Raw genomic sequence first — 144,179 nt, forward strand, 5'->3', positions numbered from 1 at the left:
AAAATTAAAGACCAGTGCCTTGGAAGGGTGATCGTGCAAATGACCATTATTATGCATGTGATGGGCTAATCCAATTTCGGATAATTTTGTGTTTGCGGTCCAGTCCAGAAGATCCATAAGCAGGGGAATTGCATAGATAGCCAATTTCAGGACCCCATTGTAATTATAGCCAGAGTTCTTAATCTTTTATAAGTTTAGACAATTTAAAAGCCAGCAAACTTAAGCCATTTTTGCATGGACTTAAGACACATATGATTGGAATTTAACCATTTTGCTCAAACTCAAGGCACAATTATTTTTTTCCTGAACTTCAGCCTTTTTTGCATGAAGTTTAGCTATTTTTGTCATAAGTTCAGTCATTTTTATATGAACGTAAGACACATACATCATACGTATAGCCATTTTTTGCTTGACATGCAATTATTTTTTCCAAGAAATTGCTTTTTTGGACTTTCAATAATTCAACACTCAAATTACTTCAAATGAGCTAAAATATAGAGCCAAAACCAAAATGAGAAAATCAGACCATACTAAATTTAATTTAATTTAATTTAATTTTAATGTATTTTTTAAAAGTGACTCTAAAAATGCCGAACTAAATTTTCTTAAAACTTTATCTCACTAACAAGTGAACACCCTTGCTTTTAGGAATCAAAATGACTTTGAGCTTGAAGTAAATGGAAAAGTGCACAAATATCATAATTTGGTCGCGTCATTTAAGTACTATATGTCTTGTGCTTCTTTTTTTTTCCATGACTCACTTCTCTCCTGAAGTTTGGCAACTTCAAACATTCGCGTCTGAAAGTGTGGCCTTGGAAATGTTCTTTTATCATTAAACTACTAGGCAAAAAAAAAAAAAAAATACACCACTATCTCAAAGCAAAACTTCAAGAACTATGGGAAACCTCCGAAAATTTTCCTCTTATTCTCCTCGGACACGATTATTTCATAGTAAAATTTATAAACAGGAAAACATGATCAACGCCCTCAAGAATGATCCCTGGTTCATTAATGGTCATTTCTTGTCCATAAAGCGTTAGGAGCCTAACTTTATTGCCGGAGAAGCCAAACAAACTTATTGCGCCGTGTGGGTACGACTCCCTCAAATGCCTACAGAATTCTATGACTGGGAGCTCCTAAAAAAGATCGGAAACCCTAGTGATACGCTGTTAAAAGTGGATGCTTGCACAAGCGCCACTCTAATAGGTCGGTATGCTCGGTTGTGTATCCAAGTTCCGTTAGAGGAACCTGTCATCACCCAGATTCAAATCAGTTCACATTTACAAAAAATCACCTACGAAGGAGAGGAATTTCTTTCCACTAGTTGTAGCAGGTTGGGGCATAATCAGCTTAAATGCCCCCACTCTGTTCCAATGTCAAAGGACCAATCACCACCAGGTCAATCTGTTAAAGCCTCATCGGAAGAGGAAACTGTGACCTTCACGGGGAAAAAGAGAATGGGCTCACCCAATCGAGCGACGTAAACACACCGGAAGTCCTAGGTTCCACTCCATCTCCCAAGGAAGGTATTAATGTAAAAACAAAAAAAAATCGGTGGAATCCGGTAAGTTTTTGAGTTCTCAAAAATTAACTTTTCAGTCTAAGTCAAACACAATCTAGTTCCTCTGGTAATTTTTCATGGGATTGGTCCTTTGAATAAGTTGAACAATACCAAGGATAAAAGTCATCATCACAATTCGACTTCTTCTTCATCTAATAGGAATAATAATCTTCCATCACGAAGTATTTATCCAAAAAGTACTATACATAGGTCTACTGTTCCGGTCACTCAAGACCCTATTTTGTCAGCCAATAAATTTTCCTCTCTTCCAATGGGTGAAGAGCCCATAGAGATGCCCACTCTTTTACAAACCCATGCATAGCTGTCATCCTAACCTAAAACCTTTTCCTCTTCTGCAAGTTTGTCATATGCAAATGTAAAAGAGACAACTGGACAAAACGTGTCAGGCACACTGAGTTCAAATTATAATAATGAGACACCTAAGTCTATTTCTATTATTATTGGTTACGAAAAAATCCTAGGGCTTACTTAGCAGAAAAATCTGACCTCTCTTCCACTCCAAACGAACAAATAGCGGGGCAATTTGGCCAAGTGGCCATGCAAATAGATATGGAAGATCACACTCCAAGTTTTGCTTCTACTAACACTCCTTTTGTGACCAATCCGCCCCATATTATATCTGCCTATAAATATCCTCAATCATTACCTATTTCTTCACACTCCATCTCCACTAATATACTTCTATATACTACTACTTCTCATAATACTCTGAATACTGAACAAAAACCTTCTTCCCCCACAAATTCGACAAGCCCAAAGCACTCGACTAACCAAAATGAACAACGTACTTCCACTGGTTGCCCAACACCCACGAATTGTCGCAACACAACCAGTCCACCCTCTTCACCAAGCTCAGTCCTGGCTGGAACAAGGTCTGGAGGGACATGCAGTTATGTTCACACTGATGGTCAATGGAGAGGAAACATTGATCATACTACAAAACCAGAATTCCCTAGCACAACTGATTTCGGAGGGTATGAAGCTTGCAACAGACAACTTCATGAATCAAGTATGGATGGCCAACATTCTGGATCCGCTAGTGCCAGCCTTCGCACCAAACATGTTTTACAATCTTCAAGCCCTAAAGAATCTGCAAACTTGCTTCAATCCCCAGTGTTTCCACAATCTTCAAGCACCAAACTACTGTGCCAAGAGTTTCCACAATCTTGACCTCTCTCCTTTGGATAAACCGTTAACTGACCAGGAGGTCATTCAAGCCCTATTTTCCTTCAAACAATTAAAAACCCCAGGACATGACGACATTCATCCTTATTTCTACCAAACACATTGGCCCATCGTTAGTAAATCCATTTTGCACTTCTGCCACCAAGTGTTTAAAACACTTCATCTCTTGGAGCCATTAAACCATACATTCCTTTGTCTTATCCTCAAATTACCCAATGCTAATCATCTTAAGAACTTTAGTCCTATAGGACTATGTAATACTATGCATAAAGTTATTACTAAAATTATCGTTAACAAACTCAAACCAATCCTTCAGGACTTTATTAGCCCCTTTCAAACCAGCTTTCTCAAAGGTCATCGAGCTTGTGATAATTCTATCCTTGTACAGGAAATTCTAAACTACTTGACCACAACCAATGCCAAAAAGGTTGCATCAAGTTAAAAATTGATTTGGAAAAGGCATTTGATCGTATTGAATGGCCTTTTGTACATCGTGCTCTTCTTTTCTTTAAATTTCCTCCAAAGATCACCAAGCTTATTATGCATTGTATTAGTTCTAGCAAAATTGCTATACTAGTAAATAGCACCAAAACTGAATATTTTTCGCCTACTACAGGTATACGGCAGGGGGATCCAATGTCCCCCTACATATTTATTCTATATATGGAACTCCTATCAATTTACATTAAGCATCAAGTGGATGTTTTAAACTGGAACCTGTTTCCATTCATAAAAATTGGACTTTTTTCTCACACCTATTTTTTGCCTACGATCTTACTTTAATGGAGAAAGGTATTACAAAGTCTATTGAAACTATTCAACCCTGCCTTAATATCTTTTGTGCTCTGTCGGGCCAAAAAATAAATAGTACTAAGTCCAAAGTTGTTTTTCCCAAAAACTGCAACATCACCACTAAGAACATGGTCTAGGACTTTCTTGGGATTCGCCCAACTGATAATTTTGGAAAATACCTTGGATTTCCAATACTGCACCATAAACCTAAGCCTCAAGATTTCCAATATATCCTCGATAACATGAAGAAACGATTGGCCAGTTGGAATAATTTCCTCAATCTAGCGGGTCGAATGGTGCTGACTAAATCCACGCTCAATGCCATCTTGTCTTACTCTATGCAGTACTTTTATCTACTCACAAAAATTTGTAATATCATAGATAAAATTCAACGTGATTTTCTTTGGGGTTCCACTGATCAAAAAGGGAAAAAGTGGGACACTGGTACTTCTCCAAAATGTGCTGGTGGTCTTGGTCTTAGAAAAGCTCGTGATAAAAAACTTGCATTACTCACTAGTCTTGCGTGGCGACTTTTCACAAACCATAATCTGGGCTTGTACCTTAATTAATACGTATGGAAAGAAATGCCCCACTGCTTCTACCTCATTCATCTAGAATAATATGCTTAAAGGAGAAAAGTACTGCACTAAAGCCCTTGCCTGGTCCACAGGATTAGGAAATAACCTAGACTTATGGAATGATCGATGGATTCCAACCGCTCTGTTCTATGATCCATGGTCCATTACCTCTAAGAGAATCTTCCCTTAAGCTATTTGATGTTTGGAATGGTACTTCCTGGGATTGGGACTCACTTTCCTTTACCATCCCTGCCAACACTATCAGGAAAGCAACCTATGTGCGTTGTGACCCCAACTCTACTGACACACCTTACTGGTCATCCAACTTTAATGGGTTGTTCTCCACAAGCTCAGTATATTCCCTCCTTCAACGTGAGTCTTCCGTCACCTACGACTTCCAATTGATCTGGTCATTTAAAATAATGAAGAAAATTAAATTTTTCCTCTAGCAGTGTTCCCATTCTAGACTGCTGACCAGATCCTATCTACATCACATTGGGATAAACATTGAACCAAACTATCCAATATGTAACAACGGTGAGGAAACCATTGATCATATATTCTTCCACTATGACATTGCTAAGAAATTTTGGCTAGACCTAGGCCTTAATTTCCACGCCATTATTGACTCCTACCATTGAATGAGTGCTAGCAAGTCCCTCTCTATTCCACTCCATAACAATCAGTTAAATTGGGATGAATTCTACCCTTTCACCTTGTGGCACTGGTGGTTAAATAGAAATGCTAACATCTTTCACCATAGGTCCACCTTCATCTCTTCCACAATAGTCTTGATGAGAGCTTTGGAATTTAAGTTCTCAATTAACACTCATAGGAATTGTTACACCCCGTATCTTATAACTAAGGTTAGACTCTTATCGTTAGAATTTTAATGGAAAAACTGAAGTTTTGAACGTTTTGCTTATATGGTTGATAGGCTTACTTCAGGCAGCCATACCTCCTTGATTAGTTCGGAATTTGGAAAAGTAACCTAAATGAAAGTTGTAGTATGTAGAAATATTTTTCTAACGATATAAGGACCAGACCAATCAGAGATCGGAGCAAAGAGATATGATCGTCTCAAGATGGCTAGTAGTAAGTTGCTTAAAATTCGATAGAATCGACTAAGTTTTCTTTACGTATGCATTCCAGACCAATTTCGTAAACATCCATTGGGAATTTGAGAAAACTTAAAACACAAAAGTTGTATTCCTTTGAAATACCTTTCCAACGGTATATTGTGGAGCCCAAACAGAACTCTGTACAGGAAGTTATGCCCATTTTACCGAATACTGTGCAAAACCAACACAAGCCGCGTGAGAGCGCGTGCGACGCATCCGCTTTGTGGGACAATCACCCAAAAACACCCTATCTGACCAGGGACTTTTAGGGGGTCCCGCGATGGCCATGCATTGCGGGCCCATCCAGGAAAAGGGTCGGGTTTTGGGTCAAAAGTCGAATTTTCGTGTTTTCTCTTATATTTAAGCTTGGGGTTTATTTCCCTAACACCCCTAATCACAAAAAATCATTCTAAGGTAGGAGAGAACAAGTCCCAAGCCTCAAGAACCTTCCAACATAAGTTTTATCAGGATTCTAGTTTGAATTCAAGTCTCTAATCTCTTTCTAACTTGAGTAAACCCTTCTAATCGATAGAGTTGTGATTGGAACATAATTGTTGGACATGGAAACCCTAGAACTCGAATTCAAGAGGATTGAACTTCAAAAAGGTAATGCTCTACTCTCTAATCATTCATAGTAGTGAATTGATGAGTTCTTGGGAGAATAGTAAATGAGTTTAGTAAAGAGAATTACACGAACTATAGTAGGGTTTTGAATTGTTGACTTGAGATTGTTGTAATCATATGGGGGATGGAGAATGATGTTAATTACACCTAATTGAGATTGTAGAATCACCTAGAAGAAAATAGAATAGAAATTGGGTAAGGGAAACACCATTAAAGAAGGTTGTGGAGCTTTATGCCCACCAAATGTTTGATAGAATGCTTAGGTGACCAAATCATGGATATTATTGCTAATATGGAATCCTTTGACTTGTGTTGCTATAGATTAAAGTTGAAATGGTTGATGAATATTGTATTACGCTCAAAGGCCGGAATTAAGCTATGTGAGGCTAACTTTCTACGTTTGGGAATGTTAATGATTCTCCCTTGATAAGTTGGTATTTTACCAACTTATCTCTTCTTCAATCTTATATTTTTGCTATGTTTGATTGAGAAAATAGTGCATTTAATATCGTTTACATCTATTTTACAGGTTTTATGTGAATTAGAAGTGATTGGAAGAAACCAAGCAAAAATAAAGTCAAAAGAGGCTAAATTGGACAAAAACTGTCCAGTTTTGCAAAACCGTCAAAACTGAACAGTTTTGCAAAAACGGGACAGATTTGCAAAAAACGAAAATCAGGGACTGTTTTGGTCTAATTTTAAGTGGGAAAATTTTGGGACTACAAAAGCAAGCTTGAAGACATTATTTCTCATCTTTGGCCATTTACAAGACTTGGAGAACTGGGGTTCCAACACTCACACTTGGGGATTGAAGATTTGAAGTTTTGATGAGAAATTTCTTACCTCTTTACTCATTTCTTCAATTCCTTGCTATGTATTGAATAAAGTATACATTGTTAAAGTTTGGATTGAAACTCTTATTTTGCTTATGTATTGAATGATTTTTATTCCTAATGAAGTGAGTTAATGTTGTTTTAATTATTCTTGTTCTTTAATGTTTCTTAAGGGAATTGCTAACCCTAGGACTCGCCCATTTATTTCGATTTAAACTCGGAAGAGGCAAACTCGGGATTGGGAAAGAATAATTAACAAGAATTTGGGGCGTTAACCATCATCTAATGGAAATCGACCTAGGGATAGGCGACACCACTTGTAGCCATATTCGAGTGTTCTTAATGCTCCTAATTGCTTTAGGGATATTCAATTAGGTAGTCTAGTTAGTCTTCGGAAGAAGCTAATTTAGAGTCATTATCCGAGGCTAAGTAATATAAACTCACCATTATTTGTAAATCATGAAATACATTGGATTGTTACTTAAGCGTAGTTTCCTTTGTATCCATTTTTGTGGCCATTGATCGTTTTACTTGCTTTCTAGGTTAGTTTATGTTTTCACAATTAGTTATAATTTTCTCTCTAAATAACCTCTAAGTGTTTGGCATAGCTATTGTTGGTGATAATTCCTACTTTTCCTAATCGCCTATATATTGTTCTCCGTGGGATCGACCCAACTCATAGTTGGGTAAATTATATTTGCATACGACCGTGCTCATTCTAATTAATAGGGTGGATTTGGACGTTATCATCCCTATGCCACGTTCGTTTACAACGTTACCCATTGCCTTAGAAATATAGTTAAGCTTAGTTCCTTGAATAGTTGCAGAACTTCTATTCTCTAGTTTCATAGTTCATTCATGACTTTCATTCCCAATGTTGTGAGCTCAGTACGTAATCAATATAGACTTGTGTTTGATACCCATGAGTCTCAGTCTAGAATACTCAGCATGTTTATAAATAGTTAAAGCTTCAGTTTTCATAGTCAGTTCATGAATACATGTATGAGTGAATCATTGCCCAATATGTCAGTGTTGTATCTTTCAGCATGATTCTCAGTTCTTTTATGTAAATTGCTTAATGATGAACACCTATGTTATTGGACCTAAGGCCGCAGTTATGTATACGTATACTTGGGCATGAGGTCGTAGATTATGCACATATATATTGGGCCTAAGGCCGCAGATTATTTTCTCAGATAAACAGGTGGTTCCTCATTCAGAACAGGGAGTATTTATATCTTTACTTCCTTGTTTCAGTTATCAGTTATCAGTTCAGTTTCAGTATTTACATTTCTTTCTTCTAGTTGCTTTACATACCAGTGCAATTTAAATGTGTTGACGTCCCTATTGCCCGGGGCCTGTATCTCGCGATGCTGGTAACAATTTACAGGTTGACGATTCTTCTTGCTAGGACCTTCTCGTATCAACTGCTTGGTGAGCCCCAGTTCCCTCGGGGTGTTATCATACTTTCAGTCTTTATAGAGTTTTATCAGTAAGGTATTCGGGGGCCTTGTCCCGGTAAACAGTTAGTAGTTCAGTACTCTTTAGAGGCTTCGTAGACTATAGTCCAGTCAGTCAGACGATTAGCAGTTTTTATGTTAGCCTTTTCGGCTACTTATTCAGACTTATTCAGTATTTCCGCATTTATGATATTTCAGTCCGACCTTTAGTAGATCAGCATGTGCCAGTGTTGTTTCCCCATTTAGTATGTTTGATATCACATGTTGATTCAGCCAGCCAGTTGGTTTGCTCGGTCACATGAAGACAGGCACCGAGTGCCATGTTACGCCCAGGCCATGGTTCGGGCGTGACAGGAACCCTGCCATCACTAAGGAAATTAGTATTAAGTGGTTTCCCCCATCTCCTGGACGATTTAAACTCAATATGGATGGTGCCTTTTCAAATGCTACTAATTATGGAAGAATTGGTGGTGCGATTCGGAATAGTGCAGGTGATTGGGTTGTTGGATATGCTAGTAAAATTATAACCTTTAACCACACTATGGCGGAACTCCATGCCATCCATCAAGGTCTCCTATTTGTAGAGATAGCGCAACTGTTTCCACTGGAAGTAGAAATCGACTCGGTAGAGGTAATACAACTACTTGACAAACCCCAACCTCCTTATAACAATCTCATTTTCTCTTGCAGACATATGTTGAGGAAGTTGCAGAGTCCAGTGATGCGGCACACTTTTAGGGAAGCCAACAAGGTGGCACACTTTCTGGTTAAGCAAGGAACCCAGCTCCCTTCATGCAATCAACTATCTACTATGTCTACTCCTCCTCCGCTTATAATAAAAATAATGGATGCGGAGTAGGAGGGTGTTTTATCTAAGAAGCTAGTATCTATTTCTGTAATACTCTATCTAGTCTAGGTAACCTTAGCATTATCAGCTGTGATGACAATGGAAGTACCAGTACCGCTTTGGTAGCTACCCATGCTACTGCTTGCAGGGGTGGAGCCACCCTATACCAAGGGTGGTCATCCGAACACCCTTCGCCGGAAAATTGTATTTGATACATAGGTAAAATTTTATAAATTTGGGTTATATATTTCACAATGAACATTTTTGAACAATTATGTGGTGCAGTTCAGTGGTTAAGGGTGTTCAAAGTTAGTTTCGCGTCGTGGGTTCAATTCCTTGCTGGACATTTAGCTTTTTTAAATTAAAAACTCTCACAAGCACTGGGCTGATTTAGCTTTTTTAAATTAAAAACTCTCACAAGCACTGGGCTCTTTTCAAAAGTGTTAGATAATGTCCAAGCAAGGATCCAACATTTTATTTGGAATAGTAAGTTGTCAACTCAAAGGCAAACTTATGTTGCCAATTGTTTTAATTTTTCTTTCTAAATGTTTGTCTTAATTAAAATAATAAATCAGAAACATTTCACCCATACTTTTTTTAAAAAAATTCTTATGACAAAATTTGATAATCAAAGTTGCAGCTCAATATAAACTTTAAATCGAATAAAAATAATTATATTTGTGATTCATTAATATAGTACTAATACATATACCTAAAATTGCTTGATTATATTTTGCAAAAATATTGTATTTAAATTTATTAATGTTTTTCATACCACGTGATCCAAAATAAGTTTATTAATTTTATTTAAAAATAAAGTACATTTGACTTAATTTTTAATTACTCAAGAAAGTTTGTTTAAAACCTCATCGTCTAAAACTTATCGGACGGCGTCAAAAGATGATTGTTTGATTCTCTCTTCTCTGATTCTTTTATTACCTTTTAACTTTTTATTTTTGCTGGTGCCTGATCATTTTCTTTATTGGACTTCCTTGAGTAATTTTCTTTGCTCGACTAAAACTTTTAGTGAAATTAAAGCTCAAACACACATTTCAAACTTAAGCGATCGAATAATGCTCTCAGGACAAATTACAAAGGGACGGACAAAAATAAATATATTAATCATTTACTTTATAGTCTGAACACCCTTAGTTAAATTCCTGACTCCGTCACTGACTGCTTGTAATAATTTCCCACCTTAATATACGCTATAACTCTATTGTAATAATTTCCCACCTTAATATACGCTATAACTCTATAAGTATCATTTCTATAAAATAAAAACATGCTTTTAGGAATCAAAATTACTTTGAGCTTGAAGTAAGACCTTGCAACTTGCAAATAGCACGACTAGACTAGGCTGCCATGCAATCTAGTTTGGACCAATGTGTAGGGTTAAACATGGGCTGGCCCACCGTATCTCAAACCTTACCTCTTCTTTGCCCAACTTTTTATTAAACAAATAGTAGCATTGTATGGTCCTCATTTGGAAAATGAAATGGATCCTTGAGATTAACAATTTAGCTAGCTTATTTGCAACTGGTTTATATGATTGTAATAATCTGTCTGCTAAGTAGAGAAAATAATATGCATTGCATTGCTAAGAGATGAACTTTGTTGTGTCATGCTAGATTGACGAAAGTATAATTGTTGATTAACATAATATGATTGGTTAACAAAAGATATCCATAATTTTATTAAATTATATACATGACAAATAAAACAATGATAACAAAATCTATATAATTTAATTAGCTATAACGGATTATTTTATTTCTTTAGAGTATAGCATTAGACTTGATATCAAGAGTTACATGCTATTGTCGGTAAACTTAACTTGATTAGTAAAAAAAAAACTTAATTTTATTTTGCAACATAAAATGGGGTTTTAGGGGCATATGTTGAGTTGTGATGTCGGATTCATCTGAATTCAGTATTTGTATTATGCAGACCATAAGGTTATATGTAAAACTTCATTAAAATTGTGACAAATGATAACTCTGATACCATAATTCAAAATTTTAATAGGTCAAAAAAAGTACAAAACTAGTAATTAAAAAACTAAATTTCTCTTTAATTAATAAAATATTATACTAATAAATTACACTTTTAACATTTCTATAATAACTTAATTATAAATATAATCCTTACGTTTTAAATCAAATACTTGTATCTAGGGGCAGGCTTACGGTATTGAAAATTTTGGTTCGGTAATTTCGATTTTCGATTTTTAAAAATACTATATCATTACCAAATCAAATTAATTCGATATTTTTAAATTTGATTCAATAATTTGCAATATGGTAAATCGGTACCCTATAGTTTATTGAAGACTTCGACTATTCATGAAACGTTTCAATTATACCATATTAACACCTTACGCATGTAAAAGTATTCAAAAGAAAGTACAAGAATTTCTTTGGTTAATCAATTACAAAAAGGGCATTTCAATCAAGATAGAGTAGATAAAGTTTCAATGTCTAAACAATTATAATAATATACGATATGTGACTATATAGTTCGGTCCGATATTCGGTATTTCAGTATTTTTATAAATGTCAAATACCGTATACATACTAATATTGTACCAAAAATCATAATACCGAAACTACAGTGTCAAAAGTTTCAACTTCGGTGAGGAAATCGGTATCTTGTGTACCATGCCCGCCCCAACTTGTATCCCCTATACTATGTAAGAAACAGCCAAGAAGTTGTTACTAGTACTTAATAATTTCTGCGGCCAAGGATTGTTGAGAGATCAGTTTACCATGTCCTGAAAAAAAGCTCTTGCTTTTTCTTAGCCTTCACTTCTTCAAACATCCCACTATGTCAATGGCTTTATTCTCAGCTCCACCACTTCATTTCCCTCCTTCAAAACACCACACAACACACAAACCTTATCCTTCTCTAAGTTTCAAGAAACCCCATCTCACTTTCTTGGTTTCTCCGAAAGCTATTGATAATGGTTCAGGTAGTGTAAGTTCTACTTCTGCTGCTACTGTTGAGCCTGAAATACCTGAAGAAAAAGGTGTGAAAGTTGAGGAGTCAAATGAGGCTACTTTGGGGTCTAATGGGTCAGCTCCGGTAGCTTCTGCCGGAGCTCCGGTAACGGAGACTGTGAGGATGTTTCAAGATTCAAGATGGGTTGGTGGGACTTGGGATTTGAACCAGTTTAAGAAAAATGGAGAGACTAATTGGGATTCTGTTATTGATGCTGGTGAGTCTTTGGTTTAACTGCTTTCCATGTGGCTCCTTTTTACACTAATTTTGGTATTTGTTCTTTTGACATGCATTTCTTCCTTCCTTACTACTCCATCCGTTTAATTTATGTGATGTAATTTGACTGATTACGAAGTTTAAAAAATAAAAAAAAATTTGAATCTTGTGATCTAAAATAAGTTAAAATATTTGTGTGCTTATACGTGTAAAGTTTAAAATGTCTTTTTTTGTGACCGAATAAAAAGAAAAGTGTGTCATATAAATTGGGACAGAGAGCCGTTGTTATTGTCCTTCGATTTATGTTACTTTCTAGTGTGTCTTGATCTTTGCTTAGTGTACTGTTTTATTGGAATTACTGTTCCGTTTTCCTTTTTGACCTGCTTTGTTATTGCTTTATCCTAAGCGGAGGATAAGTTCTACACCTCCGTAGACCCCCACTTGTGGGATTACACAGGGTATGTTGTTGTTGACGTCCATTTCTTGTAGCTCATTATTTGATTTATGATTACCAATGTTGTACTTCAGTTTGGCTGCACATGAATGCTGTTCCTGGTGATACTTCTAGTAGCGACAATTTTTTTTTTCCTTAGTTGAATAACATGGAAGAGTTTGTTTAGTACTAGAGTTCGTTTAGTACTGATATTTGGACTATACAGTGAGGGAAAAAATGGTTAAGAAGTGGCTCCAGTAATTTTATCTTTAGTCCATGAGCAGGGGAGCTGGTGAACATTAAAAAGACTGGAATTAACCAAGAAATAGAACTTTCTACTATAAATTATGGAGCAAAGGGGGTTATTTAGCATTCTTTCATGACCAAAGTTGGATTATTTTTTGATATTTTTCCTTTTTGATAAAGTTCTAATTATATTCCTTTATTGGGGGAAAGGATGCTTTGACTTATGCTGGATACACTATCTTGAATCTTTTATCAAATGAATATGACGAGGCAGAATTTTGTAGATAATTGTCGCATTATGGCAAACTATGTGGTTTTTTTCTTAATAGTAACGCTGTTACTTATTGCTGCTTTTCCTTCATTTCAGTTGCTATGTCTTTGAATTAAGGTTATGGTCAGCCAATGTTATTCAAAAACTGTAATACACCGTAAAGTTTTTAACTTCTCATTCCTTCTTTCTTGCCGTGTACATATAATAGACGTGTGTCCCAATCATATAATTGTCTTAGCTCGATTTATGGTACAACTGGAAGCAATAAAGAATAGCAAACATCATCTGTATCTCTTTTTCTATGTCTCCTTTTTGGGTCATTGATATGAAACTGCTTGATTCAATAACAATTGAATGGCTATATCTGCAGAGGTTAGGAGAAGGAAATGGTTGGAAGATAACCCAGAGTCATCAAGTAATGAAGCTCCTGTGCTTTTTGACACCTCCATTATTCCATGGTGGGCATGGATGAAGAGATTCCATCTTCCTGAAGCTGAACTTCTCAATGGTTTGCTTATACCCTATTTCTTAAATACAAAGCTCTAAATATATCTTTACTAAACTGATCAACTAATTGAATACGTAATCTAATGCAGGTCGTGCTGCGATGGTTGGCTTCTTTATGGCCTATTTTGTGGATAGCTTGACCGGTGTAGGCCTAGTTGACCAAATGGGCAACTTCTTTTGCAAAACACTATTGTTTGTATCTGTGGCTGGTGTGCTTCTGATACGCAAGAATGAGGATATAGAAACACTCAAGAAGTTGGTAGACGAGAGTACTTTTTATGACAAGCAGTGGCAAGCATCTTGGCAAGACGAGAACTCAAGCAGTTCAAAGGACTCTTGAACACATTTCTCACATAAGTGTTGATTTTCATATATTCGGAAAATTGCAATTAGGTGATGGCACCATGCTAGTCAGAAGGGAGCGGAAAATTGTATTCACCATTTTGTTTTAGTTCTTAATGTATCTTCTTTCCTTTTTTTTTTTTTTTTTTTTTTGTTTTTGACTATGATTTTTTTTTTTCCTATGTAGTGAACAACTTTTTAGCTGATCTATGATATTATTTTGTCAGATGGCATAGTCATGCTTCAAACTGGAGCCTTGTTTGCAGATGTTGTAACTCTATTCTTGTTTATTACTCAGGTTTGGAACAGATAGCTTCTTATTGGCAAAAGGTAAGTCTGCAGTGGACTCCCGGGTGTCTTTAAATAAGGGAAAAAAGCACTAGCAATGACTTTAGAATTGGTCACCAATGCCTATAATTGGCTGATTGGCTCTTCTATCACAAAGCTTAGAAGTGTCATTTTCTTGTATTAATGATTGTTATATGTTAAGTTCTGTGACAACCTCTTGCTACTGTAACGGAATTTAAGGGGAACAAAGGCCCTTAGATAGGATTTCATCTATGAATAGAAGAGATTTTCTTTCTAGTAGAGCTCATCACAAACTCCAGGACTGCGAAGGCCTACGGGCACTGATCCTTCTATTCAAAGTTTTCTTTCTCCTCTTGAATGTAGTTTGTCCTACAACTTGCTAGAGTGAAGGTTATTCAGTGTAAGTAAGTCACTCTTAACCTTATAGTGAATTCAGATATGCTACGGTAGGAGCTAATGAAAGTCATGTCACTGATCTAACTCAATAGGCTACTGGTGCTTATTATGTTCCAATGTATTTCTTGTTAGATTGATTGATTTCTAATTTTTTTGTTATTAATGATTCTTTGATGTAATCATTGTCCAGAATTGATCAATTCACTCGGTAGTTTTTGAGCACTAGATTACCATGAAAATAAAGAAACTGATATTTGTTTATTAGGTGGAAGAGGACCCTCCTTCCTTCATGGTTTAACGTTTATGTCACTATTGTGAAAAAGAGTCACTACCCAGATGTTTGGTCATTAAAGTTGCCTTCACTTTATTTTTAACACGAGATCATCTGGAACTGGAAGACTATTAGCTGCTGTCCAAATTCTGCTGCTCTCTTTTTGTTGATTTGTACTTTGGTAAATAGAGCTTTTACTTACCAAAGAAAAGAAATATTCAACTTTTTTTTAAAACAATCTGTTGCCCCATTATTTAATGCACTTCCATTTAATTTGGAAAACTACGTTTATTTCCTTAAAAAATGTGTCTTCCACATGCCAAAAGATCATTGATTCAACAGTTGGGGTGTAATTATCAGATGGTACAACTGATTCTCCGAAAATGGACCTACTTTGATGCTGAAATTATTTGAAGCCAGGTGGACAAAAATTAGAGGCAAGTGAAATATCCCATTCCCCTCTCATAAAATCTGAACAACGAACATATTAAGCACACTGATTGCGGAAAAGAAAAGGAAAGCTGCGCTTTCTAAACCTTGCATTATCTTTTTGGCTGAGCATGTATAGTCCTGGTAAATTAAATGGAATATTTATTTATATCTTGGAGTGCAAAGAATTTTTACGAGTTTACTGTGATCAGTTACAATAGATTAATTATCCTCTTTTTTAAGTTACCCGACCATGTTCATTGTAGATGGTTACCTACAATTAGCTTTTATTATCAGTGGACAAAAATTGAAACCTAAAAAATCCCATCAATTAAGAAAATCCATTTTTCCAATATTTTAAATTTGGCACCTTACCAGACTAGTGAAAATTGAGCTGCTTAGCAACAGTAATTAGAGGGAAAAATAATCTACGAGTGGTTGATATAGGCTTTTAACAGAGACATAAAAAGGATGGTAACACTAGCACAACATAAAGTATCCACCTATGTTGATTCATATAGTTTAATGATTTAAATGTCTTTGTTAACTAACCATATACATCATTTTATACGTTATCATCACCAAAATGATAAAGACAAAAGGAGAAAGAAAAGTAAACACAAAGCAAATAGCAAAGTACTTCCTTTTCAAAGTAGAATTCATTGTTTATTTTTAAAATTATGTATCTTAATCATAATTTAGATTTCATATTTGGAAGGACCTTCCTTATTTTAATATATTCGGTTACGATCTTAACAATGAATTAAGACTTGGCTATCTTTCTTATTTTGGCCTGCATTCCACACTCTATAAACTATCAACCAACATTTTCCTATATCATTTCTCCACCTTTTAGACTCACATTCTTTTTATCTCCAAATTCTTCACCTATACTTCCCTCCCTCTTTCTTCCAATAAGCTCCTCCCCACTTACCCCCCACCCCAACCCTCTTCCGCCCCCAAATATTTGGAGGTGTGGAAAGAGCAGCTGCGAGAAGCGAAAAAACCATAAAAAACCGATAGGTGTTCGCGGAGGTTACTACAGAAAAACCCTTGGTTCTGGAAAACGGATCACAATTACATCCACTATAAATAAAACAAAAAAAAAAAAAAAAAAAAAGAACCCCATTATAGAAATTAAAAAAAAAAAAAAAATGCCGACAAGAATGGTTAGTGCTATGATCAACCTTAGTCTTCTTTTGAAATTTTCTTGAGAAAGTGATGTTTGATTCTTTCTTTTTGGATTGTTTAGGTAACATACTTGAGAGAAAGAACTGTATATGTGGCAGTTCTTGTAGAGGGGCCAAGAAAAAGGAGGAGCAGTTCAACAAATAACAAATATTATCGTCATCAGCATCATCAACATCTTCATGTTAGACATGTTGCTAATGGTGGAGGATACAATAGAAAAGCTCAGCTTCTTGAATACTCAAGAAATCTTCGAGCTTCGTCTCGATCACAGCCATCAACACCCCTGGTTCCGAAGCCAGTCCAAAGACAGAATTCTCAGGTTCTAATCTCACTAATATATGCATTCATGAAGGATTTAACTTATTTACACTGACAATTCTTTACACCATCAGAACATTTTAACGTGTTGTACGATAAAAGTATTTGTAACCCATCTTTAACACATTTATCACATGAGCATTGATTCTTACAGTCCAGAAGTATTTTTCCAGATTGTTGCAGTGAAAAACAAGCCCAAACATGTAACTGTTCCAACTTGTATGGGAAACTGGAAATTTGTTATGCCAAGGTTCCTCAGATCATTCACGTCTCAGAACAAGAAATCCAAGAAAAAGAAGAATATGGCTTCTAAAACCAATAAAATAAAAGCCCTGGTGAAAAGTTTTCAAGTAAGTCATTCGCTTACAAGTTATAATAAACAATTCTAGCTTTTCCAGCAATCTTTTGCATTATAAAAACACTCACTTTCTTTCAGGTTCAAAGAAAGCCTGGCCTTTTCTCCAAATTTTTTGCCTCGCTACGAAACAGTCGTCGATGAACAGACTCATCACCTAAGTCCAACAATCATGGTGTTCAAAGGTCCATAAATTAACAAACTGAAGAGTGATAAATCTTACTTGCATGTCCCCTTTTCATTTCATTTTACTTCTTTTTCTTTCCCCTATTTAGAAGGACGTCACCTGAATGATTTTCGCTTATTTAGGTAAACTGCATTACAGTCAATCTTAGTCTGATTACAGTGTATGCTAAAATGCAAAACTTTATTTATTGAAGATATATACAAGAGCATCATCACTGTAAAGTGCTGCTTACAAACACAGCTAAAGGCACTCGAACCGTGTGCTTTTTGTTACCTTGGAACACGATTTCGCCGAACGAGTAAACATTGGTTGTTTGAGTTGCATTTAGGACAATGTTAATATGTCTTGAAGCATTTGCAATGATCTTAAACACTTTTGGTGTTACAGAAACACTCACGCCTAGAGGCTCTTGCACGATCACCTCATATTTTTCATCTACACCTCCCACGTTAGTCACCCTCCTGATCACATTTCTCGAGCCTACCAAATTTGAAATTGTCACACTTGGCGTGTTTAAATCTGAGCACCACGCTTTTTTGTTATTCGGACATCCAACTCCAACTGCTCGTCTTACAGACATTTCATCCACTCCTGGAACTGAGCATAAAAATAGCACGTAGTGTTTAAAACTTGCCTTAAAAACAAGTCCAGGGTCAATGGCTCGAGATGGATTGACAAGTCCGGCTCCAAAATCAAAAGGAGTAGCTGGAGACAGCTGGTTGGTTTGTTGGGCTAAAATGGGGGTGCTAGAGCGGCCAGTTACATCTGCAGTTGTCATCATTGCAGATGTAATGGCTGCAGGACTCCACCCGGGATGCTTTTGTTTTATCAGAGCAGCAATTCCAGCAATGTGTGGAGTAGCCATGCTCGTTCCAGATAATAGTGCAAAATTCTGTCCTGTTAAAAGGACTAGTTTTCAATAACATTCTTGAGATCAGATATAATTGATACAGTCAAACCTCCAATCAAAAAAACATAATTGATACAGTCAAACCTCTCTATAACAACGTTGTTTGTTCCGATATTTCTTTGGCTGCTATAGCGAAATGCTGTTATAGAGAACAATATAATATAACATAACATGAAAGATAGGTTTCAGAGAAAACATGACTGTTATAGTGAAATGTGTTATAGAGGATGGCTGTTATAGAACATGGTTGTTATAGTGAAATGTTGTTATAGAGAATGGCTATTATAGAAAACATGGTTGTTATAGTGAAATATTGTTATAGAGGATGCGTCCTATAGTGAAATGTTGTTATAGAGGATGGCTGTTATAGTGAAATGTTTTTATAGGGATGGCTGTTATAGAAAGGCATGACGGTATTAAAAAAAAGGCACCAAAATATAGGTGGACGGCAGATAATTCTTGAGTACCCCTATCCAAGTGTGTCAAAGCTGCATTTGTATAATCATACCTTTGATGTATTGATCTCCTTCACTAGCAGGGCTCCAGGAAGCCCATATCGAGGATCCCGGAGCCATGATGTTTGGTTTAAGGACGTCAGCAGCGTCTAAGAGTGCATTGTTCACATCAGGACCTCTAGATGAATACAATGCCACAACTGGATCCTGCCTCGTATAACTAGCTTCTCTCCCGTCTAAAATTCTTGCTGTAGCTCTGAAACTAATAGCCTTTCCACTTCTACTTCTTAATGTGTTCGAGTTATAGTATTCGCGCAGAGCCTGCACCAGACAACAAAGAGTACCAGAATTAATACAGAGTTAACAGTCTTATCAAGTAATTTCTTAGGCCAGTGAAAACTATTTCTTAGAGAAATCTGTTCCCTGATAAAATTGTTCAAAATCTATAGATTAAGGGCGGGTTTGCTATAGAGATTATGTTTTTCAATTTTCTCATGTTTGGTTGGTTAAATTGTTTTGGAAAACATTTTCTGAGGAAAACAGGTTCCTTAAAAATGAGGAAAATGACTTTTCTAATGGAAGTAGGGAAAACAAGCTCCATAAGTGGCGTTACAAGTTCATTATCTCCTTCCCACCCTCAAGGCCCCCATCACTTGAACATCCCACCCCCACCCCTAAACCCCCACTCCCCACCCCATAATGTTTTGATATATACATATAAATGCTCTTGGGACAATATTTTTTTGCTTACTTGCCAAGCACTAGAAAATAAGTAAGAAACCCACTTGTTTTTCAAGAAAACATTTTCCGTTGTACCAAAACACCCCAAGTAGAACTTTTCGAAATCGTGGAGTTCTTGGAGATTGAACCAAGAAATGTACAATATGTACTAATTGTGGTTTCAGATGAAACCATTCATGTTGTTCCTGGTGGTTATGGAAATGAGATTGATACCGTGGAGGCTTCCATGTTGTTTAAGATTAGACCAGGTACCGACAAAGTCATAGTAGCTCCCTTAATTTGTTCAGAACCAATATCAGGGTCCATTGTCAGTACAAATCCAGCAGCCCCGATTTTTTGTATTGTATCAGCAACAGTGGCTATGCTTGCTGCCTCTGATTCAAAATCAAAGGTATACGTGCATATTACTATCTTCCCATGAACCAAAGTTCGAACAAATGGTTCCGTCTCCTGGCAGCTCTCTACTGTCAAGAGAGCAGAAGTAGTGTTCCCTTTACAAACATCAGATGCAGCAGCAAGTGGGAAATACACTCCTGAAAGCGTTGGGGCTGCAAAGTAAGATGCAAAGACCACATTTTCAGTGACCAAAAAGGAAGAAACAGCCACTAGAATATAAATAATGCGAAAATCTAAGTGGTAAGGGGACTTAACGTGAAAGGCCACTGCCAGAGAAGCTATGTTCATTGCCTAGAACAATTGAATTGTTATATCTACGATCTGTAGTAGAGGCAGCAACACTTGTGATCCATGGACTAAAGGAAAGAATGGAAGTTGAAGAAGGACCGCCATTTCCAGCAGCTTGAACAACCAGCACACCAGCTCTTGTTGCAAATAAAAGCTGCATTTCCAGAACATTGAGGAAAGCAGAAGGACCGGAAGGAACACTTGCTGGCCCTACAGAAAGGCTTAGTATATCCACTCCATCTTCAACTGCCTAAATGATAAAAATGTTTTCCCAAGACAACATTGGAGTATTAGCCGCTTCAATTAACAAGTAGTAAAAATCTTAGAAAAGAAGGGAAAGGTGCATAATATGTTAGTATTTACTATTCATTGGCAATTTTTAACCTGATCTACCGCAGCCACAACATCTGACATGAAACCTCCAAAAGAGTACATGGCCTTATACACAGCAATCCTGTTAGAAGATGCAGCATGGTTTTTCTTTATTAAGATCAAACTTCACATGTGAAATTCTTGATAGAAAGATGGAAAATTAAACTAATATTACCCTGCTCCTGGAGCCATACCACTTGCGTAGCCATAGTTGAAATGGTTGACGATGACAGGAACATGATGATTTCCTGCTGCAGTTGATGCTGTATGGCTGTTACTTCGAAACATCTTTTATAGATTATGAACAGGTATTATCGTTCAAATATATCAAATAGAACAAAACAAAAATGGTTAAAAAGGTACTAAAGAATACTACTCCTACGTATGCAGTTCATGCTAAATATTAAGTCACTTGCCTTCCATGTCCATCAGCATCAAAAGGGGAAGCATAGTCACGAGAGGTGTTAAATTCTCCAGCAGCAGTTGCAGCTCTTGCAAAATATTGTGCTCCAACTATCTTGTTGTTGCAGGCTATTTCTGGAAATCTATCCCCCGTGACACACTTCCCTTTGAATTTTCCACTTTTCACAACTGTACCCTTTCCAGCACCATTTGATGCTTGAGATAAAAAACTCGGATGGAATGGATTGATTCCAGTGTCAATCATACCAATCACAACGCCTGCTCCTGAAGCCGTAGGGCCACCTAATTTCGGCCAGACACCAGCACGAAGTCCTAAAAAGTCAGGTGTATGTGTTGTCAACTTCTTCATCTTCACATCTTCATAAATGGCTCTAACGCCTTCTGCATTCTGCAGAATATCAAGGGCCTGCAGCAATATAACACTTACATTTCTTTGAACATTTAGCTAGTCAACAGAACAAAAACAAGAACATGTTTAAGACATCAGTCCCGAGGAAGTCGAAGTCAAATAGAATAAAACCTCTTTATTACGACGTCATTTATCCGGATACTTTTTGGTTGGTATAGCGAAATGTTGTTATAAAGAACATAATATGAAAGTCGGTTCCAAAGAAACTTGGCCGTTTATAGTGAAATGTTGTTATAGGTAATAGGATGATTGTTATAGAGAGGTTTCACTGTACTGGCTAATAAAGATTTCAAATGCCTACCTCAGCAGATGTCAGATGGATGGCAAATCCATTGATCAAATGAGTATAGCTGTAAACTTTGGTATACACACTTCTTTCTAGGAGAGATCCTAGAAGCATGTCATGTTGTTTTCTCATGTTTTCTTTGTATGTATCAATATCTTCAAAATTCCTGCAAAAAAGATAGGCATAATAAGCAATAATAAAGCAGAATGCATGCTTAATGGCTAGACTAAATCAGGTCAAGAGTTCTTACTTTGATTTTGTAGATACAAAAGGGGCATCTTTCATTAGAACTATGAAGATTTTTGCATTTGCCATGAAGGGCTCCCATATAGTGATAAACGAGAGGGCAATGAAGGTTAACATGGTTGCCATTACTAGAGATTTGGTGTATTGAACATTAAAGGAAAGGCAAAGCAGCTACCTTTAAAAGACTATTGTTTTGCATGCATGATTTTCTCATTTTCAACCCACCATCCGAGTTCATTTGGTTTTGCACCCCTTCATGCGTGGAATGGGTTATTACTTGGGGGTTTTTCTTCTTTTTTTCTTTACTTTCTAGCTTTTAGGAGTAGATCATGCATTCATGCTAATTTCCCACTAGGATAAGTATATTGGTACAAATTTCAAATTTGCTACAACTTACAAGAGCATTGGCTTTTTTCATTTGGTATCCCACTAGGTGTCCAGTATCCACTTTGGAGCCCGAATAATCTGGATTCGCATCAAAAAGTACACCTTGGGACTAAAGTACTTTCTACCCAAGATGACTCCATAGCCAAGACTCCAATCCAAGACCGCTGTCTAAGGATGGGGAGGCCTTATTTCAGTGACTTTCTTCTCTTTTTCTTTTTTGTTCTTGTCTAAACTTTGCAAATTTCAGTTCCACTTCTTTTCTGTTTTTTTCACACAATTTTTTACTCCATTTTTTTTTTTCAACCCCTAGACTATGTTCTTTAAGGAGACACATGTGAATTTCCTCGTTTGTGCTCGCTATGACCTTGTGGTTTAAGTTGAAGTGTAGGTCTCATTTGCCTAAAGTAGATTTTGCTCGAGTCAATTGCAAACTTGACCCAAAGACCACAGGTAGAATCAAATTTGAACCTGAGAAATCAACTGGCTCAGTAACTCTTAAATATTGTTGACAATTCTCTGCAATATATAAGTGGTAACAAAATCAAATTAAGGCCTAAAGTAAGAGATCAGCTCGTGTTATGGTGGCTGCACAGGGAGAAAAAAGGGAAGAAAATATCTAATCATCAGCCTTAGATATACTTCAAAACAAGAGGCAATTACTTGCAAATTTTCATTGAGATATCAAAACTAAGCAGTAAATTGTATACAACTTGTTGGAGAAAAAACTAATACTCAATAAGAAAACATAAGGATGGTGGATTGTTCCCTCAGCTTCAAATCGCTTGCAGAGTGGACATTCACAACACAAAATTGGAGCTCCTCAAGAACAACAATATGGTACATACTGAGGGGGTAGATATACATGTGTTCTTTAGCTAACATACGTGACCCGTAATTATACAGTAAATATGAGGATGATAGTAACAATTAGCTATATAGCGGGCTCGGCCGAACAGAATCACCCATCTAGATAGAAGGGTCGTTTACTCCCTATTCTTTGAGAGGTTGCTTGCGGATAGAAGGGTCGTTCACTCCCTATTCTTTGAGAGGTTGCTTGCGACAGTGGCATTAGCTAGGCAATCAAGGCAAGCCGAACAGAGTCAGTCCTAGGGTGAAGATCATTGGATCGGAAAATGGATTGAGCTGGCTAATTACTTGCACTCCAGAGGAAAGCAAATTTTGTAGCGTAATTCAGCAGGTACTGGATCTTTGCTGCCTAGTGTATTCCCAAAGTGCAATGGCACCACTGACATGAACGTTGAGTGATCGAACTATTCCCAACTGCGGGATTTCTATGCAAGCATCCAGAATGTGAATTATGTCCACCGGTATACCCTCTTTTTCTCGGCCAAGGACTAAGACCTACATGTATTCAACCAATCATCAGACTCATTACAAATGTACTGTCCTGAGGATATCATGAATAACATCAATATATCAATTTATTTTACGGATCATGAACAAAATCAGTAACAAAATCACAAACTTCCAAAGGCTAGAATAATTATCTAAAACTACTTACTATCATAACTTTCAATTCATTTCATGAAAGAGAAATTTCAAAAAAGTAGTTTGTGTCTTCACGAAAGATTGGTGTCATGGTCAACTAGGTGATACATACGTTTCCAGTTTAGCATTAGCACACTCTTTTTCCTAACCATTTCTTATACAAACCACATGGTATACAATATTATAAACAATAAAAAGATATTGATACTTGGTATAACATAGCGCTTCAAATTAACAGCAAACAGAAGGGTACACTACTTCATTGGTCTTACTATTTACGCACATGGCATGTGGCCGATGTTGACAATAGGTGACATCAAACTGGTGCAGATTATTTCACAATAGTTTTTTACTCAAGGAAAGAAGACGAAACCACCATGTTGAACGTATGAAACTCACCGTCCTCTTAGGAAACACGTATCGGTCAAGAGAAATGCTGTTTGCTGTTTGCTCCAGACCTAAGATGGAGAAACCTTCTTGCTTCTTCTTTTCCAAGAAAACTTTCATACCACTAACTGGGACTTCAACAATGGGTACCCATTTCTCTGCAGTCACACTACACATACAACAAATAGTTCCAGTCAATTGCAAAGGTGCCCATAATCATGATTATCCGTATAACCAAGCATTTCTTCTCCCACTTAGAGAACACATTCTTTCTCTATCAATGTACTTACCCATTCATTGGTAATACTGATCTAAAATTCCAATTCACTAAAACAAAATTTTACATGCAGAATTTGCAAGTCCAGCTAACTCAGTTCTTTCAAGTTCTCTTTATATTTTTTTTTTCTTTTTACCAATCAAGAAAAGTCTTTGAAGTTTTTCTTCCGAAGTACTTATCAAGGCGGTTCATTTAATATTAATCAACTGATGCTTATTTTGTTGGTTCTTCATGTTACTTATCAAAAGACAATTTCAGTTGATTTGTACATTTTGTTACCATTTGCTGTAAACATGCAGCTCCTTTCACTAAAATCACCTTGACCATAATGTTAATCTATAAGTCAAAGTGCACAGGCATACTCCATTAATTTTTGCACAAAGACATGAAATATTAAGAGACTTCAAAGAGTTTACGGGTTAGTTCATTATATCAGGCAATCCAGTTTTACTTTCAATTGTGCAACAGCAACCGCATCATCTTTATTCTATTCAAGGATGTCATCAGATCCTCATTTATAAAAGTTTAGTTAAGCTCTATATAAAGGCAAGAAATCTCATCAATCATCCATTTCACTGAACCCTGTCTTGCTTCAGATTTCTTTGCATCTGCAATGTGAAAAATTAAAGCAAAGCCAAAGCACATGCAGTAATACCATCAATACCTGATCAATTGGAATTGCTTGTCTTTCATTACTTTTTTGTCAGCAATGGTCAGTACAGATGCTCTAAATACCTGTTACGAGTCAATCAGAAAGAACAATGAACCTCCTGAAACTACAAAAACATGTGCATACAAACACCCAAATCCACAAAGCACAGAAACAACAACGTGATTGCACACCTCACAAGTTCGTGCCAATCCTGCAAGATTAGGTATCCGATCAATTAGTGATGCTACGAGGATAATATCTTGCCGACTTGCTTCCGACTTATCAAAAGCTACAGTTTTTAAGCGCAGCAACTGATCAAGAAGCTGATCTTCCTTTTCTATGTCTGCATTTACAGAGAAGCACCAAGTAGGACAATCAATGAGATAAAATTCTTGAAAATACTTGAGATATAAACTGTGGAAAGTGATGGAAAGACCCTTCTCATAACTTTCAGAACATGACTACTGTTATATATCATACAAGTTCACACTGTTACTTAACAAGGGTCGACAGCGTTACATCTAATTTAAGGTTAAGCTTACATATGTATTGTATTCAATGACTTGCAATCGAGTTTGACCTTTATTTGTTAGTGACAAGCAGGTGAAACTAAAAGTTACATTAAGGTAGCCTTTCCAAGACATCAATAGGAGCAGATAAACATGAAGTTTCTTACTCCTTGTCAGTTTGCGAAATGCGAAATAGTATTTCCATTTTGTAGAAGAACCGAGTCAATCCAGGCCCAGACCTTATAAATTGTCGGAGTCCACAATTTTCAAGTTTGTTGAACGACGACAAAATTAAACACATCCCAAGATAAATAATAAACTGACAAGGAATAAGAAACTTCAAGCTAATAATCTTAATGACATGAACTGTTATACTATGATATTCTATCCAATATAGAAGTAAAGAAATTTAAGAGTTAGTATCTTCATGTTTGGCTTCAGCACTGAAGAATATATCAAAACCTTTGGTAGTTACCTAAAACAAAACAAGGGAATGGAAGTTTTTCTACGCTCTCCTTTCCTTTCCATCCTTTTCTGTAGTTCGAGAATGTTGAGGAAATGGACCTTGGGTCTAACTCAACCCCAACAAACTAGCTCATAAAGGGAAGATTACCCAAGACCATATAAGAAGCATAAACCTATTCTCTCAACTAACCTGGGACATTTAACATGGGTCCCCACACGGCCAGAGGTGGACATCTGGAGTGCGGATACATAACATTGGGACCCAACATTGCGTAAACCAAGAATTGAGATGGGTCTGACTCTTGCACCATATTACGAAAATCTACCTTGGCCTAACTCCACAAAAAAAAAAAAAAAAGTAGCTCAGGAGGTAAGGAGGATTTTCCAAGACTAGATAAGGAGACAACAACTCATTACCTCAACCAATGTGGGATACTTAACACAAAAACAAAGTTAAGAAATAAAAATGCTTTTCCTCGAGGGAGTGGATGGGGATCGGAGGAAATTCCAGGAAAGCATATTATGTACATTGCGCAAGTGACAAGCACACAAGTTGAATTATTCATGCAATGAACTTATTGGTCTAACGAATTAATTGTATGGACAATTTATACTATGCTTCCTCTGTGTAATTCTGGACAAGGTGGGAGTGGCCTCGGTGGAGGATAAGATGCGGGAATCGCGGCTGAGATGGTTCGGACATGTGCGGATGTACGGATGCCCTAGTGCGGAGGTGTGAGAGGTTGGCTAGGAATGATTCTAGGAGAGGCAGAGGCAGGCTGAAGAAATATTGGGGAGAGGTGATTACACAGGATATGGCGCAGGTCCAGCTTACCGAGGACATGACCTGAGATAGTCACACATTAGGCTCGAAGGCTAGCAGGTAGTTTAGCGTTGTCCTACTTAGTCATAGTATTATTCTTGTAGTTTTATTTTTTGGCCTTCGATTTCTACTAATATCTGTTGTTTCTTGTACTTCGATTATCGTACTATTATGTGGTAGTTACTGCTTCTTTGTTTTTTTTTTTCAAACGGCTTTTTCATGCTTTTTACAATATTTTATATATTGCTTTGAACTGCTTGTCCTTGTGCCGAGGGTCTACCGGAAACAGCCTCTCTACCTCCCAAGATAGAGGTATGGTCTGCGTACATTCTACCCTCCCCAAACCCCACTATGTGGGATCACTGGGTATGTTGTTGTTCCTCTGTGTAATTCACCTTCTCATACCAAATTGTGATTCATATCAATACGAAATCAGTATTGCATCCAGTTACCTAGTAGTGATTTTAATGGCCCTCCGTTTTCCAACAAGACGGTAGAAGCAAAACTTTGCATTTCATGTCTGGAAACAGTAATCTTCCTTTGGAAATCTAGTGATATATCTTGCAGTGGCATAACAACTGTTTGCCCTTGAGTAAGATTTCCAGACATCTCCCTGCACTTTCCATCATTGTCAACAAGCAAGCTCTCATTCTTGATAGCTGCTGCATCTTTGGCCATTGAGCATCTGAGATCCTCCCTAGCCTCCTGGAAATAAAGGGAAGTGAGCAACAAAACCACGAAATACAATGAAATAGTGAAAGTGAGCACTTACATTTAGGAAATTAATTACTTGATCCATGAGGGTTGCTGATACACATTCGAATTCAAGCTCCTACATATATCACCAGTGAGAAAAGGACATTATGTTTTCAGAAATTAGAAAAAGTACGTGGGCAAAGACAAAACTGGCAAATATGGTCACTCTACCTTACTTGGCACTATAATTGCTTTCAACTACAGCTAAAGTGTGAAAGGTATGTTCGACAACAGCTAATAAAGGGGACTATTTTATTATTGTTACAATTAACCTTTTTAAGTAAGCCAATTTTATGCTCATATTAACGGTTGTACCACAAGGATCGATAAATTAATGTTCCAGTGCTTCTGAAACTGCAAGGGTAAAATACATATGGTTCACATTAAAAAGTTAGGCGGGGAATTTCCTAGCATAAACATATTAGTTCACATCAAGCCATTAGACAGCAATCCAAGACAAAATCTTCCTAACGTTACTATGTATTTGCCAGAGGACAGATGATACTCCAAGCTTTGACCAATCGGCAATATCCCTCACCTCAACTCGAGTACTGAAAATTCCAGCTGGTGTGACTGACTTATTTGGATCAAAAGCATCAAGGTAACCTTCCATTGATGCTCTTAACCTGTGACGGAAAGAAACAAATGATTAGTTCAAGTCTATGCACCTTATGTAGATATCAATACATTTTCTGCACACTTGCTAACGCCATAAATCATAATTATATTATGACGTGATGCAGGCCCAAGAGATACTCATGAGATTGGAGGCTTCCATCTTAAAATCAAGAGTTTGGAGTGCTTTAGAAGTGTGTGTAAGGAAGACTGAAGACAACAAGATCCTTTTGATAGGAGAAGACCACAAGATCCTTAATATGCTTAAATGGCTATTTAGAGAAGAGGAGACCAAGACTTACGAGAGTGAGAAAGCACAAAGGAGCAAGTGGGCCATCTCAAGGAGAATGGTGCCCAACTAGTCCATATAGCTTATTTTAATTAGAGTTGTAGCCTAAGGGAATTTTGGATAAATACTTATGTAACCCCTAGTATTGATAGTTGTTATTAGGGTTTTAGGTAAGCTAGTTTTGGATAATTGAAGACTACTCTTTGTGAGTTTGGGAAGAACCCTCGAATCTCACTTTTTTTTTAATAAGGAAAATAGATTCATTGATAAGTGGCTTCAGACTCGAACCGAAGACCTTCAGTGCGCGAGACTGATGTGATAACCAACTACACCACGAAAGCTGTTAAGAACGCTTGAATCTCTGCAATTGAACCTCTCTAGGATTCTTCAAGGTAAAAGTTCCGTGTATGAGTTGAATTCCTCCTCCCCCTTGGTTTGATTTCTATTAGTTGTTTGTAATTAATAGGTCTACACGCACTCTCTTAGGTTGACCAATTACATCTTTTGATAAGATAAACAACCAAGTCCCAAAACAAGGTATTAGAATGCATGATAGGCATAGGGTGCTCTACTACCTCTACATTATTCAACAGCCTACTTCGTTACCAACTCTCTGGACATAATCCATAAACAACTGAAACATCCTAGATTTTGTTGAGTTTCGGAAGATTATGCTAGTTTGTCAAACTTGTCTTACACGGAGTCATGCCGACTTGAGAAACATACATTCTATATTTCCTCGTCATCCTACTAATCAACCAAAGTCGCTATGTCTATAGTCTATTCAGATGTTTGTTGACATACTCGAGTAAGTTCAACTATATATTTTGCAATATTCTTTGTTGATGATTATCCAAGATGTACTTGGACTTTTTTTGTTAATCCATTTCCCACAAAAATTAGTGCCAATACTTTCCAGTCGTAATTTCATAGTGATAGTGCAATAAAGTTTATCCCTCAATTTTAGTAGTTTATAAATTTTTAATTTTATTTTTATTGTTTTGAGAAAGTTAGGATTTTTTAATTATGTACAGCACTAAGATGGTTCTGACAATTATGCAAAAAGTAACAAAAAGCCGAAGCATTTCTTTTATTCCTGTAGGAATTCCATGAATTCTGACATTGATTCAGCCTCATTTACAATTCCTTTCTACACCAGCATGAAAAGCATGAGAGGCAAGGGACCCCTATCTCAATCCTCTAGAATTTGCAAAGAAGCCACAAGGCCACCAACTTACTAGTACAGAGAATTGACTATCGAATATCGATACACTGAACTTAATCATCTTTCTCCAAGAACCATCATCATCATTATCAAGTCCAGAAAATTCTTGTTCACGTGATTAGAAGCATTTTCTATATCCAATTTGCATAAGGCTATTGGTTTCACATTTTTTTTGCAAAACCCACCACCTTATTTGCCACTAAGAAGTGCATCTATCTACCTTCTACAAATAGATTCTGATAGGTTGACTCAACCAACATCTTCTTTAGTGTATAAGTTCTTTAGGAATTACTTTGAAGATGATTCCCACCAACTAGTGGCTCTTTATGTGTTTCTTGATCCCTTTTTATGATAGAAATGAAGGATGCATTGAGGCTCTTTTAATACAGAAAGCAATGGCTTGAAGTGTGTCGCAAACTACAACTTGCATGAGCTTGTGTGTGAGCATTCACAGTCATACAACATCTTTGATAAAGCTAATCCTTTGTATCCAACGGTATGAGAGAAATTTTAAAAGCACGTCATGTTATTTTGCTCAAATACCTTCAGCAGCAAAGCCTTTAGATTTCCAAGGTGAATGTGATCTGTATATGCTTAATACCTCATAGGTATATTTGGTTAAGTATATTGTTTTGGTTACAAACTATTTAGGTTTTTAAGGGGAATGATATATGTTTGCATTCCATCTTACATTACTTCCAGTGACCTCCTTCCCTTTCAATAGCAATCTGTCCTATAGTGCAGCTCTTCTAGAGTGATCACATATACCTTTAAATTTCAGTTTGTGATAAAGGATGATTCTACCTGTTTGATGGAAACGAATAGTTAAGACCATAACTCCTGTTTTGCTCCATGTTTGATATATACTTTTAGTTTTTTCTCACCCCTTGTTTTTTCTAATTTTGTACATATAATACTTTTGTGAGACAGTGTCTTTTTGTCTGTGTTGGAGGGAACACTATGGAATGAAAAAGTAAAAACAGAATTATTATCTTAGACAAGCTCATACAAGACAACTTACCGCACACAGTCAGGGTTATCTTGCAAGTACGATCTCAAATCTAGAAAGCACCTTTCCTCTAAAGTCATGGTTGCATAGAAACTAGAATCTGATGGCAATATTTTTTGAAGAATTTGATGCACTAATAACTGCAAAAGAAAAATGTAACATCCCACTCAAAATCATAGCGCCAATTAATATGGTCAGCAAAGACCACAAAGTCCAGAACACAAAGGAACCAACCTGGGTGAAACCACGTAGAGTATGATGGTGTGAGGTCAACAAAGGAATTATACAAGGCAGTAGTTCACTCAGATGCCTAGACTTGTACTCTTCAGTTGAGCGAAGGATGATATTTGCAGCTACAAATACATAGGAAGATAGCGCCTGCAACCGTAAGAAAACATAAGGTGATGTTTTCCTGTCATAGCTAGTGGATAGGCAATTTAGTACAATTGAAGGCAGTAGTAAACTACACATCTTATCGAATGTGTGTAGTCACATGATAACAAAGTAAATTAGTATTCATCGATTTCTAACTCAGTCCACCAAAACAAGATAGCTATATTAAACTTCCCTACCACAAAAATGGACATGTATGACAATTTGACAAATCACAATTTCGCCAGTGCATTAAACAAATGCATTTTCAAATCCCTTACCCTATGAGGTGAGGGTACTTCTTTCACTTTAAATTAAAGTGATTGGAAGTTGTGCTAATTTATCAAACAAGAAAAAAAAATGCTGGTCCCCTCCACTGCCTCTTTAATTTTCACATCAGTACATTTTGTAATATAAAGTTTGCACTAGCTTTCGTTATTTAAAAAAAAAAAAACAGTTTCCTGCTTTGAAGAAACAGTCTCCATTGAACAGTGAATGTTGTAGCAGGATTATACATTATATTCTCCAGCGGAAGAATGAAGAACTACTACTTCCAGCAGAAGCAAGCATTTACAATTTTAAAGTCTTGTTGCCCACTCAAAGGATGTTGTACCCCCTTCTACGTCCAAACTTCTCCATTAGTTTTCTTCACCCAAATTCGACCAAAAATTCAGATAAAAAATTAGTAATTGTGAGGACATGTTTAAGTTACAAGAATCGTAAGGAAAGACTAAAAAATGTGACTATTTATTATTCTTCGGTGCATATCATCCTTGCGCAGGTATCATGCTAGCCTATGCGATACCATTCCAATTTATCTGTAAATTTGAAGTATTAACATCTTATCTGTTAGAAAGTGGAATGAGAAAGAGCTCACCTGAGGCCGCATATTATAATCTCGAAGCAATGGTACTAATTCTTGCCCAACCTGCAACAGAAAAATGAGTAAGAATGAAACCCTCAGCTATTAACTGAATCAAAGATTCTTGGGAACGAGAAAAGAGAGAAACTCCTGTAGAATTTGATAGTTAACAACTAGTAGTTACAACAACGCTCCTCATATAGGAGTTTTGGGGTTCATACAATAAGATAAATTTCTCAATATTTTGGGTTCCCAATTAGTTTTTCATAATCAGTAAGAACATTATACGCCATATTCTTTATGATTTTCTTGACTTTTTTTTTTTTTGATAATCGTGGTGTCCGGGACAGCTTGTGTGCACCTCTACTAATTCTACGGGATACCTGCCACCTCCACCAGCAACAGGTACTAGGTAACTCTATCCACCAAGGCTAGGACAAATGGGAAGAAATCACCTAGTGTTGTTGTCTCTGCTGGGGTTTTGAACCTGAGACCTCATGGTTCTCAACCCACTAGGCCACACCCTTGGGTGATTTTCTTGACTTTCAACAACAACATAATCATTATGTATATTTATTCAACAGATACAGTAATCGGTAACTCAAGAAACAACTCCACCAAAAATAGGGATGGATAATGCTGTAGAGGTATCAAAGACTCGTGGGAAAGCTAAATCTCATACTACCTTGCATGTGCAGCAAAAGTCCAAACTCAAGATAACCATAGTATTGAATTGTGTGGCATCCATCTAAAAGCTTAAACTGTCAGAGAGTGCACGTTTTTACCTTTTCAATACCCCACAACCCCCCCCCCCCCCCCCCCCCCCCCCGCCCACACACACCAAAAAAAAAAAAAACATGTGTGTGCCTGATGTTTTTCATATGCCCAACAAGTGTTAATTCTTTTTTATAATGAGTGAAGATATAGATTGTGGACATCACATAGGAGCCCCACATTAGGGAAACCAAGAATAGAGTGAGTCTGACTCTGAGACCATATTGAATTGTGTGACCATCTCATCTAAAAGTTAAAAGTTGTTAAAGAGTGCACATATTTATTTACTTATTTAGGTTTCAACACATAAGCTCAACAATCACCATTTGAAACAATGTATATCACATAGCTAACACGTAATGCAAGTGAACGCATCTTCCTACCCAACTTAAGGAGGAGACAACTCTGAATATAGGTTTATATCTAAGCACATTTTGGAATCAGCTGACACAGAATGAGATGATTTTCTGTATGGAATTCTACCAGGATATTCATATATTCAGAATGTCACAGATGTGGAAAGAGAAAAAACAAAAACAAAAACATGAAGCGAATAAAATAAACTGAAGGGAAAAGGAGAACACTGCATAATAAGGAAAAATAAGCCCACACTGCATAATAAGGAAAAATAAGCACTAATCATCACGCAAGATATCAGAATGTCAAATGAGACAACACGGAAAAATCTGATCTTATGAATAGAACAACCAAAAAGTAAATTTATCAGAGAATTCCGTACCAGCAAAGGAAAGTTCAAGTAGACATGGATCGCAAAAGTTTCCAAATACTGTCGAACTGAAGGGAAATTGTTTCTCTACATGGAAAAGAACAGTAAGTCATTAGGATCAGCAATGGAGCTGCTCGATGTAGGAGGCGAATCATTTGAGCAGATAGAACACTACCTCCATTACACAAAAAGAGAAATTGGCTTTCATATACAAACAATTATGTCATATAACTGTATATATTGCATGAAGCAGCAGATGCTAATGAAACTCTTGAGAATTCTGACCTAACTAAATCAAATCCTATCTTCTTTTCTTGCTTCATTTTTGAGGTGTGTGGGGGTGGTTTGGGGGGGGGGGGGGGGGGGGGTTGGGGGGGGGGTGGTTTGGGGAGGCAAATTCTATGTTATGTAACAACTTGAATCATTTCTTTTTTGTCTTCACAGCGTCTCCTATTTCTTTCTTTCCATATACTCCATGAGACACTTAGTTGGATAGTCATCCAAAGCTTCTTGTGAAATTTACCATTGTAGCTTGACTGCCGACACCCTATAAATAATGTATTTATATAAAATATTATAACAAGAATATATTGTTCATCCGTTAGTAATGTGTCTTAAGAAAGGTCAGCAAAATTGGGCTCCTCCTTTTCCTTTCTTCTTTCAGAGGCGATAACAGTCAATCAGGAATCAACTATATAAAAGAACAATAAATAGATTTAAAGGCCGAAGTTCTTACATAAAGAGATACATGCAAGTTATGGGTAACTTGCTGGACAATATCTTGGTCAACAAACCGTGACAAAATGCATATCATCTGCCATGCACGAACTTTGCGCCTATGAATCTGCCCAAGAAGAAGAAAGATAAGGGCTAATCTTTCTGAGAGAAAGGTAAATGTATTATAAAACAGCACTAAGGAAGTGCTGGAATAATTACACATTTGAGCAAAAACCAAAAGGGATAAGGGCTAATCACAACACTGGTTAAGAAACGATCACCAATTTAGAGAAGAAAACAGAATTAAGGTGTAGCTCACGTACTTGTTAGTTGTTACTCTCAGATTATGCCACTTAATCATTAAAAAAGATAATTTACACCATGTACTGAAAGGCATCCCTCTAACTCAGATAAAAACAATCGAGCCCTCCAGTGAACTCCTAGAACTAGACACTTTATAATCAAAGGAAGAACACTTCCATCCAAGAAAAATCACAAGAACTAGAATGCTTATAGGAAAAACCAGAAGAACTTCACCATCTCCTATCTTTGGTTCCTTAAGCTTATAACAGATAAGAAAGGCAATGAATCAAAGTACTTACCGCACTATACTTTTTGCACAACTCTTTAGAAAGATCTTTGTCATTCACCTGCATAAACAATCTAGAAGTTGGTAACTCCACAAATAAGTTACGTGAAGCATAGTCAATAGTCAATGTACGAATAAAGGTGTGCTTGTTACAAATATGGTCGTGTAGTATCAGGAGTCAGGTATTAAACATGACATACTTAAGCATAAATGTATAATTTCTTATCTATATAATGACATTCAAGTACACGAGCGGTTACTGTCTATAAATTGACATATTCTTGAATTAAGTATTCAGTTGTAAGTCTATACTGAGAACTGAGAAGTTTGCTTTTTATATGTGTTGCGTTGGGGGAGGGTGGTTGTGGGGTGTGGAGGGGGGGGGTGTGGGTGGTGGAGGGAGGGGGTGTCAACAAGGATGATAAGAGCAGAATCCAATACCACAACATCAAGAAGTTCGAGTAGGAACATCTTGCCGGATACAAGAGCAGCGCTACCGTTTCTATCTTCATTGCGCATACTGGCTATTTCTGCAAGTCTGTAGAACATAACTGCCACTGATACACGTGCATACAACTCTGTGTTGATGAATTCCTGGTACACAAGGCCAACACAGTATCAATCCCATCAGAAACTAGTTGAATGTTAGGACATTTTCGGTACGGGGGGAGCTAAAATTCACTAACATTAATTACTGTCCACGGAAGCCAAAGAAGAATAACTTTGGAATAAACTGCATTACTTTTTTTTCCCAACAATTAGAACTAAGAATAGAAAACAAAGAAAGAAATAAAATGGAAAGCGGTAGTCGCTTATAAAATGCATTTGATCAACAACTCACTGAAACTATGAGGTTCTAAATTGCTATCCTAAGTCATCTAGTTGATTAAGTTTTATCTTTATATGCAAAAACTAACTTAAAATAGAAAATTAGGAATTATTTGCATAAAACTTTTTGTTAATTTGTCAAAGAAACTCCAACTCCATAAACTGCAACTCTCATTTATATGCATGACTTGCCTAAAAGCACAGCAAGAATCTTATGACTGCTGATCAAATAGAAATAGCAACTCATTGGAGCTCAGTTTAAAAACTACTCGCTGTTTGGTTAAAAGAAAGATGCCTGGTGCCATAGCAATGATAAAAAAATCAATAGACATGACAAAATAGGGGCGATAAGTCAGTGTTCTTCTAGTGTTTTAGAATAATAAAATGAAATCAATCAGTGAGCTGCCTTCATTCTTTTGTACCAGTAGAGGTTCATGCTTATAGAGGGTGATCTCCAAAAATAGATGGCATTAACTTACTTCAGTCAGCTCAGGGTCTGGGCTTTTAGCCAGCACTAATACTTCAATTTTGGCATCATGATTTTCAGACAATTCAGCTTCGAAATCCTCATCAAATGCAACTGAAGAGAGATGAAGTTGCATGTACAAAAAAGAACAAGTTCACTGTCATCAGAAGATACTGACATGACAGAAAGAAAACTACTCCACATATCTATAAACAATAACATAATCACTGATGTAAATTGAAATTTGGGAAATACCTGAACCATATTGTGTTAGCAACTTTAGCTCTTTCATATAGAACTTTATAATACTTGGACAAGCAAGCCAAAGTCCAGTTATATGCAAGGCGGCTAACCGAATGGTTCGTGGACTTCTAGTGCCCTCCTCAAGTATTTTCTCCACAAACTGCAGAAAGTGGAGATGTAGTCACTTTTCCAAAAAACTGGTAAGCAAATGAGCTAAGTATTTTATCAGCACAGTATCAGCAAAAACTGAGCACAAACACACAGAAGGGAGGGAGACTACCCACCCACTTCAAAGGTCCAGGTGCATTCTCATATTCATGCATCTTCTCATTGCCAAAAACAGAATAGTGCATCACAGAAGACATAAGTGCAGCAATAGGAGCAATTCTCCTTTTTTTGCAGCTGACATGTAAAATCCAAGAAGAGCGGACTAGCTTCCACATCATCTGTGGGAGAACAGTTAGTGCATATTCAATAGGTGATTCACCTGACATCACATGAATGTCCATCCACGAGTAGCATAAAGTCAAAGTGATTAATCATTTTGGAAAGGGGCAGGGGGTAATGATAAGGGAGGAGCAAAATGAAATTTTTAACTAGTTCCCTGTTTCAATAACAAAATTGAAAGATGTAAAGGATCACATTGAATCTTATTATCAAGTATTAACACAATAGTCAACTCCATAAACACCACACATAGTATTATCAATACCTCCTTTCATACAGAAATACCTAAATTGTCACTACAACAACTAGACCTCAGTCCCAAACAAGTGGGGGTCGGCTACATGAATCTCCACTTCTCCATTTAAGCTCATTTCATATCATCATCATACTACTAGATATCACCTATATGGATCTTTTTCTTCCGTTATTCCCTGTCTTTAGCTAAGTCTACATTGATACTAAGCAAAATTATTTTATGCCATTAGAAAGAAGTTCCGTGCAGGTCTGCCAGCAAACATTTGGTAGTGTAGGTTGCACTTGAGAAATTATCTACGACAGTTGTTAGGGGTTATCCTACAAATCAGAATTCACTGGCGCTTAAAGCCCCAAGCAGCTAGATTCAGTCATTTATGGAAAACAAATCAATCATTTGACATAGTTGTCTTACCTGTTGTTCGCGGATGATACCTTGGTTTTTTGTGATGCAGTTGAGACCCAGTTGGACTATTTAGGCCAAGTTCTCACATGGTTTCAGGCAGTATTTGGACTTAAAATTAATTTGAGTGAGATTATCCTTGTTGGGGAGGTGAATAATATTGGGTCGCTTGCTCGTGTCTTGAAGTGCCGGGTCGGAGCTCTGCCGACTAAATACCTCGGAGTATCACTAGGTGCCTCGAACAGGGATCTTACGTATGGAATCCGGTTAATCAGAGGGTCGAGAAGAGACTAGCAGGGTGGCAGATATTTGTCCAGGGTGGGAAGGAAGTGCTTATTAAAAGCACATTACCGAGTATTCCCACTTACTACCTGTCTTTATTTCTTGCTCCAACTTTGGTCATTAATAAGTTGGAAAAGATTCAGAGAGATTTCCTTTGGGATACCCGGATGGGGCAAGGAAGTTTCACGTGGTGCGGTGGGACATTGTCACGTCTCCTAAAAAATGGGGAGGCCTAGGAATTAAGGATTTAAAAGTTTTAAATAAAGCTTATTGGGCAAATGGATGTAGTGGAGGTACAGGCTTTGTGGAGGGGAGTGATAGTTGACAAATATGGGATTATGGAAGGGGGCTGGAAAACTAGAGATACTGTTTTGTTTTGGTTGTGGTTTACGGAGAAATATCATGAAGGGATGGGATATTTTGGTGAAAAATATCTCATTCAAGGTCGGAAATGGGAGGGTGGTATACTTTTGGGGACACAACTGGTGTGGAGACATATTATTGAAAGATGATTTCCAGAGTCTGTACAAAATATCTTGCCAAACAGATTTGACAATTCAACAAATTAGAAGGACTCAAGGTGGATGGATCTTTTGGGATTTGAGATTTAGAAGGGATTTTCAAGATTGGGAAGTGGACGAGTTTCAAAGATTGATAGATTTGCTTCATAGGCAAGTCAATCCGGTGGATAATCCCATTGTATGGTGGTGGGCCTAGGGAAATAGTGGAGTGTTCTCGGTGAAGACTTTTTATGAGAAACTTTTGGTTAGGGAGGAAGTTGATTTCCCATGTAATGCGATATGGGTTCCAAGTGTGCCGAGGAAGGTGTGTTTTTTCACTTGGCTAGCTACTAGAGGATGATTTAGACGGCGGAAAATCTTAGAAAGAGAAAGGTTGTTTGCGTCAATTGGTGCTACATGTGCAAGGAGACGGGGGAGGACGTGGACCATCTTCTTCTACATTGTGGGTTTACTATGAGATTGTGGTGGGACATGTTTAGGTAGTTCAACACTTCTTGGGCAATGCCAAGATCTGTGAAAGAGTTGATGGTCAGTTGGAAGAGCGAGAGAAGGAGGAGTAGACGAAGGGCTTTGAACGTGGTTCCGCTAGCACTGATGTGGTAGTTTGGAATGACAGAAACAAGAGAGCTTTTGAAGGAATAGAGTCAAGTTTTTCTCAGTTGAGGAGTAGTCACCGCTCCCTTTTTTTTTTTTTTTGGTGTAATCAGAAAGTTCCTAGTTGTATAGAGGGCTGGGTGGAGTTTGTAGAGAATCATATGTTGTAGATTCTTTATCTTTTGGTATATGCCTTGTATACGGTCATTATTTTTGGCCATGTTTATGAATGAAAATACTTTTACTTGATAAAAAAAAATTAGTTGTTGATATATCTTACACTCACAAGAAGTGTCAACACCTCCTAAATTTCCTGGAATTATAGTTATACTAACAATAGCTTATTGACTTGTTTCTAAATTCTACCTATCAAAGAATAATAGCATATTGACATGTGTCTGAAATCTCTTAATAACTTAAATTGTTTGAAATATGATCATTTTTCACGTGGTTTGCGTTCTTTTTCCTTGAGCCAAAAGGGTTCGGCCATACTCGAATCCAAGACTTCTGTAACATTTCATCTAAAAGCTTAAAGTTTAAACGGTTAAATAGACAACACTTTTATTTGTTCTCATCGATCTCTAATAAAGTGGTTATAAAAATTCAATGTGGATTACAGCCGCTTTGATACTTACAGCTGTTTGGATGGTTGTTACCTATTGTACTGTATCGTTTGTCACTTTAAAAACAATGCTTGTTTTGATCGTTACTTATATTTTATTATATCATATTGTCAAATCTAGTGATGGTGTAAAGAATGAATATTGGGCCTAGCTTACCCCAAAAGTAGCTTATGAGGGGAGGATTGCACAAGTCCATATAGGATAACCATGTACTTTAACCCATCGATGTGGGGCTCTTAACACTCCACCTCACGCCCAGGGTTGAACATATGGTGCGTGGACAATTTCTTAATATGGGGCCAAACATCAGAAATAATGAATTTGGCGGGCCTGGCTCTGATACCATGTAAAGAAATGAACCTTGGGCGTAACTCAACTCCAAAACTAGCTCATGAGGGGAGGATTACCCAAATCCATAAAATGAAACCATGTACCCTTTAACCCACTGATGTGGGACTCTTAACAGATGGAAAGTGTCATTTTATGTAACGATTTGATGCCCTGGTCTCAATATCTTCCTTCCAGTTCCTCAACTGCTAGGTCATGCCCTTAGGTGCACACTAGGCATATATCATCGAAACCACTAAGTGACTAGAAATCACTTATGCTTCATCTTGAAGAGATTTATGCTGATTAATAAGTTACACAACGTGAAAAGAAAATTAACTTAAAGTAAGTAAAGACGACATACAACTTGAAATAAAGTGAAAGTAACATCATATTTTGTAGATTCTTGATCTTGGTATACCCTTTGTTTACAGCTGTTGTGGCAATGTTTATGACTGAAAATACTTTTACTTGATCCAAAAAAAAAAAAACAGTGAAAGTAACATATCAAAACCACAGGTTAAGCATACCTGGATGTCTATGCCATGACAAGCAGAAACCATAGAACCTTTCCTTCCTAAGGCTAACAGCTCCATGATCAATCTGACAGATCTCAGCATAGGTAAAACAGAAGCCTCTCCAGCATTCTCAAGGCTGCAACCATATCAATCACTACCTCAGTAGCAGTAGATGCATTAGCAGATATAAACAAAAATTTTGGTGATGAGCTCATATCCTAGATCTTCAGTTAAAATTTAATGACAGGTTCAATATGTTGAAGAAATCTAAAAGAGGCTCCCCAAAGAGACGCTTCTTGCTCAATAGAGATTTTGGCTACAAAGCTTTACAATCTAAACTGAACAAATAAACCTTCAATTTCGCAACTAAAATGAATCAAACCCTAGTAATTCTTACCAAAAACAAAAAAAACAGAAGAAAAAGATAATATAAAAAGAGTCAAGTTTTCCCACGTTAGCCTAGAAACTTTAAAAATGAAGGAAAAAAAGTATTACAAGGTCCTGCAGGCGGGAAAAAAATATTGAGGAGATCGTGCTGTCAATTAGCAAAAGGAGGCCATAAGGAACTGTAAGGCTAGGGAGCAGGTTACACGAGGCTAGGAATAAGGAGGGATGTCAAAAGCTTAGGTTACTGAATTGACAAGGTAGGCAGAAAAGCTCAATTTGGCAAATGAAAAATTTCTTCTGACAGGAAATCTTAATGCAAAGGGTTGCACACCTCATCTTATTTATAGTTTAGATAAGAAACTAACCTCATCATTCCAATTTATTGCTGGGAGAAGTCTACTTTGATAAGGAAGAGAATTATGAGTACAGAACTCATAATTCAAAAGTAGAGTTAACCCTAATAATTTCTACTTAGTGATTGCTAAGCAGATACATATGGTTGCTTACCTGTCAACAAGATCATCAAAAGTCCATATAAGTGTTGTTTCTGAGAAGTAAAAGCTATGTTTTCTCAACTGAACTCCACTCTTAAGTGCATGATAAGGAATTGATAGCAACAACTCAAGGCATATCCACTGAAATCATTAAAGAAGACCATCTTATCATGGCAGCACATCAATTTCAACAACCACAAGTAAAATTCTTAAAATAACAGAGCAATGCTGGCAAGTTAAACCAGAACAAGTAAAAGAAGAAGAAAAACTCTAATAAAGTCACTGATCCTTTAAAATAATACTTCCTCTGTCCCAATTTGTGTGGCACCCCTTCCTTTTAGTCTGTGAATGTTACCTTTCTATAATTAGAAACAATTTAACTTTAAAATTCCCCTTTTACCCTTAATGAACTGATTTATAGCCACATGAATATCTAAGTTTGTTCTAGACCACAAATTCTAGAAGTCTTCCTTTCCTTCTTAAACTTAGTGCCAAGTCAAATGATGCCACATAAATAGGGACGGAGGGAGTAACAAGTAGCATCAAAGCAAGTACCGAGACTAGTGGTTATATTTAACATCTCAATGGAGAAAATTATCCCTAACCATTACCTACTTACATTAACTACTCGAACTGCTTCCCAAAAGCTAACAATTTTCTCTTCTCTTTTGACGCCCAATAATTCAAACAGAAGGTAGTAAACTAGTATTATTTTCAGTCTCTTTTTTATAGGTTATTATTTCTTCTCTTTTTTGTTATCCAGTTCTTGACCAATCCAACATGATCCACCTGAAACTTGCATGCTTAGGTAGCCAAATGAACAAAAGGGCAGCCCCGTGCACTCAGCTCCCGCTATGCGCGGGGTCCGGGGAGGGGCCGGACGACAAGGGTCTATTGTACGCAGCCTTACCTTGCATTTCTGCAAGAGGTTGTTTCCACGGCTTGAACCCATGACCTCCAGGTCAAATGGCAGCAACTTTACTAGTTACGCCAAAGCTCCCGTTCTGATAGCCAAATGAACACATGGATAATATTCAAGAAAGTTATCTGTACTACACTATTTATTATTTCTAAGCGGAATGGCTTAGGAGACCCTTTTACTTGTCCCGTTTTGACATCCCGGTGCCTGTACCCCACTGGGTTTCATCTAAACCCTGAACCTGTTCAAAACAGGTATTCGAACCCCTCCGACTGTTGATCAAGCTTATGTGGCATTTATTTTGCTGAGTCCGATAAAATGTGTGGTTACACCCGTTTAAAAGCAAATGAATACAAGAATTTTAATTTAAAAAATATGAAAATTAAAAGGAAAAGATAACAATGAAAAGAAATCCCCTCCCCTTTCTCTCTTCTTCTTCAGCTTCCCTCCCTTCTCTCTTGTTTTTCTTCAGACCTGCTCCCCCAACCTTCAAATTTTCTCTTTTTGACTCATATTTTTGGAGAGAATCTACTTTTCAATTCAATCATCAAGAAAAAAGCTTACCCATTTCGGAAAAATCTCACCGGCAACCAGAAAAACTCTCTTCAGGTTCTCGATTGAACGCCATTTCTATTTATGTTGCCTTGTCCGTCAAAATTTGATTTTTTTTCCCAGAATCCAACATGGCTAGTTTTGTTTTTTATGTATTTTGATTTGTGGATCCATGGAGGTGAAGGAGAGACGAAAATTGGGTGTTTCTGCCTCTGAATTTTTTTTTTTTTTTTTTTTGGTGGTGTGGGGGATTTACAGCCGGTGGTGACGGAGATGCTGCGGTCTTGGTTTTGTCATCGGTGGAGCTATTAACGGAAAAAATGGCTACAAGATCTGCAAATACCATTTCTAGCCACTAGTAAAAAAGTTTCATATAAAAATTAAATTTTGAAAAGGAAATAGAGGATAAAAATGTTTTTTAGTAGATGAATATGAAAAATGACACGGCCAATGATGTGGCATTAATTTCTCTGACGTGGCTATGATGTGTCATCCGAGCAAGTGAGGAACACGTAATGACAGAGGGGCTTAAAATACCTGTTCTGAACAGGTTCAGGTGTCTAGATGAAACCGTATGGAATACAGGCACCGGGATGTCAAGACGGGACAAGTAAAAGGGTCTCCCAAGCCATCGCCTTATTTCTATGTGTGTTACCCATTTTTCCCTAGCCTCAGATATAAGACATAAGTTCTGCTTTGTTGTATTCCAATTGAAACACCGCTATACCAGCTTTTCCAGATGTGTTGTGTCATTCTTTATCTCTGCCATGGGTTCTCAACTTCACTACTTCTAGAGGAGATGCAAAAGCTTGTTAGCAGGGAGATATTTAGGGCAATTGCGTGTTCTTCAGTTTTATTTTCAGGTGATGCATCAGAGATGTTAATTATTATTAGTCCTTCAATACCACGAACTATTTCAAACAACTCTTTTTGCTCAACGTCACCACCACCCTCCCTTCAGTCTTTTGCCTACCTGTTAAGATGAATATTGCATGTGCAATATACATACACAAGATATAATCTCCTTGTCATATAACCTTATGCATATACCAAGTAAAGGCAAAGATCACCTTCCAGTTCAATAAAACTGCTCGTCGAGATCGTGCCAAATGTCCCACTGCAATTATACTGTTGATGTTATGAAGCAAGGTCCTGAGTAAGGAATCCAAGACTGGTTTACCATCAGCTTCTAATGAAGTTAACTCATCATCTTCTGTGACATCGTCTAATGACAGCAGAGAGAACATGGACAGTAATCCTTCCAAAGCACCAGCTACTGCTTCATATGCTGCTAGGCAGATTTCTGCCTCAATCTGGTTTAGGAATTAAAAAAGAACGACAGAAGCAAGATATTCAAATTAATTGGCTGTTACATTTTAATGTATGCACATCCATGATTATCTAAATCTTACCTCTGAATTACATGCCGGAGATGTGCTACTTATCTTCCAGCAAAAGTTCCACAGATAGGTAACAACAGACGTGAGGGAAGCAACAGTGCCAAACTGTGCGGACCAACTGGAGATGGAAGCAACCGCTTTGATGGACGTCACCTGTCCAAAGGTTTGTTACAACACAAAGTCAGCAGCTTATAGATCTGATAACCAGAAAAAAAAAAAAAACACAAACTAGGAAATTATGGAATGAGGAGAAAGGCTTGGTTGATTGTTCAAATGTTCATGGAGAAGCAACAAGAATCGTGACTTTATGTGAAAAAATCTATTGAACCACTTACAGCAAAAATTCCACATACACCCTATTATCAAAAGATTAAACACCTAGGTCCCCTATATCTTAAAACAATTAGAAGAGGATAATTATGAATATACCTGAGAGAGAGAAAAAACGAATATACTGGACCGAGATTTCAAATGAAGTTTCATGATGAAGTACATTGTTAAAACAATAGAAAAGAAAATTGAGGATTTTGAAAACAAAGGTTAAGTAAGACACAGAGAGCAGATCTTGCAATATCCTTAAATTATATGGTACATTTCAATTCAAATGGTAATCTTCTTCATTAGTGAATGCGTCTAAAAAGTCTGACCAGAAAATATCACTGAGTTCCATCATGAGACTAATAGCTTCATATCACATACATATCCAAAAGTTAGATGCAGAGACCCTAATTGCTAGAGGTTTTTAGTTTAATAAGATGTAGTTAATTCAAAAAATAACCATGATAAAAGGATATTTTAGAGATTCCATATCAACATCAAAGGCCCTGCACGGATGCAGTATACATGCCCATCACATTATGTCATAAAGGATCATACAGCCTGCAAAACTGAACTGGTCAATGAAGAAGACAACCGACGCTGACTTGGACCCCCCAGCCTGCCTCGGATGGAGCCAGAAAAATCTCCACACTCCTCCATGTGTTTTGAACAAAAAATGCTGCACGACGTTTCAGAATACAAGACTAGTGCATCCTGTAAGCAGCCAGTTCAGGATTTTAGAGAAATTTCAAAAAGCCATAAATGAAATAACAAATAGGATTCCTGGTAACTAACCAATATAGAGAAAAACAATTTAGAGAACACCACAAAAATGGTCGAGCTTTTCATCATTGAATATTGGCCAGCTTTGTCAGAAATGTCAAGGCTTGTCTTCGAGCTCCCTGTTTTCAAGCAGTCAACCGCTCTCCCTTGGAGTACTTGTAACTCATGGATGAAGCTCAAAAGAAGGATGAGAAATTTTACTGGTACACAATCCAAATTGTTGCTTCGACCGCATAAATTAGCACCGTGATCTTGAATAATCTGTACATGTTGCAACAAGTATTACAAGCCTGTAACTGGAACTAATAATATGACATAATTCAAAGGTCAAATACTTATCAAAAAAAAAAAAAAAAAACAAGCACAAATACAATCTACACATCAAAGAGGCACCTATACTAACTTGCCAAATTTAGAGAAAGACATCACAAGACCAAATCTCATTTACTTGGTCATCCCTATCAGTTTCTCAAACACAATCAGACACGTAACAACAACTGATGCAATGTTATATGGTGAAACAGAATAAACCTGTTTTGGTGAAACAGAATAAACCTGTTTTGGACACAGGTAGCTAAAGTGAAAGAGCAGCCTAGAATGGAAGAAGACGAGAAGAAATTAGAAATGGGATATCCTCAAAGTGCTTGTCATATCATAGATAAACCTTCAAATGCGCCAGTTAAACACTGATGATAGAAGGTGTTAGAAGAGTACCGAGTATGAGGTAAATTCACATGAAAGGAAGTTTGTGTCAAAACATCTATAATCTCTCGAAATCCATGCGAACTACCAAAGAACAAAAGATCCATATAGAGATACTAACCAGTTGGAATTAAAGCTTAGTCATATTGGTACACTTATACAAGTCAACTGACACTTTTACTAGTCAGGTGTTTCACAAGATTCCTTTAGTTAGTGTAGAGCTTTGTATCAGCGGCAAAGATAAAGTGAAGCTCCAGTGTTAGAGAAAAGTGTATTAAAAGACAAAACTATTGAGTATTGCAATGAAACTAGTCCATATGAGCAGAATGGCATTGAGGATTCACACAACCAAACCCAATTAATTTGCAATTGAGGCTTAGTTGTTGTTGTGTTGCAAAAAATCCGCCAAAATAGTACAAAGAACAGTACATTATTGTGGAGGGCATTGCCAGGTCATAATTTCTAAGAAGCAAAGAGAAAGCAAACCTTGAATATTGGATTCAAGTCCTCTTCTTCCTTGATAACAAGAAAAAGCACCCGTGTCCATCTTTTTGCTTCAGATTCCCAAGAATCCATGTCTTCGTCATCATAGCTAACGAAAGTATCAATTGCATAGCGGGAACTTATCAACTTTCTTTGGTAACCAATGAGAGACTCCAAAAGCTTGAGCTTTATTTGCAGATTGTCAGATATAGAGGGTTCCTCTACGCTCATCCCTAGATTGTCAGATATAGAGGGTTCCTCTACGCTCATCCCAAGCCATTCTTGCACCTTTGATCTCAAAGAACCTAAAATGGCAAAGGAAAAGGACCCCTTTTATAATTATATGCATTTGGAAAAAAGAAAAAAAGAATTATCAATATCTGCAAATACATGAACCAAAGATAAGCTTAGGAAAGGTAAGGTAAGGCTTGGCCCCCGTTGCTTGTACTTTTTCATTTGAGTTATTTATTAATAAAAGGTCACTCAAGGTAAGTACCTGAGTGATATTAGCTTAACAAAGAAAAAAAAAAAGATGAACCAAAATATTCATAAAAATAAGTCAGCATGCTGATAAAAGGATGTGAGTGTACACATTGACATACCTCCATTATCAGTAATTTCTCGCGGCAAACTTGAAATGAAAAGTAGAAGTGTTTCAAGAGGAACATCAAGAGGAATCATCACAGAAGCAGCAGCAGCTAGAATGTTCTCACAAACTGGAAGAAACAAGATGGATTACCATGATTGTGAATTCAAATACTGATTTTGATACTTTCAGCACGACCAAAAATTTATTATGTACCTTGGTGCCGATAAGACGGGTTGAAATGTTGTTTACTGCTTTCCATAATATATCGGAAAGTGTCGAGCAAGTCTACTTTATCCCTCATGTAAGACTCCTTATCTTGCAAACTGACTGGAAATATATCACCGCATTGTCCAATACCAGAAGCCGCTGAAGAAATGCACTTTGTAAGACACATTAATCCAGCTCGACCAAAAGATTGCCTCTTAGCAACGGCAGCCAAACTTTTCAGAAAAGCAACCCCATTCCTGTCATCAAATGGAACTTCAAACCATTAAATTGCCTTTACAATACCAATTTCAATGATGCTTTCCTAAAAATATCAAGTTGAAGTCTTTGTAGCATGGTACTGGAGATCTAGAAGAGGGGCAACGTGGCCGTTGAGATTTAAAAAAAAAAAAAAAAAAAGATCTTCCAATATCCAAGAGTAGTCATTTTGTATATAGTGAAGACCCAAAAACAAAAAACAAAAAATATCTAAGATGCTTAATAATGAGATGAAAAGCATGGCAGAGCAATAACGGAGACACGAGCAAAACATTCCAATCGAGAGAGCTTACGGATTAGAGACAATCTATAGTACAGAACCTTAATTGTTTTATCAGGAGTGTTGTATGTATAGTCTCATGTTTCAAGAGTGTTCTTGCAAGAGACCATCCATTTTCAAATGATTTTTTTAATACAGAGAAATCTGCAAGGGCCAGATGGCACACCATCGAGATTCTGTGGATAATGGTGCAGCTCTATCCTTCTCCACTTAATTACCAGGCTCTTGCCTGTGGCAGGATTCAAACTCGTGAGTCGTGACATGCACTGAGCACACACATCACACATGGAACCCTGACCACGTCACCAAAACCTTGGGGGCTTTCAGTCAGATGAATCATTTCAGATAAATCTTCTTAAATTTAACCTATGAATGCCTGCTACGATTTTATTGAATTCCTTGCCTCGCACTAAGATGAGGGAGAAGATTCCCACCAGCTATCTTAGGAAGTATCTGATCCTCCAACTTCTATATTTGCTTGGTTGGAAACATTCGATCCTCAACAATTGATAAGTAAGAGATATTATTAAAGAGTGATAAGTAAGGATTGTTTAACCTATTTTTTTTCCTCTTGTCAAAAAATAGGTTAAACAATCCTTAAGCTATCACCATTTTGCAAGTTTCATACTTAAACTATTGGTATTCCAGTTACCCACCTAGACAAAACTTCCTTAAAATAAAAATAAAAACCAGTTGAATATGTGGCAAAATGTTTGGGATAACTTGCTGAGAAGCGCGCATGAGATGAAAAAAGTCATCATAATGACTCCACCTGGCCTTTTCTATGTCCAGCTTACATAGAATTTCTGAGTGCCCCTTCTTTTGCTTCGAGTCCAATACCTCATTGGCAATGAGAGATGCATCAATAATCCTTACAGTTAAAGTAAAAACTTATCAATATGTAATAGCATACCTTTCATCTAGATTACTCCTGTACTGAGAAAAAAATTGGCCAGCAGCTTCAATTGTCCAGGTAGAGTAAACTCCTCTTACACCTGTGAAACATATGCACAAATAAAAGAATCAGTACAGTCATGATACATGTATTCCAGAAGCATGTGTGGAAGTCTATAGAATGTTGCTAAATATTCATTTAAAATAACGAAAAATATTAATTACCAGCACCAAGAGAGAATGAGAGATATAAAAGAAACATAGGATTTTTCTCCTTGTTTCTCCAGGAGCTTAGGAAGTCCGTCATTGTGTCAAATATGAATTACATCTTTCAAATTACATCAATGGCTATGTTGATCTCGCATTAATCTTCTCCACTAGAAGTTTGGCTTCACTTCATTGATTAGAATCCATCTAGGGCTTGAAATGATGGTTACTCGTGGGTTTGGGTTTTGGACTCTTGGTATCTGCTTTTCAGTTGTGACTTTGGATGGCTTGGGATTGGGTTGTAATTTGATTCTGGTTATTGAAACTTTAAAGCTCACTGAGTGGTTACGCTATACTCAGAACAAACGTGAAAAGCATAAAAAGCACAAAAGGTCTCTTCCGATACTAAAGTGTTTCGTGCACCACCTATGTCCTCAAAAATTTACACTACTGACTACTCCCATCATCCATCCTGAACGATACATTCTCATTATGCTCTTCTCGTCCCTGCATGTTATTTCTCCATGACCCGCACTCATAGGGAAGTGTAACATTTTTAGTCTTTCATCCGCCTTCCAAGCAAGACCTCATGTTTTTTTGGTGATTCCCCCCCCCCCTCCCACCCACCGCCCCCCCCCCCCACCACACCCTCATGAAGTATAAGCTAATGAAACTTGACAATTCAACAAATTAGGGGGACACAAGGTGAAGAGACTTTTGGGGATTTGAGATTTTCAAGATTGGGAAGTGAGTGAGTCTCAAAGATTGATAGACTTACTTCATAGGCAAGTCAATCCAGCGATTAATCCCGATGTGTGGTGGTGGAGCCTGGGAAATAATGGAGTGTTCTCTATGAAGTCTTTTTATGAGAGTCTTTTGGTTAGGGAGGAGGTTGATTTCCCATGTAATGCAATATGGATTCCAAGTGTGCCGAGAAAAGTGTGTGTTTTCACTTGGCTAGCTTCTAGAGGGGTGATTTTGACAGTGGAAAATCTTAGAAGGCGGACGGTTGTCTGCGTCAGCTGGTGTTACATGTGCAAGGAGATGGGCGAGGACGTGGATCACCTTCTTCTACATTGCGGGTTTACCATGAGATTATGGTGGGATTTGTTTAGGTGGTTTCACACACTTTGGGAAATGCCAAGAAGTGTGAAAGATTTGATGTTCAGTTGGAAGAGCCAAAGGAGGAGAAGACGAAGAGCTTGGAACGTGGTACCGCCTGTGTTAATGTGGGTAATATGGAATGAGAGAAATAGGAGACCTTTTGAAGGAGTGGAGTCGAGTTTTTCTCAGTTGAGAAGTAGTCTCCGCTCTCTTATTTTACTTTTGGTGTAAACAGAAAGTTCCTAGTATAGAGGATTGGGTGGAGTTTGTAGAGAATCATAGTTTGTAGATTCTTGATCTTTTGGTATACGCTTGTATACGGCCGTTGTGGCAATGTTTATGAATGAAAATAGTTTTACTTGATCAAACAAAAAAAAAGTGCCTTTGTTTCATTTTGGTACATCCACAATGGACAGTTTTGAGTTCCAAATTTCCGGGAGAGCAAGGAGGAGCCTGACTCAAATATTTTCCCTCATACATCATACCAAGAGGTCCTGCCCATATTTATTCATTTTAAAGCTTTTGGTATGCCAGCTTCATAAGACCAAAGATTTAGCCCTAAAGTGTCAGTAAAATTCCAAAATCAGCAACCCAAATCCAATTACAAGGTAGCAGAGGTCATTTGTTTTCCATCTTGATCATCACGGATCAAGCATTGGAAGTAAGAGTTTCGGACGAACCTATTAGCTTTGGTTCAAAAACCTGTATATGTGTTGAGAAATTCACTTTAATATGTACATATAATAGACTTCAGAACTCAGAACCCATAAACTTTGAATCCTGGATCTGCCTCTGATTTGCCTCCACACGCCCACCCACATCCACTTGTAAAACACCACTTTAGCAACAAAGAAAAATATGGACCACATAGACCTACATGTGCTATAAGTGATATAGAGATCAACATACCAAAATCTTTGTGTTGCACAGGATCATTCAATCCTTCTACAAGTGAACCAGTTAAGAAATTTTGCGGAACCAACTTCGCATAGTGGTTGTATTTTGTCCACTCTATACTCAGAAAAGACTGCATGACCAAGCACCGAACTGCAAAGGGAAAAGAAAAGGAATACAAAATGCAGAAGAATATTAATAAGGCAAATCCTTACACAATCTATCAGATAAGTGTTCTCTACCATAATATATATCAGTCTACTATTTTTTTTCTCTACCTTGAGGATTATCATGACAAAAGCCACGTTCCCACAATACAGCTAACCACTCGAAAATTTCTTCTAAACTGTCCATCCAAGTATGGCACACATTTCCATTGAAAGTTTTTACTGAATTCTCTGGAGATAAAGAGGAATGAAGCAACAAGGCCATCTGCAAGGGAAATTAATTATACAGTAGAGTGTCTTTTAGTATGTGATAATGATGATAATCCCATGTGACTGGAATCAATAAACTTCAACAGCAAATCAAATCACACATAGAAGGAAACCTATACAGGAAATGTATAAAGTCAAAAGGAAGAATGATCTGGAGTAGAACTGCACCACAAGATCATCCCCTGACATATAATAAGATTTCTTAAATCACAAACTTTTTACTTTCTTGGTTTGAGTACTTAATTTTATTTTATTTTAATTATTGTTAAAAAGTTTTTTTAAAATCTCAACACTCTGGTCAAGCAAAACACCTAAATTTAATTACTTTATATCTAATCAATAATTAATAAAGCATCCGAACATGAGGGTTCAAGGAAATTCCTTCACCACTGTATCGTATACAAAGTACATTGCCAACTGCTTTTTGATAACCAACATTCTATGGCTCTAGTCAAGCCAAACACCTAAGATTAATTTAATTCCTTTATTTCTAATCACTAAAGTAATAAAGCATCCTAAAATGACGGTTCAGGGAAATTCCTTCATCACTGTATCGCATATAAAGTACGTTGCTAACTGTTTTTGATAACCAACAGATGTTTCACAGCTATGCAAAAAGAATGTGAAACTATTTGACATCATATGATTAAACCTGGTGACTCCATGCTGCTTCGACCAAGTGAGTGCCATACTCTTCGAGCATTTCATAAAGAAGAAAAAATGCCTCCCATTTCTGGTAGCTACTGGAGAGGAATTCACTTGTCTTGCAAACTATCCCAACCCCCAGGGACATAGCTTCCTCCTCAGCCCACCTTTCCCTTTTAGTCATACCACGATGGAGTAAACTTCTTTCATCTATGGTGTTAACACTGGTTTGATACTGGCTTTTCTCGTCTAAATTTATGGTTCTCTTCAATATAAATAAAGATTGCTTCCTCACTGAGCCCTCCTTATCAACCTGAGAAGATTACAGATATTAGCTAATAGAAAACAAATACTTGTAGCAAGCGCTACTATCAAACAATGGAAACACAGTATAGTAGATACACAACATACCAAGCCTTTTTTCATTTCATCCCAGAATTGTTTCTCAGCTCTCAAGTCAAACATTTTTGTCGTGCTACTCATATAACTATATTGGCATTCATCAGTATAAGTAAAGAAAGACAGGTACAGAGAAAGTATAGCATACGCATCTCTTCTCTCCAGGGTCCCCAAAGAAAACAATGTCTTGCAACTCCTCCATAGTTTCTCTAAAATACTTTTCCTAAAAGAACAATAAAACTAGTGGCGTAAGTCCATAATTCAGACATTTATACTTCAACCAGTAATTATCATTTCATGTCACCGAAAAAGCAAAGAGAATTTTACCGAGAAAGTATACAGTTCTGTCCATTAATTAAGACTTCAAAAGCAGAATGAGAATCAAGTGCTCTGAATATGGAGGGGAGGAAAAAAGTAATTGCAGAAGATCGATGCTCCAAGCTTTGTGGAAGCATTTGAATTGTTATATTGCAAATATCCCAGAGCAACTTTGCAGAAAAATTTTCCGTGCAGCATCCATCTACGAGATCCAATCCAGATACTGATCTCATTGTATTTAAACTTTGCTGAGAAGCATCTAGTATCAATGTTAAAATATGACATGAAACAGGCAACGGGAAATAGTTAGGATTGCAATGCACAAGATTGTCATATAGAGTGCACTGTTGCCCCAAATGCCGGTCTTCTGAATTTTTAGAAGTCAGGCACAATCTATAAGCATCCAAGTCTTCACTTTGAATCTCACCCATAGATAATCTGACCAATCTTAACAAAAATGGGCTAATGGTTACTTCAACAACCCCCCAACTGTTTGTATCAGCGACAACGCTGAAAGTCATACCTGCAACCTAAATCGATTGTCACATGTAGTGGGAGAACATCAGAAAGAAAATTTTGTCGAAAAAGAAAAAATCACATCAGATATAATATAAAGTCCACAGATTTTTTGAAACTATATCCTTAGTCAATTGAATGAACATGTTTACCTTGTTAAATAATTCACCATCATTGGAATGAACCAGCTTCATTAGGGGAAGAAATATTTTCCAAATAAATAACTGCATATATCTAGTCTCAGCTCCTGCAGAAAAGGTCTAAAAGATATAAAGCCAGTAAAAGGTTTGAGGCCAAATGAAAAGATTTGAAGCCTATAACTAGAACACAACAAACATTCTCTGGCTAACAAACTAATATTTCCAAGCCTGACCACAATGGTTATAATATTTGGAGGAACGAACATGATCCTTAGATAGGCAAGCTCCATTAAGATGAGACATAAATGCACAACCAGAAGCAAACTCTAAAATTTCTGTATGGCAAGCCACAGAGAACTTTTTAAATAATTTTATTTTGATATGCGTTATGTTTTGTATGTAAGTGATTTAAGTGCAGCAGTACTTAAAGTGGTTAGCTGATGACCACTCAGTCGAGGTGAATTACCAAGCTGACTGATGGCCCTTACTGCTTGTCCCACTAGTCCACTACTATCTAGTACTTGAATTTCGACAATTGTAAGCTTCTTGAGCTTGTGCCTAACCCATTAACTATGTCCAGTATTCAACCCTCAGGGGTTGGCCTGGTGGCAATTGGCTTGAGCCTTGGGGTGCTCCCTTTCAAGGTCTCAAGTTCGAAACCCACTGGGTGCAAACAATTTCTGAGGGCCATCGGACTGGGTAAAACCCTGAATTACCCGTGGTGCACTTGCGGGAAACTCCTTGCCGAGGGCCTGTGCACCCCCGGGATTAGTCGGGGCTTAAAGAGCTTCGGACACCCGGTGCTTAATCAAAAAAAACTATGTCCTGTATTCTAATGAATTGAGTTGAAGAATTAAACCAAAGTCCGACATGGAACAATTTGAAACGACGAAGCCTATATTATTTAATTTAAGGAACCAAAATTTATGCAAAAGACGGTTATTCATTTTAAACGGGAAAAGGATAAATTAAATGAAATGTCAAAGTAGCTAAAATAAAAAAAAGGGCAGCCCGGTGCACAAAGCATCCCGCGTTAGCAGGGTTCGGGGAAGAGCGGCACCCCAAGGGGTGTGATGTAGACAGCCTACCCTAATGCAAGTTGTATCCTCGAACCCGTGAGTTATAGGTCACATGGAGACAATTTTACCGTTGCTCCAAGGCAAATGTCAAAGTACCTATTCAATTATAATTGCCCACATCACCTCTTTCTTTCTTTTTTTCTTTTTACCCACCCCCACACCATTTTGGAGGATCGATAGTGTTTCCACACTTCCCCTCCAGCATGACTCTACACTGGACCTACCGGATGTGGGCGGAGGTGCTTTACCAACTGAGCAATCCTCACTTGTCCACATGACCTCTTTCATTGTTGTCTTTTATAAATGCCTTCTGATTTATTTATTTTCCCTTCTTCAATGTTATATTGAAGGAAATATATCTTTCAACAAGTGTAATGAAACCCTTAACAGGAAATTGTGAATAAACTCACCATTCTCAAGTCACTTCATCCTACAGAGTCACATGATAAAAAGACGGTGACTTCTGGCAGTTGATATGCTATCTGAATCATTAATGAATTTTGAAGATGAGTGGGACCATTGAGAAAGTTTAAGAATTCGGCTGTTGATAAGAATGTACTAAGTAGTGTTTGTTTTATATTGGAAGATTGCATTTTCCTTGAAAAAGTTTAACAACTTTAATGTTAATAACTAGTAGGACTTAAAACACACAAAGCTACTAAAGTATTTTGAACCATGAAATGTGTACACTCTTCTATGCTCAAAGCAAAGTAGTTTTTTTAGTGGAGACTCTTGATGCAAAACCATTAAAGCACAGCGATAAATAGGTTTGATGCCAAACAAAATCCAGGAATGTAACTGACCTGACTTCTTCAAAAGGTGACAGATTGCACTAACAAACGAAACAATACAATTGCGCTGCTCGAAATCCAAATCTTTGCTCCCATCTATTATACCCTACACCAAAAGCACCAAACACCAAAGAATATTTAACAATCAAAATATTTTTCACTCCAAATACCACATCAATGCGAATATAGTACATAGAAAAAGTAGGAGAAAAGTGACATCAAAACTTCAGGTCTCAATGATCAAAGACAACAATAAAGCACATTTTTAACAATGATAAAGGATTTCTTTCCGAGAAAAAGGGATATGTGAATCTGATTCCAGTGAAGCAGAAAGATTTATATATCTCTAATGAAGCATATAGATGTCTGAATCTTTTCATATCACTGAAATTAGATTCACATACTTTTTTCTTTTATTTTTATTTTTCCTTTCTGATGCGCAAACAATTTATTAAAGGAAAAACTTATTAAAAAGCTATTTCTTAAAAGAAACCATCCGAAGGGGGGTGCACAAAGCGGATGCAAGTATCAATTCGACCTCTACCTATATAATTATTATTTTTCAGAAAATAAAAATCCACACCAAGTTCATACACACTGTCACCAAGGAGAATTGGGTTCTGCGCCCATTAATTCAAAATCCTGCACCTGCCTCTGAGGATGCAACTGTATACAATAAGTAAAAATGCTCCAAAAGAAGAAATAACCTCTTCAAAGTCTAAATAAGACTTTTGACAGAATTTTACAACACTATTGAGCAGTTCAAAGATTTTTCCACTAATGTGGACAGTCTAATTTGGTTGAAGGAAAAGAAGGGGATATTCTCTGTCAAATCAGCCTACAAATGCATTCATAACAGAAATACTCAACTGGGATTCTGGCCTTGGAAGTTGATTTGGAAGGTTAAGATTTCTTACAAGCTGGCATGTTTCACTTGGTTAGTGGCTAGACAGGCTGTTTTAACTCAAGATAATGTGATGAAGAGGGGTCGTCAACTATGTTCCAGATGGTTTTTTTTTTTTTTTTGTGAAACTGAAGCAGAGACGATTAATCATCTTTTCTTACACTGTAAAGTGGCAGAACAACTTTGGCAGATTTTTCTTAATTTGAAGGGTCTAAAATGGACAATGCCAAGGAGTACAGTTGAAGTTCTAGCTTGCTGGAACAGAGATGGGAATCTGTCAGGACACGGGGTGAGATGGAAGATTGTCCCGGCCTGCATCTGGTGGACAATATGGAAGGAGAGGAATCAGAGATGTTTTGAAAATAAAAGTATCACTTTCCAGAAGTTAAAAATGAACTGTCTAGCGTTTTTCTATTTTTGCTGTATTCATGAACTCCCTCAGGAGGCAGAGGACATAGCTAAGATTTTAGATAGATTATGAAGGAATAGGTGGTAGGTTTTGCCTTTATGACTACTACTTGTAATTACTACTGAAGTACACTATTGGTGTGTTTCTCTGTTCATAATAGAAAAATAGAAATGTTAACTGTTCAAAAAAAAAAAAGTCTAAACAAGACTTAACACGTAAGATATTTATATTATAACAAGCATTGTGAATTATAATTGCACATATATGTCAGTTCATCATTCTACTTACTTATCAAGAAGTATCTTACAAATCATCACCAACTATTTACTTCAACCGGTTTTCTCATCAAATGAAATATACTCCCTCCGACCCATTTTATGTGACAGTATTTGATTGGTCATAGAGTTCTAAAAAAAATACTAAATTTATTGACATCAAAATGGGATTTTGATAATAGATTTGAATTACTTAGCTAATGGGTAACGCATTCATGTAATTGTTTTGAATTTTGACTCGTTGACCCGAGAGTTGACCAAGAATTGACTTTAACTTAACAGTATCCTAGAATTATGGGAAAAGTTCTCCTAGACTATTCTGGACCCATTATTCATGGTTTTGAATAGATTGAGGCCATTGGGGATTGTTTGAGCAGTTTAAGCATTTCAAGTGAAGTAAAGGTTTGCCATTTTCGAGGCAAAAGAGACTTTTAACTCTTAGATACTTGCTTTTCATTAAAAGCATGTTATATATGTTGCTTTTATGCATTTAAACTACCTAGTTTGTATACGAGGAAAGCATGAGCTAGATTAGTTAGTTCTTAAAGTATCTAACATAGACCGTGATGCACTTCACTGGTAGTACATGGAGCTTGCGGAAGAGTACATAAGTTGATATGAGCTAGTTACAATATAATGATTAGGACTGCTGGTTGGTCCCTCTAAGTTTCTGTTGTTGTTTTGTTATTTACCTTTTAGTCATTTTCTTTCTTAGTCGAGTATATTATTGTAATCCCACAATGGAAAGAGTATGAATGAAGAATTATCTCTTTTCTCTTGCAATTTCCTTCTCTTCTACTTCTTAGCTGCAGATTTAACTTCAATATAGCCTCAGACCGTGAAGGTCCTAGTATATATATTTACATTGTTTTGATATTACTTTCAGCTAAAACAAGTCATAGATACTTGTGTGGCTATAAATCAATCCCATTAAAAGTAAAATAGGAGTTTAAAGTTAAATTACTATTAAATATAAAAACATATCATTCTTTTCGGGATAGACAAAAGATGAAAGAGTATCAAATAAAATGGGAAAAGGTTGTAACAAAGATCCTTCTAAGTTCAGAAATATATCATTCTTTTTGGGTTTTGGCACATGAATATCACATAAAATGGGAAAAGGCAGTAATAAAAATTCCTTTTTGGCCAATTACAGACTAAAAAAATACTCACTCCGTTCACTTTTACTTGTCCACTAAACTATTTTCATTTTTACTTATCCACTTTAGTATATCAAGAAAAGACAAACTTTTTTTCTTGTTTTACCCTTAACATTAATTACTCATTTCCTAATCATTCTCCAAGTTCAATGAGACTATATACCAATTAATATGAGTATAATAGTAAAATACATACTTCATTTATTACTCGCTCCGCTCCATAATAAATGATATTTTTAGCTTATGCACTCCTTAAGAAATTGTTCATGTTTTTACTAACATACCCCTAATTAATGCCTGAAAAAAAAAAGTTACTTAATGATTCTTGATTATAAATAAGAGTAGGTTTGAAAGAACAAGACCAGTTTCTTCTTGAAATCCTAAAACACCATTTATTATGGAACGGAGGGAGTAATTCGACGTGCAAAGTCAAAAGTAGACAAGTAAAAGTAGTGTCACATAAAGAACGGGTATACCTTGGTGAAAGTGGGGAAGTGGTCGAGGAGACTAGAAAAAAGTGAAGAAGGAGCAGTGGTAGTTGAAGCTAATATACAGTCAAGCATAGCCGGAATTGCTGCCGGAGGTACTTGCCGGAAACTTCTTATAACTGAATCCACAATCGGCGTAGCCATCGGCGATTCCAATTCCGGCGAAGGAGATTAAAGTAATTCAATGGAGTTTTAACGCCTAATTTTTTGTGCCTAAAACCCTAAACCCATTAGAGCTGGGGTTTATGGAGGAGATTGTTGGAGTTTGCAAATATGTCCCCCTACTTTTTCCTATTTGCATTTGTATGTTAGAATTTAGGAACAATGTTCCAAATATACCTTGAACATTTGCAATTTATTTATCTTATATTATAAATGCTTTTTGTTATAAACTATTTTGTAAAGTTGTATTTTGATTTTTGAATGTATGTATTATTACTAAGTATACAATCAGGAGTGTAAATCAACGATAGACATAATTTGCAAGTTGTATCTTAGATATATAATAGTTGTATCTAAGTTGTAGATCAACTTGCACGAGTTGTATGTTGTAGGTTGAGAAACAAAATTCTTCTACAAATAAGGAGTTTTGCCTTCTCGTTTGATAATTCAAGAAAAGTGATAATACAATTTGTCCCTCCTCTCTACAAGTTATTGGTTTACTTTTATTAATTATTTACAATTATATTATTTTATAACATTTTTCGTTTACTTGTCGGCTCATAAGAGCTCCAACCTGTATCTTTCATCTCAAATATATTCTTCCCGCTAATAGTTTTCAATATGAAAATTTGGTTAAGCTACGTAGAGGTATAATATATAGATAATTTTGATAATTTAAGTGTAAATTTAAATATGTTGTTTACGTGATTAAGTATAAGAGCCAAACTAGACAACCATTAGTATAAGGTAAATATGTTCGAAATTATTGTATGGGGGGCTTTCATTGATAGAAAATAAAAGTTGGAAAAATATAAGGCAAATAGAATAGTTTAGGGTACTACTTCATTTTTCCAATATTGAATGAAAGTGAAAGTATCACATGCAGCCTGTAAGAGATAGTATATTCCAAAAAATTGAGGCTTTTATATGGCACTAGTGAATATGTCCGCGCTATGCGCAGTTATAAATATTCTATCTTACAAAAATAAAAATTGAATACAAAAAGAATTATGCAGAAAAATGAACTGAAGGTATATACATTAATGCGTATATATAGTTTAAAACATTTGTTTCTATCGGGAAAATGAAATTTTAAAATATGCACAAAAAGTAGAATGAACATGCTAATGATAAGCACAAAACGATAGATTTTCTGAAAAGGAAAAAAATATGGAGAAAAGGAAAATAAAGGAGAATAGGAATATAACACGTGCTTGTTAACCTCGTACCTCTCTCTCTGTTCCGAAATACAAAATGGACCTAATAACCTGACATTAACAAAACAAAAGGGAAAAAGGAAAGAAAGACAATATAAAATAATTTTGCCATCATAATGACCAAGAAGTAAGAGCATTATTTAGAAACTTGTTAAAATTTCTTGAAAATTAACTTCGTGATCCATTTTTATGCCTTATGAACTTATGCAAATTTGTCTTTCTTCTATTGCCCGGTACTTGCACATTTATCATGTATGATATAGAAATTTTAAATATTTTAAAGTCTTCTTATCAACATTCGTTTTAAAAAAGCAATAAAATGAGAACATAAATTAAAGTATCGTAATATATACCAGAAATAAGGCCTTGAGGCCTTTATGAAAGAACTTGAGAGCTTAAAATACATAGGTATGTGAAGAAAAAATTACAATTTTATATATATTCGTGTATGGAAGATGAATTGGTGTAGTTACATTACCTTTCTTGCACAAAATATGGGCAAAGAGAATTTTCATCTCAAATCTTTAAAATAAATAAATGAACAAAAGGGATGTGAATAGTTAGTTCCTTACCAGACGGACATACAATTTAAGGATATTATTTAATTTATCACAATGTAATTCCATCGTTATGATTGTTGAATCTGTTACACCCTTTCTTTTGAAAGGAATAAACAATTAAACATATAATTTAATTGGAAAAATGATAAGAAAAAAGCAAAAAACAAATGAGAGAAAAAAAAAAAGTTAAATCACTTTCTTGGTATAATAGAGATGTCACATCACATTTTTAATGCCTAACTTTATATAATATATAGATAGATACAAGTAACGAAAAATCGACTAATGTCATAAAGTCATAGTTTCTAAGCATAATTAAGAGAATTTAAAAAAAAAAAAAAAAACTGACACGTTTAACGTAATTAAGATTTTTTCTAAAAACGAAACCATATTCACATCAGATAGACTTACATATTGTGTGCATCAAACACCTCATATAAGAAACTAAAGGGCCAAAGTATCTCAACTCATGCCCTATAAAGAAAAAGAAAAAAATCTTCTTGATCAGCCTATAACAATACGTTTATTCTTAAAACTTCAAAATGATAGTTTCAATGACCGGATAATTAAACTAAGAATATAGTATACATCAAATTTTTATCTTCATTGCTGGGATTTTAAGCACCTCCGGAAGCTTACTGCTTTGTGACACAATCTCTCTTTGAGTACTTCCTTCATGCATGTATAAAGTTTGTTAAAATGTTTACATTGAAAAAAAATTTGTCAAAGGAAAGAAAAAAAGAATAAAACAATCTAAAATTTGCAATATTGTACCACCAAAATTAAACAGTAGATATGATACATTTTCAATCAACCCAAAAAAAGGGATGCCCCATAATATTATCTACTTGCTCCACCGGAAGTCCTATCCCCGAACAAAAGAAGTGTCCACTTGTTCTTCTAACTCCTGGATGACGTCGAATCTTTCTTGTTGGATGAACAAATGGGAAGTGGAAGATTGGGCGAGAGGAGGAGACCTTAGAGCCATATTTCTACATTTATGTAGTTTTATTGCATAATAAATTATCACTAAATTACTAATTTAATGATAATGACTTTTGGGTTTTCTAAATTGAAAATAGTTATTGGTAATTAATTCAGAAAATGTAATTAAGAAATAATTTTCAGGTTTTCTAGTAGTATATCATAATTATATAAGTAGGAAAAATTGAAAAAAATGTCAAAAATTTGAAAAAAATAAATAAATAACATTCTAGGCCATAGAGAGGGTCACGTCACTTTATCTATGCCTAGCTTTATATTATATATAAATTTGGCAGCTTCTCCCACGAGCCACCACCCCAGTGCGAGAAATCCCATAAAACATAATCAGAGCTGACACAAGAAAGAAGACAAAGTCCAAAACAATCAATAAGAACCCCTCAGAATCTTGACTGTGAAGTGTACATTGGCCAATTTCAAGATGCACTCTTTTTCACCACTTTCCTCTCTTTCTTTCTTCCTGCTCTCAACAACTTTGAGTAATCCTTTTCCACTCTTAACTATTTCATGTAGTTTATTTTATTTTTGGTTGTGTAGTTTGCCTTATGTTTCTTTCCATCTTAAAGTTCTTTCAGCTTTTCTGGGAACCGTTGTGACCCAAGTTGGGTTTTGCTCTGCACCATCAATTCTTGATGCTGATTCAAACTCTCAGCCACTTTACTGGAAAGTTACTAACCCCACACTTTCCCCTTCTCATCTTCAAGGTCAGTACATTGTTTGGCTCCATATATACTAGTAAGAAAAGTGAATTCTCAAGTTCATGTCTTGTAACCATAGTATTTCTTGAAAAAATGGATAAGTGCTTAATTATTATATACTAAACACCTAGGGCGTATTCTATGTGGAGAAAAACATTTTCTCTAGGAAAATAAGTTCCTTACAGACGAGGAACATGACTTTCCTAGTGGAAGTAGGAAAATTAGGTTCCACAAGTGCCACTGCACATATATGGGTCCTCCCCACCGTTCAACACACCTCGTCTTCACCCGGCCCCCTAACCCCCATCCCCACCACCCACTGACCCACACCCCTACCCCCACTCCCACCTCCCATAATATTCGTCTAGATTGTATTCAAATGCTTTTAGGATAATATTTTTTTTACGTACGTACCGAACACAAGAAAATAAGTAGGTTTATTTTCCTGGAAAACATTTTCCTTCACACCGAACACACCCCTAGTCATGTAAAAGCTGATTACAAGTAAATTAAATTAGATTAATGTGAAGCTTGTTGACTGCTATTATCTCTGCTTATTTGATTATGGTCATGCTGTTTTATTCTCTTAGCGACCACATAATATCTTGGGTGTCTTTTTGTTTAGGATGTCTCTTAGCTAATTGTTTTCAGTGATGCTTTTTGCAAGGGTTATTGTAACAATGATGGTGTAGATGAAACTGAATTTGGTCTACTGACTTAGTTATTTATTTATTCTTTTTCTTGCAGACTTGCCAGGTTTTACTCGTAGTGTGTATAAGAAGTACCATGCTCTAATTACTCCTGAAAGTCATGTATTTAGCCCTCTGCCTGATTGGTATGCTCAACTAACCATTTGCATTATCTGGTTGATAGAGTGAAATTCTGGTTGATTGGTCATCTAAATCAATGTGGCAGGACAAATACTTTAGGCGCCTATCTAATTACACCAGCGATCGGCTCACATTTCGTCATGTACTTGGCAAAGATGCAAGGTGTTTTCTTGAGTGCTCCAATGCTGCTTTCATATTTTGCAGAAAGATTAAGGAACTTTAGATTAAGAACTTTTGATGTTAATCTGGCATGGTTTGCTTTCAGATTAAGTCCAAAAGAATCTGCGAGTATGGTGGGAGCATCCCTATCCTCCAATGGCGGAACTAGAAATCCTATAAATGGAATTAAAACAATGCAAGAACGTCACACCTAGGTCTTATAGTTGTGATCTAGAGCTATTTTTGAGTGCCCTTTACCACTACATTTGAAGCTTCCCTTATGTCAAGGGGATTCAACACTTAATATCTACAGACAAAAAAAAAATTGTTTTTACCCAATTTGCGAAGTAATATTATGGCGAAGGGATTCAATTGAACCCTCTTCATTGAACTTAAGCTCTGCCGGTGCCATTCTCCTAATTTAAGAGAAGTGACAATTCCCAAAAAAAAATAAAAAATAAAAAGGTGTATGCAGACAATATGCTATGAAGACCAAAACAAGGCTTCTGAACTCTATTATATCCTATTTAAACTAACAAGAGTGAAGAATCTATAGGCACATCATGCTACAAAAAATAGTCTCTATCCTGAGCTTTAATGCAAAAAGATATTAACCATAAAAATTTGCACGGTGCATGCTGTAAGCGCTCTATGAATTTTGGTTATAATTATTTGCAATTTTGCTACTTGCAGAAAATTCAAAATCTGGGCTTCCTCCTAGTGATGTTGAAAGGTGGGCATATTTAATGATTGTTTCTTTTCTCAGAACTTCTTGACACAGAATATTTTAAAATTGACACAGAGAATATTTAATGATTGTTTCTTTATTTTTATTTTTTTTATCAAGTAAATGTATTTTCATCCACAAACATGGTCACAAACACCTTATACAAGAGATATACCAAAAAGTTGGGAATTTACAAAACAATGTGATTCTCTACAAACTCCATCCAATCGTCTATACAACAAGGAACTTGCTGTGTGTACCAAAAGAAAATAAGGGAGCGAAGACTACTCCTCAACTGAGAGAAACTTGAGTCTACCCCTTCAAAAGCTCTCCTATGTGTCTCTCTCCAAACAACCCACATTAGCGCAAGTGGAACCATAGTACAGCCTCTTTTACAACACTTTTCTAGTTAATACTGTTTCTAATACCACAACGAAACAAGAAGTTCTATTACTTCCATTATGTAGTTTTCTAACTTTTGCAAAATCAGGTTCATATTTGTGGTCCAGGGAAGTGCAGTTCTCACCAACATATCCAGGAATGTCCGCAAACTGACAGTACGCCAGCTATACTTTACCCTGCCATTTCTTTTATTACTGTAAGGAAGTTTGTGAAGCTGCTGCTATGCATAACTGGTATAATGCCAGATACCATTAAGTTTTTGTATAAGGAAAAGATTGTACTTGCCTTTTTCATATTCGTGGCAGCAGATATTGATTTGTTTCCCCAAAGATGCTTTAACTCATAATCGTTAAGACTCCATTCAAATGTGAGTGCTATGCTTTAAATTTGCGGCTATATAGCGTCTTGCACCACCTGTTGCTTAATATTTTGGGTCAGAAATAGATTCTTTAGTATCAACGTAGGTAGAAATCCTAAGTTCATGTTTTAGTACCACCTATCAATATTTTGATGTACTTGGTCCAAGAAAAAAGACTCGGAAATTGCACATGAGGGGGTGTGTTGTGGACTAAAATAAATAAGGAAAAGTCTCATTATTTGTTTCAGCAATTTCCAACCTCCTCCATGAGATATTGAGGCCCTTTCTTCAATTATCCGTTACTTCTTCAATTATGTCAACAGAATTTGAGAATTTCGCTCTATTTTTGATCAGTTTCTGACCTCATCTCTCAGATTTTAAGGGGTCCTTTTATTCAGTATCTCTTCAATGATGTCATCCATATTTTAGAATTTTGGTTATTGAACATGAGACATGGTGATTCAAACAATTAGGAGTATATCTTATAATAATGAGTTACTTCAATACAAGAAGCTTAAGTTGTCGTCTTCTTTTTCTCTTCTAGCTTTCACATGCTATCAGAGTCAATTTTTAACAGTCCCATTCTCAAACTTGTAAGTCCCCATTCATAAGTGCGTGTATCAACTCTAGAATCAGATTATACGTGTGGAGGAGAATGTTGAGTTCTATGGTCTCCAAATTTGGGCATATAAAGACATTCTAAAGAGTTTTCTATGGTTCATGGTCTAGCTAATCGTTACTTAAGATTTTAATTTGGTATTCAGATTCTTTAAACCTTAAACTATTCTATCTCACCTTGACATCGTTTCAATAAGCAGATCCACCTGCCTCTTCCTCCCTGAGACATCTTGAATGAAATCTGTAGGCTTCTTATGCCTTCTAACTTCAAATGCAGGTTGATTCATATGCTTATCTGCCTCCCAATTTGGATCATGCAGTCGAAACTGATGCAGCTGCTACTCTTGTTGTATTTGAAAGGAGGTCAGTTTTTTATTTCATGGTACTTCACGTTGGTATCATTATGTACACTCGAATTTACTTGTGGTATCGTAACAATATGCATTATTTTCCCAACATCTAACTTTGATTACCAGGTTTTTGTCTATTTAAATTTTAAACGCTCAAAGTCTTTTGTTTTAGGTATTCTGGCTTAGAAAATCATGTTCCTGAGCAAATTGTTGGTTCAACAGACAAGCAACCCCTTCTTGAAACTCCTGGCGAGGTACCGTTTTCCTCATCTCTGCTTTTCTAAAATACAAATTGATTCCCTTATTTGAACTATATAGTTCTGTTTCTTTTTCCTCTCTGTTCAAAAGTTTAAAATTCAAATCCCTCAGAGAGAGAGAGAGAGAGAAAGAGTGGAGGTTCTGTTTTCCTTATTATTTTACAGTTTTGGTTTTTATATAACGTAGAATACAATAACATCCTTCCTGTTTCCATTTACGTTTCTGTTGCCAGATTTTTGAGCTAAGGAAGCTTCTTCCGACATCTTTAGCTTATGATTTCAACGTACACGTGAGTTCTACCACTTGTCTGTGGCTATTTTTTCCATTATCGGTATCTAATTTATTTTACTTTGGATATCTTTTAACTCTGAACTATGAGCTTGCTTAGACTTCGTAGAGTTAATTAATATAGACTTCTGCAAATGAATGAAATTTTTGCTTATATGTCAATGAGGTTCCTTGAAGCTGGCTGAAAGTGTAAAGTAATTTTTAACCCGCAGGCAAACTTATAGAACTAAAGTTATACAATAGTCTCACTTTGATCTTCTTCTATCTTTTTCCTAAATTCTTTGTTTCCTTTTATTTTCTGCCACATGCTTCTGCCTGCGCAAGATCATGGATTTTCAACCAGGCGAATTCCTTAATGTCAAGGTAAGCTTTTCCATTAGTGTTTCTTCTGTTCCTTTTGTTGTTCTCCTAGTTCAAGTCATATTGGACATCACCAAGGACTTGATCTGTGTAAAAACGAAGACATAAAAAGTTTTCTTGGATGGCCTATAGAATATTTAACAAAATTCTGCAGAATTAGTTCATTAGTTATGATTCACTGGCATCTGCTTGTTCTTCACAATAACCAATTTGTTTCTTACCTGCAATTACTTAAAGTTTGTATATACAACGTATTTCTGGCTGGATTGCAGGAAGTTCATTATAACCAGCATGGTTTGCTGCTGTTGGAGGGGCAAGGTATTTATCGACTGGGTGATAGCTGGTAAGAATCAAACTCCTATATATTGGGCGGGATTTGATATGTCCTGGAATCATTTCCATGTGTGCCTTTCTGAAATTACGTACGGCTAGTAGAAGATAAAATTATGACAAAAAGTGTTTTATTTAGCGACAGAAGCTCATGACCATAAAAGTGGGAAATGATCTGCATAGTGCGTGTCGTTTGAACCTTATAGATGCCTAATTACAGTGACATCATCAAAATTTTCAATGCATTTGAGTGCTATCCTTGATCATCAACATTTGGTAGTTTGAATATAAAACCTAAGATATGCAGATGATCGAAAATTTTGTTTCCTCTTGTGATATTAACCTCAAGAATTAGCACCCTCTTAGTCTACTGTTATTTACCCAGAGAAGCAGTGATTCTGTCCATGAGATGTCCAATTAAACAACTCTTTCCATGCTAACACTGTATGCTCTTCATTTTTCATGGTCTAGGACTTCTTCCAGCCTCTAAGATCCATGGGCTAGTCACTGTTTGTCTCGATTCATCAATCTTTGATCGTACTTCCGCTTGAAGCCATTTTAAGAACAGATCTCTGATGCTTTAGGAATGAATATTACTTAATCTAGCATGTACCCTGGAATAGCTTTCTTGCTTTTATCACTAGACACTTCAGAGGCCTTCTAAAATCATGTTCTATCACTCTCATTTTCTTTTGGATTATAGGTACCCAATTCAGGCTGGCGATGCTATTTGGATGGCACCATTTGTTCCTCAGTGGTAAGTCAGAGATGGAGGATCTTGGTACTGCAAATATTTAAAGGCATATCTTAGTAATATTTTGTTCTTTCTTTCAGGTATGCTGCGCTGGGGAAGACGCGTTCACGCTACTTGTTATATAAAGATGTAAATAGGAATCCACTGTAGTGACATTCGACTTTTCTGATGGTTCAAACAGCATTTCCACAATGCTGAGCAATGTCACCTTTTCTCCTCTGAACCCCCCCCCCCCCGCGCCCCCGCCCACAAAAAACAACCAAACCCACCACTTACCATGAATTGAATCATAGATGGTGGCATAACCTAATGTGCATTTTATGAATGCTTAGTAGAAAACAATCATCTGCCTTTGTCAGAATGAGGAAAGAAATAACTTCAAATATTCCCAGATATGTTATTCTTGACTTCCTTGTTATGCTTGCATAGGTGCATGTTACCTCAGTATGCGAAGGGCACTTTGAGAATAATATTTCCGCGTTTTTCAATTCCAGTAACAGATGGTGGGAAGGCCAATAGGCTTCCAATACAGGAGCATTCAACCTCCATAAAATACAACATTAGAACCAAAGATAGCAAAGAAAAACGGCGAGACGGGCCTAACTTGAAGCAGCGAAAATAACTAATCAGCAGCTTAATGGATATACTTCCATTTTACTTGATTCATGGTTCACGTATAAAAGAGTACACAAAGTTGCTCAAGTTTAGTGATATAATGTTTATTTAGTATCACAAAATGACCTTTAGTAGTCCAAAAATGTCCTTATAATTAAACTTAGTTATGTAATCCAACCAAATATTCCAAGTAATGAAACCAGTTACAACTGAATCAATATTAAAGGGACTGAAATGTCTTCTGAAACCAGCCGACATGACAATCATTTAAATATAGCCAGACACTCTTCCTACGAGACCTGCTCGACTTGCGGTATCTGCATGAAGAGAAACTCAAAAGATTTGCCCGATTTCTCAAACTCAAGCATGCTAAGAGCAACTTCACAACTTTGTGAGACAATAGGCTCGGGATCCTTGGCAAAATCCACAAGAAGTGCAAGACATTCGGCATCTGCTATAGAACCAAGAGCTTCGGCTGCTTCATGTCTAACCATTGGATGCTCATTCACATCTTTAAGAGTACTGGACAGGGCATCTGAAGCCTTTTTGTTCTGCAATTGACCCAATACGTAAGCAACCTCGTGCTTTAGAAGAGCACTCTTTGAACCTAGAGATTCAATAATAGCAGAAATAGCTTCCTCTCCTCCATTGTTTCTTAGTGCAAAAAGAGCAGCATAGCGTTCATACATGCCCTTTTCTTCACTCAAAAGAACTTTCCTCAAGTCCTCAACAGAGGTATAAGAAGCAGGAGCAGCAGGGTCCACTGACAGAAAGGGTGACGGCGCTGTAGTTGAGGAGCCATCATCACTTCCTACATTCTTCAGCTCTTTGATTCGACTGAGAGCCAGTTCACATGTCTCTCGGACCTCTTGAGCTGGATCTGAAGCCAAACTTCTTTCTAAAAGTGAAATATTATTTTCTAAACCAATTGCACCCAGTGCTTCTGCAGCCTCATGCCGAACAATTGGATGCAAGGAGAAATCAAATAGAACTCTTTCTAGAGCAGGAATGGCATCAGCGTCTTGCATTTGACCCAATGCAAATGCAGCCTCATGTGCCAAGAGATTTGAGGGGTCCCTTGTTGCATTGATAAGGGCATTTCGTGGACCTGATCCCCGAAGGTTCCTTAGAGAGAAAAGAGCTCTGAAACGCTCTGAAATCGGCTGGTCTTGGTCCAGCAATCTGTCACATAGAAACTTCTCCATCTCCAGAGAGACTTTAAATGAATTTTTTGGAAGATCATCTTGGTCCTCCACCCCAACTACAGTTCCAATGTCATCAACTCTGACCTCCATGTGTATGCCTAAGTCGGAGTTTGAATTCAGTGTTCGAGAACCTCACAGGGGTAATATTGGAACCACACCAAACTTTGGAGATTCCCCTACGCGTAGGCGCAGGGAATTAATATTACTAAACCAAATTTTGTTCTTTGATCAATTTCTTTATCACTCCGACATCAAAGTTAACACAATCTTGATTCCTGCAATTGTAAAAGTGCAAGTTCAGTACCATAGAAGTAAAGCCAAAAATACAGTGCAAATCTGCAATACATGTCATTCAGTCAATTCTAATTATTAGATGGCCAATAAGTATTAGGATAAGCAATGCATTCAGCCCAGACTGTTAAAATGCAACAATCAGCTGAACATTACGGCTCAACCTTTTCAATCAGGATTATCAAGTAACGCACTTCAAGACACCTAGACTGATACTAATAAAACAGATAGTAATAATATTGCACGACTATGAAATCAGTCTGACTACATTTGGCTTGCCCATATATCTCCAACCCCAAAGTTAAACCTTATTTGCCTTCACTTAAGTGAGTATACATTCTCTCCTCCAAAAACAGAGCATCGCAGAATAACTTAAACATTTTAAAAGAAAAACCAAGCTCTGTAGCATCACCAAGAAAATAGAGATTCTCTTTAATCATCAACTCCTCGAATTTTTATTGGTCCCACAGGTTCTTCAATCATTTGAAACCATGTGTCCAGCTAATCCCTAGTTAAACCAGTTGAATTTATCAATCACCTCTCGCACATTTTTAGGTTTAAACTAAACAGTAATGCATTTGAAGGCTAAACCATATAATCTAACAACCCGCACTAAATCACTTGAACAGATAAAGAGCACATCATTATCCCTTAACATTAATCAGATTCTATTTTTAATAAACAATCATGACAATGTAAACTGGAGGAAACTACAACTAACCAGACAAGCGGCTATCATCTGGCATTCATCGAATTCGACTTAAACCGTGCAGCGAAGACATGGTAAACTAACCTAAGTCCATTCAACATTAATCTTATCAGCTTAAACAAACAGCCATGACCTTTTTTTAGACCAAATAAAATCAACAACCAATATCGATATGTCGTATAATCATTTCGTCACATCTAAACCCAAGTAAATTACATTCATAACAGAATATGTTATTTCGAACAAATAGAGCAAAAGAGGGACAGTGCCGACCTGTTTTGGGTACAGTGAACCGGGCGTCGAATCTACTCTCTCGTTATGAATGGACCCGAACCTTGAGCCAAATGAGTTCGAATGAAAGTATTGAGGATTTTTGTGAACTAAAGTTTTGTATTCACTTCTAGAAAATAGAGAGTAAGGATTGTTATCACCCGTGCTGTCCCCTTCGGCGAATTGACTAGGGTTTTCGTTTTCATGAGCGGGAACTTGAAATCGAAAATCAAAATCTAATCAGAACGTTGAGACCTTACTCGAAATGGTTCGACCTTCCCTGGTCTGTGAAGATTTTCGTGTGTTTTGAAGCAAGATGGGTGGAGTTTTTCCTGTCAACGTCAGAAAGCTCAGTAAAAGCAAACATAGGGACAATTCGCCTATGGAAATGGGTAGACAAAGGCTTTCATGGCTGAAGGTATTGCACTGTTCGAATCTGCCATTGTTGAGAGAGGTGTGGATCTTTGTTTGAAAGGGGAAAGAGATGACCAAGTGAAGGGAAAGGGGAGAGGGCGTGCGGCGTTAGGAGAGAAGGGAATGAAACCCTACTTGAAAGGATCGGGTCGCAGGTGGGTAGTGGGCCGGGTACCGGGTTTAAACAAGTGGGCTGCCGGATTGTAATGGTAGTGGGTAATGGGCTGCTGATGAAAGTGTTTCGTTTGGGCTGAAGGGTAATGGATTTAAAGTGTGGGCTGGGTGAAATCCGAAATTGGCCCTTTCCTTCCTCTAATTAATTTATTTGGACGTCTTCATCTTCATCTTAATAATTTGGACTAGAGTTAACCACTTTCAAATATATAATATAACCTCTTATAAAAATAAATAACCATGCAATAAATATTGAAAATATTAATACAGTGCTTTCTTAAGTAAATTTGAAATAACTCGTCCAAATTATTAACGATCAAGAAGCGCAGATAAAATTAATTGAAGGAAAAGTGGGGCAAAATTGTGTGTCAACAGGCACGCCTGATACGCTCAAATTACACCTATTAATGGTATAACGCGGACGTTGTCAAATATAGTAACCCAACAAGGTTGGGGTCGAATCCCACAGAGAACAATATGTAGGCGATTTAAGCAGATTAGGAATTATCACTAACAATAGCTAGACCGAACACATCAATGGTGGTTTTTTATAAGGTTTTGATAAAATACGGAAATATAAATTCTAATCTAGAAAGCAAATAAATTGATCAATGGCAACAAGAATGGAATAAAGGAAACTACTTCTCAAATAACGATCCAATATATTTCATGAATTATAAATAATAGCAAGTTTATTTTATTTAGCCTCGGATAATTACTCTAAATTAACTTCTCCCGAAGATTAACTAGACTACCCAATTGAAGATCCCTCAAGCAATTAGGAGCATTAAGAACACCCGAATATGGCTACAAGTGGTATCGCCTATTCCTAGGTCAATTTCCATTAGATAAGGGTTAACGCCTCAAATTCATGTTAATTATTCTATCCCAATCCCGTTTTTCCTCTTCCGAGTTTCAAACAAAATAAATGGGTGAGTCCTAGGGTTAGCTACTCCCTTGAGAAACGTTGAAGAACAAGAATAATTAAAATAACAAGAATTTACTTGAATATAAATAATGTCGATGAATAAATAAGCACACCAAGAGTATCAATCTTAATTGTCACCAAGAAATTTCCATAAGCAAGGATTAAATAAAAGAAAGAATATTTACGTAGGAACCCTAGCCTCCAAACTTGTGTTTTATGCCAAAGATAATTTTACAATCCTCTCAGTTGGCTTTTTAAAAGAACTGGAATAGCAAAAATCGTCAAAATCCAAGTTCTGTTCGGACTGGGCCGAAAATCCTTCAACGCGAACGCGCCACGTGCATGCGCGAACGCACCACAATGACGTCAGCATCCCTATGTTACTTCAGCGCGATCGTGTGAGCTTCTAACGCGAACGCGCAGAGTCACCGACGCGCGTGGGCGCGAACGCGTGAAATTCCAGCGCGAACGCGCAGAGTTATTTTCCACCAAAATTTCCAGAACATCCAGTTGCTTTCAGTGATCAACGTTTTTCCTCTTTTTCGCTTGTTTTTCCACACTTAGGCTGTAGGGAACTCATATTACCTGAAACATAATAAAAACCACGTAAAATCACATTGACTTGCCCAAAAACAAGTAAAACTTATAGCCGAAAAGCATCGATTGTAGCGTAAAATCACGCCACATCAACACCCCCAACTTAAAGTATTTGTTTGTCCTCAAGCAAGCCATACAAAACGACGACTCAATCTAACACCTAGATATCATAGAATAACAATGTCTACATTGGTTTTGACTCTGAACTACCGGCATGCATGTTTTTCTTCCAAGGACCACCCCAATTTTCTATTTTAAAGTAATATACACCACTCAGGAACACTATGACTAACAATGAAGCTTCAATGCATGACATTACATTATCGAACATATTATGATGCACACAAACGCTACTTTAGGTGGTTACTTTATTTTGCTCAATTCTCATCCTTATGCCCTCACATAGACCAAAGAATGTCCCAACACACATATATACAACAAGAATGGGACGAAGACGAAAGAGAAGAGAAAAACACTAACACTCACAAAGAAATTCATATCTACACATGCAAATTCCATAGGCTTGCCCTTATTTTCTATGTTTTCATCCTAGGCTTGTTCAGTTGTGATCACATTAGGACTTGTTTTGACTTGTAATGTAGGCTTAGGGACGGGTAGGATACTTTTTGGATATTAGTGACTTCCCCCTCCTTGAACACTACAACATCTCTTCACCTTAATTCACCCCTTTTCTTTCCAACCCCTTTTATTTTCTTTCAAGTTTTCGACCTCGATGTGGTTTTATTCCTATCCAACCTTTTTGTGTTACGATTTTCTGATTTTTTTTTATATGCAACTTCCACATCGAATCTCCACTAGCAAACTCCACCACCCCCAACTTATGTTTTTCAACGTCTACTCCACATTTAATTCACCCCCAACTTAGGCGTTTTGACTCATCTATCTAGTAGCATCAAGGAGGGAACGGGTGTGAAGATGGATTAATTGCACAAAGGGTAAGGTTTCATAATTGGCTAGCCAAGAAAAAGGTAAAAAGGCTCAAAAAGGGAAACTAGGGATATTTGAAATTTTTGGTAAGGCTTATTTAGGCAAAGTGACTATTTACACAAAGAAAGCCTAATATCATCTCACAACCAAACTAACTTTCGGATTTCAAACATGACCAACCGGGCAAGTTCTAGATTATACATGCATAAATAGAACCAAACTAACAACTCACACATACATTGGCATAAGGACAATTATTTTACACTTGTGACCTCCCAAGTAGTCATTCATCACACACAATACCCCAATAATCACAATGTCATATAAAGAATCAATCATGTCAAACAACTGTTCTCAGTATGCATTTTTCAAAATTTCGAGGGGTCCAAAATTTCCAACAAACCATAATAACATACCATCAGTTACAGAGTAACACCAAATAAGTCAAAACTACTCTATTCAACCTAAGTAACATCCTAAACATGCCAGTTTCAACAAAAAATATAAAACCCCTCAGGAAAAGAACTCTGGTAAAGAAAAGCCGAGGGGGGTCCTAAACACATATTTACAATACAACAATACCAGATAGCCTGTTACACCCCGTATTTTTGAACGTCGGATTAATTGTAAGTTGAGGTGGGGCCCACACGTCAAGATTTTTTTTGGGACATGTGAAAAATTATATGAATCACATATGTGAAGTTAAACACAACTCAAGAAGGGCCCTTGGGCCAAATCAAAGTGGAAGTCCTCCAAACGAATATTTTTAAGAAAACGTTTTCGGGTGACCTGACTTTGGGGGGCAAAAACGGTATTATAAGTTTGGAATTTGGAAAGATACCAAGAAATAGAAGTTGTAGATAATTGAATCAGCTTTCCAACCATAGGTAGTGGGTTCTCCGGTGACGTCGGTACTCGGATATATGGACGTTTTAAGGTCGAAAGGTCAGTGGGCTAGGCCCAACTCGGGACCAACCGGGTTGGCCCAAAAAAATAAAAAATAAAAATCAAGCCCAAGGGAGAGGGGTGGCCGGCCATCTTATGGCCCAACCCATAATTCCAATTAATTTGCCATGTGGAAAATTAATATAAGAAATCATAAATTGTCTTGAAACATTAGAAGTTTCAAGACAAAACTAGAAGGAGAGAAAACAAGAAACAAGAGCAAAAAAAGAAGGAGAATTTCGGCCCTAGCTAGGGGATTTTTCCCCCTCAAAATCTTCCTCCAAAAATTATTATTTTGTGGTTTTTCTACTAAATTAAGGGTCCTTTACAACTTGGTGTAGTTATTTTGGAAGAAAGGGCACTTGTTTCATCAATTTGACAACTTGGTCAAGTGATGAAGATTGGAGAAAAAGGTAAGAATTAATTCCTTTTTATTATGTTATGAAGGTTTGTTTATGTTGTAGAATGTAGAAATGAGAAGAATTTATGGAAATATGGAAGTTTGCAAAGTGGGTGTGTATATATGTAGGTGGCCATATGTATATTATTGTATAGATAATATGAGTTGAATTTTATGTTGTATTCTAGTTGAGGTTATGGTGAAATTTATATTGGAAATGAAAGTTGAATGAATTTGGTTGAAGTTGGAAATATAGATGTTGGCCGTGTGGTGTATGGAAATTGAAATGGGAATGAATTAATGTTGTTTAATATGTTAGTTGTGATCCTTGCAATGTAAATGAAGGCAAAATGGTTTAAGTTGGCATTGAAATGGAATGTAGAAGATTATGTCATTTTAGTATGATTTTATGATATTATGGAAATGAAGTTGTTAAGGTGCAAATTGTGATGATTGTTGATGAAATTAGAAGATGGAAACATGTTGTGAATAAGTATGTTAAAGATTAGAAGTTTTGGATGAATTATGGCTTTGGTGGAAAGTTTGTATATTTTGTGAATATTTCGTAGAAATGATATGAAATATTTCCAAATTGTATTGTAATGATCTTGATTAGTAAATGAATATGCGAAGGTTGGTATTGATTTGAAAATGTGAAGTTGGAATGAAAACTATTACACTATGTTGGAAAGGAGACTAGTTATGCTATATTGTGTTTTGTGATGATTGTTGGTGTTGTTGGTGTTGGTGTTGTTGTTGAATTATTTTGGCCGAGTTAAATTCTCGGGGGTGCTATATGTATAGGGGAAATGCTGCCCAAATTTTTGTAGAAAAGTATAAGTTAAGATTCAAGTTGTAAAGGCTTGAAATTGATAATTGGTAAAAGTGACCAATTGCAGATTTTTGACGAAACGGGAATTGAATTTGGACTAGCGTAAAGGGCGAAAAAGGTATGTAAAGCTACCCCTATTCTTCTTTTGGCATGTCCTAGGTGTACTAGGATCGGATTTGAATCTCGGGAAGCGTTCTATTCATCGGAATCCGCGTTCAAAAATGTCCCTTTATCATTCAATGGAATTGAATCCTTTAAGGATATTTTGGTTGAAAGAATTATGTAAACTTTTACAAATTGTCTAGAAAGTTATGGAATGTCCCTAGGACCTCTATAGGTGATTCCATAGGCATAATATACGTAATTCGAGCCCTTTGCTTCGGTTGTCCCGAGGTGGACCACTATTTCCGATTTTACCCCTTTGTATCTATGATTTGTCTTCGAGCGGTTCTAAAGAAAATATTTTAACTACTCTTCTAACTACTAAATAAAAATTATTTTAAATGCTCCCTGAAGTCTTATAAACTATTTTGAAACATGAAAATGATTACAAAAAGCTTATTTTGACATATGCTATTGGGATATCCGAAATGCATACACTATGATTACTGCTCCGCTTCTGTCATATGGTTTGTCATCTGAATTATGCTACTGAGTCTCCGTAAATGTGCTATATTTTATTTTGCATTAGTTTCTCACTACTCCATTCGTGGATGCCTCAACGTTTCCTTCACTGAGCCCGGGCCAGGATATGTTATCACGCGTATTCCACTGCATTGTTCGCCGCGCCTCGATGTGAGGGGGCAGGTATACATGTACATGGGTTGTGGAGTATGCTGTGCCATGTACACATATTCTGATATATGATGATATGATATGATATGACCATCTGATATGTTCGACATGTGCACATTCTGATATGATATGATATGATATGTTACAGAGTTATTCCCTACTCTGGAGTTATGCTGTGTTGTGGCGCCAGTGTCGGGGTGGCGACCACGTTCTGTTCACCGAGTCCTTTAGTGGGGGCCGGATATGATATGGCATATGTTTCTGCATACACTCTTTATGTTCTGGAAATATGCATATGATAATCTGGATATTATACTCATTTTTTTCTGTACGTTCTGTTCCGGTCATGATGTTGTTCCGTAATGGGACCAGATATGACATATGTTTTCTGCATGCACTATTTATGCTTTATGATCAGCATTTTTCTATTCTGGATATTCCGTTCATTTTCTGTACCTTCTGCTTCGGTTATGACTTTATTTACTACGTTCCGTGCTTTACATATTCAGTACATTTTCCGTACTGACCCCCTTTCTTCGAGGGCTGCGTTTTCATGCCGCGCAGGTTCAGATGACAGATTTGATGATCCGCCTGCTTAAGACTATATTCTGCTATTTCGGGGCGCTCTTTTGTCCGGAGCCTATATTTTGGTACAGTCCTTTGCTATTGTACATATGTATGCTATTCAGGGGTACGACGGGGCCCTGTCCCGTCTTATGATTTTGATGTGTTCTGTAGAGGTCTGTAGACATACATGCGGGTTCTGTATATGTTTTGGGTTAATATGATCTGTGATAGCCATATCGGCTTCCACGTGCTATATCTATTCATCTATGATAACTAGTAACGCCAACTGACTTTTATATTGATACATTCTACTAATATGCTGATTTGGGTTATTGGGTACGTATGGGTGTCCAGCACGGACACTAGTCGCGGCCTACGGGGTTGGGTCGTGACATAGCCACCCCCAACTAAAAATTTTTGCAGTGCCCTCACTGCATCATATAAGCATACAAAAACCCTTAGGCATACCTGTTTGCACTGAGTGCTATAGTCATCTCTGCTCACCCTCGGAGCTGGAGCTGCTGGGCTCTGGCAGGACAAAATCTTCCTCATTTTCCTACTCCTCATTTTGTGCTCCGCATACACTCCTCAGAATACTCATCATCTTGTTCAGAAATTTGCTTTGCTTTTTGGCGTGCTCTCTTGCCTTTTTCAGCCTCCTCTCCATCTTATCCTGTTTTTCCTTTATATGCTTCAGCTCCTCCACTACACCTGCTAATGTCGGACCAACAGATCTAGAGGGAGCTGTAGATGTGCCCTCTCCAGATGGGCCCGAAGGGAGACTAGCCACTAGCTGCTGAATCCGAGTTTCCACCCTATGGACCTGGGTGGAGATATACTGAAAAGGCCTGGCTGCCTCTTGCAGTGGTGGCAAGATTGGTATAGCTGGAGGCGGAGCAGGCGCTCCACCAGTCGAAACAGATGCAGTAGAGATGGACTGCCCAAATAACTAGGTTGCTACATCAATCTTCCTTTTCTTCTGCACATTACCCGGCCCTCTTTTCTTCAATGGATGAATCGGTCCACTGGGCCCCTTTTCTTTGTCACCTGGCCTTATGGGCACCCCATCAGTGGAGCACAAATAAGTGATTAACGACGGGAAGAATAGACTCTTAGTCCTTTCAAGCACCACCTCTCCTATTTCTCGCATAATAAGCCTCCCCACGTCAACCGCCAACCCTTCCATCACAACACAAATTAATTTGGCCCTTTCAAGGGGCACCACTGAATCATGTTTAGAAGGAAGCACCCTGGATGTCACAATATCTAGCCAAGTTTTGGCCTCAGCTGTGAACTCTGTGGAGTCAATCTTTCTTTGCATTGTGGTCAACCACTTTGGTTGCTCCCCACCGTGGAGGTGGGTCACAAACCATTGTTGCCGTATTTGTTCGTACCTCTGCCCCATCTCACTATTATCACCATCCTGCAGATTGTAGTAGGCATTGATTCGAGAAGCATTGCACAGGACGTCTACGCCTCTGACTTTGACAATCGCCCGATCTGTAATGTCTGCCTCTGCAGCATTTGCGTAGAATTCCCGCACAAGGGTATAATTTGCCTTGATTGGTTCATCCGCAAAGCGTATCCATCTGCTTGTTACCAGCCTTTCATAGAACTCGGGCATCTTTTCTTCCAAATTTTCTGTTACAATGCCCCTTTCTTCGATGAAGCTCTTTCCCAGCAGTCTATCATAGAGCTTCGAACATTTTGCTGACTGAAAGGTGGTAGTATCATAGTATTCAATCAAGGGCACTTGGGCAACATTGGATGTTGTAGCCATTTTTCAAGCGTAAGTACCTACAAAATGAACACACATGTCGAGCACACATATGAATACCTAAAACAATGTATAATGAGGCAATTAGGCCAAAGAAATCGGTCACAGAAGTTTCGAGCAGCTCTGTGCGAGCACTCTGTTTCTGAACTGTCAGTTTTCCTTCAGCGCGTTCGCGCAACACAGTGGCGCGTTCGCGCTTCTTCACATCTATACTTATGCGCGTTCGCGCAGGATTCCAGCGCGATCGCGCTGAGTCGACAGTTCAGAGGCATTTTCACAAACAGGTTGTAGGCGTGATTTTTGGGGCTTCGATTTAATGATTTTAAACACGTATTTTGCCCCATCTTTTGCACACATCAACACCCAACTCTCAACTCACATCACTCAACAACTAACAACAATTTCCATGACAGAAAATTCAACAATTTTATCAAATTTTTATGCTTAAACAAGTGAAAGTCAAACTTTTCTTTCACAATTTTCTAACATGAAAAGACGATAAAAACAACCCTATGAACAAGAGAATGAAAGAATCACATACCTTGTGGTTGTAAGTTGAAGAATTTTTTTAAGATTAGAAGTTGGGTTTTGAGAGCAAAGTGAGAGAAAAGGGAGGGAAATGGGGGTTATACCCCCTTTGCTTCTGTTTTGTACCTGGGAGATTCCGCAGTGGCGCGTTCGCGCAGAGAATTTTTTTTTCTTTTTCTTTTGTTCAGCGCGTTAGCGCCAACTGATACGCGTTCGCGCAGAGGAATATGAAACCCCCCTTTTTCCAGATCTTTTTTTTTTTTAAAATAAGCAAAAATAATAAATTAAACTATTCTAAAAATTTATAAATGATGGGTTTCCTCCCACCAAGTGCTTGATTTAATAGAAAGTTTATTTTATTTAGCCTCGGATAATTACTCTAAATTAACTTCTCCCGAAGATTAACTAGACTACCCAATTGAAGATCCCTCAAGCAATTAGGAGCATTAAGAACACCCGAATATGGCTACAAGTGGTATCGCCTATTCCTAGGTCAATTTCCATTAGATGAGGGTTAACGCCCCAAATTCATGTTAATTATTCTATCCCAATCCCGTTTTTCCTCTTCCGAGTTTCAAACAAAATAAATGGGTGAGTCCTAGGGTTAGCTACTCCCTTGAGAAACGTTGAAGAACAAGAATAATTAAAATAACAAGAACTTACTTGAATATAAATAATGTCGATGAATAAATAAGCACACCAAGAGTATCAATCTTAATTGTCACCAAGAAATTTGCATAAGCAAGGATTAAATAAAAGAAAGAATATTTACGTAGGAACCCTAGCCTCCAAACTTGTGTTTTATGCCAAAGATAATTTTACAATCCTCTCAGTTGGCTTTTTAAAAGAACTGGAATAGCAAAAATCGTCAAAATCCAAGTTCTGTTCGGACTGGGCCGAAAATCCTTCAACGCGAACGCGCCACGTGCATGCGCGAACGCGCCACGATGACGTCAGCATCCCTATGTTACTTCAGCGCGATCGCGTGAGCTTCTAACGCGAACGCGCAGAGTCACCGACGCACGTGGGCGCGAACGCGTGAAATTCCAGCGCGAACGCGCAGAGTTATTTTCCACCAAAATTTCCAGAACGTCCAGTTGCTTTCAGTGATCAACTTTTTTCCTTTTTTTCGCTTGTTTTTTCACACTTGGGCTCTAGGGAACTCGTATTACCTGAAACATAATAAAAAATCACCTAAAATCACATAGACTTGCCCAAAAACAAGTACAACTTATAGTCGAAAAGCATCGATTGTGGCGTAAAATCACGCCACATCAACGCCGGCCGACCAGCTTTCGGCGCGTCCGGTGAAAATGCTTGGTCCTCCTAAAGGGACGACGACGACTGAACAAGAAAAATCGAATTACGCCACAGCAATTAACAAAGCCCCAATCCAGATTCCCTCAATTGAAAAATATGGAAACCCCAATGACAAAGTACAAGTCATCAAACACAACGGAGGGCCTGTGGTCATATTTGACGCAACTTATTACTATGGGACAATGGCAGATAAGTGCCGATTCACCATCGTCGGAAAATTCATAAAAACAAGACCCTAGATCGACAAAATCCGATCGAAGTTCAGAGAGAAGGTCACGGTGAAAGGTACATATATAATAGGAGTCCATGATTATCGTACTGTGTTAGTAGAATTATCTCTTGAAGAGGATTGTAACAATTTCTGGTATAGAAGATCAATTGAAATAGAGGGGTGATAACGTCCAAATTCACTCCTCAAAGAGAAAGTGTACACGGTCGTATGCAATATATTTACCCAACTATGAGTCGGGGTCGATCCCACAGGGAACAATATGCTAGGCGATTAAGAAAGTAAGGAACTTTCACTAACTAAGCTAAAGCCAAACGATAGATAATATTTTGGGTTTTTGAGAGAATTATAACTAATGCGGAAATATAAACTAACCTAGAAAGCAAGTAAAATGATCAATGGCCACAAGAATGGATAATAGGAGATTACACTCAAGTAACGATCCAATGTACTTCATGATTTACAAATAACGGTGAGTTTATATTACTTAGCCTCAGATAATGACTCTAAATTAGCTTCTTCCGAAGACTAACTAGACTACCCAATTGAAGATCCCTCAAGCAATTAGGAGCATTAAGAACACCCGACTATGGCTACAAGTGGTGTCGCCTATCCCTAGGTCGATTTCCATTAGATGAGGGTTAACGCCCCAAATTCTTGTTAATTAATCTTTCCCAATCCCGAGTTTGCCTCTTTCAAGTTTAAATCAAAATAAATGGGCAAGTATTAGGGTTAGCTACTCCCTTAAGAATCATTCAAAATGAGATTAATTAAAGAAACAATAACCCACTTCATTAGGAATAAAATCATTCAATACATAAGCATAACAAGAGTTTCAAACCAAACTTTAATCAAGAATACTTTCATAAACGAGATTCAAGTTATGGAAATAAATACTACACACTTAGATATACAATACAAAGCAAGGGATTGAAGAAATGAATTAAAGGTTTAAGAAATACTCAACCAAATCTTCAAATCTTTAACCCCAAAGTGTGGTGTAAAAACTAGTCTCCAAACTTGATGAAAAACTGCCAAAGATAAATATTACAAACCCTAAAAGAGTATTTATATCATTCCAAAAACCGGGAACAAAATCTGGACCAAAATATCCTCTGGCACAACATGCTGCACCACATGCTATTCGCATGTTCAACATGCTAATCGCATGTGGTGCCAAAACCGTAGCATGTGGTGACATTTTCTCTGTCACCACATGCTGCACCACATGCTGCTCGCATGTGCAACATGCTGCGCCATATGCTGCACTCTGCGAGTAGCATATGGTGTCATTTTCACTGGCAGCAGATGCTGCTAGCATGTTCAACATGCTGCACCACATGTTATTAGCATGTGGTGCCAGAAATGTTGATTTGTTCTATTTTTGCTCTATTTTGGTCTGTTTTGCTCCGTTATGCTCTCCGGGCATCTTTTCCTACAAAACAACATAAAAACACAAAAAGTAACAACAAAAGTGCTTAAGGAGTCACAAAAGCTTAAGGAATTAGCGTCGAATATCGCGTAATTTCATGACTCATCAAGGGGCAACAGATATGGCTCCAAAAATGGATGCCCGACTTTAAACCGGAATAGGATTCACCTGTAGTTCCAGTTTGGGTCCTTCTCCTGGAACTCCCCTTTTACTTACATCTATGGCACTATATTAAGCAAATAGCATCTCCAATTGGTACTGCTCTTTCTTTGGATTCTGCTACGGAAGGGAGGACTAGGCCTAATATGGCAAAAGTTCGAGTGGAGGTGGAACTTACAAAGCCCAAACTTCAATCGATATGGATTGGTTCCCAAAATGAGGAAAATCCCCTCAAGGGATTTAACTGTTACACCTCGGAAAATTTTTCATTGGTACGCAAGTGGATCAACTAGTGATGAATATGGGTGTATGATGTCCATGAGCAAGAAACGACGTTTGATGACTTTAGGCGAGATTTCGAAGGTATCCGAGATGAGATGAGAAAGTTGGCTAAGTTAAGACGAGATATAAGGTGAGTGATGCATGTGCATGGACGTGGGTGATTAAAATGAGAAGTCTAAGAAATATGGGAAGTTGCAGAATTGCAACTGCCCAGTGGTCGTATATTGCAAAATACGGACTGCAAATTGCTATACAGCCCGTAAACTGGTAGTCGTAAACTGCCATGCAAGGTTTCACCTTTCTGCCAGCCGAGAAGATGGTTAAAAATGACCTGGTGGACGGACCGTAAAGTGATTTATGGCCCGTAAACCACGGTCGTAAATCACCATGCATACAGCCCAAAGTTTCTGGCTCTGCTTAAGGTTAAAGACGACCACGAGGGATGGTCCGTAAAGTGGAATACAGACCGTAAACCTCCATGGACGACCACTGTTCACCTCAGCACAAATTTTACAAGTCATTAAATAAGGGAACCAAGACTTGTTTTATTTCATTTCCACATTACACACCTTCTCTCTAAAACCTCTCTCTACATTTATTATCCAAGTTTTCAAGGATCATAAGTCATCAACAACATAAAACAAGGTGAATCAAGAGTAAGAACATCATCAAGGATCATCCAAGTCAAGAAATCCAAATGGAGAAAAACTAGGGTTTTGCTCAAAGTGGAGTATTATTAACCAAGGCTTGCTCCTACAACTTCTAAGGTAAGATTCATGATTTTTACATGATGTTTAAGGTATTGAATAGTTGAAATACATGGATTATAGAAAATATGGTCAACTAGGTCATGAATGATGAATAGTGACATTTTGAGGAATAGTTTGAATTGAATCATGGATGTTGTTGTGTTGTGATATGAATGTATTATAAATGGTACTAAGATCATGAACTAGACACTTGGACGAATGGACGAAGTCGGATGTTATGACTATGAATGTGGGTGAATTAGAGGCAAATTAAGGAATCTTGATAATGTGGATAATGTGAATGACTAATGGCCATTGTTATAATATTAATGAAGGTATAAACGCTAGCATCGGAAGGAAACGTGCAAGTGTAACTAGTTCGACAAAAAGGTATGTGAGGCTAACCCTTCTTTCATAAGGCATGGTTCTTGATCAAACTCCAAAATTCCTCTATATGAGTATGTTGCTTCCAAATGATTGATGTTCTGAGCTCATAAGCTCACTATCCTTGATATGTACTACGAATGCACTACGCACCTCATGTGACGAGTAAGACTATGGTATAGAAGTGACGATAATGGTAATAGTAATGATAATAATAATAATGATGCTAAAGGCGCCTACGGGCTATTATATGTATGTGTGCCTATAAAGGGCTATAATAAAACCCCGAGCCTATGGTGCCGGGTAGAGTACATATATGTATATGAATATGTATAGGTATGTATACGATTACGAAACGCGCGCACACCTCTGTAGATGGTACGGATAACCCTGGAGCCTTGGTAGGGCCAGGTATGAGTAACCTTGAGCCTTGGTTGGCCAAGTATGTATTAAACACCGAACCTACGAGGTCGGGCATGTTATGTAAATGATATACGTGTATATATATATATATACGAATGAAATGACTATGTATATAATATATGAATATGAATGTGATACGACTATGTATATGAATACGAATAAGGGCATGAATATGAATACAAGCACAAACATGGTACGAGTACTGTTATGGAATACGGATGATGATGTATGTATACGTGTAAGTACGGAAATGAGAAGTTCCTACGAAAAGCAAGTAAGTGCCGTGACGATGACATTATTGTCTCCCCTCCTATGCTTTTTCATATGTTGATTCATTATGTCTCTTTATCGATGTTGATCATGCTTTACATACTCAGTACATTCTTCGTACTGACGTCCTTTTGTTTGTGGACGCTGCGTCATGCCCGCAGGTGCACAGGGAGACAGACGTGATCAGTAGCTGCTTATTCTGAGTTTGCATAGAGAGCTCCACTTCCTTCGGAGCCATATCCTTTGGGTACTGATTCTTTTGTGTACAAATTACGGGCATAGCGGGGTCCTGTCCCGCTCACGTGATGTGTCATACTATTTTTAGAGGCTCGTAGTCACGTGTATATGTTTAGATATGTCTGGCCTTGTTGGCCTATATTTTGTATATTATTTTGTCGGCTATGTGGGCCCATGTACTCTGATGCGGCATAAATGCCAATTATGATATTATGGTAATGTCGTCCAATGGGACCAGTTTGACGAATGAATAGAAATGTATGTCTAATTATGTGGCTCACCTAAATGCAAGTATAATGAGTAAGCTAAGAGGGTGCCCGGGTGGGCTAGCACCGGGTGCTCGTCGCGCCCCCCCCCCCCCCCCCCTAGTCGGGTCGTGACATTAACCAACGACTGGATTATGAGGGTATCCCGAAATATTGTAGATATTACAAAATTTTAGGACACACCATATTGCAATGCATATGAGTTGAAAAGAAGAACTCTAGTGAGGGGAACAAAGCAAATGAGAAGGATATCACTTCTACATCAAAGGATAAAAATACACCAGAAGAGGTTCAACAGGTTACTATGGAAGAAAATCAATTTCAGGGAAAAAAAAGAACTCTGACTAGTAACTCTAATGTTAGGAATGAGGTCCAAAATCAGAGTGAACTGGATAAAGAAACAAATGGGAACAATGCCGAAAGAATCACAGAGGGGGAAAACCGTCAGGATTCAAGAGCGGAGAGAACTAAGAAAGCCAAGCCGAAGAGAAAGAAAATCAGAAAGAAGATGTCGAAAAAGAAATCCAAAGTGGTTTTCAAACCTACAATGTCCCAAGAAGGTGCAAAAAAGTCTAGAAAAGGTAATGCCAAACCTGTGAACCTTGACATCATTACTCCAGTCTTAAATGGAATTCGACAGATGTTGGAGGAATGTCCCCATGGTGAACATGATAATCACACTGAAGAGAAGGTTAATCCCAATCAATCCAAAGAAAAGGAGGAAAACATTGACTCAAATTCCATTGCACATAACAATATAGAACCTATCATTGAGGTTGAGTCAGCAGTGGTGGCGGAGAAAGAGCCAAAAGCTCTTAAAGAGGCTCCTAGTGGTCCATTCAGTGCAAACACAGAGATGAGAAACATGAAACATATACATCCACCATTGAATTGAATTGGAAACAATACTGGCAAGATACTTCCACAACTCCTACAAAGGAACCTGAAGAAATGTCTCAAGAAGAACAAAACTCCCCTGAATCCAAAAGTTCCCACACCAACAGTATAGTGCAACATGAAAAAGAAAAGTCGCAGGAGAATCAAACTCCAGAGGCTAAAAGAACTAGCAGTAGCAACAATGATCAAGCGCATGAGAATGAAAACTCAAGCAGCAAAATCAGTAATCAACAGGAGAATGAAAGCACCAAAGACACATCCACATCAGATTCAAAAGATAAGAAAAAACAGAAAAGAAAAGGTAAGAAAGGTAAGGCCATAGACTCCCCTGAACATCACAGGAAGAGGAAAAAATCGAGTTCCAAAAAAAAACTAGTTTCCATGATTAGTGCTATTATTTGGAACGTAAGAGGGGTAAGATCCAAAAAAGCCATTCATAGGCTCAAAAGACTTGCTAATATTAATAAAAATGACTTTGTGGCAATTTCAGAACCCTTTGTAAATAGCAACAAGATTGAAGGTGAGAAGAGGTTCTTAGGTTACCACCACTGTTTGGCCAATAACAATGGTCAAATTTGGTGTTTCTGGAAAAACCATGTTCAAGCAGTAATGTTTGAATATAATGACGAACAAATCACTTTTGAGATCACTAACAATGCTAATAATGATATTTTATATGTCACTATTGTGTATGCTAAATGTACTTTCAATGAAAGGGTATTGTCACGACCCAACTCGCCATGACCGGCACCCATCTAAATCCTAATGGGCGAACCAACATACATACCACCTAATCCATTAAATACGGTTTTTATATAAATCAAACTAAACAATTATTACTCATTTAACAACAAAAGAACAAGTAAATCATGCCATAAATACTGTAGTAATGTCCAGGATAAGAAAAGATATCATAAGTAGAAGATCTTCGAGCGGTCTGGCATGAGAAGAAGCTCACCCCAAAATCTGTCAGCAATTATCCTCCACGCTAGATGTGAGGACCAGTAGCAGTCTCTATATCAAAATATGCACTCAAAGAAAGCAGCAAGGTAGTATCAGTACAAACACTATGTACCGGTAAGCATCATAGGCCGACTGAGATTAGTATCATGCATATCTTATGAAATCAATAGAATAAACAAGTCGGTCAATCATACACGAATATCAATACATCACAACAAGTCAACCATGGACAATCACAACAAATTACCAAATTTCCAAGAATCACAAACACGTCAACCACAACGGAAATAAATTTACCACTATAACCCCATTCGCTGTACACACATGCTATCTGATGTCATAACTTAGTAGTCATGACCTGCAGGGGACCCATGGTGCCATGTACCACTCGTTCGGGAACACTCCTCGGACCCGAGCACAACCTCCACTCCGGAACGAACCTTGGACGCGGGATATAAAAATAAACCTCTCGTTTTTTAAACTATCCTCGGACCACGAGCCCATAATCTAGGCCACGTGTGTGCCTTGTCATACCTTTTACAGAACAATATTTCTTACCTTCTCAATAGTCATATTCACCTCATCATTTCATGTCACAATACCCTCGAGAAGATTATATTAACTTCTCATCACAATACATCCACTGCAGTTTAAATCACACAGGAATAATGGCATGAAGCCTACATAACATTCAATCACAAACACATAGGAGCTTAACCACATAATATCATGTAATGAATACTATATATGCTTTCTCCTAATGAAATCACAAACATACATTCAACTAACCAAAGTCTAACTCAAGTAAACCGTAACCTACCTCAGAGTAGAGCTGGAACAATGCTTGTCACTCTGCTATAGCCTTTCTTTTCCTCAAGGTCTCAATACGTTCGCGGTCTAAAAATAGAAGGCTTAATGACTCTCATTGCTCAATTCGCAAATACCAAGGCAAGAAATACCCTTCGCTCTCCCCAACAATTTCTACCACATTCTATCAAACATTTCCATTACAAACAATTTTTATGGTAAAGACACCATTTTTATAGAACCCTAGGTCTCAATCACTTAGTTTACTATTTTAATTGTTCAATTTATGACAAATAGCAACTAATCAATCCATTTAAATGATAAATACACGTTAATAATCCCAACCCATCAAGTTTAGAAGGTTTACTGATATTTTAGGGTTCCTACTTCACTTTCACCATTAGAGACCCACGAAGATGATTACAATAACGAAGGGAATGGAATCGTAGAATGGAAAGCAAAGAGACTTACCTCTCTAGGTTAACTTGCCCTAGCTTGAAAATCCTCTCTAGGTGCTTGTTGGAAAGTGTGTTGGTGTGTTATGAATGAAAATATAAAACTAAGGTATTAAAACAGGGATTATGCCTTCCCGCCGACTGCTGCGGTCGTTACTACGCCGCTGCAGCGATCCCGCTATAACGGCTAAGCCACCGCTATAGCGGTCCCAAGATAAATCGGCTCACCGCTATAGCGGTTGCCACCCCGCTATAACGGCCTCGCCGTAACGGGCAAAGGCCCGCCACAGCGGCCCCAAGAGAAAATGGCAGGCGTTGGGAGCGGTCAGCCCACCGCTATGGCGGTACCGCTGTAGCGGTGCACCCACCGCCGCAGCGGTGCATTTTGGGCAGTAGCTCGATTTTCTGTCCAGTTTTTCCCCTATCACCCCACATTTCATCCAAGGCCTCAAAAACACAACACAGAACATGCATACATATAAAGACGCCCTACGAATCCATCCGTGGCCTCGAAATTCCCAATGGAGTCCTAAATTTCCGTAATGACAGGAAGGGTCATTACAGGTACTATGGGATTGCCTCGTAGACATTTCCAGTAATATTAATGGTCCTTGGCATGTAGTGGTGACTTTAATGTCATCATGGACACATAGGAAAAATTAGGTGGTAAGACTCACAGAGCTTCCCGGAGTTTTGACTTTACCAGCTCAATGGAAGCCTGTGGGTTAACTGACATTGGTTTTGTAGGGCCAAAATTCACATGGTGAAATAACAGGAGACCATGCAAAAGGATCTGGAAGAGACTGGATAGAGCTTGTGTTAATGATCAGTAGCTCCAACAATTTCAACATAATTATGTCAGAAACTTGGCCAGAACATGATCTGATCACAAACTACTTCTGCTGAAGTGTCATAATGATCAACAAGATGTTATCAAGTACTTTAAATTCCTCAATCTTTGGACACTGCAACCTGATTTCATTTTTACTATGCAAGAGGTATGGAATACACATGTGCAAGGAAATGCAATATGGAGACTCAAAAGTAAACTGCAAACAGTAGGAAGAAAGTTGAGCCAGTGGTCGAAGGAGAGCTTAGGGGACATCAATGAACAATTCAATTCCTGGGAAACTAAGGTTCAACTACTAGAGGAAGTTGACTTACAAAATAATGCAGAACATAGCAGGGAGGAACTCAACAAGCCAAATGCTAAATACATTAAGTGGATGGGCATACAAGATAACATACTTAGACAAAAGTCACAGATCAAATGGTTCCAGGAAGGGGACTACACAATAGGTACTTTCATAGTGTAATGAGGGACAAAAGAAGAAGACTTCATATTGCAAGAATAAGGAATCACAGAGGAAATTGGATACAGGGAGATAATAAGATTAGCAAAGCAGCTATTCATCATTTTGAAAAGTTGTTTAACTTGAAGACTCCCCCAGCTGACAACTCAATTCTTAATTTCATTCTTCAACTCATTACCGAGAAGGATAATGAGATGTTGACCAAAATTCTTGAAGAAGAGGAGATTAAGGAGGCCATTTTTAACCTTAGCTCAGACAGTTCCGCAGGTCCTGATGGTTTTAATGGAACCTTTTTTCAAGCTTGCTAGGATGTCATTAAAAATGATGTTATTGACTTTGTCCAAGAATATTTCAATGGAAGAAATCTCACCAAATATTTCAATCATACCTGCTTAGTACTAATCCCCAAAGTCACTTCCCCCAACAACTTCTCAAAAATGAGACCCATTAGCCTCACTAACTTCACCACCAAAATCATCTCCAAAATTTTCTCCAACAGACTCAACACCCTTCTTCCAACCCTTATATCAAAAAACCAAAGTGGCTTTGTACAAGGTAGACTGATTACAAAAAATATTATGCTAGCCCAAGAAATCATTCAGGGCATCAGAAGAGAGAATAGGGGAGGCAATATGGTGATCAAACTAGACACGACAAAAACATATGACAGACTTTCCTGAAATTTTCTTAGCTCAGTACTAAGAAAGTTTGTCTTTTCTGAGGCGTGGATTGATTTAATTTGGGGGCTTATTGCTGATGTATGGTACTCTATTGTTATTAATGGCACTAGAACAGGATTTTCACTTCTTCTCAAGGGCTGAAGCAAAGGGACCTTTTGTCCCCTTCTCTTTTCATCATTACTGCAGAAGTTCTGACCAGATCCCTAAATGATCTCAACAATAAGCCTGATTTCATCCTATTTCAAATGAACAAGAGAGGACCTAAATCAATCATTTAGCCTATGCGGATGATATTGTTATTTTCAACAGTGGCAAAAGAAGATCTATCAATCTTATCATGAATCACATCAACAAGTATAAAAGGCTTTTGGGCAAAAAGTTAATGGTGATAAAAGTTTCCTTACAGATCCTAAAGCTAGTGCTCAGAGCATTAACAGAATGAGATCTTGCACCGGTTTTATGGAAAAAAGCTTCCCTTTCACTTATCTTGGTTTTTCTTTATACATAGGCAGAAAAAAACTTGTTTACTTTGAGAATATGGCAACTAAAGTGGCCAATATACTCAATAGCTGGCAACGCAAAATGCTTACCTATGGAGGTAAAATGGTGATGATTAAAAGTGTGCTTCAATCCTTACCCATTTATACTCTTTCTGCTACGAGCCCTCCCAAAGGGACTTTAACTCTTATTGAAAAATACTTTGCTAAGTTCTTCTAGGGCACTTCAAGTGAGAAAAATAAGTATCACTGGAGTGCTTGGGAGAACCTATGTTTTCCTACTAAGAAGTATGGTTGAAATCAGTAACACTTTTGCTATGAAAAGGTGGTGGAGGTTTAGAACACACACTTCTCTCTGACGCACTTTTTTGAGTGCTAAATATTGTAGCAGGTCCTACCCTGCTGCTAAAAAATGGGCATCTGGTAATTCCCATGCTTGGAAACATATGCTCCAAGTTAGAGACAAAGTGGAAAGCAACATGCTTTGGAAGATCAATACTGGTAGATGTAGTCTATGGTGGGATAGCTGGTCGGATAAAGGTGCTCTAGCTAACCTCTTTCCTGAGTATCACCACAATAGACATACATCTATAAATGATTATATTAACAATGGAGCTTGGGACTTGACCAGGCTGGCTATTGACTTTGATGAAAGAATGAATGATATCATAGAAGGAATAGACATTGGTGACCCTTTGTTAGATGATTTCATTCTTTGGAAACCATCCAGTGAAGGGTTTTATACTAACTCCTCTGCTTGGCAGGTTAACAGGTGCAGGAAATAGGAATATGAGGTGCTGAGTAATTTATGGCATAGTTGCATACCTTTCAAGATATCTTTTCTTGTATGGACAACCTGCCTTGCCAAACTTCCTTTCAATGAAAGACTAGCAAGATTTGGCATCAATGATGAGTCTAACTGTAGATACTGCAACAGATCCACAAATGACAATATCCAACACACTTTCATAGAGAGGGAGACGGCAAAGTATCTCTGGAACCAGTTTGGTTATCCTCTTGGCATTAGTCACAGGAACTGGCCACTTAGAAGAATCTTGAAGCTTTGGAGGGATACTAAAACCACTAATGGTGTTCACAAACTCCTTGTTAATATTGTACCTTTAGTAATATGTTGGGAGATTTGGAGATCATGGACTGCATGCAAATATGGAGATCAAAACAAATTTTATGTGAGGAAGATGGAATATCAGATTTGTTGGACTGTAAATGTTGCAATTACCAAAGCTTTCCGATTTTTTTTTAACTGGCCTTGGGCCAAACTCTGTAATGAAGTGAAGAAGTGGAAACATAAGACAGTTTACTCCCATGTTCTATGGAAGATGCCTGCGGATGGCATTGTCAAAATTAACACAGATGGAAGCTATCTCTCAGATGGAAAAGCAAGTATTGGTGGCATCATTAGAACTTGTTCAGGAGAAATGATAGTTGCACTCTCTGACTCTATTCAGTGTAGCTTTCATAACATAGCTAAAGGCATCACTGCTTTTAAAGGAATTCAACTTTGTCTATAGCTTGGCTATAGAGAATTTCATCTAGAATTAGACTCTCAGATCATTGTCAACATGCTTAAGGTTAGGGATACCAACAATCTCAGGCTAAAGGGAATCATATTAAACTCTGTCAAGGCCATTGAACAAGAAGAAGTTACCATTACTCATTGTTACAGAGAAGCAAACCAAGTAGCAGACTTGCTTGCTAAAAATGCTGCAACCAATGGTAATTCTTTTCACTATACATCCTACTCTTAGCTTCCAAGAAATGTGAAAGGACCTTATCACATGGATACATGGCAACTCCCAAGTCTGCGAAGCAAAGTGGATAGAGCTAATTTCTTAGTTAGTTAGGCTCTCACTTGTAAACATGAAGGGATGTATATTTTTTTGTAAAATTGATATTTTTTGTACAATTGATTGTCTTCCCCTTCATGTTCATTTTTTTGGATAATTTGATCTCACAACTTTCTCCATACTGGAGGTATAGGTTCTTGTCCCCCTCCACTTTTGTAGTTGGTTGAAAGTTGGAATAAATAAGGCAGGGGTCATGCCAAACCCCCCAACATCCCATTGTCACTGACCAAGGGGTGATTGGCTTAAAAAAAAAAACTTACTTTCTAACTAGCTACCAAACGCGGTATAAGTATGCAGAAATTAATACACGAGTAAGGTGTCTCTTTACTAGCTACCAAGCGCGGTATAAGCAATGCAGAAATTAATACATGAATAAAAAGGGTCAAATATACCCCTCTACTTTAATTTATTGGCTAATTTTGCCCTCTGTTAGCCAAAATAGGCAAATATACCCCTTCTGTTACAAGTTGGGGCCAAATATACCCCTGGCGTTAGTAAAGTTTCAAAAATAGCCCTCATTTCTAACATATTCCACATAAGCAAGTCTAATCATTGGAATTAGGTGACATGGACGCCACATGGCATTTAACTTATTCTATCTTGTGCCTACGTGGCAATTTTTTCTAGAAACAATCTGGAAAATTAATTTTTTTTAAAGAAAATCTTAAAAGAATGGCTTTTATTAAAAATCTAAAACTTTTTTTGTTTTTATAAAACCTGTTTTTTTAAAAATATATTCTGGAAAATTTAATATTTTAGTTAAAAAATTTGAAAATGATTTTTTTTAATCTGGAAAACTGTGAAGTATTTTTTTTTTAAAAAAAGTGTCCCAATTGTTTTTAAATGTGGATTAATTTTAAATAAATCTGAAAAACTGATTTAAAAAAAAATCATTTTCCAGATTTTTTAACTAAAATATCCAATTTTTGAGAATATATTTTTAAAAAACGGGTTTTATAAAAACAAAAAAGTTTCATATTTTTAATAAAAGCCATTTTTTCAGATTTGTTTTAAAAAAAATCAAATCCAGATTGTTTTTGAAAAATTGTCACGTAAGCACCACATAGAATACGTTAAATGCCATGTGGCGTCCATGTCATCAAATTCTAATGACTAGACTTGCTTATGTGGGCATATGTTAGAAATGAGGGTATTTTTAAAACTTTGCTAACTGTAGGGGTATATTTGACTACTTTGACTAACGGAGGACAAAGTTAGTCAATAAACTAAAGTAGAGGGGTATATTTGACTCTTTTCCCTAGTAAATATCCTCAAAATATACTTCAAACCTAAATTACATCCTTAAACTATTTTTGTGAACATAAACCATCCTTAAAGTATCCTAAAATTGACAAATTTCATCCTCCCGTAAAAATTTATTAGAAAACTAACTGGCTCCTTTGAAAAATTGTCAGGAAACTAACAGCTCCCATACAAACTAATATGATACTCCCACTTGCAACTCACCTTTCATAATTATCCTTGTCCTCAAGGAAACTATGAAAAGCGAAATTTGACTACATGATGAAATGAAAATTCTGAACAACCTTTAGAGTTATACATTCAAGTTAATTTAAAACTTTGTTGCTATTTATCTGCAAATACACCATAAAACTTATTTAAATTACTAGTTGGTAGTTAAATTATGTTGCAAAAGGACTATAAACAATTTAAAAGGATTGCTTTTTTCTTTTGTTTTTATATACGCATATTCTTTGTCTAAACGTCTCGAAGAAGTTTCAAAAGCCAATATGAGAAGTTAGGTTATTTTTCTCTCCTTCAAATGTTAATACTATATGACTTGATAAGATGTTTTCTACTTGAATCAATATTTTTGGTAATTATGCTAACTTTGGAATCACTTCAATGGAAAAATATGTTCTCTTAATAAAATAGAGTATAAATATGTTTTCACTTTCTATGACAGAGGCTACACTGATGGTTGATAAAATTCCACGTGGCAACACATAGACCAGCTAACCTAGGAATGAATCAATGGTCTCCCCCGAATAAATGGACGAATATATTTTTCCTCCCTTTGGATCCATTATAATATTGTTCTTTCAAAATATGGGAATATTGGTCATTTGAAAACATTATCGGCTATTCTTAAAAGGATTTAACTTTAAAAACTCCACCAGTCCACCTTAAAATTAACATAGATAATGCTTTTTTCCCCACCCGTTGTTCGATACTCATTTTAAGTCTTGAATTAATTCGGATCCACATTAAGGCTTTAGAGGAAAAATACTTTTTACTAGGACTTTTTCCCTCACAAAATTCAAACATGAGACATTTAATTAAGGATCGAAAAAAATATTATTCATCCCATTACAATATTTGATGAGACATAGACCTGGTCATGTTATTCGAACAACAATATTGAAAAAAATGTTGCATAGACCAGGTCATGTTATTCGAACAATAATATTGAAAAGAATGTTGCATGTCAGCCAAAGGCAACAATTAGAATGAAAAGTTGATCGTCTTTGGAAGCATATTCGCCAACAACTAAAATAAGGGTATTGTCCTACAATCACTTTGATAGGAGTACCTTTTTTTAAATCATTAAGGGCATAAAGATGTAAACTGGATATCCTTAATTCGTATATAGTATATTTTTTCTTTTTGATAAATGAAAATGTTAGTAGATGTTTAGACAATATTTGAGTTAATGAATTGGTGGTAATATACTTATATTATGTAAATGGTACTAATTGGAGATTTGGAGTAGTTAGCTTTAAAAAGGTTATCACTTACCCTGAATCCGTGACTTTTCTAGCACAAAAAAAAAAGTTGAACCAAGCTAGTGCAAAAATAAAATAAAAATACATTAGTAGGTTTCACGCACGAATTTCGTGCGTGAAAGGACCAAAATGCAAAAATGCAGCTTCGGCCTTTCACGCACGAAATTCGTGCGTTAAGGCTCTTCTGTTTTTTTTTTGTTTTTTTGGTGTTACCTTTCAAATCACATTTTTTTCATACTTTGGGCAAAGATTAGTCATGTTTCAAAACCCCAAAATATCAATATTTTATATAAAACTTAATATCTTTTTTTGCGTACAATAATGTCGGCTCATTACATCAAGTCCACCTAAACGTTTGGATCGTCGTTTTAGGAGTTCTAAAGTGCCCCGAAGTAAGTTTTGAAACTTGTCATATTTATAGGGTTTTGATTTAAGTGTTTTATTATATTTGAATGTACAAATATATATATTTGATTTAATAATAATTCATCCAATACGAGAGGTTTATACTAATTAAAAAATAATTCATTCCATTTAATTACAATACTAATTCAAAGCAATACAATAATAAATTACAATAATAATACAATCTTCAAGTTCTAGAGGCTCTATTGCTTCGAGACGTGCTTGTACTACCACAGCCTTGTTGCCCACACGAACGCTTGTCATGGCCATATTGCTTACATGTAGAGCACTTGCGAGAATAAATTCTTTCACTAACATCCATTTGATTGGGTCTACGACTCCGTGAGTTAATGCCCAATTTCCTGATGTAATCCTTGTTAGCAACCATCGAAAACGGCTCGTTTGGCCAATAAGCTTCATTACCAAGTGGGTGGAATTGGCCGGAATATGCTCTAAGGTAACTTTGGACCTTGTATTCCCCCGCCACATAACTTGTTACCGTTTTTCTCATTCTCTCGAAGCACTTGACAGTATGAGAACACGGCATGTGGTACGTTTGCCACTTACCGCAAGTGCATGTTCTTGTTGCCTCATAAACGGTATGCACGTTTCCACCCTTACCGTTGCGATAACCCGTCCTAACTTCATACACATGCTGAATTGGGTCATACTCGGTCATTTGGTGATGCTCACTTTTTTTTCTATAATGCTTCATATTTTCGAAGGGCTTTGGCATCCATGTCCCGCCGTCGGCTAATATCGCTCTAGCCTGCCTTGTCCTAACAACAAATTGCTCCACAACCTGCTTGAAAGTCATTCTCACTATTGCGGTGACAGGTAGTCCTCGAGCAGATTTCAGCAAGCCATTGAAAGACTCTGAGCTGTTTGTTGTGAGCATGCCCCATCTTTTGCCTCCATCAGCATGAAATGTCCATTTTTCAACTTCGAGCTCCATCAACTAAACATATGCGGGTTCACTCACTGTCTTGATCAGATCCATTTTTGCAACCCATTTTCGTTGTTGATGCTCCATCGCAGCCCCCCACATCAATTTGTTTAGAGTGCCATTGTGAAATGTTGATTGCAAATTTGCCTTCAAGTGCCTTAAACAATAGCGATGGTAAACAAAGGGAGGCTGCCACCCCGATAAATTAGCCATATTGTGCAATATGCCTTTATGACGATCAGACAACACGCATATGCCGGTACGATCCTTAATAACATGAGTTTTCAAATGGGTCAAAAATATGTCCCATGTGTCGTTGCTCTCGTTAGCGGCAATTGCGAAAGCAAGAGGAAATATCGACCCATTGACATCCATTCCTATTGCAATTAGGAGCTTGATGTCATAAGCACCATATACATGCATACCATCTATGGATATCACTGGTCGGCAGTGAGCAAAACCATCAATGCATGGTTTGAATGTCCAAAATACGAAGTTGAAGATTTTACCCTCTATAAGCCGCCACTCTACAATAGTACCATTATTAAAATGTTGTAGAGCTGCCATATACCTTGGCAGCGATTGAAAAGAAGTATGCCAATTTCCAGACCATCTCAAAAGCGCGTCTACGCCCGAGAAATCCCTTTCTGTTGCTTATAGTTTTACTATATACGGTTTGAACATTTCGAATACAATCTTTGATGGGGATCCTGCACAAGTTTAAACAAACAACATTTAGTAATGATGTTTTAATCGATATAAGACATATAATGTACTAGGTAGGATAAGTTACCTTGGCGTTTCAGCAACGTCTTTAAGTAATACTTGAGCAATCATGTTTGTATCTAAATTATATTGATCTGCTCGATTTTCTTCCATATCACAAGTGTGTCTTTCGCGGAATTTTGTGATATCCCACATACCATCAGGCTTAACAATTCCCCGAAGCAACCACTCACAGCCTTGATATCGTCGTTTACAAACTAGTCTCCATATCTTTGTGTTTGACTGATCAACCTTAAACTCCCTCATGTCCTTAAAACAATAAATTTTGACAGCCCGTTACAACGCCTTTTTGGATGCGAACAACATTCCCTTTGCAAGGTAGCATCGATCTTTGTTGATATCGTTTGGTTCAATCCAGGTTTTTTGGCGACTATCATCATCTTCTCTTGTGAAGACAAATGCATCATCACGACCCTGCAGGCTGTCAAGATAAGGGATATTGTCAGAATGCCACTGAACTGGGCTTTCAGAAGTTGGGTTTTCAGCCATCGGTGGTGGTACGTGGTGGTGCATCGGTTCTTGTTGGTTTTGGCTTTGAGGAATATTGTTGGTCATACCAACTTGAACATCATCATCATCTTCATCATCGGTTACCTCTGCATTATTAGCTATTTCATCGTCATCACTTGATGATGACTCATAATAATTAGGAAAATTTTCATTATCAAGTGCATTCATCCTCCTGCACGAAAAGTAACATATTTTAAATACCAACATCATATATATATATATATATATATATATATATATATATATATATATATATATACAGATAATTTAATATCAAGGTGATGAACTTTCTGTCGTTCATAAGCACCGTCATGGTGTGGAGAATGATCAACTCCACCGAACTGAGAGGATTGACCAACATCCATATTTGGTACCACTGGAGAGTTTTGAGAATAGTTCCTATAAAGATTTGAAAACTAGTTATTTACCAATTTATACAACAAACACGTGCTACTACACATAATAATATGAAAAATTCATATTTACCAATTTTCATTGTAAGCTTGATTAAATTGCTGGCTTAGATTTTCCAGCGGCACTTGACCACTCAAAATGTCTCCATAAGAACTAAAGTCCCCATAAGTGTTACCATGAATAGGCTGGACTTGAGGGACTTCTTCTCGAGGTATCTTTTCAACATACATCTCAAGAACATTAATGAATACTAAATCACGATATTCTTTCGGCGATCCCAAATAATCACTCAAAGATTCATCATCATTGATATTGTGCATGCCATAACACACTACACCGTTTGATATTCTTTGTGGATATATGCCAGTTATTGAGATTCCAAACTCAGTGGGTGTAGTTTTCATTCTTTTGTGCATGTAACTGACTAGTGTTTCATAATTTAAAGTTGTTGGAAATTTAACATGGGCTTTTGGTTTGATACTATAACGAATGGAGTAATTGTCCTCGACGATATCTCCATCCCAAAATAGTGAAACCTTAACAGTTGAAGCATTTTGAGACATTTTTTCTATGAAGTTTGATTTTTTTTTTTGAATGACTTGTAAGACTGAGAAGTTGATGGGTTTTTCACTCGTCAAGCCTTCAAGTTAAATAGACCACTCAAAATTGTAATGAGTGGTGTGTTGTCAAGTCAACACTTAGATTTCACATTAAAATGGTGCGCAATACAAGTCGTGTTAAAACGGTCAAATAATGCAGCAATGTATTGTCAAATCAAGGCTTTATGTGTCATAGATTCCTGAAATTGTCATGTGTGGTGTGTTGTCAAATCAATACTTACAATGCGCATTAAAATGGTGCGCAATACAAGTCGTGTTAAAACGGTCAAATAATGCAGCAACGTATTGTCAAATCAAGGCTTTATGTGTTATAGATTCCTGAAATTATCATGCGTGTTGTGTTGTCAAATCAATACTTACAATGCGCATTAAAATGGTGCGCAATACAAGTCGTGTTAAAATGGTCAAATAATGCAGCAACGTATTGTCAAATCAAGGCTTTATTTGTCATAGATTCCTGAAATTGTCATGCGTGGTGTTACATTGCGCATTAAAATGGTGCGCAATACAAGTCGTGTTAAAACGGTCAATAATGCATTGTCAAATCAAGGTGTTGGGGGAGGGAGGCCTTTTCACGCACGAAAGTAGTGCGTGGAAGGATAAAAGCCTTTCGCGCACAGTTTCTGTGCGTGAAAGGTTAATTTTCCTGATACTTTAACATGCTAGGCCTCCTGAAATCGTGCGTGAAAGGCCTCATTTTTGCAAGTTGGTCCCTTAACGCACGAATTTCGTGCGTGAAAGGCTGAAGCTGCATTTTTGCATTTTGGTCCTTTCACGCACGAAATTCATGTGTGAAATCTACTAATGTTTTTTTTTTTTTTTGTACTAGTTTAATTTATTTTTTTATTTTTTTGTGTTAGAAAAGTCGCAGATTGCACTTATGCTAAGAATAGGCGGAAAGTTTGGCAGTACAGTTATAGTTGAAATTTCAACTGTCATTTTCTCAATTAAGATTGAGGAAGAAGACAAAATTTTAGATTTGGTTTCAAGATTTGTCAATTTGTACTGTTTAACTCAAGCAAATACGAGAATAATGGACGCAATCATGACACACAAGTTTCGTCAACTAATTTATGTCCTTTAATATATTCCTTAAACTGCCAAACTTTACTGTTCTAGGCTCCTTGCGTTACTTAACTGAATATTGAACCCATCAGCAGTCACCAGTACAGTAAAGGCTAGAGTATTTTTCGGTCCACTACAATAAGAAAGTTTTGCAAGTGATGCCACTAATTATCACAAAGAAATTTAACTTGTACACGAGTATTGTTATGGAGCAACAGTATTCTGAAGTTAAAATTGGTATTTTTTCAGTTTTAATTTATGTGAACTTATTTTCTTATTAGTTCGTGTTAAAAAGAATGATTCCTTTATATTTTTTGAAACGATTTATCTTTATACAATGATTTAAAACCACACAAAATATACGTGACTCATTTAATACCACATGTTTAAAAGTCTTCGCTTCTTTCTTAAACTCAATGCTCAGTCAAATGAATTCACATAAATTGAAACTGAGAAAGTATTTATTTTGTACAATTTTTCAAGTAGCATCGACCTATTATATATACCCATATTAACTTTTAGAAAAATAGTACTATATGCATGCATATAAATAATTATATTATTATATTATTTTGCTTTGCCTAGCTAGTGACACCGATCACCACTATAGCTGGAAGGTATTAGAAAAATAGTGTATGATATTTCGAAGGAGAAGAGTTCCTCGTCAGTTAAAGATATTTTTTGTTTTACTTTATAAAGATTTATCCTTTATTGAGTTTGCGAAGAGCTAGTAGTAAAAAGATTGAGCTTCCATATATATATATATATATATATATATATATATATATATATATATATATAAAAAGACTAGGGAATGATTTTCCGTGTCAGCACGGGCTCAATATTATCATAAGTTTTTATCCGTTGTATGTTATATAAGTTCTTATCCTTTTTTATGTGAATAAATTTTACATAGAGTAACTTAATAAAATACTAATTGGTTTGTTTTGCATATAAAAGAACACCATATTATTACATATTATTTATTAGTGAATTATGTTTACCCTCGCTGGGGTAGAATCTTTTCCGTATTTAATATTTACATTAAGTTAGCAAATACTTGGTCCGTTCCTTTTTTACTTGTCCAATATTACATGACACTCCTCTTAATAGAGTATTTATCAGGACTTATTTAATTAAATTAATCTTATTAGTTATGCTTTGAAATCTAAGTTTGATTATTTGTAATTTATGTAGTTACTTTATGATAAATGTAATATTAAAAGAAAATAATAAATCTTTCTTAATTTGCTAAAATGGACAAGTGAAAAAAATAATCTATTTTTAGTACAAGGTGATAAGAATATATGACATGTGTATTTATATATAAAGGTTTAGTATCTAATAGTAATACCTAAATATAAATTAGCACAACATAACTACAATAAATTTACACACTTTTATATAAACTTGGGCATAAATAAGTATTTAACGTCAATCTAGTCAAATGGTAGACTAAAGTTTGAGCACATGTGTTATGCGATTCGTGTCGATTTGAGAAGTTTAATGGCCAATCATATTCAATGACATCACTATGAATGGCATGACCTGTAATTTAAAAGAAAACAATGGATTTTTTATTCAGTTGTTGATAAGGTTCAAGCAAAGAAACTGAGGGGACACCTTTCCTAAGCAAAGGTCGTTTTGCAAAATGTTTCAAAAACCAATAATACCCTTATTTTAAATTTTATTGACAATAAGCTAACATGTTGAAACCACCACTTATATAATTTATAATTATAATATATACAAAAATGAAACTGAAAGAAAAAAACTAGTGGATTTACCCCTTTATGCGCGAGATATACTTGAAGCCCAAGTCATGTTCTTGATTTTTTTAAAAAAAAAATATTTTTAAGCATTATTAGAAAATGTGCAGATTCATCCTTTTGGTATCGAAAAACTTATTCTTCTATGTGTAAAAAAAAAAAAAACCTGCTAGGTTTTATCCTCCTGTTGAATCCTCGATAAGCCTTAAGCTTTGAGAATTTCTATTTTCAACAAAAGATGCCTCGCACTTAGGGGTGTCAAATGGGCGAGCTAGACTGAAATTAGACATGTTAGAGGGGACTGAGTTAATAAATAAGCGGGTTAGTGATCCGCTCAAAAGTTAGTTGGGTTGGAACATGTTAAGTTGAAATGTGCTAAAAGTCGGGTCATAATCCAACCCGCTTAATTCTAAATATGCTTTAAATTCTTTGTTTGTTTACCTAATAAAACTTTGTTCCTTATATTTGTTTACCCCGAGTTTTGGTAACAATTAAATTTGTAAGTGAGATATAGGATATGTGGATGAACTTTAATCTATTAGGTTAGTGTGAAGTGACAATGGATTTGTTTATAGCTATACTTATATGAGTAGTGCTTATATATATATATATATATATATATATATATATATATTGATTGATTATGTAAGAGAATGTTTTCCTTGATTATTCTGTTCCCTTGAATGGGTTGATATACATGATTTACAACCTAATTGTAGGCTACAAATTAGGAACTAATTTGACTAAATAATTCTAACAGATGTTATCCTAAAATAGAAGATTACAAAATATATTTGACTAAATAATTACATAATCTAACACAACCCCGCAGTCGAAGCGGGAGGTTTACGAACGGTTAGACTGTCCCGAAAATCATCAAATAGTACGCGCGGAAGACCTTTGGTGAAGATGTCAGCAATCTGATAACGGGACGGAACATGTAAGACACGAACTTCGCCTCGTCTAACCTTTTTACGAACAAAGTGAATGTCCATTTCAATATGCTTGGTACGTTGATGTTGTACCGGATTTCCAGACAAGTAAATGTCACTCACATTATCACAATAGACCAAAGTTGCTTTACGAATAGGACAATTGAGTTCAAGCAACATATTACGAATCCAACAAGACTCAAAGACAACATTAGCAACCCCTCGGTATTCTGCTTCAGCACTTGACTTAGATAGAGTAGGTTGGCGCTTGGAAGACCAAGAAATCAAGTTATCCCCAAGATAGACACAATAACCCGATGTGGAGCGTCGAGTGTCTGGACATCCTCCCTAATTAGCATCTGTATATGATAGTAGTGACTGGAGAGAGGACTTGTATAAATGTGTGCCAAAGTCAATCGTACCTCGAATGTAACGCAAAATGCGTTTTAATGCTTCCATATGCTGGACTTTGGGGTCATGCATAAATAAGCAAACCTATTGGACGGCGTATGATATGTCAGGCCGAGTGAATGTCAAGTATTGCAAAGCACCTGCCAGACGATGATACTTCGTAGGATCCTCATACGGGACGCTTGAAGAAGCGCTGAGTTTGCCTTTTGTGTCAACAGGAGTGGGGCAAGGTTTACACTGTGACATGCCTGCCCGGTCAAGAATATCCTCTTCATAAGAACTCTGATACATAAAGAGACTATTTTTGTCTCGGGAGACAGCAATTCCCAAAAAATAACTCAACGGACCCAAGTCTTTCATTGCAAATTCCGTAGCTAACTTGGACATAATACCGAGTCTGAGAGAGTTTGAAGATGCAGTTAGAATAATATCATCCACATATAACAAAATGTAAGCAATATCTTTTCCACGACAATAAGTGAAGAGAGAGTTGTCAGATGTACTATGCGAGAAACCAATGGTTGCCACATATTTAGCAAAACGCCGATACCAAGCCCGTGGTGCCTGTTTCAAACCATAAAGAGACTTACGCAAGAGACAGACATGATCAGGACGAGATGGATCCCGGAATCCCAGAGGCTGATACATATAGACGGTCTCATTCAAATTGCCATGTAAGAAAGCATTCTTTACATCAAGCTGGTGAATGGGCCAAGAGTGAGATAAAGCAATAGTAAGAACCACACGGATAGTTGCTGGCTTGACCACCGGACTGAAAGTCTCGTCACAATCAACACCTTCCCGTTGAGACCTGCCATCACCTACAAGACGGGCTTTATGCCTCTCAAAAGAACCATCAGATTTCTTTTTATGCCGAAAAATCCATAAAGACCGAATAATATTAGCATTTGGAGGACGAGGGACCAAATCCCAAGTCTTACTATCAATAAGAGCATTATATTTATCTTGCATAGCATTTTTCCAATTCGGGTCATTAAGTGCACCAACGGGATTTCGAGGAATGAGTGAGATGGAATTGTTAGTGACACTTAAGGCTTGATTATGGTATTTCAAGTTCGGCTTAAAAATCCCATGTTGACTACGTGTAGTCATGTGATGGACGGGTGGGGGGCTGGCAGAGAGGGTGCTGCTGCCGTGGTGGGGCAGCGTGGGAGAGGGACGGGTCGGCAGTGGGGGGACTGCCGTGGGGGCCGTGGCAGTGGGCTGAAGGGGCTGGCGGGCAGCTGGGGCAGTGGAGGTGGACTGCTGGGCAGTCGACGATGACGGAGAGGAGGTGGGGGGGGGGTCGGGTGGTGGTTTGCACGAGAGGAAGGGGGCTGCATTGGCAGAGCAGTGGCCCGGTCACGCAACAATTGGATTCTCAATGGGGAATTATCATCATCCAATAATTCATATGAGGTAGGAGATGGAGTATTTATTTGTGAAAATGGAAAGAAATTTTCATCAAACCACACATGCCGGGCTATGATTATTTTTCGGCTTGCTAAGTCATAGCATTTGTACCCCCGATGATTGGAAGGAAATCCTAGGAAGACACACGGAGTGGACCTAGACTGTAACTGATGAATTTGTGTGGAGGGAAAAGGAGGAAAGCATAGACAACCAAAGACTCGGAGATGAGAGTATGATGGATTTTTTTGATAGAGAATGTGAGTGGGTGTCTTATATGCTAAGAGTTTAGAAGGGAGAATATTGTGGAGGTACGTTGCCATGGCCAAGACGTGATGCCAATAGGAGGGGGCATAGATGCATGGGCAAAAAGTGTATGAACAATGTTATTGATTGATTTAATTTTCCGTTCCGCCTTACCATTTTGGGGGGAAGTGTGGGGACAAGAAAAGCGGAAAAGCATCCCGTTTTGTTCACAAAACTTATGAAAATAACCATTGTCAAATTCACGCCCGTTGTCACATTGAAAGGTTTTGATTTCTTTTTCAAACTGAGTGCGAATGAAAGTCCGGAAAGACAAGAAGCAATTATAAACTTGGGACTTTGTTTTGATGGGAAAAGTCCAAAGAAAATTAGTGTAATCGTCAAGAAATAAAACATAATAGCTGTGACATGAAGAGCTAAGAATAGGTGAAGTCCATAAATCACTGTGAACAATGTCAAAGGGCATAGTAGTAGTTGAAAGAGAGTCGTAAAAAGGCAATTTAATTAATTTACCCAGAGGGCAAGAATGACAAACATTGTTTCGAGCCTTATTACATTCAATCAAATTACTAATACGTAAAGAACTAAGAATAACATCCCTGGATGACCTAAACGGGAGTGCCATATATGAGGAGAGATGACACTAAAAGCAGATTGTGCGGAGGACGAGATGGCTCGAAAATGTTTGAAGAATGGATAAAGATCACCCGAACTCTCACATCTCATGAGTTTGCTCCCCATCCGTAAATCCTTCACATAATAACCAAAAGGATCAAATTCAACAGAAACCATATTATCGATAGTAAATTTACGAACGGAAATTTTTGATGAGTTTAGGTGCATGTAGGACATTTTTTAGTTTTAAAGAGGGATTTTGTTGAAGTGATGTATGACCATAACCACGAATTGGAATCATGTTACCATTACCAAAAACAATGCCATTATTTTTGCTCAATTGATAATAAGACGAGAGAGTACCTTGGGAGTTGGTCATATGAGATGTGGCTCCGGTGTCCATGTACCAATTCTTGTCATCGGGCGGATTCAACGACATTGTATGCATAGCTTGATCAATATCTGTGGGCGCATACCCACCATGTGATGACGAGGCTGATGAGTAGAACGACTGTGGAGGACGAGGACCAAGAACTCACTGCTGCGAAAGAGCTGGACGCGACTGCTACCAGCCGCAGGGCTGCTGCCACCCAGCTGTGGGGTACGGGCACGGTGAAGAGGCCCACGGCTGTTGCCCCTACGCTGCCCATGGTGGAAAATACCACGACGCGGCAGCGGGTCCCTGCTGCTGTGCCGCGACGGGCTGGTATGCCTGTGCATTGGTGCAGCTGCCCCCGCCGCTGCTTTGACCATTGCCGCTGCCACCGCGGTTGTTGCGGTTGCCGCCGCTGCGACCGCGGTTATTTTTCTTTCCACGATTCTGCGAATTTCCACGATTGTTGAAATTATTTGCAGAGTTAGTGGGCTGTCCATTTCCTGAGAAATTTTGAGGAGTAACATTGTGGGAAACAAGAGCAGCATTCGAGTCAGAGTCGTGAATGGCGTCCTCGGCATGGCTATCCTCCTCAAGCTCAAGCATCGATCGGACAACGTCAAAAGATGGGAGAGGAGTACGGTGCTGCACCGTCGTGCGAAAAGTTTTATATTCCTCCGACAATCCTCGCAGAAGACGAAGCACACGTCGTTCGTCGGAAACTTTGTGACCGACGTTGGCGAGATTGTCTGCAAGAACTTTCAGCCTGGTACAGTATGCTTTCACATTCGGAAAATCCACCAATTTTGTGTTGGTGAATTTTGCATCAAGAGCAAGAGCCCTAGCCGATTTGTTGTCCTGAAAGAAATGAACAAGACGGTCCCAAGCTTCGGCTGCGGTGTCCTCTTGATGAATGATCGTGTTGAGAAGATTATTCGATATCGTACCATATATCCATTGTCGAACAATATCATCCAGCCGTTCCCATAGGGCCTTAGCAGCAAGTTTTTCAGTTGCAGTTGCTGATGGTGGCACGGTGGGGGAGGCAGGAGGTAGGATGTGGTCAATGACCAAGTTTGCACGACAATGGAGCTTGCAGAGGGTAGCCCAGTTATTGTATTGGCTTCCTTCGTAGTCAAGCACAATAGGGATGCATGATTTTATATTGGTGACGGTAGTCGCAGGATGCAACTTGGAGGTGTCAGCCATGGAAAAGAGGAGGGGGAATAGCCGAAGAAGAGGAAAACGAAAAGAGAGGGGGTGGGGGGGGGGTCGGCGGCCAAGGGCTAGGGTTTTTAGGAGAACCTAGTCTGATACCATGTAAGAGAATGTTTTCCTTGATTATTCTGTTCCCTTGAATGGGTTGATATACATGATTTACAACCTAATTGTAGGCTACAAATTAGGAATTAATTTGACTAAATAATTCTAACAGATGCTATCCTAAAATAGAAGATTACAAAATATATTTGACTAAATAATTACATAATCTAACAGATTAATGCCGAGTATATTAAGTAATACTGAAAGGATAAGCCTACTAATGAAGAACACTAGGAGATCCGGACCAATATCTTTAGATGGGAGCTTTATATATTTGACTATTACAGTATTGAGATATGGAAAGAAGCTAACCTCAAAAAGTGGAGGAATGTCCTCTATTTATAGGTATGCTTTATGAGCCATGAATACAATACAAAAACCTTTATGAATAAAGAAACCCTAAAAAAGATAAGATATTACCGTACGGTCTGATACCCGTACGATCGTCAATGCAAATGGCAGAATGGTTTTCTGACACGTGGCAACCTCGCAACCGGTTAACCGGACCAACGGACACGTTGATTTTGGCTCGGCGTATCCGGACCAACGGACACACTTTTCTTGTCTCGGGTCAATTACATCTGGTACGACCCCCCGGTGTGAAGAAAACATTGAACATGCTCGTACTCATTTGGACTCATCCTCGGCTCCGGTCTCACCGGTCACACATTGGCCCGATTTTTACCGTATACAATATTATGACTATATATAACATATCAAATAAAAAAAATATCTTTTTTAAAATATTTAGACAATTTTTCATGGGTCAATCTGGGCGGCATATCAGCTCAGTTTTTAAATGAGTTGAATCAAGCGGATTAAAATAAATTGAGTTAATAAATAAATGGATCATTAAACCCCTAAAACCTAAACGAGTTGGACACATTAGGGTTTTATGTGCTGATTTTCTATCCCTACTCGCACTACGGGGGTGGGGTTGGCGCTTTTCATCAAGACTACTTTAAATCAACTCATTACAGCTGAGCTGCTTGTCACTTATTAGATTCCTGAAACATCAATCTTGTTCTAGGATATATATTGATCACACAGATCTGGCAAGCTGCAGCATATTCTTGATGTGTTGTTCACCAGTAAATGGACAAGGACATCCCACATAAGCTATTGGAAAAAAATTGGTTTTCCATCCGATCTCTGATTCACTAGTTGGGGTTCAATTAATTTTCGTGTAAACTCATTTAAGGGGAAGCACTCCAGATCACTATTGTTTTCAATACTCAAAAGTTGAACCTAGAATCCTTTGATTAAGGGTGAATGTATCCTATCCATCAAATCGTAACACTTTTAAGTGCAAAAGAAAAGCACTTTCAAGTTTCAACACGGACTTCTATATGTCCATTAGTTAGTACTCCATTCGTCCCAATTTATATGAGGGTTGACCTATTTGAACAGTCAAATAACTTTTTCTTTGACTTCGATTTTTCTCAACTCCTTCATACATTGTGAATTATTAGTTATGCAGGCTTATAGTACTTTTTATATAGTTTTCAAATATGTAAATATTATTAATATAAAATACTTGAAGAATTTATGTTTGAAATAGTCAAAGAAAAAACTGTTTGACTCCCCAAGTAAGTCAATCCCCTCATAAATTGGGACGGAGGGAGTATAAATTAAGAGACTGTTACATTATATCTAGCCGTCCATCAAAATAATAGCCGACAAATGTTCTATTTCTTATATATTAACGCATAATATACATATAATACACATAGTTAGTGTATATTTTTTGTATATTGACTAGTGACTGTAAATATTTTTGACAGAGTTGCCAAATGTGTTAAAAGCCCTATTATTAAAGCTGCAGCTATCCAGCAATGCCATGATCCAAATCCAAATAGAAAGATATGGTCTACGACAAGGGGAATGCTGAAAAGGGGCCAAATCTATTTTCTTGGCTTCAAGAGAGTAACAAATAACAATTGACTCATATGAAAGTGGAATACTCTGAGTGTGAGCTTGATGTGTTATTTGTGAAAGGTCTTCTTTAAAGAAAAAGTTTATGCAGTCAGTTAAAGTGGCAATAAGGCTCTGACTTATTTTCATGTTGGATGGAAGTTGATGCTGCCAAGAAATTCTCTCGTTTGAAAGATGTGATGTGTGTCACTCCGACTTAACACCCAAATTTGACTTTAGCTTTTCTTAGAGCATGCCATTCACTATTTTTCTCCTAATTTTTTGTCGTCCATTATTGTTTAGTAAATGATTTTTTTTTTAAATTATGGTTTAAATATTCATTTTGAGTAAACTGAAAAATCATATAAGATAATGTTAAATAACAGTTTAAATTTTTGTAATTAGCCAATAGCCTAATGTTGTATCCGTGATCAATATATGAGCAACTTTTAGACTCTGAGTGTGAAGTTTTATGGAAAGGTAATTTTCCAAGAATTATATTGATACAACTTTTAAAAAGAATTACAAATTCAAAATGGTGACATACAAATGTGTAAATATCCATTAGGGTTGTCTGCTTCTTTTTCTGCCTAAGCAGCATGTCTTAGCTAGCGTTTGGCCATAGATTTCCAATTTTTTTTTGAAAAACTTGACTTGGGTGAAGTTTTTCAAATTTTGAAAGTGTGTTTGTGTCACGCTCCGAACCATGGCGTGGGCGTAACAAGGCACTCTTATAATTTACCTAAATATTTTAATTTGTTTTTAAAAGAAAAACCTGATAAATAAGTCCAAACCCACAGACGCCGCTTTTGAAGAGATGCACTGCTTCTCACTCCTCTTGGGAATAGTAGTGCAACGCACGTGACGAGAAACTAGTATATAATAAAATTAGCTGGCATTTTTATAACAATAAATATAGTATTGTAGTTTTGTCAGTATTGTGTGGGTCATAGAAACAGTTCTATTTTACCAAATTTTAGTTGTTTCTTGTTACAACTGATATGTACCTTTTGTTAATGGCAGCAGACCATCTTAATTTATCGGGATTAAAATTTCTTTGTATTTTTCCCTTCTGCATAATGGTTTATGCTAAGAGCAATATCCCAGTATCCTATTAGCCATTAGGTTAAGTTCACTTTTTGTCTTCTTGGCGAGGTCTTTTATTTGACATAAATCCAGTTTTAATTCCATGTCACCGCTCTATGTGATTTATTCTATATGTTCTTAAATCTGCACTTTACTTTCATTTGCACGTCGAGAAAATAAACTAGGTTTCACACGACCTAGTTGTACTTGCAAGAATTTGTTAGTGGTATAAGTGAAAGTTTCTTTATACTATCAGTTCAAAACTTCAAATATTCTTAGTTAGAATTTCTAACTATCCCCTTCCTAGCTACTTACCTTTCCCCCAATCCCTTGATGTAATAGCTAGCCTTGGGCTACTCCACTTATATAATTTAAGATTTTAAGTTAAATGATCAGATTCTTTTGCGAAATAAATCCTCCTGATCCGTGTTTTTCATAGTCATTACTATCAACATAAATATTCTTTGCAACATAAAGATGTCGTCGAGCTGCCACATCATAATGAGAGGAGAAAGTAAGGGATTATATAAGCCAAGTTCAGAATTCAATAATTATAGAGGCGTGGTTTGATTTAATGTCGAAGAGAAAAAAATCGTGTGGCTCAAAAGCCATGAGGTAGGCAAACAATTGGGTCGAAGTGGACAATACCTACCTTGGTAGTTGGGCCTAGCTGATCGGAGCAGATACTCCTTAATATGATGGTGGGGCAAACCTCAACAAGCACACTAAGTCCCTAAGAGGAATAGGGGCGAGTGTAACAACTCACAGACTGCTCACCATTGAACTTGAAAAGGAGTTCACTGTGAAACTTGCTTTAGAGCCCGTTTGGATTGACTTATAAGCTGCTTATAAGCTGTTTTCAATTTTTTTTAGTGTTTAGCTGGCTAGCTTAAAGTCATTTTGTGCTTAAAATAAGCTCAAAAAAATAATTAGATCCATTTGACTTAGCTTATCTAAAGTAACTTATAAATTGCTTAAAATAAGCTAAAAAAATAAATTAGACTATTTCAATTTTTTTTTTTTTAACTTATAAACTGTAAACAGTTTATAAAGAAGCTTTTAGATAACTCTTATTAAAATATGAGAGAAAAGTTAAGGGCCAAGTAAGCGCGAGTTCATAATTACCATACAGGCACAGTTTGGGTTAAAGCTCAAGGGTACAAAACTACGAGGCCCAAAAGTCTTGAAGTGGTTCAGAGGAATCAAATGAAGTAGACAATGCTTTGGAAGTTGTGCTTGGACAGTGACAGAATGCTTATATATAAGAGGTCAAGTGATGACCATAAGTTGCGCTTAATCAGATCCAAAGGCAAGAGCGCACACACCGTTTAATATATATATATATATATATATATATATATATATATATATATATATATAAACTAGACGGCTTATGACTGTGCTGTGCACGGGCTCAATACTTTAGATTATAATGCATTTATGTGTATGTAGTTATCTTTGAATAGTGATTATATATATATATATAGTACACGATTAATATTACATTGTAGTTTGTGTTCCGTATCTAAAATTTTATTATATTAATGTTTGCTACGAATACAAAATCAGCAAATTTATTAATATTTTTTAAAAGAGAAGACTCGTTTAAAAGGAAATTATTTTCCTTTTTATCAAATTTTGATTTGGATAATTCTAATTCAAATTGTTAAATTAATTTTACATGTTTAAAACGAAACAAAGTAGAAATTAATTTTCTATTTAAACGAAAAAATACTATTTTTTAATTTTTGATAAATATTCTCGGTTTAGCTCATTTTACTTGTCATGTTGTCTTTTGCATGGTTTTTTAAGAAAACGTCGATTAGAATTATAATTTGACTAATTTACCTTATTCATTATTTGATCTCCATTTGATATATTTTTTTTACGACATTAATCTCTTTTTACATTTATTAGAGTAAGAATAAAAATAAAAAAGTAATTAAATTCTATCTTATTTTAAAATATAAATATTTTAAATATATTTATTTTAGTGAACATAACAAATAAATGACATGGCGGAATAGCAAATACAACAGTTTAATAGCTAGATTTGATCTCAGACTAATATAAAAAAGAAAGTAAACTGTATGGTTTGACTACTTAACTTTTTGAAGAAAAGCAATTTCATTTGCTCCCACTAATGGATTGATACGCACGTGGCAATGAATCCATCATTATTGACTTAATGAGATACTTTGGAAATTACATGAATATTGTTTGATTTTTTAATATGAAGCGCACTTTTTTTTGACATTATTAATTTGCACTATTTTTATGCGCGCGCGCGCGCGCACACACACACACACACACACATATATATATATATATATATATACTATGTTCAAAACACGATTAATATAACATTGTAGTTTGTACTCCGTATCTAAAACTTTAGTATATTAGTGTTTACTACGAACACAAAGTCTGCACTTTTTTTTGACATTATTTTTTTTTTTAATATGGGGTTCACTTTTTTTTTATATTTCTTGATTTTGTTAATATGAGGTCCACTTTTTTTTTACAGTTAGTTTGGAGATGATGGGTTTCACTTTTTTTTTTATTATTATATTGCTTGATGTTATTTAGTATGAGGTCCACCCTTTATGGGGTGCCCTTTTTTTTATATTATTAGTTTGTACTATTTTTATGCATATAATATATATACATATAGTATGTTCAAAACACGATTAATATAACATTGTAGTTTGTGCTCCGTATCTAAAACTTTATTATATTAGTGTTTGCTATGAATACAAAGCCAACACTTTTTTTATAACATTATATTTTTTTTAATATGGGGTTCACTTTTTTTTTTTTTTATATTGCTTGATTTTAATAATATAGGGTCCACTTTTTTTTTCCCATGAGTTTGGAGATGGTGAGTTTCACTTTTTTTTCTTCCTTTTTTTTATTGTTCGGCGTTATTTAGTATGGGGTCCAGCCTTTTTTTAAGGGATTACGGACGACGAAGCATGGGTCTAAACACATGCTTTATATAGTTTTTTTTTTTTAATTTTTTATATTGCTTGGTGTTGTTTAGTATGGCCCACCCTTTTGGACATTATTAGTTTGCACTATTTTTATGCATATAATATATATATATATATATATTATATGCACTTTGTTTTTTGACATTGTTTATTTTTAATATGGGATTCACTTTCTTTTTATATATATATTGCTTGATTTTGTCAATATGGGATACTATGCTCAAAACACGATTAATATAATATTGTAATTTGTGCTCCGTATTTAAAACTTTATTATATTAGTGTTTGCTACGAATACACACGTGGCAATGAATCCATCATTATTGACTTAATGAGATACTTTAGAAATTACATGAATATTTTTTGATTTTTTAATACGGGGTGCACTTTTTTTTTTGACATTATTAATTTACACTATTTTTATGCATATATATATATATATATATATATAAGCCGGGTGCTCTTTGGGCCCCATCGTCACGTGAACTTTTTCAAAAGAAAACTTTATTTACTTATCTTTTAGCTGATCTGTCCATTTATTGTGGCTGCTTTATTAAAGTTGCTTTTAATAAAGCTTTCTTTTTCTGCAAATGTCTTCTAGCCGTTGCTTTTGTTCAACGAATCTTTCAGCCTTTTGTCTCATCATAACTATTTCCTCCACTACTTCTGTCTGATTATTTCACACACATATACACACACATACACACACACACACACACACACACACACACACACACATATATATATATATATATATATATATATATATATATATATATATATATATATATATATATATATATATATATATATATATTTTTTTATGTGTCTAAATTATGTAGCGCAATAAAATCAAAACTCATTCCCGAATCATAGTCGTTTGGGTCTTGTGAATCTTGAAATGCACTACCATATCTCCTTCTGAACTATGGACTGGAGACATTCTTGGACTTGGAGATAATTCTGGACTAGAGTTCTTGATTATATGCTTGTCTTGTTCTGCTTTTGTTTGGAAAAATCTTTTCAATGTCTTTTTAACTATACTTTCTATGTTGTCATTTTTTTTCTTTTTTGCAAGTATGCTTTTCTTGGTAGAAGTAGCTCCTTGCGTCAGTGTCTTTGGTAATCTTCGTCTTGTCTGGAGAGATGAACATCCCTCATTTTCACTTTTTGACAAAGTGACAGTCATCAACGGATTTGATGAGTCTTTACCGGCTACCATTTGAACCGGACTAGCTGTATCTTTATCCGCTATAGTGGATCTATTTGCATTCATTGGAGAATGCACACCCGTCTCATCAATTTTTGTCTGAGATGGAGAACTCTGGGATTGTACTAATTCGAACTTAACTGCTTGTAGTCTTTGTTCCAACAGTCTTGTTTGTTCCAAAAGTTTCATTTTTTCTTGGATGAGTGTCTCTTTCTGCTGGTTAAGTCTTCTGACGGTCTCAGTCATAGTAGAGCAGTGATCACAAAAAATCACCTTGTCTGTGTCTTTTTGTATATTGTACTGAGGGGTTCTATCTGGATTTTGTCTGAGAGCTGGAGAAATATAATAGTTTGGTCCCAACACTCCTCTAGCATAGTCTAATGCCTCAGTGAAATCATTACAGCCTTTAAAAAGAGGTTTTCTTATGTCTAATGGAATCTAAAATTTCTATCCAGGTCTGAAAAATACCATTAGTTCTACCATGGATTACAACATAAAATTTAAATTTCTTATCTAGATTTTTGTCTATAAAATACTGACAAAGTGCATTTAGAGTGGCTACGAAATGACTCGCGTCTTTTCTGTTATGTGATATCCATAAATTGTCTACTAAGTCTATTACATATTCTGGTAATACCTTAAAAGTTAAATTAGATGGCGGAAAAAATACTAAATTATTAGTTCCAAAATGTATTCTTTCTAAGGCGTTTTTGTCTAATGCAGATGTAGGTCTAAAATGAAGATTACCTAGTACGTTTTGTCTGTAATTGTCTTGGGTTGAGGCTATGCCTTTTCTCTTGTCTGTTGTCTGAGAACTTGATGGTCTCATGCTGTTCAAACAGAAAATCATTTAGATGTGATTTTTAATCTGCTTAATTGGTCTGTTAGATTATTATCTTTTCCTTTTATATGTTCGAATGTTAAATTATAAATTGAAATAGTATCCATAAAGTTTAACCATCTTCGTCTACTGCTACTTTTATCATTAATTTTTTGATAGAATTTGACTATAGCCATATATTATTTGACTATAGCCACAGTCTAAAACTATTTAAGCCATATATTACAGCTAAAATTTCGGCGTCTATACTACTCGTATTTCCTTTTTCTCGATACTTACCACTTTGATAAGCACGTATCTTTTCTTCACTTTTACTACTGTATTTATTGGGTTTTGCTTTTAGTACTGCTCCTCATCCTTCAAAACTACTATCTGTTTCTATAATTAAATAGTCTGTTTCTAGAGGCATGTTTAAATCGGGAATGTTTTTTATTTTTTCTTTAATTTTTTGTACTAATTTAATGTCTTCAGTATTAAAGTGTTTTTTATCATTAGATCCAGTCTTTGAATACAATGATCCTGCTATTTTTCCTAAATCTTTTATAAAATTTCTAGCATAATTGACTATTTCTAAAAAAAATTGTAATTCTTTAACATTGTCTAGTTTGTCTGGTATTTCTAAAGCTTTTTTGGCTATATGAGGTTGTAACTTTATTTTACCCTCTCCTAGTACTACTCCTAAAAAGTTTATATAATTTTTACATAATTTCATTTTTTTCTTACTAACTATTATTCCATTTTCTACAAATAGTCTAAATACCGTTTGTAGATGTCCTAAGTGTTCTTTAATATCTCTACTAAATACTAGTATATCATCTACATATACTAATACAAACTTTTTGTATTCTCCAAATATAATATCCATTTTTCTTTGGAAAATTGGTGGAGCTGTCTTTAATCCAAATGACATTACTAACCATTCAAATGTCCTTCGGGACAGGTGAATGCAGTCCATTCTATGCTTTCTTCATGCATTCGTACCCGCCAATATCCTGATTTACAATCAAATTTACTAAATATTTTCTTTCCTTGTATTCTATTTATTAATTTTGTTTTGTCTGATAACTTATATCCATCTGTCCTAGTATTATCATTAACTCTTTTATATTTTATTACCATTCTTGTTTTTCCTCTTACTATTTCGCTATGATTTCTTACCATAAATGCTGCAGATTTATGTTTAGAAGTAGATCTCCGTATTACTCCTAAATTCAATAATTCTTTTATTTGTACTTTAAAATCTTCTACATCTTGATTTGTTGCTTCAATCGAAGCTGTTTTAATTATATAGTCTGGATTTATTATATCTAATTTACATACAATCTTATTATTTTTTCAATGTTTTAATGGTTTTTCTCCTATAATTTCTATTTCATCTAGTATTTTTATTATATTATCTAGGTCTTTTTGATTCTTTATTACTCCTATTCTTTCTATTCCTGTTTTAAAATTATATAACTTTGTTTCTATATCTATTAAAGTATAATTTTTTTCTAACGAATCCTCTTCTCCTAGAATTTCTTCTTCTTCTAGAGTTAGATTTTTTATTTCTGGCTTATCTTTACAACATGTATTATTTTCTTGACACTCTTTACAACAACTATCTTCTTTCTTTTGTAGGTTGCTTCGGTCTGTGGTAGGGATCTTCTTATGACGAATTCTAGTTTCACTCTTAAGAACTTGTACCGGTGTATGAGTAATATTTTTTAAGAAAATTACTCCATCTCTTATAATCATACAGCTGCCATTATTATGTAACATAAAGTCTAATCCTATGACAAAATCTACATTTATATTAAGGTCTCTTACCCATATCTTATCTATTTTATAGCTTGGTTTGTAAAATTCTGAACATGTATTTATAAAGCTAATGTAGGCCTTATGAACATAATGTCTATATATGTTATGTGTTCCATCCATTTGCATGGCTGCAGCTGGGTTTTCTAGAACTTTTATTAAATTAGGTGGAACTATTCTTTTGTTTATTATGCACTTTGTGCATCCTGAATCTACTAATGCTAATGTTTCTATCTCATAATCATCTATTTTAATTCTTGCAAGTATTTTTATTGTTCCTAATTTTTTATCTTCATTACATACTAATGCTTCATGGTCTTCTATACTCATTAATTCTGCTTGAGAATTTTCTGACATTGTTCTTAATGGTCTCGTTATTGGTTGTATATTTGATAATCTTATTTCTTCGTCTTCACTATCTACTTATTTTTGTTTTCTTTTTCTAGTTTACATAATCTAGTTTCTAATTCATTTATTCTTGTTTCTAATGTTATCATTCTTAGATTAATAGTAGGGTCTTCAATTTTCTTATGAGTGTCCTCTTTATTTATTTTTGTTTTGAATTCTTTTTCTATACACATTGTACATCCTTCTATATAACAATTTTTACATTTAGCTCTTTTGTCTCTACTAGGATACCATTTACAAAAGAAACATACATTACTATCCAATCCCTTATTTCGTTCGAACTCATGGTTATAGTCTTCCGCCATATTTGCTAAATTATCCATTGCTTCTAAGTCTAGATTTTCTAATCCTATTTCATTGATTAATTCTTCTGCTTCTGAGTCTGACGAGTCTGTTTTAATTTTTTCTTCAGTGTCTACACTTACTATAGAATATATACTTTCTGTATCTGATATATATTCGTCAATATTTATTAATGTTTCTTGAAAATCTTCAATTAGCTGAGAATTTCTTGTCTTATTATTTATTCTTTTTGGATATGTATTTGCTAAGTGTTCTAACCTTTCAAAAGTAAAGCATTCTAGTTTATTTTTATAATTCCTTTCTGTTCGATATTTTCTTAGATGCCTATTTCTGTCTAAATAAGGTTTTCTAGCTGCTGATTTTCTAAGATAATATTTCTTTCTATTATATTGAGGATAATTTCTATTATAATGTGTTCTATACTTTTTATGCTTTTTCTTTTTATAATTGTCTTTATCATAGCTTTGTGTAATGTAAACCACTCTTTTACAAAAGTTCATTTCATTTTGTTTTAGCTGTTTTTGTATCTGTATATGGGTACATTTTTCTTGTAGTATATCCATTATATGTTGTATTTTATATCCTATAGATCATTTTAGATTTGGATTTTGTACTACTCCGTCTGTCTTATTCCATCCATCTTCTATTTCTCTTCCTAAGGCTCCTGGTAGTTTATTGAATAATTTTTTACCTAATTCTTGATCAAAAGCATTTCCACTAATAGTGTAGTAGTAAAAACAATCGTTTAAAAACTTCTTTATATGAAACCAACTAGTTATGCTTAGTTATTCTAACTTTATTATCGCATTTCTTTGTAGTACTAATAATCCACTATTTGGATCTTTCCCTGTAATTCAAGTATGTATTTTATTAGTAAAATTATATGGGTTTGCTCCCATTGATACTAAGTGTTGAAATTCCATTGGAAAGTTTTCCTTATAAGCTTCCCATAAAGCTTTGGCTGATTCTCCTAAAAAGTCTCTAAATATTTATACATTGTTTCTGCGTCTGTATCATTATATGTTTTTATATAGTCTGCTACTACTATTCCTTTCCGAAGATCTATTACTGAATTCCATATCTTTGCGGATCATGTGCTGCTATATTTAATATTTTTCCTTTATTACATCCTTCTTGAAGAATAATAGGTTCTTCTATAGGCATTATTTTCCTTGATGGTTTGACATTGTCTAAGGGTTCTCCTGCTGTTCCAAAAACTCTTTTTCTAGGTACATTTTCTGTACTAGTATCTACAGTGTATTGTTCTCCAACAGTTGTTCTTTGAAACAGATTAAAACTAGATGCACTGGATTCCATTAATTCTTTTTGACTTGTTATCGAGTCTATTTCTATAATTTAGTCATCACTATATTGCATATCTTATAATGTTTTATCGAATTCGTCTGATTTCTTTTGGTATATATGTTCCTATATATATATATATATATATTAGAATTATGGGGCTCATAATTTTTGTTTTTGCACTATTTTTTTTGACATTGTTATTCACTTTTTTTTTAATATATATATTGCTTGATTTTGTCAATATGGGATATTATGTTCAAAACACGATTAATATAACATTGTAGTTTGTGCTCCGTATTTTAAACTTTATTATATTATTGTTTGCTACTAATACGCACGTGGCAATGAATCCATCATTATTGACTTAATGAGATACTTTGGAAATTACATGAATATTTTTTGATTTTTTATGCATATATATATATATATATATATATATATTAGAATTATGGGCCCCACAATTTTTTTTTTGGCACTTTTTTTTTATTATTTATTTTTTTAATATGGGATTCACTTTTATTTTTTTTATTTGTTATATATTGCTTGATTTTGTCAATATGGACTATGTTCAAAACACGATTAATATAACATTGTAGTTTGTGCTCCGTATTTAAAACTTTATTATATTAATGTTTGCTACGAATATGCACGTGACAATGAATCCATCATTATTGACTTAATGAGATACTTTGGAAATAACATGAATATTGTTTGATTTTTTAATATGGGGTGCACTTTTTTTTTAGACACTATTAATTTGCACTATTTTTTTAATATTAGTTGTTGTTTAATATATATGGGGCCCATAATTTTTTTATTAAATTGGAATGGATATATATATATATATATATATATATTAGAATTATGGGGCCCATAATTTTTTTATTTTTTATATTAATTGTTGTTTAATATATATGGGGCTCACAATTTTTTTTTTAATTAAATTGGAACGGACGACGAGAAAGTGAGCCCAACCGGCTCTTCTTAATAGTAGAAATATATATATATATATATATATATATATATATATATATATATGTTTTGCAAATAGGTCCTTTTAAAGTTTTAATCCATGTTCTTCGTAGTCATTATTTTCAACATAGAACATAGATATCTTTGCAAGAGAAGGTGACAATTTTATTAAATGGTGGGAATGAATGAAGCTATGAAATTGCCTAGCTAATCCAACTTTAGATCCATTTGCACCATGAATATTGGCTTTTCTATTAAACAAAAACAATTGGATGAGCAATGAATTTATAATCATTTCCTATCCATGTATATGCGTTGTGATTTTCTTCCACATTATATTCAATCATGAGATTCATGTGGCTTCCTCTCCCCCAAAAGAAAAAAGAAAAAAAAAAAAGAACAAACAAAATCATATACTGCTGGATGCCGTTATATATGTTTCTTTGGCTCAAGAAAAGATCAATGCATGTATTAATATTCAGATTCAGAACATTACAAGTCCTTTCTTATCATGTGTGTACTTATTTCATTACAAGTCTTTTCTTATCATGTATGTACTTATTTCAATTTTAATATATTTTACATATAAATAACATTACAAGTCCTTTCTTATCATGTGTGTACTTATTTCAATTTTAATATATTTTACATATAAATAACATTACAAGTCCTTTCTTATCATGTGTGTACTTATTTCAATTTTAATATATTTTATATATAAATTTGTGCTCGGCAAAGTACTGGATTCAAATGAACTTTGTGATACAATACTCTATCCGCCCCTGCCTCTAACGAAAGGACCCCTAATTACTATTTTTCTCATCTGATGATTAAGTAAAGAAATTTAAAACATTAAACAGATGACGTGTCGTTACTACGTGGGGGTTATCTCATATCTGTTTCATTAAAGCAATAGATACTCGAGAGAAATTAAAGTTCACTAGCTTATACATTAGGAGAGGTGAGGAGTGAGGTCAAAGAGAAATTAAATTCCTAGATAGTGCCCCACTTTATGGAAAAAAAAAAGTTAAGCAAAAAGGCTATAACTGGATGCCTACGCCTACTAATTAATATCCTACTTAATTTATGACCAATAAGATTGAAAAGCTCAACAGAAAATTCCACTTCCCATTATTCTTTCCTTTTAAATAGCCAACAGGGAATATGCTTACCCACTGTGTCAAATCTTATTATAATGCAAATATTAATTAATGGGAGTTTAGTTCTCGGTCTCAATCATCAGAGTTGTCATTACTCTTAGGTAATTGTTTGTATGATCCTAAATAGCTGGGTGCTCCTGCCAAAATTTGGAGTTTTCTAAAAATTGGAAATGTGGAAAGGGCCATTGTCACTCCTTATTTGTCAGTTAAGAGAGAGAAATGTTTTGTGAATAATCATGGCCTAGTTGCTAAAAATTTGTGGTATTTCAAAGTCTATCAGTCACTTTGATCATGCTTAAATATATGGTTTAAAACAAATTGCTCACTTTCAATATTTTTTATGTTGCTTCTTGACGTTAATTCTAGTTCAGAATGACATCATGGTATTAGGTGGGCTTATCTTAGATATATAATTAGTATATGCAAAAAGCCTTTAAATGGATACGGTTAATGTGCAGGTGCTTTGTTGGCTAATAGTTCTTCATTCGGTCAATCAAAACGTATGCATTGGTGAATAAACACACTTGATTAATTAAGTAAGTTGCATTCGATAACATGTTTATTATATTAAGGTTCCACTTTAAGATAAGAAACTGACAAAAAAAGTGCGCGGTAAAAAAAAAAAAAAAAACAAGGAATCCAACGTTAGAGATGACACGGATAAAAGGTTAACATAATCTTCTTTTGTATTGTGATTCGTCCGACAGCTTTTTGTAATATAAAAAAAAAACTTTAGATTTGGGGAGAGATATCAGCGAATTGGCAATTCAGAGACAGAAATAATCAATTCTATGACTAGTACAGTTCTTGGATTTTATTCTCGAAAAAAGGAAGTACCTTTTGACTTTTTTATCATTAAAATTAGAAGATGAAAGTGAAAGAACAAAGAGGAATAGGATAGCATGAGTGAAACCTCCATAGGTGTTAAGGTATAATATTTCTTTTTAGTCTGTTACAAAAACAATGACACATTTTTATATTTAAAATTTTTTCTTTTAATTTTAATAAAATGATTTACAACCATATAAATATCATTTTAGATTATAAATTTTAAAAGTCTGATCATTTTCTTTCTTCAACTCTATGCCTAGTCAAACTATATCACATAAATTGAGACATTGGAAATACTATATATCTGGCGAGTTTAAATTATATGTACCAATAACATAAAAATATTTATACAATCAAGTCATGTGATATTTGAAGCCATGTGATATTTGTAAGAATATTTATACAATCAAATCACCCGACGATCCAAGATATAGATAGTTGCATGTAACTTTATACAATTAGCGCTAATTGATAACTAGAAATAAATGGCAACTAATCTATTATGATTAACAAGTTTTAAATTATATTAATGATGTAAAAAATATTTTTAATAGATATTTATGTCGGTGAGAGGTAGACGGTACCTTGTGAGAGTAGTCGAGTGTGCGCAAGCTAACCAAGGGGCCAAGATTACAACAACAACAACAACAACAATAACATACTAGTGTAATTTCACAAGTAGGGTTTGGGGAGGGTAGGATGTACGAAGACCTTATTCCTACCTTTGTGGGGTAGAGTGATTGTTTCCCATAGACACTCGCTCGACTCAAAAGAAGTGTAGTCAAAGGAGGGTAGACAGGAAAATGACAACAACAAAAGCAAGATAAACCAAACAAATGAAGTAACATGTGTGAAAAATTACAGTTAATTTTTTGGAAGAATAAATATCATAGATATTTAGAAGGGTTTCTAGAAAGCTATAATGTAATATCTTTGATATATATTGTATTTAGGAAATGTCTAGAAATTCTAGACACTTAGATATTTATAGTTGAGGATAGAATTATCTAGATCTTTTTGTATCTAGAATAATATCAAGATATTCTAGAGTAGTGGTAGGAGATAAAGATAACTAGATTTTTCTAATAGATGTATCTAGAAGTATTTCTAGAATCATCCCTACACAAGTATAAATAGGGGTGATCTTAGTCATTTGTAACCAACCCAATTGAAAATCATTCAAGTCAATTCAAGAAAGTCTTCTTCGACCAAATTCTCCTTTTCATAACTTCCTCTTCTTTAGTTGAATCTTCCGATCTTAGTTAACGATCTTGGGCTAGCAGAAGGTCTTCCCGATTTACCTTTCTTCTGCTATATTTCTCTACATGGTATCAGAGTCATAGCCACAAGTTGGCTTCTGGATTTTATTTCAAGATCGGGTTTGTGGTAGATTCAACTGGTTTCTCTAAATGGATTTGAGCGGCCGTGTTAATGGACTGGGGATGGAGTTGTTAAATCAGTCAAACTACAAGGTATGAAAGACATGTATGGAGTCATACCTTGTGGGAGAGGATTTGTGGGATGTTGTTAATGGTAGTTACACAAGTCCTCCTATTGACGGACCTGAAAATAGCAGCGCATACAAGAAGTAGAAGCAAATTAATGCGAAGGCGGAGTTCATCCTGAAGAGGTCCATCTCGCACAACTTGTTTGATCATATTATAAGGTGCAAATCAGCTCATGAAATTTAGAGGACCTTTGATCGTTTGTTCAACAAGAAAGATGAAGCCCGACTTCAAATATTGGAGAATGAATTGGCGAACACCACTCAAGGTAATCTTTCTATTGCCGAATATTTCTTGAAGATTAAGAACTTATGTTTAGAGATCTCATTATTAAACCCCGATGAGGCTATCTCTGAAGAACGAATGAGAAGAGTTATCATTCGTGGTTTGAAGTCAGAATATATTCCTTTTGTTACATCAATTCAAGGATGGGCTCAACAACCATCCTTGGAGGAGTTTGAGAATTTATTGTCATCACAGGAGCTACTAGCCAAACATATGGCTGGTGTGTCGATCAAAGAAGGGGAAGGAAATGCTCTTGCAGCTAACCGAAAGAATCTTAAAGTAAGGCAAAAGCAAAATGGCTCAAGAGAGATGGCATATTCTCAATTCCAAGAGGGTTCAAGCTCTCCAAGATAGAAGGAGGAGTCTTCTAATTATGGTAAGAAGTATTGTTACACCCCGGAAAAAAAATTCGCGTTATCAAAACTGTAGACGGCTTAGAATGGGCCAAAGGGCCAATACAGCGCGAACGCGCCCCCACGTGGCACGAATGCGCTGAACAAAAATTTGAAAATCAAGTTAAGAATGAAGGTTGAGTTATAAGAAGGTAATAATAGCATATATATGACATTTGAAGACCATATGGTGTAAATTGGTTCATATGTTAATTGACGAAAAGCCCTCGTTGCTGCAAGCTAAGTGGGGCCCACATGTCAAAGTTTTATAAAGGACATATGAAGATACATACGAGTAGCATATGGAAAGTTGAGCAAGTCCTAAGAAGGACCCATAAGCCAAAAATGGGCATAAGCCCTCCAAAAGGACGATTTAAGGAAACGTTTTCGGATGATCTGACTTGAAAGGGAAAAAACGGCATTATAAGTTTGGAATTTGGGAAAATCCCCAGAAATAAAGGTTGTAGATAATTGAAAGAGCTTTCCAACCATAGGTCGTGGGCCCTCATACGATAGCGGGATCAAGAGTTATGACCATTTTACTGAACGAAGGTCCAGTCAGAAAATTTAACCTTGCGCGAACGCGCCCAAAGGGGGCACGAACGCGCAGAAGGAATTTAATTAACTCTGCGCGAACGCGCCAGAAGGCAGCGCGATCGTGCTGAACACTTTTCCAGCTGCTTCTGGCAGCTTCCAAAACAATTATAAAGAGGGGGAGACCCCCTCATTTTCATCCCAAAACCACGAAAAACACCCCAAAAACTCTCCAAAAATCTAGAGAGTTCTCCCCAACTCCCCAAGCCAAATTTTTGTCCAAACCAGGTATAATTTCCCAATTCCAGTCCGGATAGCGTATAGTTTTCGCTGCAGAATCATATGGCAGGCGTGTGGTAGCCTAAATTTAGGATGGAAAAGTGGAGATTAAGAAATATTAAAGGGAGAAAGGTATGAATCTCTTTCTATTTGTGCTAATACCGGTTTATTTACGAAGAATATGCGATTAAATAATTGTATACTGAGTTAATTAGTTATGACTGTTGGAAAACAGCGTGTGGGCTGTTTTATGAGATGTTTTGGAGTTGAAAACATTATAATTGATGTTGGTATTGTTGTTGTTGTTGTTGTTGGCTGCTGAATTACAAATTTGGGCTAGGCATATAAACAGGGGAGATGCTGCCCGATTTTCGGCAAAATATAAAATAGTATAATTTTAATTATGGCACAAGTGTACGATGAAAAGGCTAACATTAGTGTGAATTATCTTAAATGTAGACTTACAAGCTCGGACACATAAGCGTAGCTAATAAGACGTGGAACAGGTATGTTAAGGCTCGTCCCTTTCTTTCAAAGACATGATTCCTAACGTTTTGAATTTATAGATGTTCCATATTTTCCTTGTCTTTAAAGGTTAGAAGTCTATGGTCCCAAGGCAATGATTATTTTTCCGATAACCCGTCAATGTTTTCCAAAATGTTCGTATTTTTTTTCAAAACAAAAGGTTTATGGTTTTGTAAGCTTTTATGACAATGACGATGGATATGTTTTATAATGACAATGATGAAGTCAAAAATGAGAAAATGTCTACGATAGATACGTTGACGATATGTTCCTACCATGAGTATGACAATATGAGGTTTATGATTTTATTATATGTTTTCTCTTAACGCTACTCTTTATTGATAGCCTCGCCTTATAATTTTAGTTCCTTCAAGGTGAGACATGGCGATTATGATTATTCCATAATATAATCGGAGGTTACCGACCTTACGTCACCCCGATGGACTTATAGCATTTCTTGGGCTCTCCTGCATGCTGCTCACATGATATATGTATATGGTATATGTATATGTATATGTATATGGGAAAAAGGGCCAGAGCGCTATAGACGGTGGCATATGTACATGATACACGTATATGTAAATGGGAAAAAGGGGCCAGAGCGCTATAGACGCTGATATATGAACATGATACATGTATATATATATGGGGTAAGGGGAAAGGTAAGGCGCTATAGACGCACATCCACCTGATCAGTTGGAGTATGATACATGATATCGTCCCGGACGCGGGATATATGGGCGAGCCGACATATTTCGGCGCTATGACATGATATGATATGAAATGATATGATATGATATGATATGACCAGATAAGTATGCATGGCATCCGCCTAAGCGACACTCATATGTACAGGTTACTCTTTTATCTTATGACATGTTCTATGTTCCATACAATTATTATTCATGCCTTACATACTCAGTACATTGCTCGTACTGACCCCCTCTTTCTTCGGGGGCTGCGTTTCATGCCGCGCAGGTACACCCAGATGAGTTGAAGCTAATATAGAAGATATTCCAACAGAGTTGGCAAGCTCCACTTGATCCTGGAGTGCTACCGAGTCAGAGTACATGTGCTACGATGTCTGATAAATGTTAGAGACTTTGCAGACAGAGTCGTGGGTATAGGATGTCGGTATTGTGAGCGGCTCCACTAGCCTATGTGTCATTTTATGTTATGTTATAAAGTCCATATGATCACAGATTATATTGATTGAGTACGATGAAAAAAAAAATTGAAAGCTTTACTATGTTTTCCACTCCTTATTAATGCAAGAGTCTAAGGAAATTAAGTACGTAATAAGAGTCAGCGGGTTCGCTCGGCTCCGAGTATGGGGTTGGGTGCCCATCACACCCTAGTAAAGTCGGTGTGTGACAAGTATATTAAATGTTACCGATGTGGTGAAGTAGGACACATAAAAAGATTTTGCCGAGCCAAAGAAAGAAACATGGCACAAACCGAGAAAGCTTCTGAAGAAGAAGAAGAAGAAGAAGAAGAAGAAGAAGAAGAAGAAGAAGAAGACTGGGGAAGGTGCTTTGTAGCTGAGACTCGAGCAGTAGGCGCCTTGGCTTCCCTTAATTTCGAAAGAGACTGGATTGTGGATTCAGGATGTGGACACCGTCTCACTGGAGATGAATTTAAATTTTCCAACTTCCGAGAACATAATGATTGTGATATAATTGTGATGGAAAATAATGCGGTCCATCACGTGGAGAAGGAAGGCATTTTTGACATCAACAAGAAGCAAGAAGATTTCAAAGACATTCAAAGTAGTGATGTGGTAGCTGCTGTTGAGGTAATCAACGAACCAGATGCTGAAACTGGTAATCAAGGTCTGGACGTGAAGGATGTTGAAGTAGAACCTGAGCAGGCAGTGTCTGAAATTATATATGGCAATAGTGACCATTCTGAAGAAAGCATTGAGGGAATTGTAGTGGAAGTTGAAGTCTCTAGTCAGTCATCTGCCGTATCAGAGTCAATTACTACCTCAGATCAAATACTGGAAGCCGATGGAGAAGCCGACGGTCAAATAAAGGAAGAGGTTGACATTGAAGGCTAAATTTCATATGGAGACACAAACGATATGATTTTTGGAAGCTCTGAAACTTCCAAACAATTTATTGAGGAGCTGGAAAGGGAATCTAGTAGTGGATCCTATGCTGGTATTGAGGCTTTGAAGGAAATTCATGGTCAGATCGTCACCGACTCTGGTGCTTCTCCAGATAACACAACTGTTAAGGATCTAAGACAAAGGAGGAGTCTGGAAACTCAAGAATGTGAAATTCAGCATGAAGATGATTCACGTGGCTTACAAAGGCCAAAAAGAAATAGTGGCAAGTCTGCCCGCTACAGAGATGAAAATTTTATCAAGAAGTATTCATGTTTCTTTGGAGGCCCAATTATCAACGGAAAACCATCATCATTTGAAGAAGGAAGAAGTGTCGGGAAAACATTGCTGAGATCTTCACCAAGGCACGTCCAACTTCGTCTGAGTTCTTCCGCGACAAGTTCAGGATAGCTTCCAAAAAATTATTTTAAGGGGGAGTGTGAAAAATTAAAGTTAATTTTTTAGAAGAATAAATATCATAGATATTTAGAAGAGTTTCTAGAAAGCTATAAGGTAATATCTTTGATATATATATTGTATTTAGGAAATGTCTAGAAATTCTAGACACTTAGATATTTATAGTTGAGGATAGAATTATCTAGATCCTTTTGTATCTAGAATAATATCAAGATAATCTAGAGTAGTGGTAGGAGATAAAGATAACTAGATTTTTCTAATAGATGTATCTTGAAGTATTTCTAGAACCAACCCTACACAAGTATAAATAGGGGTGGTCTTAGTCATTTGTAACCAACCCAATTGAAAATCATTCAAGCCAATTCAAGAGAGTCTTCTTCCATTTCAAAATTCTCCTTTCTATAGTTTCCTCTTCTTTAGTTGAATCTTCCGATCTTAGTTAACGATCTTGGGCTAGCAGAAGGTCTCTCTGATTTACCTTTTCTTCTGCTATATTTCTCTACAACATGTAGTAGTAAAAGAAGAATAAGATACGATGCGAATACTAGATAATATTACTAAATAAGGAGAAAGGGAGAAAAGGAGACCAACCCCTATCTCTCCCATATAAAAAGGCTATAACACTCGGCTACCTACTAACATTCTACCCTAATCCTCAACCTCCAAACTTTTCTATTTAGAATATGTCCTCAATAAGTTGGAGGTGTGCCATGTCCTGCCGAATCACCCCCCTCAGTTCGTTTTTGGCCTACCTCTACCTCTTCTAACACCTACTATAGCCAACCTCTCACACCTCCTCACTGGTGCATCCACACACCTCCTCTTCACATGCTCGAATCATCTCAGTCTTACTTTTCTCATCTTATCTGTTATACCCCGTATATTTATACGTCGAGTTACTCGCAAGAAAATCGACTCAAGTTAAAGGCGGAGTCATTTTCGGACACGAAATAAAAACCTTTAAATTTCGATTTTAATTAGAACATAAATTGTTTATAAATTTTATTTAGTGTAAAATATCATTGGAGATTAGGAACTAATTAATTGTGGTGTTAATTAAAAATTAGTGGGCTAATATTAGGCTGCCACGTGACACCAAGTAGGTTGCCACGTGGCAGCAATGAGTCAAAAGGAACATTAACGTGTCAATGCCTAGTGATGACTCAAAGTCATCTAAAATAATGCTATTACACGTTGAAAGACTCATTACACATTCAAATATTGACAATTCATTCTTGTATGAATGCAATTGGCAAAAGGTCACGTAGGAATTAATAACAAAAAAAAACACGGCTAAGTTTGTGGTTAAAGAAAGGAAATGGTACTCTCGGACCAGAAGTGGTGTGGAGAAAAGTTTGCATTGTTGAATATTTTAATTAAGTTTCAAGTGCAATACAAATTCAAGGAGGCGATAGCAACATTGGATATGGAATCGAGGAAGAAGAAATTGCGAAATTGGAGCAGTTCAGAGTAGAAATTTCTCCGAGAAAATTTAGGTAAGATTTTCTTGTTTTATGATGTGATAGTGTTAATAGTATTGTAATGGAATTATTAGAATTGGATTGGACAAAATTGGAATTAAGAAAATACATGGAATCAATGTTATAGGAAATTGTGGGTTGAACTTGGTTAAGAGAAAGTTGTTGGGTTGTTAGAATTGCTATGGGCTAAATTGTGAGACTTGTATGTGTATATAATTGTCGTTGGTATTTCTGTGTTGACAGGAGGACAATTAGAAATTCGGGTTAGGCGAATACATAGGGGAAATGCTGCCCGATTTTCGTTAAGCCCTTAATCAATGGAAAACCCTAAATGAGAATATATAAGCTAAAATATAGGTTCTATAATAAATTGGCTATAGATTTGTGGACTAGAAAATATAGTCACTGACGATAACGTTACCTTTATATTAAATAGGCTAAAAGAGCGACGAGGCGAACGGATTTGCGAATAGTCGCTAACAGGTATGTAAGGCTAACCCTTCTTTCTTTTGGCATGTCTTAGATGTAAGTGATGAATGATATGAACTTTGGGGTAACTCTATTCATAGGTTCCGAATGTGATTCATGATTCTTGTGCTGTTCATTCTATATGTACCCCATATGATTCCATTCTTAGACGAGTAAGGTCTAAATGTTTCTTGTGATGGTTTATTGATATTGTACTCCTATTCTGTTCCGAAGGGAACACCCATAAGGTGCCAGTTGAGTTGTGTATATGGTTTTACTAATGATTTCGAGGAAATTAGTTTTATACTAAAGGAAACATAAAGTTAGACTTTCAAAACCACTCCGAAGGGGGTGCGAGATTTTACTATTTAGATTTTTAAAACCACTCCGAAGGGGGTGCGAAATTTTATTATTTAGATTTTCAAAACCACTCTGAAGGGGGTGCGAGGTTTTACTATTTCATTTCATTTACGACTTATGTTTACATTCCATAGCATCATCTCTTTGTATTGATATTTGTGGATTAAGTTTGTGTTGACATGATTGTGATATTAAGCCGGAAGCGGCTGCCCGAAGGGGTCATCATTATTAAGTCGGAAGCGGCTGCCCGAAGGGGCCATCATTATTAAGCCGGAAGCGGTTGCCCGAAGGGGCTATCATTATTATTGAGCCGGAAGCGGCTGCCCGAAGGGGCCATCATTATTATTGAGCCGGAAGCGGCTGCCCGAAGGGGCCATCATTATTAGGCTGAAGCGGCTGCCCGAAGGGGCCATCATTATTATGCCGGAAGCGGCCGTCCGAAGGGACTATTGTGATACTAGCCGGAAGCGGCTGTCCGAAGGGACCATTTTGTTAACATGTCGGAAGCGGCATGTGTGTGAGATTGCATTTTTACTTAAAGAATGTGTGTTAGATTGCATTATTTACTTAAAGAATGTGTGTTGGATTGCATTATTTACTTAAAGAATGTGTGTTGGATTGCATTATTTACTTAAAGATTGTTTTGGAGACTTCGTGTATATATTTATGTTTCTTCCAGCGAAGGCTGCAGGTATTGAGTTAGATTGTGATTTCTTCTCTCCTAAATCAAATTATGATTATGATTTGTTACCACCTTACATACTCAGTACATTGTCCGTACTGACATCCTTTTGCCTAGGGACGCTGCGTTCATGCCCGCAGCCCCAGATTGTTTGGCAGGTTAAGTATATAGCTAGGATGCTCTGACGTCTGCTGGGATTGGCAAGTTCCACCTCATTCTGGAGCTGTGCTGAGTCATGTATAGATATGTATGATTATGGGTATGTCAGGGCCCTGTCCTGACTCATAGTGTCCAGTTCACTTCTTAGAGACTTCTGCAGACAGTGTCCTGTGGTATGTTTGTCGAGATGTCGACAAAGTAATATCAGTTGAGTCATTTATGGATTTTAGAAGAGTATGTATTTCAGATGATTTAGATTGGTCTAAAGTACTTATTGATTGAAAGTTTTCATAATCGTTATAGAGATAATGATTTCTATTTGGAAAATTTTTATGTTCTTAAAAGTTTTTGAAATGACAGGTTTTAATAGAGTGAATGTCTAAGGGTTCGCTCGACTCTGATGAGAGTCGGGTGCCCGTCATGTCCTACCATTGCTAGGGTGTGACATTATCTTCCGCGGAGACCACTCGCCTCTTTCCCCGTATAGCTTCGTTCCTAATCATATCTCTTCTAGTATGCCCACATCGATCCGAACATCCTCATCTTCGCAATCTTCATCTTCTGAACATGTGTGTTCTTAACAGGCCAGCACTCTGCCCATACAACAATGTAAGTGTAACCACCGCTTTGTAGAACTTGCTTTGGTAACACCTTCTTATCACACAGAACCCTGGAAGAGCGCCTCTGTTTCACCCACCCCGCTCCAATGCGGTGCGCCACATCTTCGTCAATCTCCCCGGTACCTTGTATTATGGACCCAAGATGATTGGAACTTTAATTCTCTAGTGAATATAGCTTGTGTACAAATCTTCACTTCCACCTCCGCCTCATGCGCTATGTCACTGAACTTACACTCGAGGTACTCAGTTTTAGTCCTGCTTAACCTAAAACCTTTAGGCCAATGTCATTAAAAAAAGGATAAAAAGTATAAGCTTCTGGAAAATAGTCTAAAAATCCCTTTCAATTTGACCTTATTTGAATGTCAACACGAGCTTCAGTAAGTAAATGGCATCTTACCTAATTGTAGAAATTCTGTGGCATTAGTCCTGAATGCAGAAGGTATATGCCCTACAGAGCTACAATGTAGTAGTAAACTTTTAAAAGGGTAGACCTTAATTTGCAGAAGATCTAGCTAACTAGGCTTCGTATTTAAGTTGTATGATGGAAAATTCTACAACACCTCTTAATAGATTGGATTTGCTTAAAGACAAATTAATTTTACTTGCTGATTTGATTCTAATTTATAAGTGGCTATTTAGAAGCTGTATCCTCAGTTATCTACTAATAAGATTAAAATAACTTTAGGAGTGCAAAGGGTCCAAGTCCAATTATTCTCTGGATTTGTGGGATCATCGATGGAAGAAATTAAATGTTTTGATTATTGTTGCTTTTGCAAAGAATGGATGCTAGTCACACCTTTTCAAATTCCAAAAGAATAGGTCAAAGTCCCTCCTCCTTTTGTTTTGTGATTCCTCTTACATACAAGCTACTCCTAATTATTTTAAAATCCTTAAGTTAAACCTTTTTACAGCTTTCTATGCATGTTTCTCACCAAAGAGTAGTGTCTTTTTGAGTCTTGGTGCTCCAAAAAAGCTGAGGTAGGGAGAGAAACAGAGGATAAAGGATAAAGGCATCAACAGGGTATAATGGTCACTCTGAAAATAACAAGAGGATAAGCTTGTACTTTCAAGCAAATCAAAGGGACACCCTTTAGGTGTTTCTATCCATCATCCAGATGGACCCTTAAACTTGACATGTTTTGTAAGATAGGCATATAAACTTATAAGGTGACCAGATAGACACTTAAACTTACTCAAAGTGTATTTTTCAAGTTTTTCAGTTGTTTTGAAAATAAAAACTATATTTTTCAAACACTCACAATTTTCATGGCCAAACAAGCCCTAAATATATCACAAAATATTTTTTTTAAAATGCAAAAATAAGTCAAACGCATATACATGAGACTATAAATGTGCACTTAAACCAATAAATACTCGCTAATCGCAATTTTGCAGCTTTCAATTAACTCGGTTTTTTTTACACTTGAATAATTAAAAAACAATAACTTTAACCAATAAAAATCCTTAAAAAAAGAAATTTCAAATTAAGAAATTTCTTTTTTTTAAGGATTTTCTTCTCGGCTTTACAGTTTTCTTAATTTGAAATTTCTTTTACACTTGAAATACTGAACTTAGAAATTTCTTAATTTGAAATTTCTTTTTTTAAGGATTTTTATTGGTTAAAGTTATTGTTTTTTAATTATTCAAGTGTAAAAAAAAATCCGAGTTAATTGAAAGCTGCAAAATTGCGATTAGCGAGTATTTATTGGTTTAAGTGCACATTTATAGTCTCATGTATATGCATTTGCCTTATTTTTGCATTTTAAAAAAAATATTTTGTGATATATTTAGGGCTTGTTTGGCCATGAAAATTGTGAGTGTTTGAAAAATATAGTTTTTGTTTTCAAAACAACTGAAAAACTTGAAAAATACACTTTGAGTAAGTTTAAGTGTCTATCTGGTCACCTTATAAGTTTATATGCCTATCTTACAAAAAATGTCAAGTTTAAGGATCCATCTAGGTATTAAGCCTCCAAAAGTGTAATCCAAAAAGATAGCTTTTAATGCAATAAAACGGGTGGGATGGATGAGATGTTTTAATAGTTAATAAGAAATTTGGGTTCAATTCCTGCTAAAGAAGAAAATTTCTAGTAGAACCGCTTCTCCTTTTAGTGGGTCCCACAAGAACACAAATCTCGAATAGGCGAACCAGTAAGTCTCGAACATATAAGGAATTAAGAGCAGATTTATGGGGGATTTATTGGTTTACGTGAATTTAATAGCTTTTTTTGCTATATATTCATAAATAATTTGAGGTTGCTATAGGAACCCATAAACTTTAAATCCATGATCCGCCTTTACCAGATCATGAATTTAAAGTAAAAAATGAAACAAAAAAGAGAAAGATGTTCTTCCCATTTCTTATATAAAAGGTTCTCATTGAAACCCAAAGAAAACCACATTACACTCACAAAACCAAAACAAAAATATGGTTTTCTCCACTTACCTTAACTCTCTCTCAAAAACACCTCAAAAGCTAAAGAAAAGAATGCTAGCAACATGGACACCAGACCAAGAACTCAACAAAGTGAGGCTAAGGTCTGGTGCTGATATGAAGAGAAAACTCACATGGTATGATTTAGTAGCACTTGGAGTTGGAGGAATGCTTGGTGTTGGTGTCTTTGTTACCACTGGCCCAGTTGCTCGTAAAACCTCTGGACCTTCTGTTTTTGTCTCATACATAATAGCTGCTATATCAGCTCTTCTTTCTTCCTTGTGCTATACTGAGTTCTCCGTTGATGTCCCTGTTGCTGGTGGTGCCTTCAGTTATCTCCGAGTTACCTTTGGTAAGGATTTAAGGATTTAATGTAGCAGTTTAACTTATATACACCGACATGTCATCTAAAAAAAAAAAAGAAAGATAAACTACAGATAACTTCTGTTCATAATAAGTGGAACTATTATTACTTGGAAAAGAAAACACGCTAAACTACGCTGATTTTTAAGCTATCAGGGTGATTTAGCTTGTTATACAAATTTTAAATATTTTGGTTTTCTTATAAGAATGTACTATAACAAGTTTATATAAATGTTGTTAATGGGTGCAGGAGAGTTTGTAGGATACTTTGCAGGAGCAAATATATTAATGGAGTACGTGTTGTCAAATGCTGCTGTTTCAAGAAGTTTTACGGAGTATTTGTCTTTTGCGTTTGGTAGGAATGATCCAAATTCATGGAGAGTCCATGTACATGGTCTAATGCTAGGTTACAACATGTTGGACTTCCCTGCCGTTGCACTGATTATTGTCCTTACTATTTGCTTGTGTCATAGGTATGTTTATTTTCTCCTACAGTTAAACCTCTCTATAACATCATTTGTTTGGATATTTTTTGGCTGCTATAGCAAATTGTTGTTGTAACATGACATGAAAAGAGTTGGCCGTTATATAATAAATTGTCGTTATAGAGAATGGTCGTTAATTATAGAGAGGTCTAATATATTGTATATACTAATAAATTAACTTTTAGTGGTTTATGATAGTGATATGAGTGGTGTATATTATTTGGGATTTTGCAGCACTAAGGAAAGCTCAATGTTGAACCTGATAATGACAGTGTTCCATGTGGTTTTCTTTGGATTTATAATAATTGCTGGCTTTTGCAACGGAAAAGTTGAAAACTTAGTAAAGCCAGGAGGAATAGCACCTTATGGAGTTAGAGGGATTCTTGATGGAGCAGCCATAGTTTACTTCAGTTATATTGGATATGATACAGTGTCCACCATGGCTGAAGAAATAAGAAACCCTTCCAAGACTCTACCTGTTGGAATTGTTGGCTCAGTCCTCATTGTTTCTGTCCTCTATTGCCTCATGGCTTTATCTTTGTGCCTTTTGCTACCTTATAACATGGTAAGTCATTCAACTTTCCATCATTTATATATGTTCATTGCTCATCTTCAGGTAACAACGACAGTGTAAAGAATTTCTACAGTATTCCCTCTGTCCCAATTTACGTGGCACCATTTCCTTTTTGGTCTGTCTCAAAAAAATGTCACATTTCTATATTTAAAAATAATTTAACTTTATGAGATAATTTACAACCACACATTTATATAAGGCTGGTTTTGGAAACACATTTCAAAAGTCTTTCTCCTTTCTTAAACTTTGTGCCAAGTCAAATGGTGCCACATAAATTGGGACGGAGGGAAGCAGATTGCCTGCTTTATTTTTAGATAACTAGCTCTACGTATTATGGACAGTTGTAATTATCTTTTTGGCAACCTGATAGTCAAAATTCTTCTACGCATGTTGTTTATATCATTTATAAATGATTGTAGATCCCAGAAGGAGCATCATTTTCAGCGGTTTTCCAGCAGATGGGGTGGAAGTGGGCAAGCAATGTAGTAGGGGCTGGTGCAAGCTTGGGTATTGTGGCATCTTTATTAGTAGCCATGCTTGGACAAGCAAGGTACCTTTGTGTCATTGGGAGGGCTAGGCTTGTACCTTCTTGGTTTGCTAAAGTACATCCCACAACTGGCACTCCATTAAATGCTACTATCGTCTTGGGTAAGTAGTACCGTTAAATTGTGTGATTATTTGATTTTAAAATTTAAGCTATGTTAGAGAAATCACTTCTTTAATGGGCTGAATCAACTAATAGTTTTTTTGAATGACATTTCGCTGGCACTTTAATCCGTTTTTCGAAAAAAGACATCTTGAACAGATTTCTCAATCTTTGTCTTCATTAGATTATCATTCAATTCATCCACCCAATTAGGAGTACTAAATATTGGAATTTTAATTCTTCAAATTGTTCACAAAGTTTCAACTATTCAACAAACATGTGAATACGTATGGTGGTCTAAATGATTATCAAAATGAACAGCCGTTATCGAATCAGATGGTATGTATTTTAAGAGATATCCTCGTCACGAGCTAGTCCCTACCATATGATATGACATACTATAAACTAAATTTATTTGAGGCCTCCTGTTAAAAATAAAGGGAACTTTTTGTTTGTATATGTTTGTGGTTGTTGTTTCTTTTCTCTTTGGTCTTCTTCTTTAGTAATTTCCCCCCTAGTGATATAAGCTTAGTTGGAGCCTCAGTTGTCTTCAAAATATTCATATTATATATTTGGGAGAATAAAACACTTTTTTTGGTAAGCCTATATCACAAGAAACTTTCACAGGTAAATTTGACCTAGCTACTAGTCAGAGGCAGACGCAGACTTATAGCACTTAGTTCATTTGAACTCATTACTTTCGGTGCGAAGTATAAATTTGTGTATAAAAATTCATTAAAATTGCAACAAGTCTGAAATTTAAAAAATATAATACCTAGGTTCAATGCTAATTAAAAACTTTAAACGTTGAACTCATTGAATCTAAATCGTGGATTTGCATATGCTATGTACAAGTTAATTAAGACTTGAATTTCAACAAGGCATTCTTCTCATAGCTTTTTTTTTTTTGGTACATCTTTTTTTTTTTGCAGGTATTTGCCAAGCGTCAATTGCATTATTCACAGAGCTTGATATTGTGATAGAGATGATCTCCATTGGCACATTACTAGTATTCTACTTAGTATCCAATGCACTTATATTTCGTCGATATGTAATCCTTAGCAAGAATCCACCATATCACACTCTCTTCTTCCTCTGCCTCCTTTCATGCACCTCTTTTGCATTCTCTTTAGCATGGAAATTCAAGCTACGATGGTGGAATCTCTTGTTATTCGCGGGCCTTACAATTTCAGCGACAGTCATTTTCCAGTGTTTGGTCCCCCTGGTCGTTATAGAACGACCAGAAAGTTGGTCGGTCCCCTTCATGCCATGGCCTGCTACAATATCCATTTTCCTAAATGTCTTTCTCATGACAACTTTGAAAATGGTGGCATACAGAAGATTTGGGATATGGGCTGGTGTGATAACATTGTTTTATGTACTTTATGGTGTCCACTCAACATATCATGCAGAAGAAATAATGGAGATGGTAGTTGTTGATGATGTGAACACCAATTCTTCCTCCCAACAAACTACTAAAGTTGAAATCCAACTTCTTTAAATGTACAAGATTTCATTCAGATTGTTCCATTTGCTGAGTATAAGAATGTTAGTTCTATTGTTCACAAAGACTCCTCATTTTGGGATCAAGCCAAACAAATTTAGGACACTTCATCTGGTAATTAGTTTGGAATTTGTACATCTTTATATACAACAGAAAACTTTTATTTGTAGGTGTACAGTACTGTATATCTTCCATATAAAGGAGGAATCCTCATTGTAATTTATTGCTTTCCTTAAGTCTCCCTCCTTGTACCTCTTATTTTACAAATCAATACAAAAGATCCAATAAAAGAATACGTACAAGGTGTGAATTTTCATATACGTGCTTCCACCTTTTTCTCATATTTTTTTGGTTGACTTTCTTGTCAGCAACTTTCTACTTTGAATAAGAAAAATTAGAGGAAAAGTGCAGCTAAACTTTGAATATTTTATGGAGTTTGTTCAGTTCCAACAAGAAAAATGGTCTACAACTTATTCGTGAATTTAAGCAAAAGTGCATAGTACTATTCTTTTTCGGTTTAGCTTATACTGTATATACACGGACACTATATACCACGTGTATATTCAGATTTTTGGTTATACGCAGACAACAGATCGATAGTAGTAGTTTATATATTATATATTTAAAGGACATGTTGTAAGCCGAGTGCTATTTCTATTAGGGTCGACTATCAGGAAGCTCACTCTCGGCCGAGGCTCGAAACAGAGGTAGAACGTAATATCTCTTGTTGGTTCAGCTCATCAAGCTATTACAAAAGAGTTCAGTGGAGATAAAGAAAGAAGCCATTTTTACGATATTTTCGCTTCCTGTCCGTAATAAGATCATCAAGCTTAGTCCAGTTCGGATCCATCCTAAACCAAAGAACGGGATTTGAAATTTTGAAAATTAGATATATTACCAACTACAACAGATAAAAATAACATGATAGTGTAAATGTATTTACACCCGTGGTGTATTTATTGATAATCTATATTATATTAAAAACATGAACTCCCTAACTTGAAAGTTAACTTACAAAAATACCCTTTTAGAACCTTAATATCCTATTTTTATTTTAAAAAAACAAATACGTTTAGAAACAAGCCCAACTATTTCATGCGATGTCATGGGCGGCTTTCCAGCCATGCCCCATGACCCCTTGGGCGCGCCCCATGGCGCCATGGCAAGCCTCTCAGCGCCTAGCGCCATGGACGGCCCCGTGGTCTCGGACGCCCCAAGTGACAAGGTTGCTTCTGCCTATGTCGCCCCATCAATGTCCCTCGCGCGCGCCCCTGTGCTGGCCGTGCCCCAACGCGTGCCCAGCGCCCAGTGTCAGTGCAGCCCAGCTACAGTGCCAGCGCCCAGCACCTAGCGCCCGCGCCCCAGTGCGCGCGCGCACCGTGCCCTGCGCGCATGACAGTGCCCTGACCGAGGGTGCACATGGACCTGCTCTAGTTAGGTCTCTTTTGTTGTAATTATAGAGTAGTTTACTTTATGTATTTTTGGTTGTGTTTCTCTAGCAAAACCATGTCTAGTTCTATGACTTGGGTTTTTATTTTTAAAGCATTATTAGGGGGGATTAAGCAATCAAAACTTTCAAGCAAGCAATCAATTCTCTGTACTGGTGTCTCTCCCCCTCGACACCGCTTGCTCTCATTGTAATCAATTTTCATTAATGCAAACAAGCTCTCTTTCTTTCTCATTCTCAATTCACTTTTCTGTTCTCTCAAGTGCTCTTGACATTGGTTTTCCCGCACGGCACTGACAGTCTCGTCTAGCATGCGGAGGGGACCCCGGTTGGCGGACAGCAACTTTGGAATCTTCGGTTGCTTAGCCTTACGTCGCCCTTCCAAGAAGTCTCAGGAAGGCGCCGCGTAACAGTTGGTATCAAAGCTTAGGCTCGACATCGGACGAGGGAACACGTTGCTATTGTCATCATTTTCTGACCATGGTGAACCATGGAGACCGCCTCTTGATTTTGGAAACGACGGTCAACAGATTTCGACCCGTGACTGAAAGGGTGGAGGACCTGGACCGCAGGATGCGGCAGGCCGAACAAGACATTGTAAACATTGCTACTGACACTGATGCAGCCGCACAGGCGGCTGCCACACAAAGAGATGAGGACCTAGCCCATAGGACTCAGGAGGCAGATAGACTGACTGCCATGCAAGTAACCATCAACAATTTGACTAATCAGCTCAATGTTGTCAATGCTGCCTTACAAGGCCTACTCCGAGGAGGGGGCAATCCCATCGGGGGCGCGGCAAACATTGCCCTGGCACCCCAGAAACTCAAGATTCTTGAACCAAAGCCCTACCAGGGTTCTCGAAATGCCAAAGAAGTGGAAAATTTTATCTTTGACATCGAGCAGTACTTTGACGCTGTGGGTGAACTGGAAGAGCCCAAGAAGGTCGCAACTGCTGCCATGTATCTACAAGGTGACGCCAAACTCTGGTGGCGTGTTAAATATGAAGCCATAACAGCGGGCGAGGATGATCTTGAGACATGGGAAGAACTAAAAGCAGCCATCCGCTTACAGTTCTTCCCCGAGAACGTCGAGTATAATGCACGGAGGAAACTTCGGGAACTCAGGCAAACGAAGTCAGTCCGAGATTATGTCCGCGAGTTCTCTGCCCTCATGCTGAACATAAGGGACATGGGCGACAAGGACAAACTTTTCACGTTCATGGAAGGCTTGAAACCCTATGCCCGCATGGAAATACAAAGACAGAGGGTGGATACCTTGCCCAAGGCCATCCAAGCTGCGGAATGCCTCAGTGACTATCAAGTGGATGCTCGAAAGGATAAACCTCAACCACCAGCCCGTGGGGGATTCAAAGGGGGCCAATCCTACAATGCCGGCCCCAGCAGAAGTGGGGGAGATCGTAGTGCAACCAAATCAAAAGGTTCTTCCTCAGGCAGCAATAGTGCTGCATCTCATAATAATGATCGGGGGCGGAAGCCCCCCTCAGGATGTCGCCATTGCGGCGGACCACATTGGAACAATGAATGCCCACAGGCACAGATGAACACCCATCGAATTTTGGATGATGGGACGGATGACGATGAGGATGATGCGGATCAAACAGAACCAATATGTGCCTTCAATGCACTTGTTTGTTCCATTTCCAACACTGTAGAAGGCACCAGTGCCGGCATATGCAAAAAGAAAGACCCAAGCTCAACTGCCAAGAAGGGAAAGGCCAAGGCAGGCAACGGGCCTCCTCCCAGAAAGGAGAAGACCCTGATGTTTGTCGACTTGAGAGTAAATGGCAAGCCTATTAAGGCCATGATAGACACAGGTGCTACGCACAACTACCTGGCCACCACAGAAGTAGAACGCCTTGGCCTAGTTGTTGGAAAGGGTAAGGGTCGTGTCAAAGCTATCAACTCGCCACCCCAACTGGTGGGTGGAATAGCCAAAGGAGTGCCGGTAAAGATGGGTCCTTATGAAGGCAAGTTCTACTTGCGAGTAGTGATCATTGACGATTTCGATTTGATAGTGGGGTTGGAATTCATGAGGCAAACTAACATCATCCCCATACCCTATGCGGACATGCTTCTGATGATGGGAGCAAACGGGGCCAAACCTTGCATGGTCCCGTGCACAACCATAAAGATGGCATCAGGAAATATCTCTGCATTGCAACTGAAGAAGGGGGTCCATCGACAAGAACCCACGTTCCTGGCTACCCTCTGCATTGAAGAGATTGAGTCTTCTTCAGGCCCCATTCCAGCGCCTGTGAAGGAGCTCATGAAGGAGTTTGAGGATGTCATGCCACAAGACATGCCGAAGCGACTCCCGCCTAGGCAGACGGTCGATCATGAAATTGAATTGGTGCCTGGTGCGAAGCCACCTGCCCGCGCACCCTACAGAATATCACAACCCGAACTCACCGAGCTTCGGAGACAATTGACGGAGATGCTGGACACGGGGATCATCGTGCCCTCCAAATCACCTTATGGGTCACCTGTACTATTCCAAAAGAAACATGATGGTACCCTAAAGCTCTTTGTTGACTATCGAGCTCTCAACAAGATCACCGTGAAGAACAAGTATCCCATACCACTAATGGCGGACTTGTTTGATAGACTGGGCGGCGCCACAGTGTTCACCAAAGTAGACCTGAGGACAGGTTATTGGCAAGTCCGCATTGCTGAAGGAGACGAGTCCAAGACGACATGTGTAACCAGATATGGCTCGTTCGACTTCCTGGTCATGCCGTTCGGCTTGACCAATGCTCCAGCCACGTTTTGCACCCTAATGAACCAGGTCTTTCGAGAATACATTGACGAATTTGTGGTAGTATACCTGGACGACATTGTGGTGTACAACAAAACGTTAGGCAAACACCTGGAGCACCGGAGGAAAGTCCTAACTCGGTTGCGAGAGCATGAATTGTACGTAAAGCTGTCCAAATGCTCTTTTGCCCAAAAACAGATTGACTTCCTCGGGCATATTATTGAAGAAGGTCGCATCAAGATGGACCAACAAAAGATCAAGGCTGTCACAGACTGGCCACCACCCAAGGATATCCATGCCTTGAGGGCGTTCCTTGGCCTATGCAACTTTTATCGGCGGTTCGTCAAGAACTACTCCCTCATTGCATTACCACTGACAGAACTCCTCAAGAAGATCACACCTTGGGACTGGTCGCCAAAGAGAGCAGACGCTTTCAACTCACTAAAAGCGGCTATGTCTAGTAGCCCTGTCTTGGCCTTGCCCGACTTGACCAAACCCATTGAGGTGGAAACGGATGCCTCCGATTATGCCTTGGGCGGAGTCTTGCTACAGGAGGGGCACCCGGTGGCCTACGAGAGTCGAAAGTTGAAGGATGCAGAACGGCGCTATGCGGCTCACAAGAAAGAATTATTGGCTGTCGTCCACTGCTTGCGCCTTTGGAGGCACTATCTTCTGGGATCCCCATTCGTGGTGAAGACGGATAACACGGCTGTCAGTCACTTCATGACCCAGCCAAGCCTAAATGGCCGCTAGTCCAGATGGCAGGAACTCCTAGCGGAATTTCACTTCAATCTGGAATACCGAAGTGGGAAGACCAACCATGTTGCAGATGCACTGAGCCGAAGGGCCGATCTAGCATCGGTATGCTTGCTCGCCACCCTCAGGGGGAGCGAAGTAGCTACCATCATAAAAGATCAAATCCAGGATCTTCTCACCAAAGACCCTTCGGCACAGTATTTGGTCGACCTAGCAGGTCAAGGAAGAACTCGCCAGTTCTACGTGGAGGACGGGTTCTTGAAGGCAAAAGGAAACCGCCTTTATGTTCCTAAAGGAGGAGATTTGCGGAGAACTCTCCTAATGGAATGTCACGATACTCTATGGGCAGACCACCCAGGAGAAGAACGTACCATGGCACTGCTACGCCGTGCATATTATTGGCCCCAGATGGCAGATGATGTCGCTCAGTATGTGAAGACTTTCCTAGTATGCCAGAAAGACAAGTCTGATCGTTTGACACAAGCGGGCTTGTTGGAGCCATTGCCGGTCCCAAAGAGGCCTTGGGAAAGCGTCTCATTGGATTTCATCACCGGCTTGCCCAAGGTCGGAGATCTCACGACTATCTTGGTCGTGGTTGATTGGTTTTCTAAATATGCCACCTTCATTGCAGCACCCAAGTATATATCAGCAGAGGAGACAGCTCGACTCTTCTTCACCCATGTTGTCAAATATTGGGGTCTGCCCAAAGATATTGTTAGTGACCGCGACTCTCGCTTCACCAGCAACTTTTGGACCCAGCTCTTTAAGTGCTTGGGGTCTAAATTGAGTCACAACTCGAGTTTTCACCCGCAATCCGATGGTCAGACGGAGCGGTTCAATGGCATGTTGGAGGAATACTTGCGGCACTTTGTCACCGGTTCGCAGAAGAATTGGGTGAAGTTGTTGGATGCGGCCCAACTGTGTTTCAACTCACAAAAGAGCTCTAGCACAAACAGGAGCGCTTTTGAAATTGTTACCGGGCAGCAACCGCTACTCCCACACACTGTGAATGCCCCAAACATGGCCAAATCTCCACGAGCAGCTAGCTTCTCGAAAGAATGGAAGCAGAATTTAGAGATAGTGCGGAGCTATCTAGTGAAGGCACAAAAGCGGATGAAGAGGCATGCAGATCAAAATCGCCGCTTTGTGGAA

The 144,179-nt window shown here is 36.9% G+C and overlaps 8 protein-coding genes across 14 annotated transcripts; 4 read left to right on the forward strand and 4 right to left on the reverse strand.

Annotated features, from left to right (window-relative positions):
• The first annotated feature begins 11,722 nt into the window (after positions 1-11,722).
• Positions 11,723-14,285, forward strand: LOC132635183 (light-harvesting complex-like protein 3 isotype 1, chloroplastic). Its single transcript, XM_060351463.1, has 3 exons — positions 11,723-12,239; positions 13,559-13,696; positions 13,785-14,285. The coding sequence occupies exons 1-3, from the start codon at positions 11,849-11,851 to the stop codon at positions 14,033-14,035; spliced, it is 780 nt and encodes a 259-aa protein (XP_060207446.1). The 5' UTR covers positions 11,723-11,848; the 3' UTR covers positions 14,036-14,285.
• A 1,940-nt stretch (positions 14,286-16,225) lies between these two features.
• LOC132635185 (uncharacterized) lies at positions 16,226-17,714 on the forward strand. Its single transcript, XM_060351470.1, has 4 exons — positions 16,226-16,611; positions 16,695-16,952; positions 17,125-17,301; positions 17,388-17,714. Exons 1-4 carry the CDS (start codon positions 16,597-16,599, stop codon positions 17,448-17,450), a joined length of 513 nt encoding a protein of 170 aa, XP_060207453.1. The 5' UTR covers positions 16,226-16,596; the 3' UTR covers positions 17,451-17,714.
• On the reverse strand, positions 17,705-22,941 carry LOC132637144 (subtilisin-like protease SBT2.5). Its single transcript, XM_060354282.1, has 9 exons — positions 22,024-22,941; positions 21,789-21,939; positions 21,072-21,484; positions 20,831-20,926; positions 20,668-20,737; positions 20,251-20,533; positions 19,813-20,147; positions 18,912-19,179; positions 17,705-18,390 (listed from the first exon to the last, which is right to left on the reverse strand). The coding sequence occupies exons 1-9, from the start codon at positions 22,143-22,145 to the stop codon at positions 17,705-17,707; spliced, it is 2,424 nt and encodes an 807-aa protein (XP_060210265.1). The 5' UTR covers positions 22,146-22,941.
• Positions 22,942-23,042: 101 nt separating this feature from the next.
• On the reverse strand, positions 23,043-58,811 carry LOC132635184 (uncharacterized). 6 transcript variants are annotated; one of them, XM_060351465.1, is made up of 36 exons: positions 58,506-58,802; positions 55,294-55,387; positions 53,424-53,518; positions 52,765-53,285; positions 52,450-52,660; positions 52,046-52,351; positions 51,235-51,388; positions 50,972-51,109; positions 48,771-48,852; positions 47,308-47,558; positions 47,108-47,221; positions 46,741-46,810; positions 46,509-46,701; positions 45,333-45,581; positions 45,096-45,251; positions 44,232-44,372; positions 43,890-44,132; positions 41,362-41,489; positions 40,480-40,603; positions 36,785-36,946; positions 36,513-36,660; positions 36,271-36,371; positions 35,405-35,557; positions 34,977-35,024; positions 34,394-34,501; positions 33,670-33,744; positions 32,172-32,222; positions 31,157-31,300; positions 30,935-31,062; positions 28,323-28,410; positions 27,801-27,860; positions 27,481-27,733; positions 25,423-25,574; positions 25,244-25,314; positions 24,315-24,471; positions 23,043-23,768 (listed from the first exon to the last, which is right to left on the reverse strand). In XM_060351465.1, exons 1-36 carry the CDS (start codon positions 58,659-58,661, stop codon positions 23,598-23,600), a joined length of 5,496 nt encoding a protein of 1,831 aa, XP_060207448.1. In that variant the 5' UTR covers positions 58,662-58,802; the 3' UTR covers positions 23,043-23,597. The 6 variants fall into 6 exon arrangements, with proteins under 6 accessions (XP_060207448.1, XP_060207447.1, XP_060207449.1 ...); XM_060351464.1 differs by having other exon boundaries at positions 46,509-46,810; positions 58,506-58,801; XM_060351466.1 differs by lacking the exon at positions 36,785-36,946 and having other exon boundaries at positions 46,509-46,810; positions 58,506-58,803.
• A 2,922-nt stretch (positions 58,812-61,733) lies between these two features.
• LOC132635187 ((S)-ureidoglycine aminohydrolase) lies at positions 61,734-68,008 on the forward strand. The gene is made up of 13 exons (XM_060351473.1): positions 61,734-61,937; positions 62,025-62,162; positions 62,904-62,991; positions 63,072-63,148; positions 63,839-63,878; positions 64,363-64,429; positions 65,528-65,613; positions 65,773-65,854; positions 66,091-66,147; positions 66,471-66,509; positions 66,779-66,849; positions 67,540-67,593; positions 67,671-68,008. The coding sequence occupies exons 1-13, from the start codon at positions 61,880-61,882 to the stop codon at positions 67,738-67,740; spliced, it is 927 nt and encodes a 308-aa protein (XP_060207456.1). The 5' UTR covers positions 61,734-61,879; the 3' UTR covers positions 67,741-68,008.
• Positions 68,009-68,190: 182 nt separating this feature from the next.
• On the reverse strand, positions 68,191-71,213 carry LOC132635186 (deoxyhypusine hydroxylase-B). 2 transcript variants are annotated; one of them, XM_060351471.1, is made up of 2 exons: positions 70,684-71,213; positions 68,191-69,685 (listed from the first exon to the last, which is right to left on the reverse strand). In XM_060351471.1, exon 2 carries the CDS (start codon positions 69,498-69,500, stop codon positions 68,496-68,498), a length of 1,005 nt encoding a protein of 334 aa, XP_060207454.1. In that variant the 5' UTR covers positions 69,501-69,685; positions 70,684-71,213; the 3' UTR covers positions 68,191-68,495. The 2 variants fall into 2 exon arrangements, with proteins under 2 accessions (XP_060207454.1, XP_060207455.1); XM_060351472.1 differs by lacking the exon at positions 70,684-71,213 and adding an exon at positions 70,423-70,572.
• Positions 71,214-106,347: 35,134 nt separating this feature from the next.
• LOC132637145 (uncharacterized) lies at positions 106,348-107,292 on the reverse strand. The gene has a single exon (XM_060354283.1). The coding sequence runs from the start codon at positions 107,290-107,292 to the stop codon at positions 106,348-106,350; it is 945 nt and encodes a 314-aa protein (XP_060210266.1).
• A 27,099-nt stretch (positions 107,293-134,391) lies between these two features.
• On the forward strand, positions 134,392-138,333 carry LOC132638189 (cationic amino acid transporter 6, chloroplastic-like). The gene is made up of 5 exons (XM_060355158.1): positions 134,392-134,826; positions 135,088-135,310; positions 135,557-135,887; positions 136,316-136,544; positions 137,475-138,333. The coding sequence occupies exons 1-5, from the start codon at positions 134,469-134,471 to the stop codon at positions 138,041-138,043; spliced, it is 1,710 nt and encodes a 569-aa protein (XP_060211141.1). The 5' UTR covers positions 134,392-134,468; the 3' UTR covers positions 138,044-138,333.
• Positions 138,334-144,179: the final 5,846 nt, after the last annotated feature.

This window comes from Lycium barbarum, chromosome 4 (assembly GCF_019175385.1).
Source record: "Lycium barbarum isolate Lr01 chromosome 4, ASM1917538v2, whole genome shotgun sequence".
NCBI classification, from domain to species: Eukaryota; Viridiplantae; Streptophyta; class Magnoliopsida; order Solanales; family Solanaceae; genus Lycium; species Lycium barbarum.

Excerpts from the sequence above, each read along its gene's own strand:
- LOC132637145 (XM_060354283.1), bottom strand. The coding sequence starts at position 107,292 with ATGGCTGACACCTCCAAGTTGCATCCTGCGACTACCGTCACCAATATA.
- LOC132637144 (XM_060354282.1), bottom strand. The coding sequence starts at position 22,145 with ATGGCAACCATGTTAACCTTCATTGCCCTCTCGTTTATCACTATATGG. Across the intron at positions 21,940-22,023 it reads TTTGTATCTACAAAATCAAA|GAATTTTGAAGATATTGATA; the intron begins GTAAGAACTCTT and ends TCTTTTTTGCAG. Across the intron at positions 20,534-20,667 it reads TTGTGGCTGCGGTAGATCAG|GCAGTTGAAGATGGAGTGGA; the intron begins GTTAAAAATTGC and ends TTTATCATTTAG.
- LOC132635187 (XM_060351473.1), top strand. The coding sequence starts at position 61,880 with ATGCACTCTTTTTCACCACTTTCCTCTCTTTCTTTCTTCCTGCTCTCA. Across the intron at positions 62,163-62,903 it reads TTCCCCTTCTCATCTTCAAG|ACTTGCCAGGTTTTACTCGT; the intron begins GTCAGTACATTG and ends TTTTTCTTGCAG. Across the intron at positions 63,149-63,838 it reads GTACTTGGCAAAGATGCAAG|AAAATTCAAAATCTGGGCTT; the intron begins GTGTTTTCTTGA and ends TGCTACTTGCAG.
- LOC132635183 (XM_060351463.1), top strand. The coding sequence starts at position 11,849 with ATGTCAATGGCTTTATTCTCAGCTCCACCACTTCATTTCCCTCCTTCA. Across the intron at positions 12,240-13,558 it reads GGATTCTGTTATTGATGCTG|AGGTTAGGAGAAGGAAATGG; the intron begins GTGAGTCTTTGG and ends CTATATCTGCAG. Across the intron at positions 13,697-13,784 it reads TGAAGCTGAACTTCTCAATG|GTCGTGCTGCGATGGTTGGC; the intron begins GTTTGCTTATAC and ends AATCTAATGCAG.
- LOC132635185 (XM_060351470.1), top strand. Across the intron at positions 16,953-17,124 it reads TCCAAAGACAGAATTCTCAG|ATTGTTGCAGTGAAAAACAA; the intron begins GTTCTAATCTCA and ends GTATTTTTCCAG. Across the intron at positions 17,302-17,387 it reads CCCTGGTGAAAAGTTTTCAA|GTTCAAAGAAAGCCTGGCCT; the intron begins GTAAGTCATTCG and ends ACTTTCTTTCAG.
- LOC132638189 (XM_060355158.1), top strand. The coding sequence starts at position 134,469 with ATGGTTTTCTCCACTTACCTTAACTCTCTCTCAAAAACACCTCAAAAG. Across the intron at positions 134,827-135,087 it reads TTATCTCCGAGTTACCTTTG|GAGAGTTTGTAGGATACTTT; the intron begins GTAAGGATTTAA and ends TAATGGGTGCAG. Across the intron at positions 136,545-137,474 it reads AAATGCTACTATCGTCTTGG|GTATTTGCCAAGCGTCAATT; the intron begins GTAAGTAGTACC and ends TTTTTTTTGCAG.
- LOC132635184 (XM_060351464.1), bottom strand. The coding sequence starts at position 58,661 with ATGGCTACGCCGATTGTGGATTCAGTTATAAGAAGTTTCCGGCAAGTA. Across the intron at positions 35,558-36,270 it reads CAGACCCTGAGCTGACTGAA|GAATTCATCAACACAGAGTT; the intron begins GTAAGTTAATGC and ends CTTGTGTACCAG. Across the intron at positions 23,769-24,314 it reads ACGTGTTTCCTAAGAGGACG|GTCTTAGTCCTTGGCCGAGA; the intron begins GTGAGTTTCATA and ends GAATACATGTAG.
- LOC132635186 (XM_060351471.1), bottom strand. The coding sequence starts at position 69,500 with ATGGAGGTCAGAGTTGATGACATTGGAACTGTAGTTGGGGTGGAGGAC.